Source organism: Melanostigma gelatinosum, assembly GCF_949748355.1.
Source record: "Melanostigma gelatinosum genome assembly, chromosome: 15".
NCBI lineage: Eukaryota > Metazoa > Chordata > Actinopteri > Perciformes > Zoarcidae > Melanostigma > Melanostigma gelatinosum.
This window is the reverse complement of record NC_136648.1, coordinates 15,730,086-15,874,264: the sequence shown is the minus strand read 5'-3', so window position 1 is coordinate 15,874,264 and position 144,179 is coordinate 15,730,086. Positions and strand designations below refer to the sequence as shown.

The 144,179-nt window shown below is 43.3% G+C and overlaps 8 protein-coding genes across 13 annotated transcripts in view; 4 read left to right on the top strand and 4 right to left on the bottom strand.

Moving 5' to 3' along the window:
• The window catches only part of rc3h1b (ring finger and CCCH-type domains 1b), a 14,994-nt gene extending 3,869 nt beyond the window's left edge, over nt 1-11,125 (top strand). Inside the window, exons 4-20 of one of the 2 annotated variants that reach the window (XM_079285399.1) lie at nt 55-294; nt 439-614; nt 1,658-1,858; nt 2,072-2,204; nt 2,702-2,820; nt 3,183-3,295; nt 3,412-3,657; nt 3,836-4,050; nt 4,152-4,561; nt 4,675-4,833; nt 4,972-5,127; nt 5,442-5,664; nt 5,899-5,989; nt 6,160-6,256; nt 6,582-6,788; nt 7,084-7,187; nt 7,302-11,125. In XM_079285399.1, the coding sequence (XP_079141525.1) occupies nt 55-294; nt 439-614; nt 1,658-1,858; nt 2,072-2,204; nt 2,702-2,820; nt 3,183-3,295; nt 3,412-3,657; nt 3,836-4,050; nt 4,152-4,561; nt 4,675-4,833; nt 4,972-5,127; nt 5,442-5,664; nt 5,899-5,989; nt 6,160-6,256; nt 6,582-6,788; nt 7,084-7,187; nt 7,302-7,458 (3,047 nt within the window). In that variant the 3' untranslated portion in view covers nt 7,459-11,125. Of the gene's footprint in view, nt 1-54; nt 295-438; nt 615-1,657; nt 1,859-2,071; nt 2,205-2,701; nt 2,821-3,182; nt 3,296-3,411; nt 3,658-3,835; nt 4,051-4,151; nt 4,562-4,674; nt 4,834-4,971; nt 5,128-5,441; nt 5,665-5,895; nt 5,990-6,159; nt 6,257-6,581; nt 6,789-7,083; nt 7,188-7,301 lie in introns of both variants that reach the window. The other variant, XM_079285398.1, reaches the window with a different exon arrangement.
• A 1,170-nt stretch (nt 11,126-12,295) lies between these two features.
• LOC306789545 (glyoxal reductase) lies at nt 12,296-16,220 on the bottom strand. 3 transcript variants are annotated; one of them, XM_079285547.1, is made up of 10 exons: nt 16,080-16,220; nt 15,804-15,932; nt 15,616-15,716; nt 14,912-15,160; nt 14,583-14,684; nt 14,372-14,463; nt 13,894-14,076; nt 13,746-13,805; nt 13,229-13,357; nt 12,296-12,503 (listed from the first exon to the last, which is right to left on the bottom strand). In XM_079285547.1, the coding sequence occupies exons 3-9, from the start codon at nt 15,689-15,691 to the stop codon at nt 13,262-13,264; spliced, it is 858 nt and encodes a 285-aa protein (XP_079141673.1). In that variant the 5' UTR covers nt 15,692-15,716; nt 15,804-15,932; nt 16,080-16,220; the 3' UTR covers nt 12,296-12,503; nt 13,229-13,261. The 3 variants fall into 3 exon arrangements, with proteins under 3 accessions (XP_079141673.1, XP_079141671.1, XP_079141672.1); XM_079285545.1 differs by having other exon boundaries at nt 12,296-13,357; XM_079285546.1 differs by having other exon boundaries at nt 12,296-13,357; nt 16,044-16,182.
• extl2 (exostosin-like glycosyltransferase 2) lies at nt 16,104-18,616 on the top strand. Its single transcript, XM_079285544.1, has 5 exons — nt 16,104-16,242; nt 16,377-16,825; nt 16,940-17,010; nt 17,153-17,268; nt 17,397-18,616. Exons 1-5 carry the CDS (start codon nt 16,238-16,240, stop codon nt 17,794-17,796), a joined length of 1,041 nt encoding a protein of 346 aa, XP_079141670.1. The 5' UTR covers nt 16,104-16,237; the 3' UTR covers nt 17,797-18,616.
• A 465-nt stretch (nt 18,617-19,081) lies between these two features.
• parla (presenilin associated, rhomboid-like a) lies at nt 19,082-39,544 on the bottom strand. The gene is given in 11 exon segments (XM_079284789.1): nt 19,082-19,494; nt 19,496-19,603; nt 20,437-20,534; nt 20,733-20,834; nt 20,925-20,995; nt 24,324-24,473; nt 24,640-24,735; nt 24,855-24,987; nt 38,359-38,463; nt 38,569-38,740; nt 39,442-39,544. Coding segments are annotated over 11 exon segments (1,143 nt in total). The 5' UTR covers nt 39,522-39,544; the 3' UTR covers nt 19,082-19,466.
• A 12,403-nt stretch (nt 39,545-51,947) lies between these two features.
• Nucleotides 51,948-75,793, top strand: fgf12a (fibroblast growth factor 12a; the record flags this gene model as incomplete). Of its 3 annotated transcripts, XM_079284772.1 has the most annotated exons (6): nt 58,943-59,138; nt 60,372-60,419; nt 63,100-63,210; nt 67,323-67,426; nt 74,684-74,882; nt 75,678-75,793. In XM_079284772.1, 6 exons carry the CDS (start codon nt 58,943-58,945, stop codon nt 75,791-75,793), a joined length of 774 nt encoding a protein of 257 aa, XP_079140898.1. The 3 variants fall into 3 exon arrangements, with proteins under 3 accessions (XP_079140900.1, XP_079140898.1, XP_079140899.1); XM_079284774.1 differs by lacking the exons at nt 58,943-59,138; nt 60,372-60,419 and adding an exon at nt 51,948-52,038; XM_079284773.1 differs by lacking the exon at nt 60,372-60,419.
• Nucleotides 75,794-87,134: 11,341 nt separating this feature from the next.
• LOC306789841 (uncharacterized protein) lies at nt 87,135-107,347 on the bottom strand (the record flags this gene model as incomplete). Its single annotated transcript, XM_079285908.1, has 45 exons — nt 87,135-87,249; nt 87,584-87,756; nt 87,839-87,953; nt 88,051-88,228; nt 88,340-88,549; nt 88,784-88,879; nt 89,140-89,265; nt 89,634-89,708; nt 89,991-90,063; nt 90,334-90,464; nt 90,750-90,932; nt 91,571-91,669; nt 91,885-91,965; nt 92,070-92,196; nt 92,304-92,443; nt 92,699-92,797; nt 93,212-93,352; nt 93,571-93,657; nt 93,872-94,036; nt 94,268-94,381; nt 94,528-94,678; nt 95,647-95,741; nt 95,930-96,037; nt 96,161-96,250; nt 96,346-96,517; nt 96,684-96,872; nt 97,188-97,258; nt 97,391-97,474; nt 97,725-97,814; nt 98,142-98,318; nt 98,462-98,497; nt 98,595-98,679; nt 98,782-98,823; nt 99,050-99,091; nt 100,837-100,902; nt 101,546-101,623; nt 102,441-102,503; nt 102,647-102,715; nt 103,714-103,767; nt 103,930-103,992; nt 104,125-104,169; nt 104,458-104,502; nt 104,716-104,805; nt 105,765-105,818; nt 107,276-107,347. 45 exons carry the CDS (start codon nt 107,345-107,347, stop codon nt 87,135-87,137), a joined length of 4,659 nt encoding a protein of 1,552 aa, XP_079142034.1.
• A 755-nt stretch (nt 107,348-108,102) lies between these two features.
• LOC306789840 (uncharacterized protein) lies at nt 108,103-126,453 on the top strand (the record flags this gene model as incomplete). Its single annotated transcript, XM_079285907.1, has 44 exons — nt 108,103-108,143; nt 109,589-109,631; nt 111,885-111,956; nt 112,344-112,478; nt 112,681-112,725; nt 113,192-113,308; nt 113,819-113,884; nt 114,478-114,513; nt 114,654-114,695; nt 114,831-114,914; nt 115,022-115,066; nt 115,150-115,221; nt 115,297-115,341; nt 115,430-115,483; nt 115,851-115,914; nt 116,879-116,983; nt 117,149-117,307; nt 117,703-117,792; nt 117,982-118,133; nt 118,255-118,327; nt 118,696-118,802; nt 118,892-119,075; nt 119,155-119,226; nt 119,492-119,599; nt 119,793-120,011; nt 120,183-120,347; nt 120,471-120,638; nt 120,814-120,957; nt 121,355-121,465; nt 121,603-121,781; nt 122,099-122,162; nt 122,402-122,476; nt 122,666-122,773; nt 123,151-123,258; nt 123,408-123,479; nt 123,727-123,855; nt 124,151-124,258; nt 124,376-124,531; nt 124,620-124,727; nt 124,874-125,011; nt 125,180-125,296; nt 125,529-125,717; nt 125,825-126,108; nt 126,193-126,453. 44 exons carry the CDS (start codon nt 108,103-108,105, stop codon nt 126,451-126,453), a joined length of 4,914 nt encoding a protein of 1,637 aa, XP_079142033.1.
• A 2,532-nt stretch (nt 126,454-128,985) lies between these two features.
• On the bottom strand, nt 128,986-143,442 carry nyap2b (neuronal tyrosine-phosphorylated phosphoinositide-3-kinase adaptor 2b; the record flags this gene model as incomplete). The annotated part of the gene is made up of 7 exons (XM_079285906.1): nt 128,986-129,273; nt 129,766-129,869; nt 129,983-130,514; nt 131,175-131,332; nt 133,879-134,955; nt 138,419-138,735; nt 143,264-143,442. The coding sequence occupies 7 exons, from the start codon at nt 143,440-143,442 to the stop codon at nt 128,986-128,988; spliced, it is 2,655 nt and encodes an 884-aa protein (XP_079142032.1).
• Nucleotides 143,443-144,179: the final 737 nt, after the last annotated feature.

The window sequence follows — 144,179 nt, the reverse complement described above, 5'->3', positions numbered from 1 at the left end:
TCGTGAGTTGATATTCCTGTGGTTTACCAGTGTTCCTGTCTAATCTCTCACCAGGTGTGGGCCTGAGCAGCACGGCCCAGAGCATGCTGAGTCGACCCATGCAGAGGAAACTGGTAACCCTGGTCCACTGCCAGCTGGTGGAAGAGGAGGGCCGTGTCAGAGCCATGAGAGCCGCCCGCTCTCTGGGTGAGCGAACCGTCACCGAACTCATCCTGCAGCACCAGAATCCACAGCAGCTCTCCTCCAACCTGTGGGCCGCTGTGCGTGCACGAGGATGTCAGTTTCTAGGCCCGGGTAGGTGGTTTTACATGACCTGCAAAATGAAACCAGCACATGTCCGCTTTTGAGAAGAAGCAGTGCAACGTTCCTCTGTAAATGTTGGCTTTTGGCAATCCCCCTTTTTACTCATGTGTTTTTTTTATGTTGTTCCTTTCCCAGCCATGCAGGAGGAAGCTCTAAAGTTGGTCCTTCTTGCTCTGGAGGACGGCTCTGCACTGTCCAGGAAGGTGTTGGTTCTCTTTGTAGTTCAGAGGCTTGAGCCACGCTTCCCGCAGGCCTCTAAGACGAGCATTGGCCATGTGGTGCAGCTCCTCTACAGGGCCTCCTGCTTCAAGGTACGTCACTGACTGAGAACCAGAATAAAACTTCATACGTTTCTTTTTAAAGTCTCGTGGCAAATAGTGTACGCCATGTGGTGCCGCTCCACAACAGGACTCCCTGACCTCATAGTGCTACTTCTAAAAATGTATTTTGGGCAGTATAACACAATGTATAATACAATGCAATAAATCATAAAAATGAAAAAACGTAAGTTGAATTATTTGGATAATTTATTCAACAAAAATTGGCAAACAATGGAAACTATAAGTCCAACACAAGTTGCCACAAGTGTTGGAGAAAAATAGAGGCTTCATGTGCACATAGATATGTTGAGCTATTCACATTTTCTTTTCTTTCAGTCGCTCCTCTCCTCTCCTCAGTGCACTGTGTTCAGCAGTTCAGTTGTTTCACCGAATTTGTGTCACGTGACTGTTGGTCTCAGCCGAATCAATCATGGCTGCCTAGTTGCGCTGAGGAGCGCAGGATTTAATGTTTATTTTACAGGATCTGGTGAGAGTAAATGGTTGATTTTGGGCTAAAACTTTAAATGCTAGCAGCATCGCTGAAGGCCAACGCACGAATGTTCCCTTCACTTACATTATGATGCGTTCAGGCTCTGTTCAGTGAAAATGAGAACGTTATCATGATGTGTTCACATGTATTCTCGGAAAATGTAGTGTTGCTGAAAAACTTGAATACATCTACCGGTAGTTGTTTGAAGGAGACGTTTTCACAACAACATAAATAGATATTAGAAATTATGTATGACTGTTTACACTACCCTCTAAGCAGCTTATACTTCATTAATACTACTAATGACGAGATTTGTTTTAATCAATAAAAATACAATCTTTATTTCTTAATCATTTGAATTGCATGAATTGTGTTCATGAAGGGAAAACACTATAAATGACTCGCATAGTAAAAGAATAACAAACATTTTTGATGGATTACACAGACTTCAGAGCGGATGAAATAATCTTTGGGACAGTTAAAAAGAACATCAACTAAAAACCCAAATATTCTATTCACTCTTTTCTTCTTTGTGGCTCCTTAGGTGACCAAACGTGATGAGGATTCATCCCTGATGCAGCTGAAAGAGGAATTCCGTACTTACGAGGCTCTGCGGCGCGAGCACGACTCTCAGATAGTTCAGATAGCCATGGAGGGCGGGCTGCGCATCGCACCCGACCAGTGGTCTTCTCTGTTATATGGAGATCAATCTCACAAGTCACACATGCAGTCTATCATCGATAAGGTATGTGAGAGAAGTAAATGTGTGTGGATCTGATTTATTTTTGTTTCCATAAAGGCATATTTCATAGATTATTTATGTTCTGCAATGCTATAAATTATGCAGATGCTCTACGCTCTTTATATTAAAACATGTTCCTACAATAGAAATCCTGTCTTGCCATAGACCTACCAAAGCATTAACTCCCATGTTTTTGTTCTTCTGCTCTCGGCATAGCTGCAGACCCCGGCGTCTTTTGCTCAGAGTGTCCAGGAGCTGACGATTGCATTGCAGAGGACCGGAGACCCAGCCAACCTGAACAGGCTGCGGCCACACCTGGAACTACTGGCCAACATCGATCCCAGTCCCGGTAAGAACCGAGCACGCTTCAACAATCCTGGTTTTACAGTGACGTGAGGATTAAATGATTGAAGTCTATTCACAGATGTACCAGACTTCAGTGTAACTGTCTGAATACAGTTTGAGTTTGATTAACCCAGCTTTCATCCTACGACGCTGATGCAGCTGACAGCAACTGGGTTAAACTTGCGCTCCAGAATTTCTTTCCGCATGTGCAAGTAGTCTGCATACACAGCTGTTGGGGTCATGAGGCCTACCGAAAGAATGCCGCCTACCGAACGTTTCAATACCGGTTCAATACCAATACACATATTGTAACACCCCAAGTCGTGATATGTTTTGGCCAGAGTCCAGCTGTCCCATTAAAGTTGAACTAACGCTCAGAAGATTGTTCAGTATTTATTAGATTTATTTGGGGGGGTGGGGGGGTGTTTACCAGTCTCCCAATTGCCATCAATTAAAAGTATTGAGATTAAAGTCTGCGTTTCTCGTGTTCTGTTTCCACAGATGCTCCTCCTCCCACATGGGAGCAGCTAGAGAAAGGGCTGGTAGCAGTGAAAACAGTGGTGCATGGTCTGGTGGACTTCATCCAGAACCACAGCAAGAAAGGGGCTGACCCTCAACAGGTGAGTCTACCCATTGGACCACAAAAAGGGCTGGGCCCCAGACCCTGTATATTGATTAATTAACCCAAGTTATATCCATAGGAGCATTGTTCATCAATTATAGAAATGACAAGTTGGCCTAACACTTACTGAGACACCTATTGTTTGTTTTCTTTAATTTGTAACATCCATATCGAGGTATTAAATAAAAATATTGTTTTGTCTGTGTCACTCAGCCCCGACTGCAATGCTAAATATCACCACTATTGAGTGTTCAGCTCTGTTTGTTGTTGTGCTAGACAGCATCCTTTAAGGGTTTTACCATAATGACACAGGTTGTATATGTTTTCCCTGTTTTAACAATACTTGTCGTCTCTTTTTAGCCTCCTCAGCACAGCAAGTACAAGACATACATGTGTCGTGACATGAAGCAGAAGGGAGGCTGTCCTCGTGGAGCCAGCTGCACCTTCGCTCATTCTCAGGAAGAACTGGAGAAGTGAGTGATAAATATCCACATTCAGCATTCAAATGAGATATTGCAGTCGAAATTGAACAGTTTTCACGCCATCCACCATTTCTTATACAATTTGTACTGCGCTTTACGTCCGTCAGGTATCGTAAAATGAATAAGCGTTTGGCAGCTCGCCTCCCTGGCTCAGGAGGGCTCATGCCAGATGAGGGTCTTCCTCTCGACGTAGCAGTGACCCGGAAGCCTTCACCGCTCACCAACGGTAGCGGCGGCCCTTCCATGCCCCATCTAATTGCCCGCGGCACTGACACAGTCCCGTACGAACTGTTGCGTAAACCCATGAAGATGGATGGAGGGAGTCCCAGCGCCCCAGGATCACCACCTGACGGGTGAGTATTGCATTCTCAGCATATTTAATTCATTGACAGCCAAAGAACAGGCAGCTGCGTGCCATGGAGAAAGCAGACTCCGGGCACCTTATGGCACATAGGCTGATAGACAATGAGTCAAAAACACGTCCGTTAACAACTGTTATTTTGTATTTAAATTTGACATTTATTCTTGTAGCATGGACCCTGGGCTGGGCAAACCTGGTATGGCTCTGCCACCTCATGCCATGGCCCACCAAAGGATGTCAGTGGACCACCTCTCTGGGGTGAAGCACATGCCTGTGGTAGCCAGAGGTTCACCAGTCTACTCCCAGGCACAGCTCCCTGAGATGTGCTATGACACTCGCCCGCCACCGTCTGCGTCTCAGTATGAGCCCCCTCAGTACCCCACAGGTAGGGCTCGAGTAAACTGAATGATGCACAATCAGCTTCTGTGTGTGTGACTGATTCAATCTCTGTGTTGTGTTAATGATAATCCGCTTTTTATTTCTCAGGGTACCCTTACCAACAGCCGCCGCAGTATGTCCCTCGGGATTACATGCGTAACCCTCCCCCCCCCAATGAGTCAGGACCCCCTTACCAGGACCCTTACCCTGGATATGGCCCTCCAGAGCGTCCCTACCAGGCCCCTCACTCTGGTCCACCTTTCTCTTACCCTCACCCTCCGCACCACGACCGAGGTCGCCACGGGACCTACGCTGGCCCGCCACCTCCCCCACAGCCTTACCCATCACAGAGGGATGGCCTGGTCAGAATGAGTCCGGCTCCTCTGGACATGCCCCCGCCCTCAGCAGGACAGGCTAGCTCCCTTTACCACCAGGAGCCTAGTTCCCGTGATAGATACCCTCCAGATGGCTACTATACACCGGGGGCCCAGCCTCCGCCCATGAGGGCTTATGTCAGGGTGAGTTTGTTTGGATTGTTCTTCATTTTGAGCCATTTGCCTTTAACTCTTTGTGGTACCAGCCTAGTTTCAAAACACTAAAATACTGCAATATTCCTTCGTTTGTGTCTCAGGGGCCATCATATAGTGGGTCACAGCCCAGCCTCGACTACCTGCACCGACGCCGGCAGGAGCTGTTATCACAGCTGGAGGAAAGGAAGGTCATATCCCCTCCACCATTCGCTGCCTCGCCCACTCTTCCTCACTCCTTTCCCAGCGACTACCCTCCAGAGGTGAGCACTGTGTGAATGTCATACCGCTCTGAGACTGGCTCAGATCATGCACAAGCATTTTAATGATACGATTCAAGAACTGTGAGTACATGCCAAGTGTTAGTGACAGTGCTCGCTCTGTATGTTCTGTGTCTGCAGTATGGCGAGGAGAACTCCAAAACCATGGGGAAATGCAGAGAGCCGGACTACGCAGGGCAGTACTCTCCCTGGTCTTGTGAAACGATTGGCTCCTACATTGGGACGAAGGATGCCAAACCCAAAGATGTTATGGGTCCTGGTGCCATGGACATGATGGTGAGTTCATACGGACAACTCTGTTGGTAGCAACCATGTCAGTATTTGGGGAAATGATGCGTTGTGGTTCTGTCTTGAAAGATTCAGTGTTGATACACAAAACCGTAAAGGCAGTTTAACAATGTAAGACTCTAATAGCAATTAGTGCAAGCTGCTGAGTTGTTTGACCAAGTGTAATTAACCTGCACCAATCAAAAGTAAGCATTTGATAAGAAAGGAACAAGTCCTAACCTTTCCTCTCTACACCTATCTCATCCTTTGAATGGTTTGAGCATCCATTTACCATTTACCACCTCTTTCCCCGTGTCTACCAGAATGCAGAGGCTAAGGGTCTGAGGGATCCTTCACTGGAGGCTCCTCGAAGGGGTGCAGAAGTGAAAGACGACGACCCCATCATCCCATTTGGCCCCCAGCCCACCGTATCACGCTTCGGTGCCATCTCCCGCACCTCAAAGACGGGCTACCAGACCACAGGCCCTGTGCAGGCGATGGCCTCCACTCCTCAGAACCCAAGCTCTAAACACATGGCCATGCCAGGTAAGAAACCATGTATAAAACAACTTATTCATGGCTTTCATGCATTTGTACCATGTGATTTTTCTTTCCATAACGAATGATAAACTGCTTTACTTGTTTCGTACAACACTGTCCACTCCTGCTTCTTAAACCGAACTTCTGCAGCTCGATCATTTCACATAATTGCGGCGTTTTAAATATTACAGTTTGGCATGAAAACATTTCTGACTTCTTTCTCCACCTCGCCTACAGCAGAATACACATATGGAAGCCATGGAGGATGGGGTGGAGCTTCATACCCCTCACACCAGACGGCCTCCTCATCTCAGGGACACTTCAGTGAGCGGTGAGGCCTGTGTTTGATTTCCTGTCACCTTTTTAATATTCACATGATGATGCTCATCAGGCTTTTCAAGAAAATATCACAACTACATGCATGAAAGTGAATGTCTGTCGCTTATGAAGACGATTGTAAAGCAGTTGTGTACATTTCTTATTGTGTTTTCACTCTCACAGTCTGCCTATGGCAACTCCAGACAGAGAACAGTTAAAGATTGAGCTGCAGCAGGTCAACCAGCAGATCAACCAGCAGACCCAGATGCGAAGCATGGAGGTGTGTATGCTCTCTCACTAACAGGAAGACCCAGGAAGGTCTGGAAAGAGCAGACAGTTGCTACACGATTGTGAAATATTTAAATAAGTCTTGTTTTTAAATTCCAGAGGACATGACTTCATATTTTATGTATTAATATTCCTGCTATCATTTAATCATGATAAGTGATGTTGTTGAGAATCAAAGCAGCTGCCAAGTCACTGCCAAAATACAGTCAACACTGGAACAAAAACAAAACAGGTTTTCTATTTCACGCAGCATTCCTGCTGCCAGAAATTTCCAAATTGCGCACTCATCCTCTTCACTTCCTGTTTGGCTATCACAGGCTGCCAGTAACTCTTTACTGCTGCAGAGGGAGGCCAGTGCATTGGCAGGCCAGCCCGGGCAGCCCGGCCAGGCAGCAGCAGCTCAACAGCAGCCCAAGTGGCCGGCAGTGGGAGCAAGTACAGCAGCTGTCTCCAGTGAACAGCTGAGCCTGGAGCTCCACCAGGTGGAGAGAGAGATTGGCAAGAGGACCCGTGAGATGGCTTTGGTAAGGGAGGGGGGAGGGAGCTGTTAGGGTAAAAACAAGGGATGAAACAGTCCATGTATGCTGAGAGAAGTTATTGGGGTGGAAGTTATTGATTTCAAAACAAAACTTTGTGGAAGTGGTGTTAACACCATGCAGCAGGATGAGTGCTGATATACATACAACAAATTCTTATACCATACGGTTGTAATGATATAGGCCATGGCTTAAGTCTTAAAAGATGTTGACTGATTAGGGTTCAGTATGTAACTGGGTGTCTTTCTAGCAACTGAGCATGTTTTATCCATCTACAAATCAGGAAAACCAAGTGACCCATGACGTTCAGCAGTATAAGATTAAACCTGCAGAGAATGGACAACCAGAGCATAAGACTCAGCTCGAAGAAATCTCCCTGGCTCTTGGGTGGGTAAACACGTACTTAAATGTGTATATTCCCTGAATATATACGTGTGTTTCTTGCTCCTCCCAGTGTTCCCTGTTCTCACCTGGGTTCCTTTCTCTCTGTCCTTAATTCAGCGAGGTGTCCAACGGCTCCAACAGTCTGCAAGAAAGTGCAGTGGGCGGGTCCATGCTGTCACTGACCAATAAGACGTCTGCTTTGGGCTTGTGCTCTGATCCCGGTGCCACTGGTTCAGAAATGCAGAAGAATGGCGTCGTCCATTCCTGCTCATAGGCAGTACACACACACACACACACACACACACACACACACGCACACACTCACTCACTCAAGATGCTCAATTGAAAAGCATGCACAGGCACCCATTCTATTTAGAAGATGAGCAGTATCTGCCGTGATATGAATTTTCTTTCTTTTTGTTCTGTGAATGAGCTTTTTTTAATGACTTTCCTTGCCTGGAAACCAGAGCATATGATAACATTTCTTGTGTGTGTTAATTTGTTTTCTTCTTCTTTTTTTTTTGTACTGGGATTAAAGATAAAGAAGGCTCACCATAGATGTATCAGGAAGAGAAAATTGTGGTGATGTTGACAGTGGTATTGTAATTTCATCCAAAAAAGGTTAGGCCTATTCCGTTGGAAATCTGAATAAAACGCAGTCACGCATTTGATTGATCCTCCCCCATAATAATACTTTTTGGTTCAGCTGTACCAGCAAACATACAGCTGGACACAGAGGAGCAGACTCGCACTCACTCTGAGCACCTTCTCCTGCAATCTGACCATCTACGAAGGTATTGTAGGAAACGGCAGACGTGCGTCACTTGGTACTCGACCCCTGAATCGTAAAAAAAAAAGAAAAGAAACGTGTTTGCTCAGATGCAGACGTTCTGAGGAGGGAAACGCCAGTACAATATTCCACCGGTTATTCAGCTGAAAACGGAGATGCGAGGTGTTTCACAAATCACCTTTGCAGCACATGCACGTCTTCATCTGCCACAAGAAGTATCATTTTATTAATGCGTTTTATGAACACATCATGTATGTTTCATACTTGAAAGCAGTATATTCTATATTTAATTGAAGCATTCTGTTTTAAAGATTGCAACAAGTCTTTTTGATAACGAGCTTTCCACATGTTTTCTATAAGGGAATCTACTCTGTGCTTCTCTGGGTTGTGGTGTGACCTGATGTGGTTCGGTTGTAAAGTCTGCGATCGATCATAGAGCTGCATTCAATCCCAGCTAATTATGCTGTGAAATCTTTTTACAGCATGCCCAAAAATCATTTATTTTTGGGGGGCGGGATGAATGCACATGTTTAGGCTGATGGAGAGTACATCTCTCTGTGTCTTTATAAATTAGCATAATTAAGGGAATTCCCTCCTCAGAGCTCCTCGTCTAGCCACACAAAAGGCCTCCCCATTGGGATTATCTTGTCATTTGTTCTCCTAACTTCTATGAAGTTGCCTTCCCTTGTGTTCTTTTGTTCAATTTTCGATTTATTTTTTCATGCTTTACGTTGTTACGATTTGGGGGGGCGTGGCTTACCAAGTGAAGGCTTTACAGAGGTTTTTGCGTCGTGCGTGTCCTCTCTGTCGGGAAAACGGTTCAATTCCGAGCAAAAACCTGAACTTACCGTTTGCATCCCTATAAAAGTAGCGTTTTAAGCTGCACAGTACATTTTAAATCATGTTTACAGACGGAGATATTGGCGTCGGTTACTGAGGAGTAAACACCTACTCTCAAAGATGGCTGTCTGCAAAAAAAAAAAAGCAAAGTTCATTTATATCACATTGAGTATATTTAAGCATTTATCGGTGAGTATTACAATATCATATTTTCCCTTTTCCACACCTTGAAGTCATCATCACCACCATGACCACCACTATTATTGCTCTTTGTCCATCGTGTAGATTGTTTACTGCTGATGCTCGACACGGAGCTCTTTGCCTTTTGTAAACAGTTACATTATTGGCTCCAGTTTTACAGCTGTGAGCCCTTGTTGTTGAACGGTTGATGGGTAGAGGAGACGCTCCGGGGCAACTTTAACGTTGACCCCTTTCGTTTTGGTCACATGAGAAGCTTACAGTTTGACAAATCCCTTGAGAACTGATGAGTGGAAAAAAAAAAAAAAAGACACAAATGTTTTGTGTCTCTCATCTGGGTTGTTTGATAGGCATCTCTTCCAATATGTCAGCGCCATGACAGTAGATGTTCGGGTTTTAAAAAAAAGATATTTTTCCCCTACCACACTTCAAGCCTCTGGCTACTCCTTGCTACATTTATTGTTTAGGTACACAGCTCACTTATACATATGAGTATGTATACATACATTAATATACTAAAGCACTATTAATGTGCCACCTCTTATTTTACTTGCTCAGCATTTATATTAAATGATCTCTATTTAGAATCAGCTAAATGTTTTTGTTTCTTTTTCGTCGTTTTTGATTTGTTTTCTGTCCACTGGTTGCCAACACAGACTTTATCCTTTCCCAGACGAAGGACCTCTGTGCGCATTGATGCGTGTTCACTTCATCTTTTGTGTTCAAACAAAGATGTTCTTTATAGACTATGCTTCCGAAGAAGACAAAATTCTGTAACTTTGGAAAATTTATGGGGAAGTTTTGTGTGTGCTAGATTGTATTGTAGAAAATGTACCCTAAGTTTTTGTTTTTTTTCTTCCTCAAAGTGTGCTGTACTGGGTGATAGTTTTGAGGTATTAGAAAAGTGTTGGGGTTTTTTTCCCACGTCTGTCCCCGAGAGGATATTCAGGAAGTCTCTGACGATAGGTTGGCCTTAAATCCTCTTGCAATGCCCCTTTACCTTGTCTGCTTTAGGAGCATGAGGTGATTTCAAAATGACTAATTAACACTGAATTGGACTGATTTAGAGTCATACAGATGGACTCTAGTAGACCCCCCCCCCCCCCCTCTCACTTTTTGAAAATTTAATGTAGAACAGCAACATGCAAATAATGCAATTCTCTCAAGACTTGAGGCAAAATGTAATTTTTGAAGGAAATGTTGTTGACTTAGCTCGGTTCGTAGTCCTTTTCTCTTTCTCTTTTTGTTCCTGCAATAGTTGAGTGAATTTACTGCCCTGCAAGTCTTAAGTCTTAAATGCATCATCCGACCCGATGTATCGTCAGCAGCCGAGAGTATCCGAGTGACATTCACGCAACAGCTTTGTTCTCCTTAAGACGTATCTATTTACAAGAAATTGGCCACACCAGCTTAATTCTGCTGTTATAATGCCATTATAATGGTGTTAATTCAATATGATGTTTCTCACCCTCTCTAAGTACAAGTCAACCAAAACTAACCCAAATACGTCCCTGCAGGTGTGAATGAGCCTGAATCACCTTTAGCTTAGTGGAACCAACATACGACTAATTGGGGTGGTTTACTATTCAGTAAATGGCAAAGATGTTCATTTCAATCTCCTGTGTGTTTTTGTATCTGAGTGGAACTGCTGCCTCTACCCCTCATTTACATAACCAGTTAACCCCTCCACTCCCACCCTTGACCACTGAACTCTGTTACTGCTGTTTGAGGCTCACATTTTATTCCCTGACTTTCTGGGGAAATTCGCAAATGGCTATTTTATATGATTACTCCCTTGTAAAATATCTCTTAAATTAAGGTACAGGTTTTGATTTCAGCAAGAAAAAAAGTTTTTATATGTATATTATACTCCATTAAGGAATGTCTAGAAATATCTTCCTCCAATGTGGATGTAGCCATTATTACGCCATTTTATGACTTTGTAAGAGAATTCACTGTGTGAAAATTGGTTTGCATTTTTGTATAATACAATCTGCTTTTTTTTCGTTTGATACGAGAGGGAGGTCAAACTGGAAGTTTGAAAAGAGAAAAAAATGAACCTGTGAAATTGAGAAAACAAAGTAACTTATGTACAACAGTGATTCTAAACTGAGGGGAAATGATTAAATGATATTGCTAACTCTGATTGTTTGTGTCATTGTTTTTTTAACAAGAGTCCAGCTAATTAAAGAGCAACTTAAGTGTTTACACCTGAAAGGTATTTCATCAGGTAAAAGGACTGTCTATATTCTAGACGGTAAAACCACTATTTGCCAAAACTTGCTAAAACTCTCAGAGTATCGTAAATTGTGGGGTAACGTCTAAAACCTGCTAAACACAGATTCATTTTGCTAGTTGCCATTCATCACTGAATACAACTCAAACAGTCCAATGTGTGTTGAGAACGAGTGGAGCTAAACGCTGGACTTTTACCAGTCCAAGCTGAATGCTAACGTGCTAACAGCAGCATTTTACTAACTAATGGGTGATATAATAGCATGTAACATTCAGTGTTTTATACTCTGAATTTTTTTTTACAGACTAAACTATGACGTCTTTCCACATACTATATCGTGACTTCCTCGTCATATATGGTCTTTTGAACATACTATATTCTGTGAAATTCTTTTAAAACGTTTTGTCAACATACTATACATACATTTTTGTTGACATTTACTATTTTTTTTTAACCTACTTTTTAAAAACTGTCGTCATATACTGTATAGTTTTTTGCCAGCAATACTTTCCAATGACTTCATTACTTTTTTGACACGCTATGTAAAGGACGTACATATGCATAGACAGAGACCTGATGTTTCGTCCTTTTATTCCCCGTTAAAGGTTTTATTTTGGGAGTTGTTCCTCATCCAATGCAAGTCCAAGGACAGAGGATGTCTTATGAGGCAAATTTGTGATATTGGGCAATACAAATAAAATTTAATTAAAATGCTAAAGCGCCATCTATTGGCCAATAGCACCCAATTTGTCATGGTGACCTAAGAATCATATTTACATATGTCCACCAAATGTAGTTTTAACAGCAAAATGCGTTCAGGAGGTAGAACTCTTTTTGTAGTATTTGTAATTACAAACTTTGAGGGCCAGCTTTAGCTAAACTGTATAGAACAAAAATAAAAAACTGCACCTGCTCGGTACAGATGTTCTGTACCATAGTGACAATGCAGAAAAAGCATCTAGTGCAACATTTTTATGGCATACTATACTATGACATACCACACTAACTTTTTATAACAAACTATAACATGACATTTTTATGGCACTGACTTTAATGACATTGTTATGGCATATTATACATCTTATACTGTAACATGTTTAATGACACACCATACTAAGACTTTTTCTATGACATTCATATCACACCTCTTATCCTGTGAGTTAACAGTTCCATATCATATTTTTCACACATTTCTGTCCATCTTGCGTTGGTGTCTCTGCCTCGTACCATCTCTTCGTAATGGCCTTCTTACGAGCTGCAAACAAGACTTTCAACATCAGCCTTCTCTTAACACAGTATCTCCTTTATTATATATTACTGAAGTACAGTAGGCTACCAGATGTGGCCCTTGGTATACAACAGCGCAGCATTTTGATTTTAATCACATGAACAGTACCCCAAAATACATGTGAATGATTTATTGCCCTATAGCTTCTCCAACATGGTTTTGCTACAGACAAGAAATGACTCATAATTTGGGGTGTTGAAAACAATCTAATACAGTATGTGAAGATGTTGAAGACTGTTCTCCAAACATGCAATCATTCATCTTCTGTAATATTAACATGAGTTTCCTCTTCTCTCCAGGTGCTGATATAAAATGTATGTCACAGGCTATACATCGAAGTAGTCTGAGCTCTTTCTGTAATAGTTTCCTTTGTAGTAGATTAAACCACAACTCTAGTTTAACTCAAGTAACAGTATATAGTGTCAACGATGTTGAATTTCTTCCTTGTACAGATCATATTTTCTGTGTTACCGATGCTTGTCATTCTTGCACTATTAAAATAAAAAGATATATTTGTACTGACTAAACATGCACATCTGTATAATCCTTCCAGAAGAGGTAACTGAGATGAATTAATCTGGCATCATAGTGGAGTCTACTTCAGGCGAGGGTGGACACACTTCTAATGAACAAAAGTACGAATTAAAATCTTCTTACAATCTCAAGATTTCTTAAGGCCTACTGTCACTGACCTACAGTTCCAAGGCTAACACAATCAGAGTTTGTTACTCCACATTTGTTGGATCCCAAGCCACACGTCTTCCATCATCCAAGCTTCCTAAAGCGGCCATGTCGGACTCCTCCAACCGGAACCCAAACACCTGTGTTTGAGAGAGCAGAGGAGGAGGAGGAGAAAGGGATAAGGGGTGGAATGAGAAAAGGGAAGGGCTGTGACATTAGAGATTATGCTCTAAGTACATTACAGTCATTTAGCAGACAGCTACGGGAGCAATTTTGGGGTTAAGTGTCTTGCTCAAGGACACATCGACATGCGACTAGCGGAACCAGGGATCGAACCGCCGATCCTCTGCTCCTTTTTCCAATTTGGTATGTTCGCTCTTTGCCGTGTTTCTCATTTGAATAAATGCATTTGTGTGGACATGCATGCTTGATTGGTTCATTAAAACATATTGAATCTTTCATCACCATTCTTTATTTATAACAGATTCTTACAATCAAGCAAAAGACTGCAATGCATTTTCAACTCACTTGACAGTTTTCTTGAATCCTCTTCTTTTTGATGGATTTTGGTATCGTGACAACTCCATTCTACGGGTAAGTAGAGAAACCATAGCATTGTAGGTCAAAATAATAGATAAGTTAGGCCAATAAAACTTAGGGCAGGCAATATCTGAACCTGAATACTCCAGCGGATGCAGATCTGAGCGGGCGTGCGTCTGTACTTTTGTGCGATCTGAAGAACGGTTGGGTTGTTGAGGACTTGACCTTTGGCCAGAGGACTGTACCCTTCGAATACAATTCCCTCCTGACGACAGTACTCCATCAGCTGATTGGGCTGCTGGAAAGGATGGTACTCCACCTGGTGGGTCATAACAACGGCAGGATACATCACAGGCAAGTTACTGCGTATCGGTAGTAGTACAGTACAACATGTACTTGTATACTCCAACACTGATTAAAAGCACCTCAGAGAGGAATACATTGAACACATAACTCTTGGAGAACACATTTCTGTTATTGAATCATGTAATTTTCCATGTGTAAGTCACACTCAAAACAATGCAGGTACAGTACCAAAGTTATTTCGTATAAAAAAACATTTATTTTTTAGCAAAAATGCACATTTTATCTAATTGAAGGTTTTCTGAACATACCTGGTTAACATGTGGCACGACACTACAGTCTTCCTTTAACTCTTCAAGGTGGTGGACCAAAAAGTTGCTCACTCCAATAGCAGAGCACAGCCCTACAGTGACAAACAGGGATGCTTATGCTCTATCAGTACACTCCGTCAGTACTATGTCACAATGATGCTGGCTGGAGTCACTTATGATATACTTTTCCAATATTATCTTCCATATGTACCTTCTTTATGCAGTTCCTCCAGAGCTCTCCAGGTGTCAGCTCTCGTCTCCCTGTTGGAGCAACCAGGTTGCGTTGCTTCTGGCCAGTGCATCAGGTACAGATCTGAAAGGGTTCAGGTGATGATTTAATGAAAGACTACACAAGATAGGAGAACAAACAAACTGCGTACAAAGACTGACATGATAATAAAGAAGCAAAGAACCATCGTTGTTACAGGAAGTTTACACATCTCCCATCAGAAGTTAAAAAAAAGAAGATGGTACCGCAATAACACAGATAACTGTAGTTTCTGTTTAACATGTCTCTATCAACGTTATCACAACGCATACCAAAGTATTCAAAGCCCATCTGTGAGCAGGAGTCCAGGCAGGCTTTCTTTGCAGCGTTGTATCCATAGTCCCCGAGCCACAGTTTATTGGTGACCCACAGATCACTTCGTGGTATCCCACTTTCTCTGACAGCGTTACCCAGCTTCTCCTCACAGCCGTAGCGCTTTGCTGTGTCGATGTGGCGCACACCACACTCTGTGAGTGCATACACAACGGCATCGTGGGAGTATCCGCCATCATGTGAGGTGCCTAGTATAGAGCGGAAAAAAACAACTAAATATCAGCAGTTTAAAGCAATGTCAGTTCAATGGTTTTTTTTGCATTTTAAGAAACAGTATTGCGTACATACATTACATTGTTAAGAAAGACTAAAAAAAAGCATATAAATATATGTGTGTATTCAAAAGTTCAGAAAGAAAAGTGAGGAATTAGTTTGAATAACTAACTGCCACAGCTAAAGAAAAAAAAATACAATGTGAATGTCTGAGTTAGTGATTGACATATTGCATCACCCTTTCCATTTTCTCCCCAGAAGAGCCTATTTAAATTTAAAAAAAGAATAATGTGATTTTAAATACCATGCATACTTATTTTCTTCTTCTGTGGCATATTAAGAGGTTAGAAACAACAGTAAAACATCATACAATGTGAGTATTTGTTATGTTAGTTAGAGTCACGAGACACGTGCAGTATTTTAAACGTACCTAATCCCAATATTGGAATCTGCAGACCATTGGAAAGTGGGACTGTAGGACAACTCAGCGTTGGTGCCAAAAGCATGTTCCTCTGGGCAATGCTGACCGACCTGAATTACAACGAAGTGTTGCACTTTGCTCAAAGATACTAGCTTTACAAGTACTCACACCACTTTCAAATAGTACACGATACATACCCGGTACAAACAAACCAAGCGCTGCACCACTGACGACACGTAACTGAGCTTTGCTGCAATCACTGGAGTGTGTTTTCTCTTACGTCCTATCCAAAGGCGTTAGTATTTCTGAAGTGGGTGGAGTTGTGCCTGTTAGGAAAACCCATTAGTTTAGCTCAACAAAGATGGCGTCGATGTACGAAATATGCTCAAATGAGTGAACACTGATACCACACTGTACCATAGAGAATGCAGACATACAGAAGCAATTAAATATCGTGTTTCAGGTAACGTTACTTGGCAATTTGCAGCTTTTCCAACAACGCGGCAGAGCTCCACTTAGGTTGCGGCTAACGTCAGTTAGCAGGAGACCTTTCTCTTTCAGGCTCTTTGGTTAAAGTCAGCCATGATGGCGACCATGTAAAGCAAACGGGGCAGTGCGCCGCGTCAACACGATGAGGTGAGTCTGGAGTTGCTGTTGCAATACAAAGTGTAAAGCCACGCTTTCACCCTAGCATGTGACTGTATCCTGAGTGGAGCCCATTGTAATGCTGGTGGGGCTTAACGGGATGTCCTGTGCCTCACGAGATGCAGGTTCCCCCGATGCTTCATGGGGCTCAGGCGAGCCTATTTGGTCTGGCCAATCCTGCTGCTGCTCCTGGTTGGTGCAGCCTTGACCGCTCTGCTGCCCCCCGCCGAGGACCGAGGAGGCGTCGGTGTCCTGGGAGTGCTGCGCAGGGCAGCGTCACCAAAGGAGACTCCCGCACAGGGCCACCGCGGTGACGGCACAGAGGAGCAGCAGAGGTTCACCATCGTCATTCAAACTTACAACCGCACCGACATTTTGCTCAAACTGCTGAACCATTACCAGGCAGTGCCTCACCTTCAACAGATCGTCATAGTGTGGAACAACATCGGGACGCAGACACCCCTGAAGTTATGGAACTCTTTGGGGCCTCATCCGGTCCCCGTGGTCTTCAAGGAGCAGACGAGCAATCAAATGCGCAACAGACTACAACCGTTCCCTGAGATCGATACTGATGGTGAGAATGTCTTTCAGCTTGCATATTGTGTGTGCTTTTGAGCTGTGGATATTAAATATGGGTCGACCCATATGTTGTGCCTGTTTCAACGACGTCTGCTTTTTTGATCCTCAGCCGTGCTGATGCTGGATGACGACACCATGGTCAGTGTTCCTGACATCAGTTTTGCTTTCTCCGTCTGGAAGGTAAAAAGCTTCAGGGGACAATGTCGATGACAGTGATTCAAATTCTGTTTGAATTACATTGATAATGTAATCAAAGAAAATGCATCAGCATCATCATTACACACAATATAACTGACGTGAGCTTTTGTCTTTGGTCCCGCAGCAATTTTCAGACCAGATCGTTGGGTTCGTCCCACGGAAACACGTCTCGACACCGGGAGGAGTGTACAGTTACGGCAGCTTTGAACTGCAGGACCCAGAAACAGCTGGAGGTGACAAGTAAGTTGTGCTCTATTTGTTATTATTTTGTCCGGCTCATTGGCCTCTTGTTTGGTTTTGGTCTTACTATCATGTGAAAGGCCTTTTTGTTTAAAATAAATCCTTCTATCTTCATCCACTCACTGCAGATACTCCATGGTGTTAATTGGTGCTGCCTTCTTCCACCGTCGCTACCTGCAGGTCTTCCAGGACCAACCCAGAGCGGTCCACGCGCTGGTGGATGAAACACAGAATTGCGACGACATTGCCATTAACTTTGCTGTGGCGCTGTATTTGAGGGAGCGCTCCGTAGGCAGCATCGTCAAACCCTCCGGGGTCTTCGTCAAACCCGTGGACTTCCGCAACCTGGAAAAGGATGCGAGCAGCGGGTACCAGGGCATGTGGCATCGCCCCGAGCACCTTCTTCAGAGATCCTACTGCCTGAACAGGCTGACGCAGATCTATGGCTTCATGCCACTCCGCTTCTCCAACCTGATGGTCTCCCAGTTTGGCTTCCCCAGCTATGCCAACCACAAGAGCAGAGCTTGAGGAGCTGCCACACCGCCGACCATTTTGGACTGAAAGAATACAGACTCGAGTAACAGTCTGGTAAGTCTGTGTTTTGATTAATAGCACCCGTCTAGGTGAAGGATTAGGTCGACACTGTTGGTCCCAGCATGTGTAGGAAGCTCAATTTCAAATTTCACAGGGAAATTCTTCTCACATTTTGATGACATTGCAATAAAACAGTAGTGATAATGCAGTGTTTAGAGCTCAAAGTGCTTCTCACAAGAATAATGTTTGCTTGAAGTTGACCTGCTCAGTGTGTTGATGCTGAGCAGTTTAACCATTGCATCTGCAGGACTGTCACTGACAATCAGCATTTTCTGCACATGGCCTAGGCTGATGAATCGTCCATATTTTGATCAGGTAATAATCTGTATATTGTTACCAAAGTTGCCTTACCTTAACTCTGAATAGCCATCCCAGTGGATTGTAGTTATGTAGCCAGCAGGTGTCAGTCTCAGATCTGCTTTTTACAATTTGCCTCGTTTGTAACCACGAGTTTACAGCGTTGATGCTGACTCGTTCAACTTCTTGTTTTATTACCTTTTTATAGTTGTTTATGGAAAGGGTAACTTCTCTGATGAGCTTGTGTACACAACCCTAAACGTTTAAAATACTTGTTAGAAGATGTAGGTATTCATTTTCTCTACCTAAAGTGTAAATTTGTGAATCAAATAGAATTATTGCAGGTCTTAAAGGCATTCCAACAATCTTAATGTACAGTACTATGCATGCATGGACAATCGTTTGTTTTTTAATGTGTGCACATTTGTAAGACTATCATGTGACTCTGTTAAATAAAGCCAACACTTTTTCTCTGAACACAATTTGTGGATAAATTCCTAATTATGATACCAGTTAATATGTTAGGTCTGGAAACAGGTGACCAGAGGTCAGGATCCTGAGAAGCACTGAATGATTGAAGAATCAAGTCACGGTGCCAAATCTGTGAGTGGGTGGCGTCCTTGTTCAACGTTTTTATTTTTTCAAAAGACAACCTTTAGTTTTCAGAGCTTCAAAGTAAAATGACGTATGCACCTTGTTTGTGACAAACATCATCGCCCCTTCTTCTTCTTCTTCACCAGTGTGTAGAATTATGAGTTCCCACTTGACAAAAATGATGATGAGGTAAGTTCTTGTTTCAATGAGGACTAATCATCCCTTTCATTAAAACATAAATGCTCAGATTGTTGAAACAGTTTTAATAGTAACATAAGACCAGCCCACAGGACTGCATATTACATTGAATTCAGAAAATGATTCGGTCACTGAATCGTACCAGCACTCTGCTTTGTGCGAATGTTCTCAATAATATAAACAGGTAAAATCCTACATGAAGGCTGAAGGTTAGACATCAGATTATCCAGAGGTAGAGTGCTGATTTGTTTCGTAGCTTGAAGGGTGTACTTGTAGAGCAGCAGATGTTATCAGTCTACACAGTAAACATCTGGATTGCAACACCAGGTACAAGGTCTGACCTGTTTTTCACATTTCAGGTCAGCTAGGTCTCAATCGCCTTGAATGAAAAACTATATTTATCCATAAACAATAACACCTGACTCACTCTTGGTGGATAAAAGTGTCCTTGCATATTCTGGGGTAACTGTGGACTCCAGTTCTTTCAAAAGGGATTCAAGAGACCTTGCACCGTCTCATTGTGGTCCAGGTCCACTACCACCAACCTCCTGGTCTGGATCCACCGGCACCTGGAGAACGCATGTCATGCCACAGCTTCACTAAGGGCTCCCTCTTCCTCCAAATCAGCTTGTGACCGTATGCCACATACCATCTGTAGGGCAAGATGCATGGAGACGGTTAAAATGTACTAGAAAAACGCATAATATTAATACACAATAACATTGTTTGAGAAGATTTATGCCACTGTAAGTAGCATAAACCTGAAGTTTTCGCTACGTGTAAAAATATTGAATAATATAACATGAATAACTGAGAAACAAAGTATTAATACAGCTGTTTCATGTGGTAACATCTTATGAGTGACTTAATCAGCTATTATCTTGTGACAGAAATTCCATCCTTTGTTCACATGCTGATGAAGACAGTCGGATGTGTTTGAAAGAACCTGAAAAGGCTAGTAAGTGGACCTTGAGTTGAGATTATTTTGTCAAACTACAGTGGGCCATTTAGTAGCAGTCCTGGAGCTTTCGATCGAATCACATGATGTTCATCGGCAGATGGTGTTTGTCCAAGTTTTCAAGTTGTTCTAAATCTTCAAATTACTTTTTTTTTCCTGAGCAATTAAAGGACTTTGAACCTCAGCTTTTAAGCTGATGAAGATCACGTGATGTGATCGAAAGCTCCAGAGCCCCTACGGAATTAAGAATGAACTCCGAACCTCAGCTACAAGAATACTTTTAACTCTTTCACTGCATTTCTTACAATTTAGGCCCAACCCCAAACTTTAGTCTCTTTCACTGCATCTTGTGTACTTAAGAGGATGAAAGTAAGACTCAGGGTCATTCCATTCTCCAATATGAGAAAACAAAATGTATTATTGTTTGTGGCCCATCATTTATCTGGAGAGTTTTTAAATCTTTCTTGCTTTCAAAAAAACACAAATACATTGTTCTTCTCAATGTTCGAGGACCATTGGCCACTCAAACTCCAAAGAGGGCTCCTCCAAGGTGAGCTGCGTGGTCAAACAGCCGCCATCCCAGTATGAGCCCTGCTGTATCTATGGCAACAAGGGCTTTCAGAGCCTAAAAGGCAGACCAAGGACAGGAACCTGAAGTTACACTCAAATGTGCTGACGTAAATCAACAACAACCATCTCTCTGTCATGCACTCAGACATGCGTGCTCACACACACACACACACACACACACACACACACACACACACACACACACACACACACACACACACACACAGTCCGTTTTGCTGATTGAATCACTTACGTTTCCTGCAGTGAAGGTGATCATGGGGAGGAAGAGTATGCCCAGTTTGGCCTCTGGCATTTTTGCACAAACTGCGGCCAGTACTGCCATCACAGCACCTGACTATGGATCGAACAAAACACAGGTCAACACATTAAGACTGCTGTACTTCTGCTGTGTTGAGCTGTGGGAAGATTTGAGCAAAACTCTTACTGCTCCTAGGGATGGATGGAGACGTCCAGTCGCAGTTTTACACATGTAGCTGACCATGGTTGAAATCACACCTGAAAATACACGTTATGATTGAGATGCCACTCAGTATGCAATTAATTGTATGTCTTCAAGATGAAGTTATTTATAATGTGCATTACTTTAAACATTGAAAGCTGAACCTAAACAGATGATGTACGAGATTATTCAATGCAATGTTATTAGACCCTGTTCTTCATTTTCTAGTTGTTCTTCACAACTAGACTTGCTAACTCTAGAAATTGAGAAATATACGGGAGCTCTAACTAACATGAGCCGAGTGTTGTTTTCTCAGGTGACAAACGCAGAAGCAGCAGCTGACGAAAGGAAGCAGGCTGACGTGTCACCAGGCAGTCTGGTGTGGATAAGAGTCCACAAGCGCAAGTGGAGTGAACCAAGGTGGACCGGTCCATGGGAGGTAGTATTGGCAACCTCACATGCAGTAAAGGTAAAAGGTAAAATGGGAGCAACTTGGCACCACCTCACTCACTGTGCAGCAGCGAAGGTAACGAGTGAGACACTCACAGAGACAGGATTGAACATCAGACAGGAAAATTTGAAGCCAAAGACACCTCAAAAGAGGGGTTTAGACAGTACTGAAGATGACGTTTCCCCCACAGTTTAAGCGAGGGCGTCCTGTAGGAGACTCTAGGTTCAGTGGGTTATGGAAGTCTGTAATTATTTTATTCCTGAGTTCAGTAGCTTCCCTCTTAGTATGTGGAATTAACCACAGACAGGAACCAGATCACATGCATGACTACATCAGGATTCGACATTTAGCCTCAGTAGCTAATCAAACCGATCTCAGACCACGTAGAGAGGCTTCTCTGACGACACTCACCTATGAAAATGTAACTCTCACTCTTATGTTCAAAGAAGGTACAACATCAACGGTCCAGTTCGACTTCTGTGAAGTAGTCTCCTGTCCCAAGTATGAACACACCTACGGGTGGATGTCCAAAACCTTGTGCATCATAACTGACGAGTGTGGGCCTGCCACACATAAGTATGGGAAGCTGTTATCATATTATGCCTGTGATGTGTACAAAGGGGGTGGGTAGATGTAATCCTTTAAGAGTCAGTAGTACAGATTGTATTGTGTGTTCAGGACCTAGCAACCCCTAGCAACACCAGTTCCTTCAAGATTCAGACTCATAAGTCCTGAATTTAGTTGTATTTTAACTCTGTTTACTGATGACACTTTGCCCCTCCATCACACTTGTCAGAGGCTACACTGAGATTACCCACCTGTATAATATAATACCCCACCTCTGTTCAAGGTTACAGAGGGTCCATTTGATTGTATAGTCTCAGATACAGCTAAGGGGCCCAATGTAGGTAGTATTATTGCAAATTATTGCAAATTGTAGCAACAGTCACAACGCTAGCGACTATCTATATAACAGTGTGTTAAGACAGACAGCACCTAGAGCTGATTTATGGTGATGGTGTGGAGGAAGAACCATACATCCAATCCTGCCTAAAGATTGGACAGGTAGATGTGCGTTGGTGCAACTTATATTGTCATTCTATATCTTGCCTGTCACTGATGCAACTTATAGAGAACTCATCTCTCCACGCCCACATGCTAACAGAAGATCCAAAAGAGATGCCGGTGGCCCGAAGGGAGCCTTTGATGACCAAGTGTACATAAGATGTCATAAGACTGCCAAGGGGGGTGTCTAATGACTTTCAAGCCAGAAATCAAATAGCAGCAGATTTAGAATCTGTTTTCTCTCAGAGGGTGATGATTAATAAAAATGTCGATTGGATCAACTACATTTACTATAACCAACAGCGTTTAGTAAACTTCACCAGTGACGCCATATCAGGACTGCATGCACAGCTGGCGAAGACTAGTTTAATGACCTTGCAGAACAGAATGGCATTAGATATGATTTAGCAGAGAAAAGTGGCGTGTGCCAGATGTTTGGGTCTGCGTGCTGTACTTTCATTCCAAATAACACAGCTCCTGATGGATCGGTGACCAGGGCTCTGGAGGGACTGACAGCACTCAGCCAAGAGCTAGCAGACAACTCTGGTGTCACGAATCCGTTCACCGACTGGTTGGGAAGTATGCTTGGCCAGTGAAAACATACATTTTTGGCAATCGTAATTATTCTGTGTGCTGTCGTCATAGACCGCCGAGTTGTCTGTGGATGGGGGTTCCCTTGCATCCGTGGACCTCTACAGGGGTTTATTGCTTCACCGATGAGCCAGACACCAGTCCAGGCAACCAGTTATGTGACGAGGATGAGGACGAATTGGAGCTTCTGATGGCCACAGTCTAGATGAGGCCACCAGCGGTGCCATAGCGGAACTTCACAAGCGGTTCCTGACCATCCTCTCGGAGATCCTGAAGGACCTGATAAAGGCCCAGATGGACTTCTAAAACATCCAGTGAGATGTTGGAAGTTTGGGAAATAGATGGATTGTTTTGGATGAGTATCTCTAGATTTTATTTTTTGTTTAATTGGGTTATAAGGGGATTTTAGGGTGTAAAGATTAAGAAATGTAATTTTGTCAAGTGTAAAAGAACAGTCAAGGCTTCTCAGTATGTGTTCTCTAGCCTACAGGCTGTATCCTGATCCTGCCAGCCCCAAGACATGGAAGGCAGTGATTTTCAACGCACTCTATCTTGAAACGAACTGAACAGAAATACTTGAAATGATATCTGTGTGCATGAATTGTTTGCCTCTGTTTAGATAGATAGGGAGCCTCTCCCTGGATTGAGTAGGGGGGAGGTCTCCAGGGACATTGAGTAAATAACTACATTTGAGTAAATAACTACATTTGAGTAACTAACTACATTTGAGTAGCTAACTCACAGTGAACTGTGAGTTAGGGGGGAATTGTAAGAAATTTGAGCAAAAAACTGTAGTTAGTAGATATAATAAAAGTGTTTAATAATTAATAATTCATAATTAGTCATAATCATAAGGGTTTTGGAATGCATAATTAAGATAAACATAAAGTGATATAGGATTAAGTAGCTAAAAGTGCATAGGGGAATTTGGCCAATAGAAATTGAGATAGACGGAAGGGGAGGAGTCGTGAATTAATATGTGGGGGGGTTAGAAGTGTTTTTTCTGCCTCTTTAGCTTGTGGATCTGCAGGACGGCTGTGTCCTGGGACCAGAGGTAGTTTTTTCCAAAGAGGGTTGATATTGTAATATTTCATAGGAGTATGTACTCCATGTATAACTGTGATCGTGCTTGCATCAGTGGAATTAAATTCCTTATAATTGTAAATCAGTTTCGGTAATGTTTTTAGCGCCGTGTGTCTGGAAAGCTATCATTCCACGTGTGCTAGCCGGCTCCATTTTCATTGTGAGGAGATTTTAGCCTTAACAATTTGACTTACCGGCAGAGAGGTAGACTGCAAGAAACTGCTCCTTGCCTAAGATAGAGACGATTCCTGATGAGAACGTCCACAGGACATACATGTTGGCCACCATGTGGACAATGGAGTAGTGGCTGAAGGAGGACAGGACCATGGGAAGGTACCGTGTTTCTGGAGGGGGAGAGAATCATGAAGAGAGAAATTGATCATGGTCAGTGGATGGGGCTGCAAATTATACCCATGCACGGAAAAGCATTGCCCTTGCTGTCCTTGTGTAAGCACTTTGATATATTTATTTAATTTTTTTTTTTTTAACTGGTAGAACATGTGTACTCACTGGAAGCTGGGTTGGACATGAAGTACTTTATCATGGTTCTTTGCATCGAAGGGATCCGCCAGCAACACAGGACTACAGCATTTACTGCAATGATGCCTGGAAAACAGTACTAAGGATAACTGACAGTGAAGAAATGTGGGATTAAATTAAAGGCACGTAAAGATGCTGTTGCTAATCCATGCAATATGAAGGAACACAGGGACACAATAAGTTACCGGTGACGGTCTTCTGGCCCTCTGTGAGGCTGCTCCAGAAGTCATCCACCATCGACACCAGGAGGATGAGCTGCTGCTGGAAGCCTGACAACTGGTCCCACCAGTCATGCCAGTACGTCATGTCCTGAGACCCCTGTGTATCAACGCTTCATTGAATCATTGTTAGCAGACTACTCGTTACATATATATGTATATATATATATATATATGGAAAGCTATTTGTGGTCCGACAAACGCATCCCGGTGTTGGGCTCTGGCCTATGGCTTAAACATGTGCTGTGGACAAAGAGAATCGGGCCTTCACTGTTTCAAGCACAGGTCTCATCCTGACTTGTAGTTTGATGAGAACAAGCCTCCTCTGGGTGAAATTTCACACTCAGGTGTGAATTCCCCCTCCCCCCCAAAAAACCATGGTAACCGCTGCAGTCTCATTGGCCGAAGGCCAGGAGACCCCAGGACCCCTGTGGTTCAGCCGATGTTCTATAAAACTGTTTTTAGTTCACACTTCTAAGCTTTCCCCCTTCGACCTCGGTTGAGTTAGGAAGCACGCAACCGCTCTCTTCGCCCGGACCCCCCCCCCCCCCGTCCAGGCCACAGAGAATCCAGCTTTTCCAATCGACCTCGGTTGAGTTAGGGAGCACGCAACCGCTCTTCACCCGGACCTTCGTCCTGGACGCATGAAGACACCTCGGCCTCTCCTCCCCCCTCCAGCACGCACGAGGCCACGAGGAAGCAACGGCCCTTCAACCCTACTCAAACCCTGACAAGCCGTTTCGCTGGATGAAACAGCCCGCGATAACGAATCTGCTTCAGCGATCAGTTCAGCGCTTTTTGCTCCTTTTTCTTTTGGTGCACACATTCCGGCGAAGGAAAGACGACAACGCCTCCCTCCTTCACCGACGATTCCCGGTAAGACGCACGGACCACGCCGTCAGCCGAAGTTAGATCACCCTCCCTGCCGCGAGGACAGATCACGTCTGCGTTTGCTCCAGAGCGAGCTGCGCCACGACAGACCGAAACAGCGCCAGCTCAACGCCGCGCTGAGAAGCACCCCCCCCCCCCTTCCTCTCGAAGAAAAAGGACAACTTTGCTCACGGACCCTTCAACGTTGCAACGAAGCATCTACAAGTAAGATTCTTGGCATTTGGGCATAGCTTAGCTTAAATTAACTTAAGTTTAATTCAGGCCATTCATGTATATGTTGATATTCCCGTGTTTTTGTGTGTTTAAGACTGTCGCGTGATATTGAGGTATTACGCAATCATTACGGAGCAGAGAAGCTCCGTTGTATTTGTGTATCAACTATGACTGTTTGCTTGGGATTTATTTGATTTATTTTCATTCATTGTCTTCCACTCCGGGTGGAAGTTCTCTTTTCATTAACTCGACTCGGTGAGTGAGCTGAGGTGCGTGGCTTATCACGGCATAAGTTACCGGCAGTTCAAAGACGACAGCGGTATATTTATGCATGATAGAACCAGCAAGCAGGCTCCCTACCACATCGCACGCCGAAGCGTGATTCACTTCGAGTTCTTGCTCCTTTTTTCTCGTTCCTCCTTTCACGTAACACACACAGCTGCTAGCTCTACACCTGAGAAACCTCGTTCAAACGATCGCCTCACATCACGTGCTGCCCAGGCACACGTGAGTACATACAGCAGCCTAACTGCCATTTTGGTCCGCGTCACTCGACTCCGCCATCTTTGTAGTTTTTAGCTGTAGTTCTTAAGGCCCCTCCCCTTTGGCCCGCGTCACTCGACGCCGCCATCTTTGTAGTCTTTAGCGTAGCTGTAAGACTCCTTCCTGTTCACCCACAGACACACACACACACACACATACACACACAGACATACACCCTCATCCATTTTATTCATTCTTTAGTTTAGGCATATAAAATTGTATGATAACGTTTGTTGGTTGCAATATTAATTGATTTGATCATTTATTATTTTGATTCAATAAACTCTGTTATACTTTCAGGAGCAGTCGTCTGTGATTACTTGTGCATATGTATTTGATAAGACTGTATGTAGTAGCCTGTGCTCGAACTTAAAACCTTCACTGTCACTGAATGTATAGTCATACGCAGACTATTGACATTATGAGTGACTACTAATTATGAGACTTAGTTTTATCGTTTGGTTATTGGTCCCTGTTCGCAGGGTGGTGCCCCGTTTATATTAATAATCATTAATAATTGTTACATACATCAATAATTCTATTGATGTCAAGAATTCAGTTTCTTAAATGCTGATAACCCAAACACGCTCCTTTAGATCCCAACATAATGGTGCCCCGTGTGAGGGTACGTTATTCCAGTTTTGTTACAGTATATATGCACATTAATCCATAATTATTTTTGAATAATTAATTTTACAAAAAAATATTTTTTCCGAAAAATTATTATTTTTTCTTCTTTTGAATGATCCAAATTCCTGAAACTTATTTCCCAAAATAGGTAGGCTTTGATCTTCAAAATCTTGTCTTATTGTAATTCAATTTTTGATTTTAAATCCAGATTTTTAATCTTAATCTTTAATTCCCTTCTCGAAATTTTATTTCGTTTCCAGGTTTAATTATTCGTTTCATTTCTTAAACTAACAGCCAGCTGTGTAGTAGATTTGATCGTTTATTTGTAATACCTTGCTTGCTTTCTTAAATCCCTCCAAAGAAGTTACACACAGCTGTCACAGGCCAAAAGTGCTAAACCACATTAGCATTTTCGCACCTCTGGCCGCAAAGCAGTAGTGATACCTCAGAGCAGCAACAGTAGAAACGTAAGTCACAGAGCTAGACATTTCACTGTGCGCCTGCATGAACCGTAACACTAACAGTAATTAACATCTAACAGTAGAAATCCTAAGTTACAGAACTAGACATTTCACTGAGAACTGTAAACACTAACAGTTTCCGTTCTAACACTAGGGAATTAACAACCACTGGGAGTCGCGCTCATTAGAGAGAATGAGCAACGAGAAATCCCCCATACCTGGAGCTGTAGCTCCAGAAGACACCGCATTACGAGATGCGGTGGCTGATGTCCTCGGACTCACAGCAAAGGAAAGAGAGTACTTTGCAAAATACACTGCTGTCCTATGCGACGAGCAATTAGAGCAGCTGGTGGCTTATGTAAATAACCCAGCAGGTAACAGAGAGCGCCTGATTCAGAACGTAATCGGCGAAATACTGCTCATCTACCATCAGAAAATGCAGCTGCAAGCTGCCCGAACCCGGGCACAGAGCGACGAGCAGCAACGCGAGATCTGGACACTCCGAACAGAGGTTCAGGAGTTGTCACGTGACTGTAGAGCCCTACAGTCAGAAAATAGTAGCCTGCGCAGTGACCTCAGAGAGGTCAAGCTAGATCTCTCTAAAGCATCAGAGAGTGATGACAAACTGAAAGCGCTTCAAGGTGTTCCAGCAACCCCGGTAGGTACTGCTACCCCCTATCGAGCCTTTCAGCCCAGTCATTTCTTGGTCTCGGCTCCCTCATTCCCCGAGACCCGAACCACCTTGCATTTCTTGAAGGCGACATCCCCAACCAGGAGGAGAGAGGACCAACACCAGGTCCTAGTCGGCCCAGGTGGCTTCAAAACCACCTCAGGCGAACGCAATCCTCCACGCGGTTCACGCGCACAACAAGAACTGACCCCATCCCCCTCAGGGAGGGAGGATGATAGTCGTTACCACCATCGCGAGTATGGAGACTCAGACGACTCGGACGGCTCAGGCCCCATCAACCTTGGAGGCCTGCGTACTCGACAGATTGAGTCTCTGGCGAAAGACGTAGAGCGCTTTAATCCCGATAATCATGACTCGAGCATCGATGACTACCTAAGGGAGATCGATCGCTGCCTCCTCGACCTATCGCGCCCCTCATCGCGCGAAAAGCTAAAGCTAGTGTGGAAAACCACTGCGCGAAGCGTCCACGCTTTCGTGGAAATGCTCCAGCCGAGCATCCGCGACTGCTATTCATCCCTTTGTCACGCCCTTAGGGAGGAGTACTCCTTGTACAACGACCCAGCTTCTGCCACCCTCTGCGCCTTTGCCATTTCCCAGGAAAGGCTAGAGTCTCCGAGAGACTACTTCAAGCGCTTGAGATCTGCGTACTTCCAAGGACGTAACGCCCAAGGTCTAGAAGACCATGCCTTCAAGTCGCTATTCTTGCACAATCTCCACGACAACGTGAGATACGCTGTTACTATGCACTGCAGAACGAGTAACCTCACCATGCCAGAGATTAGGAAATACGCGCAACTTGCATGGGAGATACGCGGACGGCCGACAAATCGGTACGAAGACACCACCATAGTCTTAGGCATCCAACAGTCGAGCGACTCCGACCTAGCGTCGGAAGACGACGAGAGGACTTGGCCTAGCGAGCCCTGGTCACCCCCGAGGAACAAACGACCCTGGCGGTCGAAAGACCAACGGAACCAGGGGGGTGAAAGACGCCCTCAAGGGCAACCCATCAGGTAACGCTGACTCGCAGCCCACCTGACTAAGCCAAGTGACCTTTCCCCCTGCTGCCAAGTCGACATGGTAGGGGGGGGGAAGAGAACTCAGCACACTTCCGGAAACGACCACTCCCATTTTCGCACCTCGTTCTTCAACCTTCTTGGGCGACCTTGTTCGCAAAGGCAATGCCCGTTATGTATATATCTATACATATTCTTCAGTCTTACTGGGGGGTCATAACACTCTTGCTCTACCCGACTCCGGGTCAGAAACGAGCCTCATGTGTTCCCCCACCTTTTCGCATACACCTCTAGGGTGCCACAACCTTAGAGGCCTTTCGAGCACCCTAGCTCGTAAAACCTTTGGTCAACTAAGCCTTGTTCTCCTGCTCTCTCAGCATGAGCCACCTCCAGCTTGTTCAACGGAGCCACCGCCTTCTTTCAGCCGAGTCATCGCCCGGTTCTGTCAAGTCGCCAGTGCCGTAGGTAACTGAACTTGACCTGTGCGCCGGACCTGTCTCCATCTCTAATTAGGAGGGTGGGGGGAGGGAGATATCACCAGCCCGCCATGACACACGCCAGAGTGAAACTGTTCGCGACGTTTCCCTGAGTGCTGACGGTAACGTGGGGATATCCGCCCTCGCCACTTGAACAGCGCGAGGGGGGTGGGATCTCTGACAACAGAAACTTAGAGAGATGCACTTCACAGGAAGTACACTCTGATCTCGCCAGTGCCGAAACCAACCGGCAGAATGGCAGCTTACTATTGACTACTGACGTTTAACTGCATGCTTCAACTCACCCTGTAGACATGCACTAACCGCTAACACATCCAACTTCAACCAGAACAGTTGCATGACCTGACAAACCATTGTGACTGTAAACTGAGTCTCCACTCTCATAGAGAACCCTTTGCATGCTTTATAGACTCTACCAGAAGTAACCAAAGAAGACATAACCTCTGCCGTAGCAGTCAGATTTAACCCAGGACCTCATCCGAGAAGGCTCAGCTGTCAACAGCGGGAGCAGCGAAAGACCAGCCTAGCTAGTCACACTAGCCGTGCTAACGAAATCTGTAAATCTGCTACCACTACTGTTATGCAACCCTCACAGGTACCTCTGGCCTATAGTCTTGGCAACGCAACTCCAATATCGATAGATTCCAAAACTTAGACACAGGACTCGCTCTAAATCTACCGATTAGAGAGAGGTAGACGCACATATCATGTACTAATAGATCCAGAAGCTACAGACTAACTGGATTCCCTCCTATTCATAACACCACGTAGCCAACCTACGACTGCTCCGCCGACGGACTCCAGTCCTGTCTAGGAGCTGAACCAGTAACCACTGTTTGCCCCTCACCTGCTTCTTGTCTTTCTATTCTTTCCTTCTCTCTCTTTTGTTTTGTTTATTTGGGTTGTTACTTTCTTTGACACTGTGCCACAATGCTAGATTATCACAACATCATAATAGCGATTGAATTATTTGGGAATAATGTTTTGCTCACCTATGATTTGAATTGTGTATGATAGTAGATGTAGGTAGAAGTAGTTAAAGTCATCTGCCCAGATGCCACCTTAGTCATCTGCCCAGATGCCAATGAACTCTGAACTTGAACACCATGAACTTGACCACTATGAACCTTGAACTCTATGAACAATGAACACTGCCTGTTTTAACCACTGCTTTTGGTCTCAGGAACACTTGGACTGTCTCACCTCTTCAGGTTTCCCCACCACATGGGTGCACATGCCAGCCCTTGGTTTGCTCTAAAGACCGAAGCCAACACCTCGCTCTTCAGAACAAAGGGGGGATGTTGGGCTCTGGCCTATGGCTTAAACATGTGCTGTGGACAAAGAGAATCGGGCCTTCACTGTTTCAAGCACAGGTCTCATCCTGACTTGTAGTTTGATGAGAACAAGCCTCCTCTGGGTGAAATTTCACACTCAGGTGTGAATTCCCCCTCCCCCCCAAAAAACCATGGTAACCGCTGCAGTCTCATTGGCCGAAGGCCAGGAGACCCCAGGACCCCTGTGGTTCAGCCGATGTTCTATAAAACTGTTTTTAGTTCACACTTCTAAGCTTTCCCCCTTCGACCTCGGTTGAGTTAGGAAGCACGCAACCGCTCTCTTCGCCCGGACCCCCCCCCCCCCGTCCAGGCCACAGAGAATCCAGCTTTTCCAATCGACCTCGGTTGAGTTAGGGAGCACGCAACCGCTCTTCACCCGGACCTTCGTCCTGGACGCATGAAGACACCTCGGCCTCTCCTCCCCCCTCCAGCACGCACGAGGCCACGAGGAAGCAACGGCCCTTCAACCCTACTCAAACCCTGACAAGCCGTTTCGCTGGATGAAACAGCCCGCGATAACGAATCTGCTTCAGCGATCAGTTCAGCGCTTTTTGCTCCTTTTTCTTTTGGTGCACACATTCCGGCGAAGGAAAGACGACAACGCCTCCCTCCTTCACCGACGATTCCCGGTAAGACGCACGGACCACGCCGTCAGCCGAAGTTAGATCACCCTCCCTGCCGCGAGGACAGATCACGTCTGCGTTTGCTCCAGAGCGAGCTGCGCCACGACAGACCGAAACAGCGCCAGCTCAACGCCGCGCTGAGAAGCACCCCCCCCCCCCCCTTCCTCTCGAAGAAAAAGGACAACTTTGCTCACGGACCCTTCAACGTTGCAACGAAGCATCTACAAGTAAGATTCTTGGCATTTGGGCATAGCTTAGCTTAAATTAACTTAAGTTTAATTCAGGCCATTCATGTATATGTTGATATTCCCGTGTTTTTGTGTGTTTAAGACTGTCGCGTGATATTGAGGTATTACGCAATCATTACGGAGCAGAGAAGCTCCGTTGTATTTGTGTATCAACTATGACTGTTTGCTTGGGATTTATTTGATTTATTTTCATTCATTGTCTTCCACTCCGGGTGGAAGTTCTCTTTTCATTAACTCGACTCGGTGAGTGAGCTGAGGTGCGTGGCTTATCACGGCATAAGTTACCGGCAGTTCAAAGACGACAGCGGTATATTTATGCATGATAGAACCAGCAAGCAGGCTCCCTACCACATCGCACGCCGAAGCGTGATTCACTTCGAGTTCTTGCTCCTTTTTTCTCGTTCCTCCTTTCACGTAACACACACAGCTGCTAGCTCTACACCTGAGAAACCTCGTTCAAACGATCGCCTCACATCACGTGCTGCCCAGGCACACGTGAGTACATACAGCAGCCTAACTGCCATTTTGGTCCGCGTCACTCGACTCCGCCATCTTTGTAGTTTTTAGCTGTAGTTCTTAAGGCCCCTCCCCTTTGGCCCGCGTCACTCGACGCCGCCATCTTTGTAGTCTTTAGCGTAGCTGTAAGACTCCTTCCTGTTCACCCACAGACACACACACACACACACATACACACACAGACATACACCCTCATCCATTTTATTCATTCTTTAGTTTAGGCATATAAAATTGTATGATAACGTTTGTTGGTTGCAATATTAATTGATTTGATCATTTATTATTTTGATTCAATAAACTCTGTTATACTTTCAGGAGCAGTCGTCTGTGATTACTTGTGCATATGTATTTGATAAGACTGTATGTAGTAGCCTGTGCTCGAACTTAAAACCTTCACTGTCACTGAATGTATAGTCATACGCAGACTATTGACATTATGAGTGACTACTAATTATGAGACTTAGTTTTATCGTTTGGTTATTGGTCCCTGTTCGCAGGGTGGTGCCCCGTTTATATTAATAATCATTAATAATTGTTACATACATCAATAATTCTATTGATGTCAAGAATTCAGTTTCTTAAATGCTGATAACCCAAACACGCTCCTTTAGATCCCAACACCGGAAACACGCGGAAAACGTCACGTGCCCCCCCCCCCCCCACTCCACTCTGAACTCATCACTTCATTTTTTTTTGCCTATATGTGTTGGCGAAATGTGCAGCTTCGTGAGACAGGTGGTTGGTGGAAAGAACACAATTGATTCAAATTTGTGGAGAGATGATAAAACATATTAGTCATCACTTATCTCTTTTGTTGTGCCCTTGAGCAAGGCACTTACAACTTAGCTGCTTGATCAGAATACATATTCGTCGAACATGAATGAGAAAGTGGTGAAACATAAAAATGAAACCTTTAAAAAACTGATGAGAATGTCATTTAAAAAGACCGTTGGAAATCAAGAGTTGTTCTGTCATTGAACTGGAGAGGGTGCTGCACAGTTGATGTGAGTAATGGAATGCAGAAGGCCTTTCAGATAATTAAGACTGGAAATGCATTCAAGATGAAAGACTTGGTTTAATACTAATAGTTTACATACAGATGTGTTTTTTTACACTGCCTTTTCTTCTTACACTGAGCATCAGCTCATGTGTGAACTGCCTCTCAAAAAAAAGTGATGGGTAATTTACAGGACAAAAATATGATACAGTATGCTGATTTGGCAATCCGACAGACACACCCAAACACTCAACAATAAATAAGGCATTCGGTAAACTGTTAAATAAAAAAGGCGTCTCAATTGATGCAGATGTCTTTAAACACAGTGGTAAGTTGAACATGAAACAGCAGCAAGTTAAGTTTTACTGTCACCTTTCTTGACAGGTGGAGCATATCATATTACTAGCTACTAGCATTCCGGTTGTACAGTTTACGATGTGTCACCTTTTAGTCCTCTTCTGGAGGGTGGGGTCTGGGGGTCAAAGGCAGGCACCAGTGTCCACGGTAACATTGTATGCACGTTGTTCATGGATAAGCGGAAGCACATGCCCCGATACAGGTGGTGTAAAACAACTTTGATGGAACGGTTTACTTTAGCTCCATACAACTGCAGTTACCAAGAGCTCAGCAACTAAATCAGGTTCTATACATTAAAACCCTCTTGTATTACTGAGGATATACAGCGTCTACATTGGCTGATATGTAATTCAACATTCTAAAAAAACAAAAAACGTTTGTGTGTCTGTGTGCATGTGTTGAAGTAATACTCCACCCAGAATCTCTCTTCTGAGTATCACTAACCGTCTGCACTTCAAAAGTGGAAGTACAATTTTGCAGTTTCTGCCTTCAATGAGAGAAGTGGCATGACCAACCCTCAGCCTCATTGGTTCAACTTCCTAATGCAGTGTACTGATTGGCTGCCGCAAACATTAAACAGTTGCGTCCATACTTACACACATGGATGAATTTTGTCTTTGTTAATTACAAACAATTGATAAATTGATCAACCTTTAAAAAAATGATTGCCAGTATAAATAGTTTCATCAAATATACATTCAAATCCCATAGAAACTAAAAATTTGTATCACTAATTCTGCTTACTTTCATCTTTAAATGATGAATTCGTTATTACTAAATGGAATCACATGACTTAAAAAAAGAAAAGGCTTTTAAATGTTATTTATTATTCCAATTGCTCAAGTTTCCTGCTTAAACATTTACAATTTCCATGTCTGTTTTAACTTAAAGACAGTTTTTGGTAATTTAAAGATGTGCAAGCACCTAAAGGTTGGCAAAGTTAGCTGTTCTCACAATGCTCACCAAACATATCCAACTCTCTGACTTAACCCGGACTCCCTTCTTTTATTTGATCCGCTCCACATACTTTTTAAAGACTTTTTAGAGTCCCTCTAGCTTCCTCTGGAGTACAGTGCCTTAGTGGCTTTAGTGGCAACATCATTGTTCCCACTAGGTCAGTCACTTATAAAACTATTGCTGGAATCAACAAGTGCGCTGCTTTTAAAACATATTGGCTGTTCATGAAAACAAAATACATAACACACATGTGACAACACCATTGGTTTGCATCACACTCACAACATGTTATCTTTGTGCTAGATCAAATGCACATGTAGTGCAGATGGACACCAATTCCATACAGCACTGAACAACGAAAATAAACATTATTTTCGGTGCAGTACACGCACATTGAATGTTCTCGAAAATGAAGGATAACAGAATCTATAACTGTAGGATGGTCTTAAAATGCTAAACGTTATTCGCCTTGCAGTTCTCTCCTGAACGCAGTCACACGAACAGTAGGATTTCACATCCTGCTTCGCTCTTCACGTCCCTCTAGCTTCCTCTGGAGTACAGTACAATGAAAAGAAAATACATAACACACATGTGATAACACATTGGTGGGCATCACACTCACAACATGTTATCTTTGTGCTAATCACAATTTCATCACTTGTGGGTTGCACTATCCAGTCAAATTTCTCACTAATGCCACTCCAGCAACAACGCCACCAACAAACAATCCTGCTATCAGTAGACCTTCACCACAGCGAGACCACCAACTCCTGGTCTCAGGAGCTGGAGCCGACAGCTTGTCCCACTTGACATCATAATCATTCTGGATTGCCTTTAGACGCCGCTCAAGGTTATAAATTTCATGCAACTTGAGATCACGGTCACGATAGACCGCCTGTAGATCCTGCTGAAGGTTATTCATTTCGTCCGACTTGAGATCACGGTCACGTTCGACCGCCTGTAGATGCTGCCCAAGGTTATTTATTTCGTCCGACTTGAGATCACTGTCAGGTTGGACCGCCTTTAGACGCTGCCCAAGGTCATCAATTTCGTCCGACATGTGATCACTGTCACGCTGCAACACCTTTAGACGCTGCCCAAGGTCATCAATTTCATCCGACTTGACATCATTGTCACGCTGGACCTTCTCGAAATGGAAGTCATAGTAATTCTTACGGGACGAATGGTAAATTTTCGCATCCTTAGCCTCCTTTAGAAGCTGCTCAAGAACAACAATTTTGCCTGACTGTACATGATTGTCATGCTGAGCCTTCTCTTGAAGCTGCTCCATACGCTGCTCAAGGTCATCAATTTGGGCCTGATACATATTCATCTCTATTCCTTCCATTGTAGGTCTACTGGTGTCTCTTGAAAGTCTGTAATGACTAGTTTGGAGAAGTAAAGTGGGGTATAGAGTATTTATCTGGACAACTGATTCTGTCTCTGCTCTTTGTATGACGTCATGGCATTCTATAGTCTGTTTCTGAACTGACGTCATTTGGAACGCTTTGCCTTTGATCTTGACGAATCATTGCGTCTCTGATCTTTGTGTACGTCATGCCATTCTATGCGCCAGCTGTGTCCCAATCCAGCGGGAGGCTCCGTTTGGAGACCGATAGCGTCACCGCGGCTGCGACGAGGCTGTCCCTATGGGTACATCCCAAGTCTCTTGATTGCATCCCCGTTTCCCTCACTTGCGTCTTAGTCCCACCCAACAGGGATGCATGGAGGAAACCAAGCGAGGAGAGAGGAAATGAGGAATTATGTTTGAAGAGACATGGGACTTCATTTTCTCAGTTGCGTCACGTGAAGCGACGTCTTTTTCTGATGACGGCAGCACAGCTGGAGCTACTGACAGCGCACACGGGAGAAGTTTCCCTTAAAGGCTATCTGCCAGAAAGGGTGTTATTTCAGCTCAAATCAAGCAGGTTTGTAGCTCTAACCCGTGGATACTTCTAGCAGAATCCCTGAATAACTGACCGCTACATTCACACACAAGCAATAGATAAATGAAGTTCTGTCAGTCATTGGAAGGGTGGCCAACTGTGCCAAAGTGCACTGTGCTTACAAGCCACTCTAGTTCATTTAAACATCAAAGTGGTTGATGTTAGCTGTTCTCGCAATGCTCACCAAACATATCCAACTCTACCGTCACTAAACTTGGCATCATCGAGTGCTTCCGAGCTGTCTGCGCCCCTCCGGAGGGCTGCAGCGGGGTTGGGTTACCTTGCAGACAGCAGCGCTCAAGTCGTGGTCTGCATGGAAAGTAGTGGTGTCACGGATCGATCCGTGATCCGTTCGGATCAGCCCTCACGGTTCGGATCACTTGTGAACCGCGGATCAATCGAGTATTTTATTTTTACAGCTTAATCATCATAGTGTGTAATACAGTTCTACTGCTGCTGTTCCTTTTCAAGTAACAAGTCCCCGAATATCAGTGCAGAGTGTCAGTGAACAGATATAAAGCAGTAGTGTGTTCACGTGACCGGAGCAGCTTAGAAGCATTTAACGGTGACGTCATGGCGAGCGGAGGAACGTCAGAAGCCGCGGAGTCATTTAAGTCGCAAGTTTGGGAACATTTTGTCTTCCCTGTAACGTATAATGACGGATGAGGGTGGTGGACAAACCGTTACAGTATTTAGGCGTTATTTAAAGAGAAAGACACGACAACGGCAAAACATCGGCATGTCCACACATATGAAGAGACACCATCCCGTCTGTCAGCGACGGGGACACTCCGGTGTAGAAAACAAAGGATTTCTAAATCTGGTTAAAATGCTTCAGCCACGCTACGAAATCCACTCACGCACCCACTTCAGTGTGAAGCTGTTCCAGACGTCTATGAGAAGGAAAATACTGCAGAGACTGCTTTCACCACGGCGGAGTGATTCATAGTCCGGCGCTGTAGACACGCCCCCTCTGTGAGCGTCACACACACACACACACACACCTGGTTCAGGTGCTGACAGAAGCATCAGAGTGAAGCTAGACAGGCCCAATAATATTCCAGTCACCACAGAAAGGTCGACCCTCTCCCCAGACAATGGAGATATTCTCATCTTTTTGAAAATAATGTCACAGTAATGGTAAACATTGTTGTGTATTTGAATGACCTGACAGGAAGTAAACACAGACCCAAGTTGTTGCTGAGCAGTTCAGTTCAGTGTAAACAGTGGAAGCTAGCTGACTGGCTGTTTCTTTCTTTCAATATTGATGAAAGGACGAGGATATCAGAATTGAGTATTCTTGAATGTTTTATTTTTATTTATTTATTTCATTTTGTTTCAAATTGGACATATTCAATATTTTTGTTTTCATGTAAGACTATAGCCCAAAGTTCTATGCTTTAAGTGTTCTTGAAGTTCTTTAATAAATGGAAAGCAAAGTTATATTTGTCTCCTACCCTTTTCTTTGTTGATCCGAAAAATGATCCGAACCGTGACTCCTGAACCGTGATCCGAACCGAGAGCCGGCAGTTTGTGTCACTAAAACCTCACCTGTAAGAGTTTTTCTGACTCAGCTTCCTCTTTTGCATTCCGAACTCTTAACTTCAGGGTCTCGTATTGCAGAATGGTCGCTGCACCAAAGGAGCAACCTGTAAACTGACATGGAGTCAGACGGCAACCAAGCAGTGCCATCACACACTGTCCCAAACCTCAGTGTTGCATGCATCATTCTCCTGCTAGTAGAAGAGTTGGAGGACCTACCCCTACTGTGAACATCAGCGGTTTGAAAAGCGATGGCCTGGGGCCTTTGGCAGGAGGTGGGGGAGCCTCAGAGGGAGTAGGTTTTGTTTCTTGGGTGACATTTCCTTTCTTTGTTTCCAGCCTTTTGGCTTCCCGACGGAAACCGCACCTCTGTTGGTTCTGTGGGTTCCGTCTGCCAAAAAACAAAACAAAAACACAGTATTAAAACTGAATTTACAGATTTAATAAATACATATAATGTAAGGCAAAGCCTGTAATGTTCATTTTATCTTGAGGTGTAGATTCACGTATTTGTAGGGCTGAAACATTCTATTTAAATTATTTATTCACAGTTTGGTTTTTGAAAGTAATTTGTGACAAATGCAGATCACAATATCCTGCAGCCCACAGCGAGGTCTTCAAACTGCCTGTTTTGTCTGACTACAGTCTAAAACTAAATATATTAATATGACCAACAGCCCCTTTGTTTACCCTGATAGTTTAATACAAAAAGCACTACAACTATCTGTGTATCAGTGATGCAGCTATTCTATGTGACTAGCAATCAGGCTCGCGCTGTTGGTCAAAACTATTGCTATTGGGTTCTCCAGAATAAGCTAAACATTAGGCTGTAGGGACATCTGGACATTAGTTGTGCTGCTCGATCTGTTAAAGGCAGATACAGATAACACGCTGTACATTTCTACTGTAAACAGATGTAATAAGTTAACGTTATATAGCTGTGTGCTTCAGTCCCGTGAATCTCTTTACAATGACAGTGGGAACAGTTAGGTAATCTCACACACACACACACACACACACACACACGCGTCCTGTCAGTGTTATTCCTGCTAACGCAAACCATGCGACCGAAACAGCTTTACGTCTTCTCACCTGGTGCTTCGTGAGGTAGTGTTGGTGGATCGGAGGAACTCTGTTTTAGCCCATTTCATTACGCATCCTCTCCACGCCATGTTTGAGATGACCTCCTGCCTGAAGCCCATTCCACTGCACAGACTGGGAGCTAATGCTGCGTTCAAGGACTCGTCTAAAAGCTCCGACGTCTTAGTTCCACTCAAGGGCTCTTGGTTTACAGTTTTTCTCAATTGCTAAGACACATTTCTTGAAACGGTCCCCCATTCTCTCAAAACTGTAAACACAAAACCTCATCTTCAAGCACTATTTACAAAACCTCTGAATCCTCTTGCAAAATGAAACTTTCGCCTCAAAACAGTTTTACCTGTGCTCAAAATCAAACACTGCTCTCAAATCATAAACAAAGTGATCAAAATAACATACACCATCAAGCAGTCAGTAAACAATACACCAATGAATAGAAAACACATTGTTCAAAACATATAGTTCTCAGGGAGAAGTCGATTTTTAATCTCAAAACAAATTTCATATGAACGAAAACATGTTCTATTACAGTCGCTCAAAATTGATCAGAAATTACGACTGTGCTTTGCTCTTTGCAATTTCTTTTGTTCTTCCTCCTCCTTGTACCCCTATTTGTACAGTACTGTACCCTGTATCTCACAAACGTGTCCTTTGTCTCTGTGATACTGTAATTCTTGTTCTTTGTTGATATGAACCTGCAACCAGTCAAAATCTATTGAGCAGTCAGTACTGTGACTGTAACAAATAGAAAGCACCATGTTCAAGGCCATACAATTTGTTTACGTATTGTACATTATACAGCCTACAATGCACTGTAGGCCTACTACAGTATACAATACTACAGTAAAAGGGACAAAAATCAAAGGAGTCAACATGTCATCAATGTGCTTCCTCTTGTCTTTGGGCTGGGTCAGGCCAGAGCACTTCGTCGACATCACCTTCAACCACCTGTTTGCTCTCTAAACTGGCTAATATTGGTTGTGTCACATCATTTGATACAAGTGAAATCAATTTTGAGTGATTGTGTTTAATCAATGACATGTGTTCTCTATTTGTATTTGATTGTTGCCACTTGTGTTTACCAGTATGGATGACATGTGCATTAGAGTGCAGAATGCGTTTTGAGACTGAGAATGTGTTTAGAGTTTTGCTGAAAAGTCTAAGTGAGATCTGCAAATTGTGTTTTACCATGTGACACAGTTTAAGGTATTGACAACAGACTGCACAATTAGCTAAATGAGTTCAGGCAACTGAGAACTTTGTTCAGCCAATGGGTTTTAGTGTTTTAGCAATTGAGAAATACTGTAACAAAGAGTAGGCTTGACTATATTGTTTATATTAGCTGCAAATACAAATGTATTGTTATCTATTTGTTTTGTTAATGCAACTGCACCATGTAGGCTACATTATATATTAATACAAGTCTAAGCAGGTTGTACACAGTGTACATACATGTCAACTTTACATGTATGTACACTGTGTAAATACATGTAAAAGTAGGTCTATATGTAGGCTACTGTACATAAACCTCCTATACCTATAGTAACTTATTAGCCAACTTAACCCAATAATATTATCATAGCATTCTTTGTGTGAACACATTTAACAGTGTAAATATGTCCTGTATATTGTTTTACGGTGAAATATTGTATTCGTTTTTATCTTGTTTGGTTTCGTCTGTATTTTCTTGTTGAATTCTACGTTTTTTTGGTTGAATGTTTAATGTATTGTTGAGTAATCTCTGTTGCATATTTATTGTTGAGTTTAATGTGTTTCAAAGGCTCATCTAAGGATGGGCAGTTCAACAGTGCAGATTGCAACACTGGTTTATCTGACATACCTGTCCCTATGGAAATAAACATAGATACATATAGATAATGTATATGTACACTGAGAGCTACTGAAAACCAAACAGTGAAATTATTTGTATATGTAAGTATACCGGGCCAATAAAGTTAAATGCAGCTGAGGGTACTGTGTAGTGCAGGCAATACAACATATTGTATTTGTGTTTTTCCGAAGGTAACACTTCATTTCCCTCTAGTGGTGTATGGAAGTACAGATTTGCCAGATGCCGTGAAGAAAGTACATTTATGAAAGTAATGAACTGAAAAGTACAAGTACTTTCGATTTTGTGCTATTTTAAACTTTGACTCGACTACAGTTCAGAAGGAAATGTTGTACTCTTTACTTTACTACATTTATTGAACAGACTGTGGCTACGCAGAACTGATGATCCGTTTCTACACAGCAGGAACACAATATAGGGAAAGCATTAATAAATAATAAAAGTAAAGATTTAACTACCAAACAGTATATAAAGCAACTCAAATTAAGCATTAATTCACCAGTAATACTAATTGAATAATGTAACATAATAATATCACTCTTCTACACAATAAGTACTTTTACTTTTTTTAATACTTTCGTACTTTTACTTGAGTAAAAGTTTGGATGCAGGACTTCTACAGAGTGTTTTTTCTTTGTTGTATTGATACTTTTACTGAAGTAAAATATCAAAAATACTTATTCCACCACTGAAGATAGATTGGAAAAGAAGAAAATACAGAAATGAATGTAAAACCTTTGAGCATATCGAAGAATAAGAAGACGGAGTGATTGAAAACACCGTAAAAATATATGACAATATATGATATATATAAATATGAATATATGACATATTCTTCAGAGTGTCAAAATATTAGTAAAAATATCATAAAATGACTCTTATTATTATTAAAACCTTTGGTGACCACACTGTAATTTGTTTTCCTGCAAACAAGAGAGAATGCAGTCGAAGCCCTGGACTAAACAGTATTGATGGCGTTGCTATCGGCATCTGGACAAGTTCCACAAACTCCTCACAAGCATGCCAGGGACTCCAGAAATAGGTGAAGAAGGTAGAATTCACAGTGAGAAGGCTGCACTGCAGTGTGTGCAGAGCAATAGGGCTCTCCTCCAATGCAATATCTGCACTCGGCTTGCTGGGCTATTATAGCTATATAGACAATAGTGCACAAAGAAATTACCGTAACAGATATAGACAAGAATAAAACAAGTTTAGGAGTACGTAGGTAATTAATCTTAGCTGAGGCAGACAATGCGTTCAGTGGGGACATTATAATACAAGCCAATTATGTAGTTATACAGAAAAGTGTAAAGGTTGCAGGCTGAAGATAACAGTGTACAATGACAGAAGAGCATGATGCCTTTGCCACTGAATGGACCCAAGGACACGCTGTTAGATGATATCCTATGGGTGCAGGTCTGGGGCAAGGGAGGACAGGGAGATGTGGGAGCGCAGGAAGAGGAGGAGGAGGGATGAAGAGAGCAGAGAAGCAAAGGGAGGGATGACATTGATCGGAGTGAGCACAGGACCGATTGAGGCGAGGAGGCCAAAAAAAGAGGACCAGAAAGGGTAGGAGAGTGTTCGAAAAGAGGGTGAGAATCATAAATATTTAAGTGGCTGCATAAGTTAAAATAGATAAAAAGCTGTTAGGATTTTTGGTAAAAGAGCAATGCGATGCATCGGCCCTGCAATGTAACAACACAACCCTCACACAAACACACACACACACACACACACACACACAATCATCTCTCTCTGAATCTGTAGAGGACTATAGGTTATTTTCTGGTCAATGCAGTGCATTTTTTTGTTGCCCCAGCAGAGGTGTCCTCTTTCGGGTGCCCTCATCGATTTGCTGTGAACCGACGCCAGCTAGGATTTTGCCTGTGTCAGCAACAGGGCCTCGGTCACGTGACAGGAAGTATCTGAAGTCATGAACTTGTCATTCATGTAGGACACTCATTTATCTTACTGCAATTACAGTATGTCCAGAAAGAGAGAATAATAAGGACACTGACGCTCGGCTCCCATATTCGTGATTTGGACCCACAGGCAGACGCATGAGGCTGAACGTCATTCGGCCTTGAGGCTTCTATTTCAGCCCAAAGGATAGAAACATCGTATACGAGCAGCACAGTCTTTTTATAACATCAGAGGAAATTCTAACTGTTATCATAGAGACAGCTAGACGGAATGCTGACGATGAGCTTTCCATGACGCTGATCAATGGGCGAGTTAGACGACACCACTGTGACTTGTCTGTTTTGTTCCTGCATAGATTTGGAGACCCGGCGGTCAGAGTGTGACTGTGGTATTCTTCGGGAAGCAGCTAAATTACATTAATAAGCTGTGTGAAGTGGACACTGAGTGGGATTTTAGATAATTCTACCACTGCAAAGTCCTGATGTTTATTTTACCAAAAACACTGACATGATGACAGCATGACATCAATCTCTCACTATTCTGTGTTTTTTTTTGTTTTAATTTAAGATTTCAAAAATGCATTGCAAACAAAACAAACATGAGAGCAGCACACTCTTATACACACGCTGTACCTTATATCTGCAGCGGCAATTCACACCGAGTTGATAACACAATACGAGCCACTTCCTCCAGAGTGCAAAGCACAAACCCATTACAATGGAAGTCAGCTCATTCCGAATGCACAGTGCAGTTTTGTACAATGTCCATCGGAATTCTACTGCAGTATAATCAAATAACAGGCACAATAAAGAGTCAGATGCTCAGGACAGAAATATTGATTTGTGATTCATTCATTAAATATTGATGTCTCTTGGCAAAATATCATCCTTTGCAGAATGGTAAAGCAACATGGTAAGGTATGTGGGCAGCAGGTGTGAGGACAGAGCTCACCATAGGCTGTGAATTCAGAAGTAAGCAAACACTCTCACTGGCATGTCCTTAAGTATTGCAGATATTTTTCATGAAACTATAGTCCTGACACACCAATGATGCAAAAAAATGCAATTGCTGTACAATTTTGATTGGTATAAGTTTGCCAATTGTGTCCCCAAAACCTAGAAAAGAGGATGAGATGGAAGATTAAAGTATTCTGGTTTCTCTATTATAAAGTGCATGTTTGGCAACTTTTCTTGTAGACGTGAAAGTCTGTAAATCTGAAACGCAGCATTCAACATCTGGATCTACATCTGGATTGTATGAATTGTGTGGTGTCTTGAAAGACCATGCAGGCTGGGCTTATCGCGCACGGCACTGTAATCAAGATTATTAAATACATATTCAAATTGAAGATGTTTTGAATAGAAAAAACAGCATTGATCAGGCTTTATTTATGGAACACTTTGTTCAGCAAAAATCATCAGCACAAATTATAAGCGAGAGCTGGTCCGCTCTCCCCTGCACACACACACACACACACACACACACACACACACACACACACACACACACACACACACACACACACACACACACACACACACACACACACACACACACACACACACACACACACACACAGCCCCAACCCTCCTCCCCCGTTTTTACCTGAGCCCTCAGTCCACCTTACTCAGAAACTCTTGCGAACACGAAGGGATAAGCACGAGCTCACCGAAGAGCTCTGCATCCGGTGTCGCTTTCGTGCGTTTTTAGGGGGGGGGGGGGGGGGTCCCCACAAGGAGCTCATTTTGTAATATATTACTTGAAACAAGCAACTTGCCTCCCTGCTCTGCTCTGCTGTCCCAACTGAAGAAGCGAGCGCGCGCCACCTCCAAGCGCAATCCTCCAGCCTACGTCGGCAATACGATCAACTTCTGCACCGCAAGGGGACATGGGTGATAAACGCGCCGGTAAGGAACTTCCACGCGCTTGTTTATGAATAAGTTATGAGCTCGCTATCGTTGCTTATTTGTGTGGCGTCTCTGGTGCACAGACTGCGGAACACAAAAAAAGCCTTAACTTTGTTAGTAAATCTGCAGCAGAGCGCCATAGAGTTGGGATGCACTTTCATAGCCCGGGTTAGAACTTGAGCGGACGGATGCACGCGCGTGATGCTGTGCATGTGTGCGTTAACCAGCCTCATCAGCACAGGCTCCGGTGCTGCTGCAGCGCGATGCTGCTGCTGCTTCACAGCTCAATCTGCCGCCTCCACTAGTTTCCTTTAACCGATTAGAAAACCTTTCCAGCACGAGGTGTAAAGAGTTATCAGCACTATTAAATCAGGCCATAATGTAGGCCTGTTGAAAAAAACATATTATGGCATGTAACTTGTGCAAATACTAGGCCTGCATTACAGTGTTTTCACCCCCAGCGTTGCGCATGGTAAACGGTTTTAGTCTCCCTGCTGGAGCTTTCCTGTACTCTGTCGGTGCTGTCAGCTGATTTAGACAAAAACTGCTGGCTCCCCACTTTTTTTTTTTTGTCGGCGAGATGAATGCTGCTGTTCCTCGTGTAGCAGCAGCGGTGGTGTGGCCTCAACGAGCATGCGTGTTGTTGACAAAGCTTTTTAACTCTGCCAGTAGGCTAATGATCTATATAGAGGCTGCTATTTAGAGGATAGAGTTTGCTGCATGAAAAGCTTGATGCGTCCGTATGCTTAGACATCTTAAATATGTAATTCACTCTTAAACGTATATATAGTTGTGTAGGCAGTGTAGTACAATGATGCATGGGGTTAAAGCACAAACATTCCCTTCTTAAAATATATTCAAGGGACAGAGCGCCCTTCTTTACGGTAACCTTCTCGCTCATGATCACCCTGATCTCTGTTACCCAGAGTTTAAAGTAAAAGCAAAAATGCTGCAGTAAAGCATGACACAAAAGTCATGCTGCATACAGTACATGTGAGGGGTGACTGTGTATGGGGGCTCACCTATATGTCCTCTCTAGGCTGTAAACCTGACCCCCCCCTTCGCTTTGGGATCCGCAGAGTTTACGGCCTTGTTCATTGATTCCACACGGGGAAAATGAAGTGTTCACTACCACAAATGCTTTATGCTTTACTGCCATGCATCATGTCCTCTGTTCCTGTGTTGTTGTTCACGCTTCCCACCAGATCACAGGGTCTGCATCCTTCTACTGTATACCAGGAGACTTTAAATTTATCTCATTGGACTCAGTCTGTTTTTTCGTCTGTCGTCTCCGTTCAACACAACTTTTTTCATGCCACATGTGCACCAACTTAATCTATGGAAACATAAAAAATATAAATAACACCATTGACAGTTATGACAATACAAATCAGGTGAATCAGGGCTGATATCCACAATAAAAAAAGCCAACACCAGCTCAATACAGTACATCAGTCTGACCTCATATACGTCTTTCTTTAGACCAACATTTTGCGCTCTCCGTTTGTGTCTCAATGGCCATGAGAGAAAGGATAATACATGAACTTATTCATGTCATATTTCCTGTTTGATTTATCCGGTTTTATTCATCAGTTACTGTGGCGTGCACTTCAGCGACATACATGTACATGTACCCTTGGAATGTCAGTGTGTTTGTGTGTTAGTGTGACTGTAGCAGTTTGTTTTAACATTTCTCTGTGGTGAACTGTTTGACAAGTCTCTTCTGTTATTTGTCACTGTAACCAAACTAGTTTAGTTGTCTAATCTAATCACAGGATTGCCGACTGGCAAAACGGGCAACTGTGTAGCAATTTGATAAATTCAAATTGTGCTTTTGGAATACCGAACAATGCACCATTACATCATCAACCAACGGTCGCTGACTAACAAGGTTCTTAGTGTGGGTCCTGTTTTACTACCTGATCTTGACTCGTCTTGAAGAGTTCCTTTGTGTCAAAAGCTTGTTTTTAATGACGGTCCCCCTCATGCTGTATACACAGAAGAACAGATGAAGCACATTTCTCACAGTGTTTCTGTGGTCTGTTGTGTGCAACATCCTTCAGGTGTGTTTCATGTGCAGTCCACTTCACTAACTGGTACACACAGCCGCTCAGCGCCGCTGATTCATACCCTTCGTCACTCTCCTCATCTTTTAAATCCCCTCTGTCTTCGTCTTGCACAGGACAGCAACTCTCTCCACACATTTGCAGTCTTGGCTATCGCATGATTTAAAGAGCCGCTCTTTGTCTTTTCCTTACGCAGGTCCACTGAATAAAAACAGAACAATGCTTCTTTTCAATGCTGTGACGCTGATACGTTATCTGTGACAAAGTGTCTTGTTGCTGTGTTGTTGTACTCCGATTGAGCCACTAACCTCAAGTTTGCACACTTGTCATTTTAGAACAGATGTTTGGCAGCTTTACTTAATGCAACCATGAACAGCTTTGCCAATTTTGAGCAACGCAGACGCTGCTTTAGCTTTGCATTCTGGCATTTCAGAAAATCGAAGTAGTTGTTTCTGTTGTTTCTTCTTCTTCTTCTTCTTCTTCTTCTTCTTCTTCTTCTTCTTCTTCTTCTTCTTCTTCTTCTTCTTCTTCTTCTTCTTCTTCTTCTTCTTCTTCTTCTTCTTCGGCTGTTGTAGCTGAGCATTAAAACCAACACTTGTACAATTAAGCGCAACAGATGCCAGTACATTTTCATATTACTTCACAGAAGTTTGGATGTTTTAAACACTTTAAAAGGACGTTTTTAAATGTATCCATGACTTAACCAGAAAGGTCCCATTGAGATATAATATCTCTTCTGCCGGGGGAGAAACTTTTTGTCTGAATCTAAGTCACTTTGCTGAAGCTTTAAAAATATGTTGTGACAGACAATCCTGTTTGCAATTCATGATAAATATATTAGAGCAAGGCAATGTAGCTGTATGTAGTGATTGCAGTCGCACAATAACATCAATTTGACCAAAACAGACATATCAATAACACTCACATGGTACTTCAAAGAATTTAAGGGTGAACAGTAAACAATGCAATACTTGTAATATTGTCGACCCAAATACTTGATGTCCAAATATTTTATAGAACATGACTCTTTCTACATCAGGTTTGAAATGAGTAAGTGGCTTTTTTCGTGTGTTTTGTGATGATTCCGTATATATTGCGTGTGTTTCTGCTTGTTTTAACACTTCACTGAAGCTATATTAAACTGAGTGAAACATCTCAAATGCAGTTTTAATGGCGGCACCTTATAGTCAAACGGAAAAGCGTAGAAGTGTTGTGTTTACACACATACTTCTGTGCAATGATGTTGGATCAATGCTTGGCTGCACAGCACATTTCGTTTTGAGTAACAGTAGAACTTTCGTTTTTCAAATTAAATGATATGGAAGAACAGGGACATCGAAATCTCAATTTGCAGCTACTTATCTACATTGGACAAGTGTTTTTCCTCCCGTAAATGTTTGGTCAGCATAATCACAATGCATTTCTACATGATACATTTCGATTGCAGTACCATTCAAAGCCGGTATCTCTTTACAAGGTGAACATTTTAACCTTGCTTCTGTATAGGAAGGTGAAATGAGAGCTGGCTTGTCTTGCATCTTTCCACAGTGTCATCACAGATCTGAGTTTGCTCAAATACATACAGGACGCGTCTTTTTTTGGGACAAGGTAACGTTACGAAACACGCTGAGTGAATGTCGACGGGTCATCCACGAGGTGTCACATGGTCTGAAGCTAAGAGAAATGTGTGATTGGGGGAAGGGGGATTTTACATCGGAAATTGGTACTTCCAAGGACGTGTTTTCATCTGGGGACGGGGGACAGGGGGGGATATCCACCTCACTTTTATGGTTTCAGGTTGATTTTCGTACAAAAATCTCTCTGAACATCGCCTACATCCTACTGCTCAGCCACCAAAGTCCAGATGGGAGAAGAGAGGAGCTGATAAATATGTAATGTATTTCTCTCCAATAGAATGGAACTAAATACTCGGCTTGTGGTGCTCAAAGCAGCAGAAAATACATTTAAAAAACTCAACAGCAATGTCTCTTTTCAGAAATCACGACCCAGAAACTTAAGATAATCCACAGATCTTGTTGTCAGCAGTTTCATGTAACTATTTTCTACCAAACTACACCTGCCCATATCACCGAGCGGAAGGAAGCGTGCCAGTTTACTCTGTATTGCTCACCCAGCACCAGTGAGGTAGCTTCCGATTACGCTATTAATATTTATGTGTGATTTTTATTTTGGGGTTAACTGTCCCTTTAAGCCCTTCTTCATGTCTAATTGTCTTTCTCTGTCTTTTTGCTGTTAGTGTGAAGGATTTTTAAGAAACTAGGCAACATACAACAGTGAATTATCCTATACATACACAAAGACATGCTGTACATAAATGCTGTAAAGTGAAATGAATGCATGCCAGAATAAAACCAGTTTTTTATTTATTAGTTTGGGAGGCTCAGTTCATGTCCAATTTTAAGTGAGCTATTGTAAGCATTTTAGTTCCTCCCTGTGCCCTCTGTGCCACCTTTTCCCCTTCATGCTCTCTCTCTCTCTTTATGAGGACTTGCTCTGCAGTGGGACAGTATAGTGGGAGATGAATATAGCCCCAGCACCATATCTGTGACTCTGGGTCTGATGCCAGCTCCCTCCTTCCCTCCCTCCCTCCTCCATTCTCTCTTTGCCAGTCTCTGACCTTTCCTCATTTGCATGGATGCTGTTGTTGAAGCATTTTGCTGACATAAAATGTCCTTTTATGTACATTGTATATATCACACATCGTGAGGGCATGTTCCCAAGGCAGTCGGTGCCACAGGCTATTTGGAGTCCTTGCGGTGTAAGGTTACATGAGCACAAGAAAACACAAGATATACTGTAAAATACTTTAAATGCTGTCGTGTGTTAAATGAATGCTGCAGAGGAGGATGTGCAGAGCGTCTTAGTTCACTGAAGTACAGCATTGTCTCACACGGCAAATCCAAACACTTCTGTTTTGTTTTTCGTGACTCTGAATGCTTAAAGACAAGAGATGCTGCTTTTTCTCATTCTCTCTCTTCCTCTCTTTGCTTCATGGTCAAATCTCAGTTTCTCTGCATGCTATTGTAATCGGAGTGCTTTATGTCATGGCACCCCCTAGAGTACAGTCGCACATAGTTTCGCTTTCATGCTCGTCATTTACTGGGCCAAATTTGAAAGATTTTGTCTTTAAGATCTTGATTAACAAACAAAAAAAACCATATTTAGAATACATTAAAAGGAATTGAGATGGAAGATGGCACATTGTGAACTTTATATATTTTGAATCACATGTTTCACTTATTACATCTCCACGCATTATTCTAAGGGCGTTATTTAGTTTAGTACTAGCATGTTTTTCTCTGATGGTCCAACATTATTGTTGTCGGTCCCATTCCTTAAAGTATTGTAAGAGCAGCTAATGCTGTGAGATCAAACTCACTCGTTTCTTCCACATAATAAGTAAGAATGATCTCTCATTGAAGAAAGTGTCGTCTGTGGTGAAATAAAGGCTGTTATTTATTTGTACATGTTACTATCCTTTTTAAATTGTAAAGGAATTTTATTTAAGATACTTATTCAGAGATGTCTAGTGTAGAGTTTGTATACAGCAGATCCAACAAACAGTGGTGGTGCTTCACAGTTGTATTTACATTAACCCCGCTACAATTCGGTGGAAAATACTACATCCTACATTTTATTAGACAGCTTTAATTACTTAAAAAAAAATAAGATAAAGATCTTACATGAAGAAGCATGTGTTGAGAATGATGTATCGTTGCAGATTATGAACCAGCAATATATAAAATAATTCAAACGATCTCCGCCATGACTGATACAACAATGAAATGCTAGGCTTATTTTGTATATTGATTCATCAGTAATAGTGATCCAATGAAGCAATACATTCAATTCAAGATACCATTTTTACCTTTTACCTTTTAGTATTTCTACCGTGTGTTACTGCTACTTTTACGAACTGTCAACAAGTTAAAACTATTTATTTGCCTTGTTCACGTGGATAAGGTCCTCATCAACTTTATTTACTCATATCACATGACTACTTTTAAGTTAGTACACGTGCACTGATGCACATTGATGCACTCAGGACAAGCTGAAATTCTAGATAAAGTTGATAATACCCTCGTGGTGAACGCATAGCTGGTCGCACTGGTCGGACACAAAGGTGACTACTGTTGGCATCGTGGGCTTTCATAACGCAGTGAGTGATGAGCCGTAAACTTTCTGGCACCGTGGTGTCATCGCACATAGAAAACACCTTTGTCTTTAAAGCGGCAGGCTGCCGCTGACGTAGGCTCTACGCATTGCCTGCGTGTTCCCAAAGGATCTGGTATCAAAAATGTATCAAAAACTATTGGCTCCTGAGTTTCAACATCTGTGCAGCCATCTCTCTCTCTCTCTCTCTCTCTCTCTCTCTCTCTCTCTCTCTCTCTCTCTCTCTCTCTCTCTGCTGGTAAAGACATGAAGACAAGAGGAGGAGGAGGAGGAGGGGGGATTGTACAATTAAGAGGCGGAAGAGGAGTGTGCCGTGAATGACCGCCGGTGGACGAGAAGAGGATAGAAAGAGAGAGATAGTGCTAGAGAGAGAGCGCAGGGGGTGGGGGGGATCACTCAAGATGCCTCCTTTTAGCGTAATTTGTCCTGCAGACTGTGCCCTTCCGGCGTGCTGTGAGCCTATAGCGAGAGGCTGGCTGGCTAAGCTGCTTGACCCTGCTGTGGTTGTCATAGCGTTGCCCGGTTGTTTGGATTGAGGAGGGCTCCCATCAACCTAAATCAATGAGGATTCTGAGGCCATTCCTTCAGAAAGGAGCGCATATGCTGCAGTGTTTCTGTGGACAACGATCGAAGTCGACCACTATCCCCGACGGTGAGAGACAAACGTTTAGCACCATAGCTTTGCAAGCTACCTTCGCTTTGCATGCTTTCTCTCTTGAGTGATGAAAAAAAGAAAGAGAGAGAGAGAGAGGGGGGGGGGGAGTGGTTTCATTGGCCAATCCAGCGTGTGAGTCATATTTCGAGTCTGCAGTGGAGAGAGTCTCTCCTTGTGGTCCTTTTTTTGCATCTGTCCCGCGTTGTGTGTGTGTGTGTGTGTGTATGCGGGTATAGCTGCTGCCTTTCAGCATCCATGGCCAGCCGCACTACTCCAGAGAGAGAAAGAGATACTTTACCAGACCGAGCTGTATTTGCAGACCAGCGTGTTCCAGTGCTGCATCTGAAGCAGTGGGGCCAAACAATTGAACAATGCAGGGATCAAGTCATTGAACTTTCGGGGGCCTGGAGAGGCAGCTTTGTTTTAGGGCCCCCAAAACAAGCTGCACAGTTCAGCACCACGGATAGCTCCGTGGCAGAAGTACTCCAGGTGCAGGGGCTCCCAAACTGTTTACGTCGGGAGTAAAAATATTTCTATCATCCAGGATACCCCACATTGATTACAGTTTGTCCCATTTGACAAGACAGAGTTAAATATGAAGTTAAAACTAGCCAACCGTCTCTACTCTTACTGCTTTAACTACCTTAATGCATGCTGAAAACCGGGCATGGTGTAATGTAGTTTCAGATGAGCTGCATTTAGCCTCACCCGGGAAATCAAACAGTACTTTTGAATGTGACTCACTTGTGCCACACATCCACTGTACAACAGAGAGTCTCAATAACACACACACACACACACACACACACACACACACACACACACACACACACACACACACACACACACACACACACACACATTTGCGCTCATACACCACTCAACAGTCTTTGGCAAAATGCCTGATATGCCATGTCCTCTATTCATGTCTCTGCAAATTCACTGCAATGCTGCTGCTGTTCACTCCTAACACACCTACACCTCCAAAGTCATTAAAAAAAACATCCTGTATTTCCAGAGCAAGACAAAATGCTGTTTTGCCGGGAGACAAATGCAACACCTTCTCCCGCCTCCTCCTGTCACATGCAGTTTGTAGACTCTCCAGTAGCTTCAGCTTGGAGCAGCTCTCATATTCAGGGCAGACAATTAGAAACTCCATTAAGCACAGTTGATTCCTCTGAGGAAGTTGGACCGAAAGCAGCGAGCACACTGGGATCTGTTATAAAGCACCATCGGTCCTTATCCGGCATATCTGCTCACTGTTAGATGAACCGCATGACCTCATTCAAAACTTTATGAGTCAGCTCACAGCTGGATGCAAATTTAAAGCTTGTTTGACATGAAGCTGTGTCGGATGATGCTTTGAAGTTTGTTGTTTTTCAACTTGCCAATTCATGAACAAGTTGAAACTTTTTTTCTATTTGATTCTCTGTTTTTGACTTGTTGGGGTTCTTTTGCAAGAACTCCTAAAGACGAGTTCCACTGTGTCTCTGCTGCACATCCAAAGCTCTAACGCGTTATTTCAAAATAGAGCGATATGATGAGCATGTATATTTTAAACAGTGCTCGTGGATGAAAGGACTTGTCTGTCTATTATACATCATAAGTGTCATCAGACACACTGAGCTTAACCTCGGCTGGTAACCCGATTGCATCACTCACTAAAAAAAAAATCAAGTAAAGCAGGAAGAGCAGAAAATGTTCCGCTCACCAGGCACTGTGCCAAAATCCCCTCCTATAGGGATTTTAGGCGGAAGATGTTTCTGAGCAGGCTTAAGCGTTTGCACCTGCGCTTTCCTTTGTAGTGTCAAGTCTGCACCTGCTTCTCTTGTGTTACAAGTTAAATACAGTCGTCGGGATTGCAGGAGACTTGTGGGTGGGATGGAAACAAAGCCTTCTCCTCACCAGTGATACTTATTTACTGTCTGTTTGTCAGTTTCAATGTGACTGTTCAGATGAATATCAGGTTATATTGAGATAACTTTGGGAGCAAGCATGATTTGTGTTAATGACGAATTGAATTTGTCCTAATAGTCTTAATTAGCGGTTGGTTGTCGTCTCTCTGCTTGTGCTCATCTGGTTTTGTGGATTTATGCTCACGAGTAGGAACAACAGTGAGATTAGACTTAAATAGTTTTAATGTAGTATGTATATATTTTTTTATTAATCTATTCATTGATCGATTTATCTAGGATTTAACTGCACTAATTTTGGTTGTAAATTAGACTCACTTCGTTTTTGCATTTCCAGTATATACCTCTCACACTCACTGATCAAGCAGCAAGCTGTGGTTTGTGTCGGTGGTGTAAGTGTACTGAGCCACAGCATCACACTTGTTCTATCACAGCTCTCCTCTTTGCCTCCTGGAGACTTGGCAAGACAGTTTAGCAGACATTACGGGACGAAAACTCACAGCTAGTGTGAGTCAACAGATCTGTGAGGTGTCTCAAGGACACGCTGCAGTGATGATCTTGAAGAGAATGGAACCTACCCGCGGGGGTCTCTCTCTCTCTCTCTCTCTCTCTCTCTCTCTCTCTCTCGACACATGTGGTTCATCATCTTTCCACAAGGAGGCAGCAGGTACACAGAAATGACTGAACAACATGTTACTCCAGTAGTGGCACCTGAAGGAGGGCCACTGGGGATGCTAGGGCTTTTTTTTTTGCGTTTCAGTTTGTAGACATATTTAGCTCATATGCTGCACAGTACAGTGTATGCAACATGGTTCATAATGATGAAAATCCAAGAACTAGCACCGGCTGCACACGCAACATGTTTAACACAACATGTCTGCAGCATTTCCACTCATGTTCAGAATGTGGTTTCAATAAATGCTGATGACTTACTCTGTCGGCAGCACACTGAGATGTTGACATCACGCTGTTTGAATAACTTAACTAGCAAACTTTTATGGAGTCAAATCATTTAAATTGACAATTCAAATGATTGCAATGGCCCTGCGGGGCATTTCATAGCGACAGTGTTTTATTGCCCGATGGTATTTCCCAGCTGGAATGAAATGGACATGAATTGTCTCTGGTAGAGGGAGGAAGCAGATCCGAATACTTTATCTTTTCCTGACTAAGATATATGTCTCATGTGAGCTGCACATCCACAAAGTCCCTCCTATTTGTGAGAAAGCACTCTCACTCAATATACAACAAACCACCCGCTGTTTTTTTTCTTCTTCTAAGAACTGTATATCACGCTGCTGCATATCCGTTAGAATGATGAATGATATGTTGATGTTGTTATTGATGTTTCGTTGTGCTGCAGTGGCATATTCATTTGTACTACGCACTGGCAATAAGAATACAGAATGCAGGTTTTGATTTCGACTCAAACCTTTCTTTTGCCATCCGTATTATGTCTGTCTGTCTCTGAGAAAATATTGTAGTTTCTCTCTCGCTCTCTCTCTCTCTCTCTCTGACACACATACGCGGGACCACACAAAGGTACCAGTGCTTCACATTTAACACTTTCATCCATTATATCCAAATGTTATGCAAGACAGTGGTAGTCCAAAGGAAAGTGTCTCTCTGACGGCTCGGTTTGGGGCGAAAATGTCAAACCCAGTCCTAGAAAAAAGCCTCAAAATGTTTCATGCAGTTCCATCAAGGGGAGGAGAGAGGTTTGCTCTGCTGCTGAACACTCACGTGTTCGTCCTCCCATAGTGTGTGTGTGTGTGTGTGTGTGTGTGTATGTGTGTGTGTGCTCCCCATCTCATACAATAACAGACATGAAACCAGCATGCTCACATGCACATATTTGCAGGACATTTTCGGGGACTTTGCATTGATTTACATCTCATCCGTAACCATAATTTATAGTCATTCGCTGAATTCCAATGCAGAACAATTTAACAAATGCAGTGAAAACAATCGATTGGTTTGCATTCGTTGCCAGCAACTGATCTATGACAGAAACACAAGCAGAATACAGTATGCTCTCACACGTGCACATGTTCATATGCAGTCCCTCTCTCCTGACTCAGAGAGTGTTGAAGAGCTTTGATTGTTACAGTATTTTTCATGGTTTATGATGAGGACTATTGTGCCGTTGTTTAAAATGTTATTTGTAATGTTTTGGGGTCGCCCATGTCGTTTCCATAAACCATGAATCATAAATCATGTGTTGTGTCGCGGTCTTCAACGTACCATTTCTGTTGAGGGTTCATTGTGCTGAGACCTGGTGAAGATAATCCTTTTATCCACATTTAATATGTTCTTTTAAGGCATGTGAGGCCACAGAGTTTTAGAAAATAAAACGCGCGAATATGTCCCCTAAGTATATAAACGTCACGTGACCTCCTCGTTGCCCCATTCAAAAAAACAACTTCGGATTTAAATTGTAATTCAAAGTAACAATTTTGAGGTGATAATGTCCACATTACCCCTGCATAAACACCAATCCAGCATTTCGCCTTCCCTTTTTTCCCCTATATATATTACAGTTTTTCTCGATTGGTGAGACACATTTCTTGAAATGGTCCCCCATTCTCTCAAAACTGGAAACACAAAACCTCATCTTCAAGCACTATTTACAAAACCTCTGAATCCTCTTGCAAAATGAAACTTTCGCCTCAAAACAGTTTTACCTGTGCTCAAAATCAAACACTGCTCTCAAATCATAAACAAAGTGATCAAAATAATATACTATCAAGCAGTCAGTAAACAATACACCAATAAATAGAAAACACATTGTTCAAAACATATAGTTCTCAGGGAGAAGTATATTTTTAATCTCAAAACAAATTTCATATGAACGAAAACATGTTCTATTACAGTCGCTCAAAATTGATCAGAAATGACTACTGTGCTTTGCTCTTTGCAATTTCTTTTGTTCTTCCTCCTCCTTGTACCCCTATTTGTACAGTACTGTACCCTGCAGCTCACAAACGTGTCCTTGGTCTCTGTGATACTGTAATTCTTGTTCTTTGTTGATATGAACCTGCAACCAGTCAAAATCTATTGAGCAGTCAGTGCTGTTACTGTAACAAATAGAAAGCACCATGTTCAAGGCCATACAATTTGTTTATTGTACATTATACAGCCTACAATGCACTGTAGGCCTACTACAGCATACAATACTACAGTGAAAGGGACAAAAATCAAAGGAGTCAACATATCATCAATGTGCTTCTTCTTGTCTTTGGGCTGGGTCAGGCCAGAGCACTTCATCGACATCACCTTCAACCACCTGTTTGCTCTCTGAACTGGCTAATATTGGTTGTGTCACATCATTTGATACAAGTGAAATCCATTTTGAGTGGTTGTGTTTCATCAATGACATGTGTTCTCTATTTGTATTTGATTGTTGCCACTTGTGTTTACCAGTATGGATGACATGTGCATGAGAGTGCAGAATGTGTTTTGAGACTGAGAATGTGTTTAGAGTTTTGCTGAAAAGTCTAAGTGAGATCTGCAAATTGTGTTTTACCATGTGAAATAGTTTAAGGTATTGACAACAGACTGCACAATTAGCTAAATGAGTTCAGGCAACTGAGAACTTTGTTCAGCCAATGGGTTTTAGTGTTTTAGCAATTGAGAAATACTGTATTGTTCTTTGTTGATATGAACCTGCAACCAGTCAAAATCTATTGAGCAGTCAGTACTGTTACTGTAACAAATAGAAAGCACGATGTCCTCTCACATTGTTTCTTCTATCCATTCTCAGACTTTCTCCTTCCCACCTTCTAAACTGGCTTATATGGGTTGTGTCACATCATTTGATACAAGTGAAATCTATTTTGAGTGATTGTGTTTAATCAATGACATGTGTTCTCTATTTGTATTTGATTGTTGCCACTTGTGTTTACCAGTATGGATGACATGTGCATTAGAGTGCAGAATGTGTTTTGAGACTGAGAATGTCTTTAGAGTTTTGCTGAAAAGTCATGTGACACAGTTTAAGGTATTGACAACAGACTGCACAATCAGCTAAATGACTTCAGGCAACTGAGAACTTTGTTCAGCCAATGGGTTTTAGTGTTTCAGCAATTGAGAGAGAGAGAGAGAGAGAGAGAGAGAGAGAGAGAGAGAGAGAGTGAGAGAGAGAGAGAGAGAGAGAGAGAGAGAGAGAGAGAGAGAGAGAGAAGCGGACGGTGACCGATGTAACACACCGACAGCAATCGGGACGGGCTGGAAATCCTCTTTGCTCTGGCTTCTTTATTATTTGTGCGCTACAACAAAAATGTGTGTTCGCGTCAACTAATTGTTGCTCTGCAGACGACAATCCCGCCATGCAAGCTTAAATTACACCTCTGCAGCATCCGTGCATTTCCGAGGTGCCGTCGACGGAACCGGGGGACTGGGCTCACATATCTGGGTTCACCGCCCCCCCCCCCCCCCCCCCCTCCTGGGCCGGCAGCGAACGGTCTCATTCATCGATGTGCGTGGAGTAATGAATTAAGGAGAGGAAAGGAAAAAAAAGTTCGGATCATTTCTCCTCCAGTCGCGACTTATTTAAAAGGAAGCCTGTGGAGAGGCGCTTGTGCGGATGAGGATTACGGAGTCAGACGCCGCGCTCTTCACCTGGAATACTTGAAGCTCTCCAATGACGCGCAGCTGCATCAATTTAACAACTCTGTTGCATGTCGTTCACGGCTGACATGTCGGCCCCTGTGGTCCAGCCCGTCGATCGATGTTTTATATTCGACCGGTCGTGATTCGAAACCGTGAGTGAATAAGACGCCGTAGGCTACTGTCCCCCCTCATGAGGTCGCGTTGATTCCCGGGGACTCGGAGGATTTTCTGATCAGGATGACATTTGGTTGAAACGCTCGTGGAAGCCAAAACACAGCATCAACTCTCTCGGTTTTTTGTTTGTTTTTTGCGCCAAGAAGGGTGATCCGACCGCTGCCGAACTATAGACTCTCGGTTTTCAGACTCGGTTCGGGGAGATGGCCGCGCTCGCCAGCTCCCTGATCCGGCAGAAACGCCAGGCCAGGGAGTCGAACAGTGACCGGGTCTCTACTTCGAAACGTCGCCCCAGTCCCAGCAAAGACCCCCGCACTCTCTGCGAGAAGCATTTCTTGGGGGTCTTCAGCAAAGTCCGTTTCTGCAGTGGCAAGAAAAGACCCGTTCGGCGGCGACCAGGTCAGTGCTTTCGATTTTTTTTTTTTTTACTGATGTGTTATGTGGGCTCGTGAAAGCAGTTTTCCCCAGCCCCCCCCCACCCCATCCCGCCCCCTCCCTTTTGGACAATTATGCTGCAGTCAAGGGCTCCAATCTGAACCGGAGGAGAAAGTAGATTTTCTCCGCGGTGCAAAAACAATCCACCTGTTCCATTAAGGTCTTCTTGTTGTCTGTCGACCCACCGCGCACGACCCTCCCCTGTAAACCGAGCAGCGCGAATGTTTAGCACATGATCTGCATGCTGTGACGTCAGCCCCTTTATTTATTGGGATACTGCTCAGAATAATCGATTCACCTGGACACAGAACGAACTAATGCTACTGTATCTTTGTCACAGTCTAAGCAGGTTCTCTTTCAACAGTTATCTAATATGTTAAAGCCTTCGATTTTGCACACTTAATTGTTTGCACCCCCTCCCCTTCAAAACACACATGCAACTTATAAATGCTGCTTTCAATTGCCTAATTCAATATTACTGCAGATGTGGCACGGAGGGGAGGTAAATTGCACCGCAGTGCACCAAGGCGCTTTTGAGATTAAATGTTTTAGGTTTAATGCCGAGAGGGAGCTTTACTGCAGTGAAGGGAGGTGTAGCCTGAGTGATTAAGCACTACTCTGGCTGTATTGATAGACATAGGCTCAGTGCCTACTACACTCCATAGTATAGCCTCCCCCCCCCTTTTTTTATTCCCCTGGCTCTGTCCTGCTGCACAGACCACGAGCCAGCCCTCCCCAAACCCAGATAGTTCTGTCTTCGATGAACGACGGAATGAGGCAGGAGGACAGACAGAGAGACAGAGTTTCCTTATAAGGCAGAAAGGGAGACAGACACCCAGCCAGTCAGACTCAATTAAAACCCTGTCGCCACGCAGCCTTGTCGGACAGACAAAACAATCCCAGTGCCAAAACTGCCACAAAATGCTAGAACAGAAAACATAAGCAGACAGACAGACAACAAGCTTGTCAGGCCTCCAGACACTGTTGGGCAGGTAGGTGACTCCTTTACATGGCCGAACAGAAAGCAGATGCTGTGTTTCCTCTAATTGATCATCCTTATCTTTCCAATGATGCCTTGCCATATATTTGCATATAAACAGCCGATACACTGGAGAATTTATGAATTCTGCCTGTTTAAAAGACTGTTGTTTTTCCTTCTATCCCCCCCCCCCCACCACCACCCCCCCACTTCGTAAGATGCACCCTCGAAACCTCCACAGGTGTCCCATAAGGGCTTCAGGCTAGGTCAGTAGCTCAGCCTCCATCCGTGTGTGCTGTGTTTCCTCTCGTCTCCACCCCATCTCGCGCCCATGTCGACTCCCCCTCGGCCAGGGAGGGGGGGGGGGGTAGGTGGGGAAGGGGTGGGCTGGGGAGGGACAGAGAGTGAGGGTGGGGCGGGGGGGATCTCTTCTTTTTTTTCTTTCATCCCTCCTTCTGTGTAGCTTTGTTGGATTTTTTTTGGACAGTGGATTTTTCAATCTTAATTTCGTACTTTTCTTTCCTTTCTCGTAGCTAAAGCTCTCCTATAGCCAGTCGTTTGTCGCTCCTCTGTCTCTTCGCTATCTTTGTCTTTGGCTCTGCCTCTCCTCATTTTGTCTCTGCCTCATTCTCTCCGTCAGTCAATGTCGGATCAGTCTACCTATCCTCGCAACTTGTTCTGTGTCTGTAAATATGTGTCAAGTGCTGCTGTGTGTAAGTGTAGTCGAGGTGCCGATAGTGTATTTTGGTGTCCATGGATATGTTGTGTTTCTCCCTGTCAAACACTATATCAGAACAGGTGACGATCATTCTGCATTTCATGGTCATGACGCCATTTGTCGACGTACATAAATGTTTTTGTCCTTCTGTATTGGTATGAAGTAAATCTATTGACGTTTTGATGGCCCATACACGCAGAATGATTTGCTGTATGTTGCACACACACACACACACACTCTCCTCACCCTGCCTGTGATGGATGATGAAGGGCCCGTCCCAGGAATTGATGGCAGGGGTAGGTGAGTCGGGGACTGATGGTCGGGATGCTGTACAGTTGAGGTGAAGCCAGTCGAGTTGGGGGTCATCACTACTCCGCGTAGTCTTTCTATGGGCTCTCACGTGTCTTCTGTAAAATATAAATGAGGGCATATGCACCAGTAATTACTGCAGTGATCAGCTTTCAAGTAAAGACTTAACATCTGCTGTTCCTGTTGAAGACAGAAAAACTTTGATTGTGTTTTTCTCTCCTGATACCAAGTTAGAAAATGTTTTGCTCTTATTTTTATTTTTGTGCCCAACTTGACTGCATTACCACCAAGTCTTGACCTTAGAGGACAGTCGGGCTCACTCATATCCCCTTATTGCAATCACGTACATCATTTATCAGAACATGCTGTGAACCCTGCAAAGCCAGCATTTTCAGTTGCTGAATGTGTATTTATTTAGCCACAATAAAACGAAACCACAAAATCATTTGTTTCTTCGGTCAGGCTGTGAATAAACGGAGGATTAGTAGTATCCAGCAACGGAGTTGATGTCTCATTTCAATGGAGTCTCAAAAATCAAACACATTATAGTTCAGTGATTCATTATTCCCAGTAAAACCCGAAGAACAAATACGAACATGGTTACATATACTGACTCTCCATCTTTTCTTTTATCTGGCAAACAAACTACCTCTCCAGTGTTTCCCTGTCCAAAGCCACAACCCGAGTCCTTTGTACGCGAATGGTGTCATTTGACTCTTGACTTCTGCGTTTTTACGTAAAAATCAAAAGACCTGCCTGACATTAGATGGGCCGTGGAGACCGCACGTACATTTCCCCTCACATAAACTCTCTTTACACATCTACTTTTTCCCGGCATTGAGGCCGGGGGCCTTTCTTTGCCCCCACCTGAAGTGGTGAGCGCTTCGAGCTGCACCCTGGCCAGCTGCCAGATGTCACAGCCTCAAAGTTGGAGGCCAGTTCAGGGTTACTGCAATGAGAAAAGAAAAAAAACAACTCTTGGAAACTTTAGGTCAGGAAAAAGCGCTGGAATCCTTTTTGGGTGAACATGTTCCCTGTAAAAACTCTTAGAATCTCTTTCATTGAATGCCAGTGATGTCAACCCAAAAAATGCACAGTTGCTTCATACCAAATAAAGAAAATCATTGGCATGTTAGTGTACATTATAAAGTTAAACCTTAGTTTCCAAATGATGCAAAATGCCTTTTTGTTCTGTGCGAGATACGGTAAGACATTATGAGAAAGTTTCTGTCACGGTGTTATTGTTAAGGCCTTCCCATCAAACAGCCATTTTTGGGATTACGTAGTAACAGATGACTCATTGCGAACTGTCCATCACAGTCTTATTGGTATTCAACAGATGGTAAGAGTTAAATGAAGGGCTGAAATGGAATGTTTTTTTAGCTAGCAGGCAACTCATGAGGATGGATTCTGCCACGAGAACAATATGATTTTATAAATGTTTAATTATAATTATGTAATTATAGAGATTCACTGAATAAAGTAATTCACTTACATTTCTATTTGAATTATGCAATTCAAAACCAGTCATATAAAGGCTTTAAATAATCTGACATGAAAACCCAAGAGTCAGTGTTTTTAAATGCTTTAAGAAATCTAAAGAGTGAAGAGTCCGTTATTGTTCTGCTGGTACTCTCCATCTTCCACAGCCAGCTTTGCCTTCTTTAATTAATCAAACACTGTACATTTTTGTTTTTGTGTGTCGGTAAAACATTTCAGCATTTTTAAACTGCTTGATGTGAAGAGCTGTGAGAGGGCAAACACTTAGCCAAAAGCAAAGGTGTATCAACTCTTTTGAGTATTTCTGTACACAATGTTGAGAATGCTGTCTGACATATTCTTGGTGGGGATGGGGCTGTGGCTTGGCCGACGGTTTGTGTGTATGCATGTGCGTGTGTGTGTGTGTGTGTGTGTTTCAGAGCCGCAGCTGAAAGGCATCGTGACGAGACTGTTCAGCCAGCAGGGCTTCTACCTGCAGATGCAGCCGGATGGAACCATCGACGGCAGCAAGGACGACAACACCGACCACAGTGAGTGGAGCTCGATGGAAGTTGCAGCTTCCTGCATAAAACACTTAATGGCAATGAGGCACTTGGTTATGTAATATATTACCATATTTAATAAGCTGTGCTTTATCCTTTTTAATTCTCACTCAACTGATGCCAGCCTAAAGCATTCCGAAATTAGTTTAAATGATTCTTATGATAAAATGATCAATACAAAAAACCTACAATTTTAAACGGGAACCATTCACCAAATTCCACAAGGTAGAATGCCCTCTTTTCCGCTTCTTGCTATGCAATAGCATGGATAAGATACAAGTGTAGACATAAATGTGTCAAAACCTACTCCAATGGTTTATGAATCCAGTTCTCTCAAAAGCATACCTTTCACGGTCAGTAAAAACATTATTTATGGGAGCATCTTGTATTGTAATTTCTATCCCTTCAAGTAAATTTCTGTCCCTTCAAGTAAACCGCTTCTGCTGTGTACACTGCATGATTGTAAGTGGCACGTTGTTTTGATTGATTTGGCTCTGAAGCGCGTGTGATGAACACTGCAGAAATTCCTTCCTGGAAAAACCCATCGCCTGAAACAACTGCAGCCCCACAGCTTCACTTGTAGTGACATAGATCCCTGCCTGAGCCAGTTCTTTGCGGTATTTCACCACCCAATCGACTTTCCATAGTGGACCACCCGAGGGTAAATGGTCTCCAGGGAACAGACTCCTACAGATGTCACACCCCCTTCCTTGCTCTCACAGAAACAGAAAAACAGGGAAAACATTTATTAAAACATCCAGTATAGGCTTTTGTAACAGTTTCCCATGGGAGGCGGTGGATCAAGGAAGATATGTGTGTCAGCGGAGAAGGGTCGTCAAAGTCGAATAATGACTTCCCAGTCTGGAGTGAGGCCAGACAGGAAACCAATCATGACCTTTCTTCTCTAAAACATCCTGCCAATCCTGAAGGCAGCTGGAGCCAAAGCTGCTGGATCGTGGCCGTCATGCGGTGGAAAGAAAGGTCACCCTGTCACTCGTCGCTTTATATTTCTTGAGGAGATAGATCGTCGGTACTTATGGTATAAAGAAAGATTACGGCACAAAGAAAAGGAGAGAAAAACTTCCACACAATGCATTTCCCCTGTGCACCTTTAGCACATTGCTGTTTTTTAGAGGTTCCATTGTGTTCTAAAGTTTTTTGGCTGATGAGGTGTTTGTTGTATGCGAGGGTTTCCTCACCTCTAGGTAATCCTCTTGTTAAGAAGTCCCGCTTGCCCGGGGATGGAGGAATGCAGTGAATAATTCAGCCAGAGGAAACTAAAAATACCACCTTCCCTGTTTGTACCCAATGAATAATTCTCTATATGAGATGCCTCCAGCTCAGAGACGGTCCGAAGGCAAGACACGGAAAGGGAGCTGGCGAGAGCCGGAGGTGCAACGAGAGGAATGTGTTTTGAGCAGAAAGATGGAGACAGAAAGAGTAACGAAAAAAGTGCTCAAGAGAGATGGGAATGGTGGAAGAAGATTTAGAATTCAGGTCTTGCACTGAGCTATTGATCGCCCGGCTGGATCGTCAGAATAACAGATCGCCCTCACCCTTGAACCACTCCACGCTCTGACCTGCAGCATCTTCAGCAGCTGCAGATGGAACACAGTAATGTATTGTCAGGTTGAGGTTCAGTGGAAGCAAATGGGATTGAGGAGCGTGACGGTCGCGCCTGCATACTAGGTGCGACCTGGGCCCGATTCAATTCCAGTTTTTATTATTTGCTATATTTCTGCGCTGGATGACAACAAGTACCGAGACAAGGACACAACTGCACGGCAAATAGATTTAGCTTGAGAAATGCACAACAAATGGAATTCTGCTTCCACAAAATCCCAAGACTTGTTTGACCCAAAATATTCAGTACACTGCGAGGAGTACCGGTAATAGAATAGATTTGTCGCTGCGGCATGTAAAACTGCTTTAGTGGTAAGCATGACTGGCAGTGCTACGCTTAACTAACTGCGAGGGCTGTGGAACACCATTCAGTTAATTAACATCCATGTTTAAATTTGAACAGTTATTAATTTGACTGTCGTCAGTTGATCGCCCGCCTTGATTACCTGCACACGCTGCAGCTCCAGAAAGATATTGCTGGTTATGAGACACCTGTGGTATCGGGCGTTCACACTCCATCTGACTCTGATGCTCCTGGTTGATGGATGAGATGAAACCAAGACTCCTTCTCTTAGTTGAAGACCCTGTCACTAATTTCACTGTATATAACAATATATAAGAACAAATACCTCACACTACTGTACTGTATAGACCGGCTCTCCCATCTTTTATTTGCATTTCTCTCTGGATTTGGAGATGTGCCCTTGGCATATGAAGTTTGGCTCAGTGTTTCTCTAAACCTTTCCTGCAGGCTTTATTTTCCCGCTGCGCCTGTATTCCTCACATCAAATGCACTTCCTTTAGCCTACCTGCAGGATTTGCTTGTCGCCGATTACCCCTCCACTGGAAGAATTGCCGTTTCAAGGATTTCGGCTTTATCGGGTTGTTTGAAACCTTTTTTGTCTGGCTCTTTGACGATAGAAGATTCCTTAAAATCTCTCGACTCTGCACCATGCCAGTCGCTCTCTTTTCTCGCTGAGCGATAAGATTGAGGTTATTAAGGAAGAAGAATAGCAATCAGGCGCTCTAACAGTAGTAATTATGAGATCCATCAACTGCAGGAACTGCAAATAGAAGTCTGTCTGTTGTGTTTTTCTTTGGTTGGCAAATGAGAGCAGCGACGGCAGATCATAACTATAGCATACTTGTGGACTAGCGTGCCATATTGTATGCCTCTTTTCCTCCCACTTTTCAAGCTATTATGTGAGTCTTTCGAGGGCCCTATTGCAAGTATGTTTTGATCGATGAAGGTGGTCCAGGGTGGAACACTTCTGGGTTTTAGTGATACGTGACTTGTGGGCTCTGCGTCTGAGAGACACTGCCAGTCAACTGAGCGACAAAGGCAGCAGCCACGCAAGGCAAATGGAAAGAGGAGCAGGGGAACAGATGGAGGGGAAGGAGAGAGTTATGACGGAAAAGAGAGATTGAAAAGCCTGAGAAAACAAAATTGAAGGTGCTAATGGACTCATATTCTGCAAGGGTAGGCCTATCTCAAAGACCTGGCCCCTCAATGATATACAAAACTGCAAGAGTGGCCAGTGTGTATCACTTGTACCAGTGGCCTTAGGGCAGAGTTAAACCATTGGCAGGTGAAAGCAGCGCGTCGATACTTATTGAGTGAAATTGAATCTGTTCGTGTTGTCACGTCTCCTCTCGTCCCAGCCAGCTTTATCTGATAGTCCCCATCGCCACCTGCAGAACAATCCTCTCAACAGTACAGGGACGTATCCAGGGAATAAAGAGTGTTCTCGCACCTTCATCAAACGTACGCCCATGAAAGTCACCGTCCATTCAATAGAACTGTTCAACAGAGAAGAACTTCTTTCAATAGACCTTTTCCAGAGATAACAGGAAGTCGAATCAAATCAGACTTGTTTACAGATTTAATAAAGCCTCTTAGATGATTGACCAAAGATCTTTGAGACCACACTTGAAATGTAATGCGGGTCGTGTGCACGGTGTTCTTCAACATTAAAGGCCTGAAAACAAATGTTCTCAATCAGCTTATTACCGCGTTCGATGCGAACTACGTCAAATCAAACCAGAGCTGTTGGCTACAAAGTCACATAAATAGAAATCAATGAGACAATACCTGTAATTCTGTGCTACATTCATGTGTAATTTCATCCCTTTAGTAAATATTGAATATATTTGTATTCAGCTCGGTGGGCAGCTGTTTGTACTATTCATCGTTGGATGTTCTGCCATCTTTATTTTGTACGAGAAAGTTCTGGGTTTCTGCTTTAACGTTAACGCTTCACTGTCACGATGAGGTGCGTCAATGTTCCCATTGTTTATCCCCCGCACTTTACTGCTGACAGCCAAAAAACAGAGATCAGAGAATGTCACGTCTACAAGAGTTGAGTGGAAACTCAACTGTCCTATTCTGTCCTTTCTGTCTGATGTCTCTCTGTCTCTTCGTATCTGTCCGGCTGCCCCTCCCTCCCTCCCTCGACCTCACTCTGTCTCTTCTGCAGCCCTGTTTAATCTTATCCCTGTGGGTCTGAGAGTGGTGGCCATCCAGGGATTGAAGAGTGGCTTCTACATCGCCATGAACGGAGAGGGTATGCTCTACAGCTCGGTAAGATACCGCCCCTTTGCTCCGGTCGCGTAGGTTGTGCACGTGTGTCACCAGAATGTGTGTTCATTTACACGTGTTGTGTTTTGTTCTGTTTGTTTTCTCTTCTAATATCCCACTGCAGCAAAGCCCCTTCTAAGCCCCTTTCATCTCCGCTCCATTCGAGAGCTCTTTGGATGTGCCTTTGTGTTGCCGTGCAGCGCTTATCACCCCCCACCCTCTTTGTTGTTGAAGCAACACCACGCATGTTTTACATTGAATTTGACATCAAGTTCAGTGCTCAGCCCTTTTTAAAATTGCCTCTTCTTATTTTACCGGCTACTAACGGAGGTTCGGCATGTAGCAGCTGTAAACCGAATTTACACTGAATTTCATTGTGATTTTGATGCTGATGGTGTTGCTTCCTTTAACTTTATCATCCTGATTCTGAATCATAAAATGATATACACATAGGCTGGTGTGGGCAGCAGATGCACAGGCGTTGGTGGACCCAGTCACAGATGCCAGTCGGAGAAAACATTAAGTCATGGCTAATGACATTGAGGATGAGGAGATGTTTCTGGAGAAATGAGCTGCAGTGGAAGAGAGTGTGTGTGTGTGTGTGTGTGTGACATTGTGCCAAAGAAGTGGGGTGGGGGGGCATAGGCAGAGATGTAGAGACAGGAAGATATCCCTCGTTGGCATGGTTATATAACCGTCAGTCTCATGGTGAAGAGGATGGGAGGGCTGCGTTACCCACAAACCTCGGCTGAGGGACATTGTGGCGGACATCTGAAACAGCTATGATGAATGTCTGGCAAAAGCTGGAATTCACAAACTGACAATCTAATTTTTTCTTTGTCAAAAGTACTCGTAAAAATCCGTGAAGGACACAGTGAAATCCAGTGTCTGTTATGTGTCTGCCACTTTTACTGCGAGAGAGATAGGAGAACATTTTGAAGTGGACCACATAAACTGCGTGCATGCTGCAATTGTTTTTTTAAGGCCAAATAAATTCAGCACCACCATTTTCAGTGGAGCGAGCGTTCTCGCTCAGTACGACTTGAGCACAACTCAGTGCCTCCACAGATGTGCGATCGCTCAAAAGTTCAAAGAAGGACGTACGATAAATGCGCAGGCTGTTATGACTCACCCGGTAAGACGGATTCATTCATAACTAAACAAGTGCACAATTTACAGCCCTACTATGAGGCTTATAATAACCCTCCACCCACCTATCTACGTCAAAAGTCTTTCAATTCATGAAATAGACCAGACGTTGGAGATGCTGTACGACCTCCCACACACACACCCTTGATGAAATCCTCATTTGGATCATGATAATTATTCATTACAAGTGATTCAGGATTTCAGAGGCAAACTGTTTTTTTTTTCATCATCATTTTTAACGGCGCAGGAACATATTTCTGTCCCGGGGAGAAAGAGGGTGTTGGTCAGAAGGCAAAAACATGTTTGCAGCAAGAGCTGAAAGTCAATTTTAATCAAAACTATGAAGTGAACGAACTCTCTGGCCATATGGAGGAGGTCCGGCTCCTCAGATGTGAAGCATGGGGAATTAACATGCATTTGTAGACAGAGCGCGGGTGGCGGGCTGGATCACAGGAAGGCTCATAAGCCTTGAAGAGCCACAGAGTGCTCATAAAGAGGCCAGATTAACATGCAAAACTCAAATAGCCTCCATTTCTCTCTCTCTCGAACTCCCATTATTTACCTGCTTAATTTACCAACACAGATTATGCTTGTGATAGACACTGGACTGCAAGAGGACTGTAAAGGACAACATTTCTGTTCTGTATTCACACTTTTATGAGAGCCCTCATGAGAGCCCTCATGATGCAATCGGCGCTCCTTCACTTTCATAATCTTATTACTTCCACATTTACTTTTACTGCTAGTTGTCCAGATCTTTATCTTTCCCCCCCTGCACCTCCCTCGCTTATTCGCTATCCTCCCTCTTCTTGAAAGATCTCCATTCCACTCTTTTTTGCCTTATAAACCATAAGGTTTGTCACTGCTTGTTTTGTCATCTTCTGTGGTCTGCCTAACATCTGAGAGCCAAGATGCACGGCTCCCCCCCCCCACCCCACTGTCTTGTTAGGGAGAAAATGTGACAAGCTTCGTCTCCTATGGGAGATGATCCTGAGCGGTTGTTGTGTTGCAACTTTGGGAAGCCTTTCTCTCAGTCTGTCATCTAGGTGTCAGGTATCTGGCCCGTTACCATTAATTAGGTGGTAGCTCACATGCTGGTCGCTGGTGGGCTTTTCTTGCTGGGAGTACAGAGCTCACGGTCGAGGCTGTTGCAGATGGGAAGCTGATATAGCAACGGGTGAGCAGGGTGATAGCACTTGTGTGGAGTGTTTAGCGATGAAGTGCGTGGGGGCTGAGCATCTACAATGAAGAGCTCCCTCCCATTATTTATAGCACTTCTCAATATGACCTAGTTTACTGCACAGCAGTAACCACTGTTTTCTGCGCTATCCATCCACCTATCTATCTCGAACAGTCCATAGCTGCACACACAGCAGCCTTTGAACTGTTCAATCGGCTACTCATTTTACAGCTTCTTATTTATGTCACAGAAAAACAGTAATGCGTCTCAGTAAAACCTTCACTTTAGGCCCTGAGGGACGACTGAGAGGGAGTTAGTGTGGCAGGTCAAGGAGAGATTTCAGATTTTGTTCGGGTGACAGATGATGATGGCATGTCGTCGTCTTTTCTGTCTGGAACAAAAATGGTTCGGAGAAGTTAGGAGAGTCTAATTAAAACTTGAGTGAAGTCTGTGTGGGTTTTTGGGTGCATTGGGGCTGCAACTAATGATAGTTTTATTAATTGTTTCGTCTAATAAATGTCATAAATGATTCAGCTGCCCCCTCTTAGTCGACTAATTGGCCTAAAGATTTCTTTAGTCGATTAGTGTTTTTTTATGCTTTTTTTTCAAGCTGAATGACTTATTTCCCAAAAAACGTATGAGCACATCTCTGGTAAACACAAGATTTAAAGTGGTGCTTTTGTGTGATTCTTCGTGGAGGAACTCAGTTTTGCAGATCTGTCAATCAAATCAACTCGTCGATTAGTCGACAAAAGTGGAAGTCGAATAAGAATTTCTTTGGCAAAGGACAACTAATTGTTTATCAACCTTTCAGGGGTTAATTTTCTGTCAATTTACTGCTTTAGCTTCAGTGTACATGTACATGATTAAATGCTTGTCTGTGATGATGGCACTAAAGACGGTGCTCCCGAGGTGAAGAGAGAAAAAAAGTAAAGTCAGTAAAGAGCATCAGGAAATTAGACATCGTCAATGTCCTCCCCGGAGGAAGTTAAGGGAAGGACAGAACCTTCAGTGAAAGTGATTGACTTTCAGAGTACGACTAACAAAATGATAAACAGGGGGAGGGGGGTGAGAAAGAGAGTTTTTCAGTTTAAGTAATGTCTAGACAATCCCCGACCTGAATCGCTCTACCAGAATAATAATGAGCTCCCCGGGAGTTCCAGACTGGGATTCTCACTGAGGCTACATCTCTCTGATACACCAGTGACTCACAGGCTCATATTTAAATGGAGCCCCCCCCCATACCCTCCACTTATTCCAAAGTCAAATGACGTTTGTCGGCAGCAGCAGTGCTCCTTAATGGAGAGCCGGAGAGCTGCCTCCCGCCTCGGATGGAGCCACTATCTGATTGGGATTCAGGATGCGTTCAACTCAGTTCTGTTGGCAACCCAGTAGCCTCGAAGCAATTCATCTCGATTTAGAGCAGAAAACAGAGTGCGAGTGGCCACTCATCCTCACTATAAGTACATAGCCTATGAAACCTGATAAGTTAGGAGATAACCATAGGATGGTAGCTAGTTTTACATACATGAATATAACCATAATTAGGACCATATTACATCAAACGCAAGTTGAACACTACAATTTTTTAACATTTTTGGGGGACAACCTTTGGGTCCCTGGGACTCACTACACTGAAAACCGATCGATCAACATCATTAATTAACATCTACATATACTTATAGTACCAAAAGAAAAGGGGACTCATAATGCAGAATGGCCAATCAGGGATCACTAAATCTGGTTAAATCTTATCTTTATCCATAATAATGTGTGATCTTTTATTTGTTGATTATATTTTGTTATTAATATGAATCTGCAAAGTAAACAAGTAACTAAAGCCAAAGTAAAAATCACTTCAAAATCCATCCTTCATCCACTTCATCCATCAACTGAAGTGGAGTCGAAGTATAACGTACCATAAAATATAAATAAGTGTTTTGGTTCAAATTCATTCAAATTGTTGTGAGCTGAAACTGGTAAAGCATTTGTATTCTGTTCTCAGCTTCATGGTGTTTGTTCACTACACTTCTGTTTGTTTATCCTCAGCTCCCTCGTGTTAGAGAGTGAGCAGTCTCACGTCAAGTCCTTCGCCTCTGTCCTTCAGAGCACCACGGAATAGAAATAAGCGCCCTCATCAATAGTTCATCATTAGTTTAGATTAGCGTTAGTGCTGAAAACGTGGCACGTCTTTTTCTCAATATTTCCTTGTCTTGCAAACAAACTTTGGTTGATTACGTTTTCCTGGCAGAGGAAGCGACAGCGCAAACCCCGTCGGGTGTTTTGCGTTGAGTACGTGTGCGCCAGTGTGTCTTTCTGTGCTCTTCCTCCCCTCTGTGGTTCACGCATGTCCTTTAAGAAGGTCCCATTAATGAGGAGAGAGACTCAGACCTCTTCACCTCATATTTCCACTCTCTCATCCACAAACAAGGTACTCTGTCAAAGACTTCAAAGTCACTTACATTCCACCCCTATCGTTCCCGAGCCACAGCCAGGGTGCTTTCTAAACTGCTCCTCGCCCTTTTCATGGACAGTAACAGAGTGTTGTCCTTGCGGATGAATTTGGAGGGGATTCTGCTGCGTGTCAACAAAGCGAAATGGCTGATTGTGAAGGGTAGGATTCTAGAGCGCACTTCTGTGTGGGTGTGTGTGTGTGTGTACTCCGTCTGATTTTGGCTCCAAACAGATGACGAAGGGACGACGCCTGCTGGTGCGTAATGTATCACTGTCTGCCCCCCCCACCCACTCAAACACATATGTTCACACGCAAACACACACAAGAAGCCAGACGGGGACGACGTGACCCCCAGAGCCCCCCCGACAGAGCCAGAGACGTCTGCTGTTTGACGGCGTCTCAGCAGGCCCAGAGAGAGTCAGCCGCCAGCTCTCCACAGAGCTCGTCCTCCCTCCTGCCGACCAGCCAGACGTTTCCACACACAGCCGACCATGTGACCTCACCTTCCCAGAGTCCTTTACACAGCCTGCTATGCACTGCTGTGTCTTATAAATGAGCGGTCACACACACACTGGGACTCATTTAGCTCCACTGCAGTTTGCCATGCGATTGGGCGAAAGCTGCACAAATCACACAAAGTATAATTACTACATGTACTGTGAAAGGTTGATAGTGACAAACCCACACATCACCGAACTCCCGAGTGGTCTGTCTCGCAATTTGTAACCTTGTTTTGATTCAAGGTTTTTATCGATGCGTTTCCAGTGATGCCCTTTCAGCAACACATCTCGGTGTGATCGGGGCTTAAGGTGGTAATCTGTCAACAAGTGGCCAAAAAATCAATACGTTCAACATGTCACACTTTAGAGTTGGTTTTCCCGCAAACAGCTTTTAAGGGTAATTTCACCTGAATAACAACAACACATATTTCCTCACTTACTGCTCGTGGTGTCTAACGACTAACAACTATAGATCAGGTTTAATTTGCCCAGGTTTTGAGATCAATTTAGTTTGAGGTGCTTAGAGTAGAACAAAGATATAGGAGGCCACAATTTGCTAATTCACACGCACAATATATAATCTATTAACTCAATTTAATTAATTAGTTCTCACGTTTTGATTCATTTGTGCACACAAGTTATAATTCATGGCTTCAATTTAATTGTATCGTTCCCACATTTTGAATAATTCGTGGGCATGAATTAAATCTGCCTTTTCTTTCATTCTAGTCGCCACCTTGCACTTGTCCTTGGTCCCTAGACTTTTAAATGAAGCTTTACTTTAGCGTGGGGATGAGTTATCAAACTCTTGCCTTGCAAGGGGATTGTTGTCAATAAAAGGCAATTAGTGTTTCCTATTGATGACTGAAGGTCCACCACAGTTTCATGGACCAAACATATTTGTACGCTTCTCAACTGGTGTGGCTCGCACCATCTGCACAAGGGATTCAAGACTGTCAACGGCGGCGGACGGTGCTCAGAGCATCAGGAGTACGCGGCGATGTCGTCAACCCACCTGACACGTCTTGAAACGCAGACCCCATCTCGTCCGCCATGCTTTGTGGGCGTGCCCTTTTTTGCTGTGTTTAACCCAACGTTTCTAAGCTTCTTCCCCCTCTCTCTATCTCTCTATCGCTCTAATTCAAATAGCTCTATTGGCATGATCATAATAAAATACAGTATTGCCAAAGCACTGTACTCTCTCTCTCTCTCTCAAACACACGTAAACAGTCACCTCCAGCAGGAGGCAAAATTGGGCTGTCAGTCAACTGGACAACCTTAAAAGGGCACAGAACCCCGCATGAGATATTAATGAATGAAATCACCGAAACCCAAACACACACACACACACACACACAGACAGTACGGTACAAAGTCTGCTTGAATTGAGACCACACAACATCCACCATTATCTCCATCACGTTCACAAATGAATGCGTCTTAGGTTTGTTCGGGGTAAGACAGTGGAGAGCACGCTTTTCTCTGCTGAACAGTCTCGACAATAATCTGGCAGCGCTCCAAATCCCAGCAGTGTATCAAATATCTGGCTCGTCCCCTTTTTCGTGTCATTCCGCTCCACCTCCTGTGTGTCCCCTTGACTTTCTCCTTGTCCTGCTGCTTTGATAATGAAGCAAAAAAGATAGCAATCTTCCATTGTTGTTCACCATTATTCTAATAAGACTACTACTTAGATCCCAAGGATATCTGTGTGTGTGTGTGTGTGTGTGTGTGTGAATACAGTATGTTTACTGACCTTGGCAGTGTACACATGCTAGTGATGAGTGAAACAGACACAGCTTTCCTTTTTTTCCCCCTGAAATGGGACTTCATTGAAATCATCCTTCTGTTGTGTTGCTGGTTATGTCTGTACTCATGTGGACACAAAATAAAATTAATTTTGTGTTTGTGTATACATAGATTGACATGTACCGTGTGCTATCTGTATCCTTCAGTCTCTTCTTTATCTGTTTTTGCAGGAGATGTTCACACCTGAGTGCAAGTTCAAGGAGTCCGTTTTCGAGAACTACTACGTGATCTACTCGTCCACTGTGTACCGGCAGCAGGAGTCGGGCCGGGCCTGGTTCCTCGGCCTCACCAAGGAGGGACAAGTCATGAAGGGCAACCGGGTCAAGAAGACTAAGCCCTCGTCACACTTTGTGCCCAGGCCCATCGAAGGTACGAGAAGAGGTCTTTTTTTATGTTTGGTTTGTTTCTTTTTGTGGTTATGCGTGTACTTCCAGATTACTGTAAATTGGGTGTACTAGTTCAGATATTCTACCCAATTACATGACATGTGGTATGAAAACTAGTACGGGCTTTATTCTAGCACAATTAACATTTTACAGTGGTTAAGGGTTAGGGTTAACCGAAGGCAAAACATATATGTGTATGTCTTAAATTAAAAATGTTTCGCTTTAGCAGACGACTATCTTGTTTCAGATAATATATTAGCCACAAGGAGTTTTTTTTTGTATTCAACAAATGATCTTGCTATGACAGTACTGTGATCGATTACCTTCCTAGTTTTAATTCTCTAAAAGTTCCATTGTTGAAATGAGTGCTCTGAAGATAGGACAGATTTATAGTTCAGGGTTGGTGGCCATTTTAAGTGTACACATTTGAAGTTAATAGGCTTTGACATTTTTAAATAAGTTTAGAAAATTTCATTCATTTTCTGCATTTCTTTAGCAGGTGTTGGTTTGTTTTTAAATATCACCTCTAATGTTTTTCGAGTGAGAGCAGAGTTTGATCTCATTAAAACGTGTTAAGCAATGGGACAAAAAAAAAAGGTGCTTACTAATTCCCTGCTTGGCAAAAGTGTCCCTCCAGCCTCACACCTGACCTTGTCTCTATCTCCACATCCATCTCTTCAATCTGCTCTCCATTGTCTCCTTTTTGAGCTCCTCCTCTCTTTGTCCTGTCATCTCCTCCTCCTCCTCCTCCTCTCCTCTCTTTACATCTCCACTACAGTTTGTATGTACAGGGAGCCGTCAATGCATGAGATAGAGGAGAAGCACCGCTCCAGGAAGAGCTCAGGGACTCCCACCATGAATGGAGGAAAAGCTGTCAATCAGGACTCCACATAGCAGCGGGGGGAGGGGCCTCATCCTGACTCAGGGGGAAGGGGCCATAGGAAAACTCAACACCCCCCCTCCCCCAAAAGAAAATACGCACCACCATCCCCTCTGCAAAAAAAAACAGGGTGTTGCGACGACGAGGAGCTATTACCGTACACCCAAGACAACAAAAACAGAACTGAACTCTTGCCTGTGAAAACCTTTTAGATGAATTAATATCAAACCAGAAGAAATATATATATTAAAAGAAAAAAACATTTTCAATCAGGACTTGACCAACATTTTATGCAAAAAAAAAAGAGAAAAAGCTGTGATAAACAAACAAAGGAATGGCGGTCTCTCTTCACACAAATTCCAATATATATCATTTCCAATTTATGCTGTGAAAAACAAGCTTTAATACGTGTTCAATTTTCATACATTGGTTTCTTTTCTAAATGCTATTGCACTCTCATATGCTTCATTGTGTTATTGTTGTCAGTATTAACTATAACATCCTTTCATTTTGAAACGAGAGAAAGTGTTGTATTTTTTCAATTGCTGTTATTTTCTCTCTCTCATAGTTTGATCTTGAATGCACTGTCGCACTAACTGCTCTTGTGTGAGGGTAAGACTGAATGTATTTGATAGTTCTCTGTGTTGGACTCCAATGGAAACAGAGTGCTTTGGGTGGGATGTAATTTACTCAGGTGTGTACTGTAAGTGGGACTAATAGGACAGATCGGGTTGTTTCAAGTACTCTAACAGGAACGCCCCTATACTGTTCGCCAATGACGGGACAAGACTGATTCAAGCAATATAATAGAGAGCAGTCGAGTGTGTCTCTAAATAACAGTAAAAAACAGGCTGCGAGCACGTCCCTGTGGTTAGGTGTGTTCGTCAGTAGAGAAGACTGACAAAGAAAGTTGGACGAGTAGGTAAAAGTCTAAGTCAAGGAAAACTGTTTTGATATCGCTTCAATATACTCTTTAACATTTGCAAGGATTATTAGGTTCCACGTAAAGCGACGTCCAAGCTTGTCAAAAAATGGTAAGGAAAGGTATTCTCACCAAAAGCCAAGGGGACGATAACGACCAGCATCAGCAATATGAGCCATGGCCAAAAGAAACCGGTCACTTCACATTTACACCTCAAGAAACACAGACCCCTCTCTCTGCTGTTTAGCTCGGCTACAAATATAACCATATAACAGTATGCCTTTGAACGATATGGACAAAAGACTCCTGCTGTTTCTTTCCAAGCAAGAGAAAGTTGTTTCGGCAGGCGCGGCGACAATGAGGAATATGTGTTGACTATAGTTTTTAAGACTATTTATGTTAAGTTTTATTGTGAAAGTGTTCAAGATTTCTCAAAAGTGGTGGACAGGGTGCCTGACTCTTTAATAACCCTCTGACCTGACTCGTTGATGTTTTCAATATGAGGTCGCAATCATTAAGACCATCACAATGGAAGCAGAATGTCTCATTGAGGAACCAGCTCGTCTGGACTTAGCCAGGTTTAGAGGCGGACATTCTACCCATGCCGGTGAGACTATCTCCCCGTTTGTTTTCCCTCACATGGCAACACATAAAGTCTCCCCCCCCCCCCCCCCCTCGGTTTTGTGACCCATGAAATGAGGCATTTGCTGCATTGTGGAGGGAAGCTTCTCTTTCATAAATCAACATGATGACAGGTCTGTATAATCAAGGTGATTTGAATGGTACATACGCTGCGTATGCTACATAGCTCATTCCTAATCCCCAATTAGTTTGTCTAACTCAGGAAGTCCTACAATTGTTCCACGAAGGGGGCCAGACATAAAGACTGGCCGCTCGTTGTCCAGCACCCGTTGCACAAAGCCTGGCCACCGGTGTGGTGTTCAAGGAGGTCAGGACGGGGTCGATGGTGTTTTTATCATTAAAAAAGTAGTGTACGGCTAAGCTTAGCCAAGGGAGGTCGGGAAAAAATGGATTTCAGGAGCCGAGATGAGCATGAACATTGCATGACTGCAAGGGCTGAACTAAGCTTGGTTTCGATTTCGAAGGCGAGAGCTAGTAAAAAGATTGTTTCAAATTCGGGGAGTATTAAGTCCAAAACATTTTTATGCAACGTTTTGATGCAAGCGAGTTTCCAATCTCTGCTATTGTCTGGCTGGAAATTGTATGCTAATTTGGTGGTATGTACAGTAAATAGCACACATTCAGTTGCAGAGAGCAAAACTGCAGAGATATCATATAGATCTGGTGTTCTACCATGTGCCTGGGTCCATAGCTGGTGCAAGTACCGGTAGATTAGTTCAACTTCCACAGCACCTACCTAACAGTGATGCATACAGTATATTAGACGAGAGACTGGAAGTCAACAGGCAAGACCAGCATACGAAAGTATCTTTTTACAGAGGTTTATATTGGTGCAAATGAGATGTGGGACTTAAAGCAATGCATGCAATTGGATGTACCCGATGTCAACTGTTGACGGCAGAATGAGAGGATTTGAGAAAGGGACGAATAAAGCAAAGAGGTAAAAAAAAAAAAGGTTTCTGATGTAAGCGGTAAAGGAGAGCACTTTACAGGAGGTTTATTGATTTATGAAAGGGCGACCAAAGGCTTTGGTCGTTTGTAATATTGAGTAGAATTTATTATGTTTGCAGATGATTTCACTGCATTGGAACACGCCCATATATGCATTATGAATTGTGAGATGAAATTAAAAAAAATATGCATTGATAATAAAAATCTGAATGAAGTTAGTGATTGTTTAAGAATAAAGACTATGTCATCAAAAGCTTTCACCGATAAGCTGTGATTGATTCAGTGTGTTGTTGATTGTGACTGACAGCTGTTGTTTGTGTGTTTTTTATTTTTTATTAAAATAATGTCACTCTTTGCACCAACAAGAGCAGCAGCAGGATCAGCAGACTAAACCCATCAACGTGGGGTTGTTAAATCCAATCCGCTCCGTCCATCAATTCACCGGCCGATTTATCCGAAGTGTCATTTTGGGATGGCGCTCCTTCGCCCTTAATTCTGCGGTTGTCATGGAAACAGACCTTTCGGTGCTGTCTGCAAGGAGAATGGGGAGGAGGATGAAGGCTCCCCTGACTTTCAGGAGGATGTGGCTTGTCTTCTCTCCTGCATGATGGCTGCAGTGAAGGGGGGGGGGGGGGGGGGGGGGGCAGGACATGTTTTCTCACATGCACACTTCTTGCCATTCCAATCTTGATTGCAATTTATCTCCTGCAGTCTTGGTTCATCTTTACGTCACAATACTCTACTCCTCACTTCAAATAAAGCTCCAACGCATAATTGAATACAAGTCCAAACCCATGTAAGCGGGCGGGTCTGTGAGACTTGGGCACAGCAGGGTGCTTTGAGCTAAATGCTAACAGCATCATGGCATCCTGCTGACAATGACAACGTCAATGTAAGAATGTAATATTTAACAGGTTCACCACCAGTGTGTAAGCAGGCTAAGCAGTAGGCACTAAGTACAGCTGAGACAAGTGTTATTTGTGTACTACTAGATGACTCGAAGGAAAGAAATTCCACAACATTTTATTGCTATTCAAATGTGAGTAACCCCCCCAAACACTGAGTAAAAATGAGATCACGTCTTATCGCAATCAATATGCCATCTTGTTCACTGCGTCCACTGAGGGCAGAAAAAAGTCACGGTCAGCTGTTCAGACGCCCATGGGAGTTGGCAGTCTAAACAGGGTCATCTGTTCAGACACACATACGGAGGTCAAGTGATGCAAACAGCTTGAATGCCGCTCCGCACTCTCAATTACCATAATATCATTGTTTTGAAGTAGGCTATATCTTTATTCACATGTATTATTTAAATGATTGACAGTTCAATCAGCATAATAAAATAGTGAATCTGTTTTCCTGTTTCACCATGGCCCTATAGCAACCTTCAAATAATCTCTGTGAGGCTGAGCTTGACGATACACGTTTCACACGTTATACAGCAGAACTTTGATTTCAAAGACTGCCATCATTTTAGCCAACAAACCATCCGAGACCCAAAGCTTCACACAGCAAACGGGTTCTACGGGATAACCCAAGAAACAAAACGTTGAGGGAACAGTTTGCTGGTTTTGGTTGGAAAATGTCTTTACACAACACACACACAATTAGATATGAAATATGTTAACATCTTGTGCAGCTTAAGACAATAGTTGGTGGGACTTTGATGCATGGGTATTGGAATATAATCAATATTTGATAGCCCTATTTAGTGCAAATTATTCAAAGTGGCAATTTTGTATTTTGTGTGGTCGTGTTCGATGTCCTCTCTTGGTAATTCAGCTGATCCGACATTGATATGTTGGCCAATGTTTTCTTTAAACATTTGCACATTTTTTATGCTGTCACACAGTTGATGTACAGGTTATAAATAAAATGTCTGCAGGGTGGTCATGGCCGTCCATCTTTCTGTCCAACACACCTTTAGTTCCAAATGGTCCCCAACATTTTGATCCATGATGTGTTATCTCGATCACTACAAGAAGAGTCTGTAGCCGGCTGCACTTAATGTTAGGGACACATCTTAGCATAGCAGCATGCTAGGATTTGATAATTGGCAGCAAATTTATTACAGTACTAAGAAAAGTAAAAAGCAGGATTGCTTAAAATGTACTATATTATAACTTTTTTAAACACTACAAAATAAGGTCCATCATGATGTCAAGGTAGAAGTTGCACAAGGAAGAACACCACCCACACCCCAGTGTGTGCAAAACAACAATACATCATCTTTTCTATTGATGTAGACATTTGCAGCCAATACAACGTATTTTCAATGAGACAACCACCAAGAGGATAAACAATTACACAGAAATGTCCAAAAACAACAGCACCTACACCATGGCGGTTGAAAAAAATAACAACTGCAGAATAAACCATCGCCAAGTCATCCAACACAGAGACGTAGAGACATTATAAACTCTCAACAGCTGCTGCAGCCCTCAAAGAAAAAAGAGAGCGTGCACAGTTCTTCCCTTCTCTGTAAACCAGTGTGTTGTTGTGCTCACCTGTCTGAACCTCATTCTGTGACGTACGCCCTCTCGTTCTGCTCAAGGTTGAACTTCTCTGCTCGTGATTCAAACTGCACTCAACTATTTGTTCACTTGTTAAATAGCAACCGGTGTATTTTCCAAATTATCCTCCCATTACACCCCATCATTTCATTCTCTCCTCTTTTCTCTCAAACCATCTGTGTTCACGTGCGTTACTTTCTCTGCTGGGTCGAAAACACAGTCTTCTATTTATGGCCTGCACAGTTATTCATACAGACCTGAACATGACTTTGTTTGTCTTTTGCAGACTCATGGGCACACAGAGTAAAAATATTCTTGATCTTGTATCCCAGGCATCTTTCCTCGCTCCCTGCCTTACCTCTTTTCATCCTGTTGTTTTGACATGGGCCTGTGCCACTGGGACTCTGCTAGTTTCTCTTTTCTCATCCTCTCAGTGAGAGAATGAGGGAACTCCTCCTCAGAAGTGGGGCATTCGCTTCTTCTCATTAATAATAATTGGTCTCTGTTCAATTAAGGCTCAGTGATGCTCCTTTGATCTAGCTGGTTGGCAAAAGTACCGGATAATTGGTTCTAAAGTGTTAACTTCCGGAAGATGCCTCTCATTACTCTGTGATTGATTTCCTGCCGTCGGCGTCTCCTGTTTGCAGATGAATACGGCGAGGAATATACCGCAGGTGAACATGCTCACTGATACTTAAGAGACGCAAGACACATAGAAGTACGTGCACACAGAAGCCCACACACACACACTGTAAACCCACTGGCCCACACACACTTGGCATTTTGTACTCTCGCACACTGCAGTATGAGCATGTTAATGTGCTGGCAGTGGTTCCTGTTACGGGGGGGGGGGGGGGGGGCTGTTCCGTTGAATCCCAATAGCCCAGGGGCAGAAAGGATACTAAGCCAAGCTTTGACTGCAGTTATGCTCCAACACTGCTACTTTAATAATAATGTCTCTCATCCCCTCGCTCATCCTCTTTGCACCTCTCTTTCCCTCCCTTCCTCTGCTTTCTCACAGTCCTAATCTCTATTCCCTCTCCACCTCTCTATCCAATTTGATACATTTCTTTTTTTTCTTCTTCTGCACACCATGTAATTCTCACCAAATTCACCTCACAGTTCTACATGCGTAATACACACATGGTGGAGATCGATGCATTTTGAACAGATAGGCGTTTAGGATATACGGGGCTGCTTAGCTTTAAAAGGCTGCTCAGCAGTGCGTTGATGTGGGATGTTTTATTAGACATATTTTATGCACACACAGGAGTCTATCAGGAGATATGCAAATCCAATATATGAGTTGCACACTGACGCAGATGCATGCACAAATGCCACGCACACAGCATATGTTGTCTCTGTCAGATTGCATGCCAAAGGTACAGCACACTTACATAGGGGAACGGGTTTCTTCGAGCATTGGCATAACAGTTGAAGGAACATCAAAGACACAGAGGATGAATGGATGTCTGTAAAGCTAGGAGTTTATTGCTCTGCTGGCCTATACCGTGAAGATCACTGGGAACATCAAACACACATGCAGACATTTATGACATTTTAAGTCTCTGGATTTCACAGAGAGAAGAACAGCTTCCTCTGCTGGAGTGAACATAATGTGGCAGAGGAACCTGCCAGCAAAAAGGGGGCCCATGTGTAGGCAGAAATACTTTGATGTGTGATGAATGAATGCATGTGGGGGATCCTGATTGATTTGAAATGTAACAGATGTACTGTCAAACACGACACGCATGTCTACAGGTGAGTGGAGCACAGTTGGTCGTCAAGAAAGTATTGTTGTTCAACTCTCTGCAGGTTTTTATTTTAAACGTTGGTAGGCTTCTGCAGGAGCTTTCCCTCAGCAACTGTTAATTTACCAATCATTAAATATTCAGTGGCCACTTCAGGACTGTCAGCTGTACTGTAAATAATATTGGCATGCAGGAGCAAGAGGGTCAAGGATTGTTCAACTAACTGCAAAAAGGAGAAGTCGCTGAAGTGCTTTTAAACAGATTGAATGTTGCTGAGGCAGAAACAGCCAATATGTGGAGGACCAGCACATTCAATTGCGTAAAGTTGACTGAGAACGGTGAATTAAATCATGACTGACAGAATTTTATTTCAAGTGAGCTGGCAGAATGCTAAAAAGACAGGACAAGATTTGTGTGGCGAAGCTGCCTTTCTAATTGTTTTTGGTGAAGTGGCACCAAGAATGCAGGCGTTAGTGGCTGCTGTAGGTTTATTCAATGAAGTGAAAGCTGTGTATGCAGTGAACAGATACATTCACACAACAGTGTCCCCACATGCTTTATAGTCAGAGGCAGTTTGATTTGAGGCGGAAGCTAATTAAAGCTGCCATAATGTTGTGTATTTGATAAGCTATCAGCATAGAACATTCATGTGAGCATGAAGCATATGAAGCTCTTGTAATCTGAAGACGTAATGCAGTGGAATGGTTGTATGGGACAAGCTCATTTCTTCTCAAAACGTTATTAGTTATGTAATCAATGTAATCTGTGGGAATTTGTTGTTTTTTTTCCAGAAAAGTTACAGTTCATTTGCATATTGGGTCAAGTGAACACAGACAGAGCACTTAAGGAATATGTCTTCATCATGATGGAAGACATATTCAAGTAGCAATAAATCAAGTAGGCCTATGTCAAGAGAAAACAACATCTTAAAAAGTCATAAAAAGAGTGAGTGGAGAGAAAAATCCATTTGATTGTTTTGATGTAAGTCAGCAGGTAGTCCAGGATTTCCAGAAGAAGACTCTGCAACCAACTCTGCGAGACATCGTGCCCAGTCCACGTCGATTCTTCTCCCGTTTCTCCGCGTCCGTGGGTCCTTTGAGGATATTTCCATCTTCAAATTCGGAGAGTTTATAAAGCCATTCCATCAAGTTCAGTTTCTTTGTTGATTCCTAGGGAGGAAAATATTGACTTAAAGGATTCTGAACTCTCACAGGCTCTTACATGTTGTTCTTCACCATGTTTGTACATCAGGGAAATGGGAATTTCTACCAAAATGTACATCAGTTTATTGAATACGACAGAACTTTTGCATGTATTGCTCACGGCCAGAAAGGGAAATGATTACATTTCGTACTCTAATCTCTAATCTGCAATTTCATGGAGCTGCAGCTCTGAGGATAATCAAATGATAGTAATCGGACAGGTAGCTCTGGCAGCATCCACAATGACTCACTGGGGATAAAATGATCCTTTTAAAAGATCAGAATAAATCAAATGTGTGTGCACAAGTACAGACAAGTTTTATATATATATATATATATATATATATATATATATATATATATATATATATATATATATATATATATAACAAATAGTAGACAGGACATCCTGATGCCTGCAGTGTGATCATAGATGGGGCTTGCGGCCTCGTTTCAACCGTTGAGAGGAAGGATGGTGTTGTGTAGTACTAAGCGTTAGGGACATGATGGAGAAGGGCGTTAAGAAAAAATAAAAACGTCTTACTTGTTTGTCTTGTAATTTGTCGAGCCACGGCAATGAGTCTTGCTGAAGTTGGAAGTCTTTAAATCCCAGCTCAGTCTCTGTATCTTCCGCAACACACAATGCAAAACACAAGAGTGCAAAGATGCATAAGATGTGGGCCATCCTTCTTTGGGATATCTTGCTTGTTTGCTTCTTGTTGAGATAATTCTTCTTGGCAAGACACCACCACATCCAGCGCTGATCTCACTGGCACAGAGAGACGTCTCCTTTTAAAGTAGTACCTAGGCCCAATAAAGGAGGAGGAGTGAGCAGGTTGTTTACGGATCATCCTCAATTTTGTGTTTCCCCCCATCAATGCACTGAAGCGTGTACCATGTAATTTACAGCCGTCATTAGGAGTGAGACAAGAGGTCTAAATAAACGCTGCCACTGACGTAACTTGCAAATGTGAAAGATTCCCTCTGCCTCCTAATTTAAAAGCAAATCTGTAAGCAAAGTGAAATGTGCACTCGCGTAAAATAAAACGTTAATGACGCTAACATGGGGGGGAAAACAATGATTTCATTGGTGTCGTAAAAGTTGAATCAACGGCCAGCGCAGAGACACTGGGACATACAGAGGCCATGAAGGTCAATTCATCATTCCTTACGCCCTTGTGAGTTGGTTCTGTTCATCCCTTAATGAGATTTCTGCTCTGTTTCACTTAACAGTTCTACTGCATCTAAATTAGGGAACATTTCTCACAGGCTATAATTTTGCAATGGCACATACTGTAAATAAGCAGCTGCATTTCGTGGTCTGAAGATTTTACAACCCTTGCCTTTAAAGTCACCGTGTTTTAATGTGTACCAAGTCAGTTTGAAAAAGAAAAAGATAAATGTAAAAGCAAAGTAGGTGAAAAGACTTTCTAAAGTTGTAAATTCAGTTTGAAACTAAATGTGATAACAAACTTAGATACACACTACAGTGGATGGACAAAATCCAAGCTGCAAGTGACTGGAAATACGTTTTAACGGTTGTTCCTGTGTGAGGATTTTACCGAAATAAACACCTAGTAACCAGTGTGAGTGTAATGTCTCTGTGACAGATGTTTCCTCGTCCACGTGAGGCACATGTGGAGAAAAAAAGGACACGTGTCCTTCTCAGGAGACAACCTTGAAGCGCATCAACCTTTCAACATATCACCATTCTAACCCAATTACAGAAGTGTAGAAGCCTATAGCTGCCTAAACATTAAAGTGCACCGTCGTGTGCAGAATAATCCTGTTAAGAAGGATAGCGAGAGCACTTTACAGCAACAGTGTTTCTGGCCATGCTGACAGCTGTCTGCACCAGGCCATGTAAGACTGATTTCATTTAAGGTGGCTTTCACGGAGTTGCTGCTTGTTTTCCTTCTTTTTGTTTTTTTGTCAGATGTGCCGGGACTCTATCTTTAATGAGTCGTGATTCTGCCCCAAAAATGTCAAAAATAAATATGATAGTCAGTGTGATACTTCATCACAGGTTTTTTAATTCCCTGAAGAGCTTTCAGCTCCTCTTCAGCTGCGACTCGTGTTAGCTGCCTCCCTTACATAAGCACACAAGGCTGCTTGTTATTTCTGACTCTGAGCAATCGATTCGTTGGAATATGCGTGCACAAAAAAGCAACGGCGTTTTGAACACTGTTGTTTGAGGATACTGTTGTACCTTTTTTTTGCGTTTAGCTGCATGTGGAGTTTGCATCTATTGATCCCAGTGACAGATATGGATGAGTGAGCTTGAGTGAGTGCTCCTTCTGGAGGTATAGCTCTGATGATACTTGTCTGAGTGAATAATGCAGAGAAATAAGATGTTGAATAGGAATGAAGCTATTCTGGATTGCAAATGAGCTTCATTGTTTTCGATCACAGCTTCTTTCAAACCACTGGAATCAACAGGCAGATTAACGTACCATTAAAACAGTCATTATTTCTCTTCATTCATATTTGATTTTAATGTCTTTTCCTGCAATTGACAAACCAAAAAGAGGAAGATGGGATGTAAAAAGAAAAAAACATTCCACAATGTATCTCTCAAGATCTTAATGTGCATTTTCTTTTGTCTGGAAGCCACAGAGGGAGCCTTCCGACAGTTCATTTAGAAATGGACTGGAGAAAGTTGCAGGCTGTATGAGTTATAAGCTTTAATCCTTTCCATGCACCATTTAACAAGCCGGAACTGAAAATAAATGCTTTTAGAGTGAAGGCACAAATGACTCAATATTTGCGTGTGAAAACACAACAACCTAACAATTCCAAAGCGAGAGCGTCACATTTACAACATGCCGCCTCTCCAGGTATCATCGGAACATGTGTGTGTCATCTGTGACCTCATTCTTTTTTACGTCATTCATTGACATCAGCACCGTATGGCTAATTATTTCTCAGATGGCCCGTGTTCAACGTGTCACTGACAAATGAAGTTAAGTATTGGCAAGCATATAAAGTAAAACTGGATGAAAACAACACATTTCAAAGAAAAGACTAACTGAATTGGGCACAGTGGTGCTATTGCTACTAGTATCACGACAACAACTAGCAGTACCTTTATCACTGCTATGACTAGCTGGTGATAACATATAATGACTCACTAAATGTGTCATTACTTTTAATATGCAGTATTATCAGAGCTTACATAACACCTGCAATTAAAGTGATTGGCAATTTGCTTGAAATGTATTTTATTCACAGCTAAGACTCATGAACACAGATTTGTAACTCGCACCATGTGTAACAAACGGATAAACACACTACAAACTGCCGAGACTATTTTATCTCACATTTCTCATATTTTCAGATCGAAAAAATTACATCGATAAAGGAAATACTGAACGCTAAAAATTGTCCCCGCGTCTGTCATCTGTTGGTTGCCATGGTTTCCTGCAGACCCGACAACGGCTGATGACACTTTGTAGAGAAAGTCCCTTCACTGTGTGAGGAACAGGATTACTGTAGAAGAGAAGAAAGCACACACACACACAAGCCCAATGTTAGAAATGTCATTATAAATCAAACGTAGGGTTTTGGATTACAGCTGCATAACAGCATAACTAAATCAAAAGGTCAACATAGGATGGGAATTTGATTCTTTGGCGCATCTTTATTCTCATACAGACAAGCAAAGCCAAGAAAAAACTATGCTAAAAAAATGTCTCTGCAATAAGCAGCTGTTTGTGTCATCACGAAACACCCAACCGTGTGAATAATATGATTTAAACTGCAAAAGAGAGTCATGCCCCATGGCATGCATCCACGACTGTTAACAGAGAAGGGATGAGTTTACCTGAACATGCTGTTTGGGTCCAGGGAGGCCAGCCAGTAGCTATAGGAATCAGGGTAGTAGTTGCAAGTTCCCCTGCCATGACACTCGATGAACGGCACTTGGCGGAAATTTTCCAGACATGAGCCAGGAGAAACCAGGGGCTGGGAGGAGCCCTCTGCTCCAGCACCCGTTTGCTAGAATGGATGAAGGTCAAGTTACATGGAAAATAGCATATGAGAAGATCCAGGTTGAAAAAACAAACAGAGACTTCTTTACCATGACAAATGAGTATCCAGTCCATAATGACTCCCAGTCTCGGGGACACTCAGGTGTCAGAGTTGTCTGGCTGTGGACGGCTATGACGTTGGAGGTGGTTTCACACACTGAGCACCTAAACCACACATGCATACAGAAATCCACATTAAAACTGCCCCAAGTAATTGATATGTCTCTGTCACGGTGTGCATGTGTGCATGCTCCTGCCCCACCTGCTGATGTAGGAGGCCAGTGTATCCCCTGTGATGGAGGCCATGTTGGTAGGCATAGGAGTGTCAGTGGACAGCCAGTAGGAGTAGTCGTTACGAGAAGCATAGCGACAGTTACTCTCCGTGTCACAGAACAGGAAGGGCATGGTGGAGAAACGGGGGAGACAGCTTCCCATGGTGCCTGAGAGACGGGGTCACGAAATGACTCAAGCAAACAGCAAAGACACGGGTTTTTAAGATGCAGACTCTGCACAGTGTTTCTGTTGAGGAAGGAAGGTTGCCGTGCTCTTACCAAGGTCCTGACCATGGGCTCTCTCGTTTCCGTTGATGAAGAGGAAGGAGTACCCAGAGTAGATGAGGCTGGTGCCACGAGGGCAGTCAGGGACACTTGTGCTCTGACTGTGTCTGGCGATCAGGAAACTGTCAACATAACGTGGACCACCTCTGCCTGGCAACCCTGGATGACCCTTGTTGCCTGGGTCTCCAGGTCTGCCTTCTGAACCTGCAGAGGAAACAGTAAAAACGTTTAAACGCTCACTGTTGGACTGAGGAGTGTATTTTCAATATGGTCACCAGGAGGGTGTGACACAAGGTTCAGGTCTTCCGCTAAATGCCCAGTGCAGTGGTCACATGTGCTTTAGACAGGCATCGCAGCAAATTCCTATCGTTATTATCATGACATAACATCTGGTCTGCACACACAAACACACCTTTCAACTCACACACATGCACACACCTGGCAGTCCTGCTTGTCCTGTGTCTCCTTTGAGTCCAGTAAATCCAGGATGGCCATCTGGGCTGGAACCACGCTGGCCTTTGACGCCTGACTGACCTGGGACAGAAAGCAATGCCCATCGAGGGACTGGTGTTGGAAATGAGCTTCAGCCATATACACATATATAAAAACATCGCACACTGCTTCAGCAATTGTCAAGGCGTCTCTGTTCTTGTCCCTTACAAATAGACAGAGAAAAAAAAACAAGGAAAGAAAACCAGCTTCATAGACGTGACATGATATAGTTTTAACAAGCAAAAGAAAATAGCACATCTTAAAAATCAATGCATAGATGAAGCTGAAATATTATTTTGGACCTGGTTGGCCTGGTGGTCCTGATGGTCCAGTGTTCCCCGGGGCTCCTCGATTGCCAGCGGGACCAGGTGAGCCGGGAGATCCTGGTTCATATATCACCGTGCCATATGTTGGATCACCCTTTAATCCTGTAGTGACACAGCAGGAGCATTTACAAAGCTATTTCTCAGCCCTGTAAAGCGTCTTTGGGTATCTTGAAAAGCGCTATAGAAAATTGATTTATTATTATTATTATTATTTCCCAAAATACACAATGCCTGTGTGCCATGGCTGATCTAGAAGGAGTTAATGCCAGTAATGCAGATGGGACAACAGTTAACGTAATCAAGTGTTAGACAGGTAATCTGACGGCGATGGGTAGAGTATTGCATCTCCGCTGCGAGTCCTAACTGATGTCTGTTAAGATGTAGAAGTGTATTACGTCTGAGAGATAATCGCAAGGCTCAGTTTTATTCCTGGTGATTTTGAACAGCAGTAAAACAAACGTTTGCCGCACCAGGTCGTCCAGGAAAGCCTTTCACCCCAGATGGACCAGGAGGGCCAGGGATGTAGCCAGCGTCTCCCTCGACACCTAAAACACACAAGTTATGAATAGATTTTAAGGGAATTAACTTGCCCATCACACCCTATTGCATAAATCACATTTGATTGGACATCACAGAAGAAAAGCGAAATTTATTTTTCTCTGTCCGCTTTGTTTTCTGTCCAATTTGTGTTTCATCTCAGTTGGGTGAACATACATCAATTGCTTTGGATGATTGTTACTCTGCTGTGGTGACAGCTCTGCTGTTGTCTGGGGAAGAATTCAAAGAGAATACCTGATCTCTAGGCTATGATTGAAATGAGAGATTACCAGGGAGCCCATGGATTCCAGGTGGACCAGAGTCACCTATTGGTCCCGGACCTCCAAGTCTGCCTCTTGGACCCTCAAGAGGCAAATGAAACAATGAAAGGTGAAAGATTATACTTTTAGAAGAGCAGCAAGATTTGGAAGACTGAGCTTCAGTTGGTGAAGCTCTCATTTTTAGTTTCTCTCATTTTTAGTTTGTGTAATTTTAACTGCATTCAATGTTTGTTTGTAAGAAAATCACACCTCATTTGTTAAATACAAATATGAATGCATAAAATTGGGCTTGAATCTTAATTCTCCTTTGAAAGACTCTTTTCTTCAAAAGATAAATATTAGGCTCACTTACCGGTGGCCCTTCAGGGCCTGGATCTCCTCGTGGTCCACTATAGCCTGGGGCTCCTGTAAGACCTGGGTCCCCTCTGTCTCCGTTTAACCCCGGCACTGTGGGACCTGGAAGGCCAGGTAAGCCACGATAACCTGCATATACAGTAGGGAGGAGAGAGTCATTTCATTATCATGAAAGTACAGATGTGACAACTGAGAACCAAGCAAAGAAAATAAGGAACTAATATGTAAAAATATACTTTTTAAAAGTATTATAAAGAAAATGGCGACCCCAGAATATCAGGTTACACCCAATATACTAAGAAGAGTTCTATCATGCATAATAACCTCTTGAGTCCTGATATTGTGCTATGATTTTGTGTCATTTCCAGAAAAAGGCATGTGAGACCCTTAAGTCCACCAGCAGTGCATCCTCACCTGGGCCACCAGGATTGCCAGGATGACCGTGGTGTCCTTTTGACCCAGGAACACAAGCCCCTTCCCTTCCTGGTACTCCTCTCCGACCAGAGACCCCAGTTGAACCTGGAAATCCTCTGTCTCCTGTTGGTCCAGGACTCCCTGTGAGAGACAAGCCAGGGGGACCAGGGTTCCCGGTGGGACCTACAGTGTAGAAATACACAGATGTGCACGAATGTCAACAACAGTACTAATCAGCAGTGAAGAATGTAGGATTTTTGGTTGGTCTCTATCTATATTGACAACAATTTTGAAGGTAAAATTGAAGGTATTAGATCATCATTTCATCATTGATTATTTGGTGTAAACCACAATGATGCAAATAGTGATGAGCATGTGTTATATATGGGTATTTGGCATTTAACCTGAGAACATTTTAAGGTTTTTATGAAGGTGTTCATGAGAAACATGTACACAACAGTCATCATATGGGCACGATCATTACACGTGGAGTGTAAAACCCAGACCACAAATCTGAGGTTTTTCTAGACCAGTGTCACGCTAAGTATAAAAATATATGACTGACACAATTTTGTAAAAGTCTTGAAAAGAATGATGTCATTTACCTGAGACTCACCTTGTTGACCTGTGTCGCCACGTCTACCAGGTGTCCCTCCTATAACGTCTACAGAGGAGAGATGGAGAGGTGAGTTTTGGCAGTAGCCATGAAAGATATCTTTTTCTACACGCCATTAAATAAAATACAGACTGATCAGTGTAGGTGTGTATTATACAGGATGTGCATGAGCCTTGCAACACTTTTCAAACAGGATTCCTCTTACTGGTGTCTCCTTTCTGCCCTGGTGGTCCAGGGATCCCATCCCGGCCCTGATTGCCTTTAGCACCTGGATAACTACCGACACCCGGCAGGCCTGGGTCACCTGAGGCAAACAGAAAAGCAAAAAAGGAAGGCTGAGGTCAAGCTTCAAAGAAAGTACAAATTAAATAGATCAGTGAACAATGCCTTTTAAACATGATGAGAGTAAAGATTAGACTGTAGGCAGCACAGGGATGTGTTGTTCATTGATTTTGTAAAATGTAAAGGTTCCTTCTTTAATATCATTTTTAAAATCAAGTACTTCTAAAGACACTTTACCTGCCGGTCCATTGGCTCCTGTCTGTCCTTTGTTTCCTGGAGGTCCATCGGAACCTTTAGGCCCTTGATAGCCTGATGGACCTGGAAGAGCAGGGTGAGGGTCAGGAGAGGGGTGAGAGGTTAACCGATAATGAGCAAAACATTTAAAAATCATGAACTGCCTTATTTTCATGACCAGTAGTAACCATTTTGTCCATCGGGCCCTGGGTTTCCTCTGGCTCCACTGTATCCTGGTAAACCTAAAGATCCAAAAGAACCAGGTTGCCCTTTCTGACCCTTCATCACATAAGTATTGGTTGATCCTGGTTCACCCTGAGAACAAGAAGAGCGACAAAGAGGAGAAGAGAGAGAAATCATCATTATTATCTTATTTTACGACATTGTACTCTACAAAGACTTTCTACACCAGTGATTTGTACCTTTTGTCCTACTGCTCCAGGCCATCCATATCCACTGTAATTTGGCTCTCCATTAATGCCTTTGTTGCCAGTTGGACCTGGTGCACCATCTGGACCTGACCCTCCAGAGATTCCTTGATCTCCTTTTATTCCCCTTGGGCCTGTGAGGGTTAAAACAAAAAAAATATTTTTGGTAAGATACATTGAAAGAGACCTTGATATCTACAGCTGCAGTTGTGTATTGCTAGATTATTAAAAATATACATTTTACACCTATTTTGTGTCCCTTTAATGGTAATCTAAATCTGCAAATGTAGAGCTATTTAGTTGTATTACTATACTTGCATTTGTGAGGTTACAGAATTTGTATTAAAGCAATCAGTGTGTATGGCCCTAAATGAAAGTTTAGGTCTTACCTGGAGGCCCTTTGACTCCTGGGTCTCCTGGAGCTCCAGCGGGTCCTCGACTTCCCCCTGAGAGAACCAGTCCATCAACACCTGGATCACCTGGAGGACCTGGGCAGAGAAAGGCACACAGCACAAATTAAGTCTCAAAACTTGATGATTTGGTGAACCAAAATACTGACAATTGTATAGTTACAAATGTGAAACTAAATTCAAACCTCTTTGTCCAGGACCCCCTGGTGCTCCAGCTGTCCCTCTCCGCCCTTTTGGTCCAATACTTCCAGTATCTCCATTGGCACCAGAGAGACCAGGGTAACCTGACAAAGTACAGATAGAGTTATAGGCTATACGAAACAATTCAACAGTAAGACTCACAGAGACTGCATTTATGACTTCACATGCACTCGTGCAAGAGGTTATGTCCTGAGGTACCAAAATCTAAACATTTGAGTTATAATGGTTTGTGAAACAAATGTAAGCGGTTGTGGAATGATATTTTAATGGGAAATATTTACTAAAGCTTACCCGGATTGCCAGGGTCCCCTGGGGGCCCAACAGCGTCTATTGGCTGTGGTGATGCAAGGCCTGGAGGACCTCTGGGACCTGGTTCGCCATTCATACCTGGAGGACCCCAGGAACCCCTGGCTCCATCTGGGCCGGGGGCACCTGGAAACAATCATGTTTAATCATGTTGACTCCATCATACTGTAACTGTACACCTCACATACAATTACAACGAATCACCAACCATTGTTTCAGTTCTGACGCAAGACTTTTAAACTTTCTTAATCTATCCATCTATGTTAAACATGTGTAGTTGATACATGGTACAGTGATCTATTTGTATGTGAAGGTGTGTGTGTGTGTTTGCATTTGTGCTTTACCTATTTGGCCTGGTGGTCCTAAAGTTCCAGGCAACCCATCAGAACCATATCCTGGTAACCCATCTGGTCCAGGGTCTCCTCTCAGTCCTGAGGAAATGCAAGTGAAAACAAGCAATAAGTCGACAAATCCTTACAATATTCTACAATATAATGGATATAATGTTTGCTGATACATAATATGGTTAAGGCAGGGAATACCAAAAAATAATTCAAAAGTTGACAAACTTCACTTCACATCTGTCATGTATGAAACAATTAATTCAAAATCCTTTTAGCGTGTCAGAGACACAATGCCGTATACCTGGTTGACCCGGCAGGCCGTTTTGTCCCGTGATCCCTTTTTGTCCAGTGAGCCCACGTGAACCCGGCACTGATGGCCCAAGAACACCAGGTTCACCGGGGACGCCAGGACGACCAAACCCTGGCAAACCTGGGTTCCCCTTCTCACCGCGGGATCCATCGGGTCCTGGAAGAGGGGAGACAGACAGACAGAGCAAAATAGAGTTGGGGAGCAGAGGACAATATGGCGGTAAGGGGATGTTGAAAAAGTCTTTATTCTGTGTAACTTTGTTGGACAGTGTTGAATTATGGGGGAGACATTTCAACATTTTGTCCTTTTTTATCTTTCACCTTCTGCATTCTTTGTCCCTCTGGAGCTGTCAGATAAGTACAGCACATGACTTCAATATGCACTGACCTGGATGTCCTGGAAACCCATCTGGTCCTTGTGGTCCCCTTGGCCCAGGTAAATCACCTTTACATGAATCTTTGGTGCCAGGTAGTCCTGTGGGGCCTACAGCACCTTTACTTCCTGTACATAACATATAATCAAACACTTAATAGATGTCTTTGTATGAATATGTATGATTGAATGCACATGTGTTTGCGTCCGAACCGTACAAGTATTTCTGTCTCTCTGTAGGCTGCAGATTTATATATGATTCATGAGTACTGTACCCTTTTCTCCTGGAAAACCTGGACTTCCATGTACTCCTGGGTTCCCAGGTAGGCCAAGGATCCCAGGATCTCCTACGGGCCCCTGAGCGCCGTCTTCTCCTGGAGGCCCAGGGGGTCCTGGGGGGCCACGGTACCCAGGCCCACCGTCACCCTGAGTATTTATTTATTCATATTGACACATTTCGATGTGCTTGCAGTATGCCATTGTTCTAGTGCTATTTGTCTATCATGACTTTTCACTTTGCTGTCAAACACAGAGAAACTAATATCTGCGTCAGAGGGAGGGAGAGGGAGCTGTCTGTGGTACTGAAACAGCTGTTCCTGTTGAAGAGTCCTTAACAGGGGTGAACTTTTATTATACTCTATACATCATTCATGGCAGCAAAAAGTGCTACAAAGACACAAAATCAATTTTAAAAACCCAAATGAAATACCAAACATCTTGGATGTCCTGCAAATCTGTTACGTTCTTACAAAAAGGTGGGTCTTTAGTGATGATTTTAATCTGCCCTACTAAATATAACGTACAACCAAGAAAGTCATGACGCTTTTTTAAAACAATCTCACTTTTCTGCTTGTTCTCTTAAACCAAACTGATATTCTCTCCATAACAGACGTACCACTGAACACAAAACATCTCCATAACACTTACCACGCTCATGTCCGTCTAATATAAATTCAGCTACAGCCATGAGCCGGTTAGCTTAGCACAAACACGACCGGTAAAATAATACGCATAATACTGGTCGTCAGATTTTATTGCCTTTGGACAGAGCCAGGCTAGTTGTTTACCGATTTCAAGTCTCTAAGCTATACGACTACAGACTTTAGCTTCCTGTTCACTGTTTAGAGATCTTCTCATCAAGCTCTCTGTCTAATCTCCCACAACAGAAATGACATCATATTCAGACAGATATCATTACAGGGTACCTTTGATATAATGTATCTTCTGTTTTTCATTTGCATACGTATTGCAGTGTAAACCCTGGACTCAAGTGTTAAAACAGTATACCTTTAGTTTTACCTTTTACTTTGCTTTCACAGAAATGGCCAATACTGTACTATATATATTCAATGCAGTAGACAAAATATATGACATATTTTGTTTGTGTCTCTGACCTTCACTCCTGCAGGACCAGGAATGCCTTGTGACCCTGGCCGACCAGGCAAGCCCCTCCCTGGAAAGCCTGGGAGACCTGGTTGCCCCTTGTTGCCTGACCAACACACACACACACACACACACACACACACACACACACACACACACACACACACACACACACACACACACACACACACACACACACACACAAATACATTGTATAGAATAGAAGAACTGAGAATCTTGAATTTGTTATCTGCTTGTCTTTTTTTGGCTTGAGCTCTAAAGCACATGGATTACCTTTCTGTCCAGGGATCCCCGGCCTTCCAGGAAATGACACATCACCACTTTCTCCTCTCTGTCCTCGAAGACCTGGTATTCCTGGGATGCCTGGTACTCCGTGATGACCTGGATGTTTGTTGGTAAGTATGAGACACGCTCTATTGTATGGTCACTTAAAGACCATCCACCCATTCATCCTGACATTTATATATCCATCCGTTAATCAACCAGTCACACAGCTATGCTTACCTGGGCTTCCAGGTGAACCAGGCAGACCTTTAAATCCAGGTGGTCCAGGAAGTCCTATGGTGTGGATGTGGCTAGGTTCGCCTTTCTGGCCTACCATTGAAGGAGTGAGAGAAGAAAGGATTCTATCTTGTGTGTTTATGTATACGTGCCTGTCAAATTGTATATTGATCAATGTGTTTCTTTACCAGGAATCCCAGGTTGTCCTGGCAGGCCAGGTACCCCAACATCTCCTGTACTTCCCAGAAGTCCAGCAGGCCCATATCCCACTGGCCCACGGTAGCCGACTGTTCCTGGTCTGCCTAAAGACCCATGTGGTCCTGGGAAACCACGGTCTCCCTCTGCACCATGGAAAGGATACTAGAGAGAAAACGGAGAACTTATTCCGACAGAATACAAAATACATAATCTGTTGGATTGGCTCACGCACACGTCTGAGAATTTAAGAAATTTGAAGCATAAATATGTGACACCAAATGGCAAAATATATGGCACATCAAGCTCAAGTCTGTCAAAACCTTCTCACCGAATCCCCTGGAGGTCCTTGATCGCCCTTGCGACCAGGTAGTCCAGGAAACCCAGGGAGGGCATCTGCACCAGGTCTGCCAGGCTGTCCCGGGTCTCCTTCCTCTCCATTTATCCCAGGAGTCTTGTATGAATATAAGTCCCCCTTTTGTCCTGGTGGGCCTTGAAATCCCATTTGACCAATAGGACCCTTCAGAGAAGAACTATTGTTTACAAGTGTTTGTAAAAAAACAAAGCAAAACAACAACAAACTACAGTGGAAACCGCTTATGAGGAACATGGTTACAGTGACAAACGGTTTATACGGATTAAAAAGCTCAGGACAGAATCATTCCTACAAATGCTCTTTCAATAATTAGCTTACAGTAATCAAGTAGTCCACTTATACAGAGTTAATTTAGGGACTTTTCATACATTTCTTTTACACTTTACTCCCATGACACTTCGCAGTAACCCGTCTGCGTCCGATTTACACTGTACTTTTTTTTAGGACATGCTTTCTTACTGGTCTTCCAGGTAAGCCACTAGGTCCTGGGAAGCCTGGATCACCTTTAGCACCTGGTCCTTGATTATATCCTGAGCGACAGAAAGATAGAGAATGTCTGCTCCAGTTTTAAACATTTCATACTCTCCAGTATTTCCAGTAAAACTTAAAAACGCATTTGAATGTAGAAGAAGGACAGATTTGGTAGAAGCGAACGTATTTACCAGGGATGCCAGGTGGGCCTTGTGGACCCGGTGGTCCTGGGAATCCTGATCCGATACACTCATAACAGGGCTCCCCCTTCACTCCTGAACAAAGAATAACCATGGGAACAGTTTTAGTGAGTCCCATTCATATTACACAATATTATGTTTGCGTAACGTCTTCCTTTTCTACTCTCTCTAGTCCATCAAAGGGCTGCATGAACTGCTGTGCAGCAACAACTGCACATCATAGCCTCCAAGCATAGCTTATTAACAAGACGGAATCAGCAGGGCAGGAGACATGTAACAAATTAAATGATGACAATTCATTTCTGAATGATGCTTAGTTTCCCACCTTTCATTCCAAAAGACCCATCATATCCCGTGGGTCCAGGCATACCTATTGTTCCCTTCATTCCTGGGAGACCTTTGGTAATCCTGTTAGCTACAAGTAAACATCAACAACACGCATCAGTCAGTTATGATGTCCCAGCATTGCTTTTCTTTTCAACATGTAGTGCCAGATAAATGTTGACTCATTTGTTCAACATAAAACCCTGACACTTGTCACATAAAAATGACACATGAAATAACAGTGGATTACTGTAAAAAAAATAACTGCAGACATTTTATCGAGTTAATCAAGATATTTGAAATAACTACCGGTTTTACTGAAAGTGGGAGAAATACCAGAAGTAGCATTATCAGTGGTAGTAGAAGTAATAGTAGTTTAGATTCAATAACTTTTTAGAAGGAAGACATTGACACATACTTCTGTCTTCAGGGGGTCCAGGTGGGCCCTGATCCCCAGGAGGCCCTTGATACCCGTCATCCCCATCTGGACCTGGGAGTGCCGGATAAATATCCCCAGGCTCCCCAGGGTCCCCTTTAGGGCCTGGAAACCCATTGGGACCACTAGGGCCTGGCACATAAATCCCAGATGAATGGCCTGTGTATTGTAAAGTCAGAGACTGTAAGCAACATATTTAGGGAAACCAAAAGTCATGGCTGATTATACTGCACCTTTTAAATACAGTACAGAGTGATAGGGAGATAGAGAGATAGGATGAGAATAGCCTCTTCGCTACACACCTGGAGGTCCATCAGGTCCAGGGAATCCTTCAACACCTGAGAAAAGCATGGTAACTTGTGTTATTTCTGTATTAGAGTCACTGTACTGATCATTCTAATGGGCTAATTATTACACAGCATTATGTTCATCTACCTTGACGACCAGGGAGCCCAGGTGAGCCTGGGAAACCCGGATCTCCACGGTACCTGTTGAGTGGCTCAGTCACAGGGCCAAATATCTATAAACAAAAACCACAGGGGGCACATACAGCATTGGAAACGGGCTTAAAATACCATAAAGTTCAGGAGTACTCAGTAGAAAATCATCAAAATAAACTCACATATCCAGGTGGACCATGGGGACCCCTATCTCCCTTTTCACCCTAAATATTGGAGTAAACAATCAAAGTATGATGATACAAAGGACACCAACCCATTAAAAGCTTGTTTCTGGCACTAACAGATCACTGACCGTCCCTGCTGGTGTCCCCGGATATCCTGGATCACCTCTGGAGCCAGGCCATCCCTAAACAAAAATATATTGTTTTCAAAAGCCACAGACATAATAACAAAATGACTCTGCATACATATATGATTGTAGAACAGTACCCTAGATGATCGTCCAGGGTCGCCATCCTTCCCTGGCTTTCCCTGTAAGGACAATTGAGGACAGCAGTGAGGAATAGACAGGTTCTGCTTTCTGTAAAGAAATAGTTTACGAAGGGCCTCGGGCATCCTTTAATTCATTTCACGATCAAAAGTGTTGTTTTGGTTGGCATCACATGGCAGTAGTCATGAAAGCAGTAGTCTTGGATTGGGGGGGCGGCCCCTCTTTCATTACACATGGAGTGATATGATTAGCAGGGGCCCCTCTCTTGAAAGCAGTGCCTCAGTTCAGGTGCATGCCACGAGCTTTCAAAATAAAGAAATAAAATCATTTCTAAAAATGACAGTTTTGAATCTGCAGCTGAGACGTCCTTGCTGTCTTCATGTTAAATGTGGCGATACCACGTTGGCCCCTTTAGGGACGCTCTCAATATATGTGCAGGGCATGGCAAAGCTGTACCCTTCTCTCTTTTGTCCCAATAGTTCAACCCTTCCCCTTGTTTCAGAGCATCCCTTCATTGGGTGGGCCGAGGGTGTAGTGGTGAAACTGTGCACTGTAACTTGGACTGAAGCTATATTTTTAACAAAATAAGTGATGAAATGGTTAAGGCCATTACTTGATATAAAGTTTGCAGATGATACTACAGTCATCGGCCCGGATTACAAACAACGAAATCAATAACAACGTCATCACACATCTCCATCCTGATGAAGAAAGCTCATAAACATCTGTATTTCTTAAGGAAACTTTAGAGGGCCAAATTCCCGTGCCAAGTTCTTGTTAACTTTCACGAAGGAAGCATCCTGACTGGAAATATGACAGACTGTTATGGGATGTGCACGGCCCAGAACAGGAGGGCTCTGCAGCGGCTGATTAAACCGGCTCGGTACCGGCTTGGCACCCATCTACTGAGCATCGGTGATATTGGTGACCTGAAACACCGAGGAGGTGTCCACGCTTCTCGAGCGATCTCGTGACATTGTGAGAATCCAGCTGCCATGCGAGGTGCAAGGTAACCTGCGAAGAGCCCAAAGGATATTTAAAGTCAATACCCACCTCAGCAACAGCCTGTTCACCCTGGTGCCATCTGGCAAGCGTTACAAAAGCATCAGCTGTTGTACCACCAGATTTCAGAGCAGCTCATTTCCTCAGGCTGTGAGACTCTTAAATTTACCCTCCAACCTCCACTGATAATATACATTGAGTGTTTTTGCAAAATGGGTCGTTGCATGACCCTATTGCACAATAACAGTAAAATAACCTTTTATTCTTGATCACACCTGCACACACTAAAATTAACTTTAAATTATTCACGAAGCCATTCACTTGGCGACATAAATCACAAGTAAACACGCATATCACTTTGCTAACAAGCAAACACTCGGTTGGCTGAGTGCCTCCCAACACGACTGTCTATCCTCCAGGTGTTGCTCATTAATGCATTAAACTGACAGAGGAACAATGAATAAGGGTCTCTGGTTTCTTTTTTGTTGTTATCCCTTTTCTTGTGTCGCAATGGGGCAGATCACGTTGAGTTTAATGCTTCATTACTGCCCTCTGCTGGTCATCCTCTTTCTCAGGCTGTTCACAAAGTGTTACTGGTGGCCCTTCAATGCAAAGAGATGCGGTGAATCATCTCATCTTTGTGGGGAGAAAGATATGGTGCAACAGTCGAATAACAAAGAAAATATCTGTTTTTTGGACACCGCTACATTTCATACATATGCACAATCAGAAAGGGAGGCCTAAATGCGAGGTGGAATGGAATAAAAAGTATGTAGTATCTTACTTCTGGACCCTCCGGTCCTTGGTCTCCCTTTGCTCCTTTGGTGTAATGGCCATAACCTGGGTCTCCCTGAGAACAGATGGAGAACAGGGATCCGAGAGATAAATACACAGCACCAACAAGGCAGAACAAACATCTAAAAGGAGATCTAAAACATCAAAGATCCAAAAATTGCATTCATTTAGTACAAACTTACTGATTCACCCTTGCATCCTTTTATTCCTATGTCTCCGTTGTCTCCTTTTGCACTCTGAATAAGACATAAACCTCAGGTTATGGTTCATTGGTTGCAAAGACGTCAGTTGCCTACCAGTCCGTCCAACATTTTGATCCCGAATAGACCAAGATATTTTAATAACTATAATTAAAACATGACAATAAAACTTACTGAGCACATTGATGCTGCGGCGAGAATAAGTCTTTCCATTTTGGACACACTGGAGCTTTTTCTCTTACACCACTGTCAGGTCACCACATCAGCAGACTCCCTATCAGATCTTTTACTTTTTCTTCCTTTTATTTCTTCCATTGTCATGAAAGAGAAATTAGCCTGTCTGGCCAGTATTGTGAATACTGTGAGTTTAAAAGCCTGCTGTTCTCACAGCCCCTGCAAAATGTGGAAACTGTTCCAGCTTGTGAAGTGTGACACCATTGGGCTTAGTGCAGTGGTTATGTCTCAAATGGACTTCATAGGCACATTCTTATACTGTACCTTCAACACGAGACTCTCAGTGAAAAACTCCTTGATCCGACCCGGTGGCCCCGGTGGGCCTCGTGGTCCTGGTCTCCCCTATATCAAGCAAATTGAGATCATCCTTAAACATAAATAAGATATAATGCAAATGTTATGAATATAATGTTACATCCTCTCCTCTTTAAGTGAATGAACCCTTGATACTGTAACAGTGTTTATGAAAAATAAAGTACCTGTGGTCCACGAGGTCCTGGGGTAGCGCCTATGCCTTCTTGGCCCTGTAGGATGGGAAAGCAGTTGCAACTTGTTTATATAATTAACCTGTGCTCTCAGTCTTTCTCAGAAACTCACATTTTTCTCTGTTTGGTTTTGGTCAGGCTCCCACGTTTACCGTCTTTGTTGATACCAAATCGTACAGATGGGTTTAGACTGCCCTTCCTCTAATACGCTACGTCCTATCACCACCGTTTTCCCCGTGTGAAACGAGTCGTATCACATGTAGATGTTCACACTACATTCCAAGATACTGCAGTGCCAAGGAACAAGCACTGTGGCCAAACAGCAGTAATCACTAAAACAACAGCCAGGAAATGTTTTCCACTTTCCCGGGTAGCGTGAACACCGCTTACTATGATAATTGAAGACAAAACAAAGAAGCCCAGCTGCGGTTTCCCACGGCGACACCCAGTAAATACTTAGACTCATTATCACAAGTATAAGCTGTCAAACACGTACATACATATCTAAAGTACAGTATTCATCCATATATTTTTAAAGCATTACCTTTGATCCTGGATACCCAGAACGACCAGGAAACCCCTGTTCATAAAGAATGCAGTTATGCCAAACATCACACAATAAATATTCCAGAGTGCCATATGTACTCTGTGCAAGGTAACCCAAACAAACTCACGACAGAGCCCTGTGGTCCAGGGTCCCCTGGTCGTCCATCATCGCCAAGGAAACCTGGATTTCCCTAAAATACACATAAATATAGAAAGAAAATTAAATCTGGTACTACTTTTTATACCTCTACCTTTTGGAAAATGTCATTAACTGTGATGGAAAATATTATAGAAACAGAACGTCATTAATGTTAATGTAATTTCAAGTACTTACCAGCTGTCCGTCCCTCCCTGGTGGCCCAGGTGGGCCTGGTATTGCATTCGCTGACACCTGCGATTCACCCTGTGAAATAAAGGAAGTCAGCTTATTTCATATTTTGTTGTTAAAACTCCTGAATTTAGTGTTACAATACTTGATTATTACAGGCATGTAGTAGTACTGCATGGAATATGTAATAATTCTTCATAGTTGTAGTTGACAGTTGGGCTCTGCAGGATTGATCTTTATGTATCTGGACACTTGACATGAATGCATGGGTTCAGAATTAGAATGAGGGGCTGCCTCTATTGGAGATGACTCTGTCTCATCATGCATACTGTCATTGAGGTGTCTGTGAACACTTTATATACAACAGTAGTTACGGTATAGTACTGTTTGTGATGCCATAGGTGAAATTAAAGCACTTTTGATCCAGTTCATGGTGCAAAATCTAATTTAACATACACGGTACAATTACAGCTTATTTATGGATCATAATGCTCTCAAGAAAACGTACTTTCTGATGTAGTACGTCTATAATGTACACGCTAGCAACACTAAATTAAAAGTATTTGTCCTGGAAATTAGATTTAAGAATGAACACATTTCTTGTTGTAAATAGAAGTGGAAGGATGGAATTGATAGAAGGAACAAAAGAAAGAAACATCTTTATTGGTCTCACATGGACTCTGGACAAAATGAGCTCTGGGAGCTTGGGGAGGCAGAGAGGGCACCTGCTAGTGCAGCATCATGTTTTTCTTGGTGCATCAGGATCCTGCTAATAAACTCCTTGAAAGGCAGTAATTGCTGAGCGATTCTGCAGTCCCGCTCTTCCCAAATACAAAAAGTAATAAACAGCTGACCGTGGGTGGCGCAGCATACATTTTATTACCTTAGGTCCGGGCAGGCCAGGTGAACCCTGTAAAGTAAAGATAAAGCTGAGGGAACAAACAGTTCTCATATTCCTTGATGGTTCATTTTAAGTACAGCACTAAGCAAAACACTAAAGTTGTTAAGAGGAGTAACAAATCACAACACTGTATCTGATGACAAAATAATTAAACATAACATAAAGAACTTACTGCACTTCCATCGATGCCATGGACGCCGGGAATACCAGGAGGTCCCTCTTCTCCCTAAAAGTATGATGTGTTCAAAGTATGCAAAAACTGGTTCAAACTGGGGCTAAAACTGGTTCATGTTTGTGTAAGAAGAAAGTGTAATTGAAAGGCCCTCTACTCAAAGCGCCGCAAAACTATCACATGAAAGAAATACTAAAATATGAAATATTTGCTCACATCAGTTCCATTGCAGCCGTGGACCCCTGCGGCTCCTGCTGGCCCTTGTAGGCCTGGGATACCCTGTAAGAGCATCATCAGCGGAAGTTTAAAAAAAAGCAACAAGCATCTGCACATATGCGGGAACGTGCACTTACACAATACAGAAATCAGATGATGAACAGAGTGAAACCGATGGATGAGAGAGTATCTCACCGGTAAACCATGAGACCCAGCAAACCCTTCTTTGCCCTCAGGTCCCTGTAATGACAGTAACAAAACCAGTAAGCATTGTAAAGGCACTCATGAGCTACAGAGTGGATACCTATGCTTGCACTTTGTCTGTACACATACCACGGTTCCCACACATTTTTAGGGACATCATTTCAAAAAATTTCTCATAACTTTTCCAGGTTTTCAATGAAGGCGGAAACCCTGATATACATATTATACACAAGCCATGTTAAACATACATTTAGTTATATTTACACACTGAGACCAGATCATATATACACCCAAAAGAACACAAACATAACACAGTTATGTTACCGGATCGCCTTTTGGCCCCTCCAGTCCATCAGGCCCAGTGTTGCCCTGTCAAAGACAGAAGCCTATAATTAATCGTTGTGATCTGGTAAGATGTAGTACAAGTACAATTAAAAGTGATGTCTAGGTACACAAGGAGAAAGTGTAATTCAACACAGTCAATACGCAATTTGAGTCACGGTTGCCCTCTGACAACAGCGTTGGATTGGAAGATATACATATTATACAGAAGGAGCGACAAGAGCCCGGCTGGAATTCCACCTTTGGTCCAAAAGGCCCAGGATGACCATCTGATCCACGACGGCCCTCTGTCCCTGAGGGACCTGGAACTCCTGGAAAACCTTTGTCTCCCTGTGAGTATATGTGAAAGAAAGAGAGAGAGAGAGAGAGAGAGAGAGAGAGAGAGAGAGAGAGAGAGAGAGAGAGAGAGAGAGAGAGAGAGAGAGAGAGAGCGAGAGCGAGAGAGAGAAACAAAATCACAAGTTTCTGTATATTTTAGCTGATCATGGTTGAAAATATAAGCTTTTTTAATCCTAAGTTTCCAAATATTGCTACTGGAAACAAACATATAACAGCTAACACTAATGATATTTGAAGTTCAAAGACCTGTTAAAAACGTTGAGGGTGATGCTTTTGACAGTGATTTTCAACAAAGTGACAATGAAAACAATCACTATTGAAGGTCAATAAACACATTTTGTAAATATTACAAAATACGTAGTCTTGAGTTGTTTAGCTGGACACATGAAAATAGACACATTGTATGTGTATTTTCAAATATACAGATTTTACAGTCAAACGATTTTTTGCAGTCCATTACTGAGGCAGAGCTGCATTATCCTAAAGAGGGTTCATGTGTTCTGCTCTCTCTGCTTACAGCTAACTGCAGGTTGATTCAAAATGAAACAGCTGGTCTCTCTTGAAAAGGCTAAAATACTTATAAAGATTGTTGACACACTAAAAAAAAAGCTGTTAATGCTTTTTTTCAACGACGATCTATCAAGATCTGACTATAGTGTAGCACCGGGCAGCTGCACCTGAGGCGTTTTAATTGTGACAAATTGCTGTACAGTGTGGTGCTTTTAGGTTTGACAGTCGCACTGTGCGTACATCTGTGAGATCTGCTTTACAGATGAATGAATCATATCTAAGTGGTAGTAGTAACAAATACAATAGGCCCTTTTCACAAAAGACATTTTGCCGTGTCAGCAGGAAATGCAAAGTAAAAAGATTGGATAATATATTCAAATCAAATATCAATAGTAAACCCCAGTGTTGATGGATTTTACGACAATAGATGATCCACTCACCCTGCTGCCTTTCACTCCTGCACAGCGGCACCTTGATTTCCCGTTGCACACACACTAAAAAGAAGAAGAAAGTGTTACAGTGGTCAATATGTATTGTGTAGGTGTCCAATTAATTCGAATTTGCATCCATTTAGAAAGCAGTTGTTGCCAAATGTTTACGGTCATGCCCCCTTTTTTGGAAGAACACCATGCTTCCCCATACCACTGTAAACCAATTTCATTCATATCAACCGTAAACCAGATTGTGGAAACTGGTAACAAAAGGAGCCAAGTTGAATGGCTCTTTATCCCACAGGAGGGTCCACTCCACAGGATATATTTCACAATCAACTGCAACTTTTACAAGCACTGTGCCGATGGAGAATGTGTTATTTGTTGTTTTGCGCAGTGAAGAGAGTTGACTTTGGGAGGATTTGTGAAGGATTCATGGAAGCAATTTTTCCAAAGCACTCATAATTCACCACTGATAAAGGCTTACACCTCCTTACAGTGGAATTTAAAGGCTGTGAATATTTCTGCTTATCAGCAGAGGAAAAGGCTCCGAGAAGCTAATGGACTAAAAATGTGGAGCTACAGTAATAGTTAAATGAATGTCTCGGCTAACTTTTCTGGCGCTGTGAGGCCTGTTTTGCTTATTTCCCCCACTACCATATCCTGTCCCCCTTTTTCCATGACCTTCCATAAGAAGGCCCACCAACATAGCAAAGTGGAGTGCATACTGTACACAACGAAGTAAATGCACAAACAGACTGCAACAAAAAAAAAACTGAATCTCTTCAGGATAAGAGATGTTTGAAGTTAAAAGCACAGACATTACAGTTACAAACAGATCACAGCCTTGTATACGTGAGTCGAGGGGCTGTGTAGGACGAATGGCGCTCACATTGTACACAACAGGAAACACACAGGGAACATACTGTTACAGAATGATGCTGTTCTCCTATAAACAGTGATTCGGTGGATTTTTGTGTGGGACCTCGGAGAGCTTCAGAAAGAGAAAGGTAAAGTTATGCTAAACAGCATTCATCTAAAAAGAAAAAAACCCGTGTGTGATGCATTGCAAAGGATAAGTTGAAACAGTTATGATGAAAGCTGAGTGGTAAACACACTGCTAGGTTTTTCTTGAAGAAAGCTCAACGATAAAAGTTTGCAGATACCTGTAGCTCAGCAGCTAATCAAATCTCTGCAGTCTAGCATGGACATCGATTACAGGAACGTGTCTCCAGTGTGTACAGTGTGAAATAAAAGCACTACTGGAAAAAAGACAGGATACAATTCCGTGTTTGCGTTGCAATATCCAGATAGGAGTCTGTGATCTTCGTAAAATCAAATGAGATAGTTTATTGTCCAGGAGGAAATTTGTCTTGGAAACATACATACAGTGTACAGTGTCTGCTGTTAAAAAAAACAATACAGATAACATGTTGCATACACACATTACACAGACTGTCTCCAATCCAAATCAGATCTCCTGACAATTTTGTGTCAGTAAGAAAAGGAAAAACTCTTACATTTTTGGCCCCTGTGCCCATCAGCATCACAGCAAGCAGGATGAGAGGAACTCCCAACATGAACCTCCCCATGGCTCCGTTCTTGCTCCAGTTACCGCAGACACCGCGGCAGTGTTGAAATGTCTTTTTCCAGCGTCTTCCTCAGCAACCACCGTTCACATTACACTTATCCCCTGCTGTGCTGTCTGTGGGTGATGTTAGGTCACGGCTTCAGTTCAATTGAAGCTCTCTGTCTGGGTTGAAGTGCTTTGATGGACAGTACAGCCCAACTTGTTTAGCTTGGTCCTGAGGAGGGGAGGAGGGGGGGGGGGGTGGTCTAACCTCACTGATGCGGTCAACCCCATCATCCTTCTCCTCATCTCATCCCCAGAACTTACAAACAGTGGCAGTTGCTCTGTTTGGTTGTCACTGATACGGAGGCAGCAGATTAGCCTGAATCTTGTCGGAGCTTATCCTGCCTTGATGCACTGAAGCGTTCATGAAGATTAATTTGAGCTTCTGAATTTGGGTGAGTAGTGAATGTTGCTTTATGTGCACGATGGACTGCTACCTATAGACTACATGGGGTGTTAACTTTAATGCCTAAAGGATATAACCTGGGTGGGAGGACCTACTACTTTCTTTATCAGTAGAATATTTAGATTTTAGAATAATTGCATGGACTACATTTTACCTCAAAGGAAGTTAGACTTAACCATCACATACCGGTAATATCAACTCTCCCAATGCTCACAGGTGTCTTTGGTGTTTCGTGCTTCCTTTTATCCACCACAGGGGGCAGCACTGAGGCCAATACTCACCTGTTTAGCAGACCAATGAGATGAGAGATGGGATCCTCTGCTGCTGTTGTAACTCTGTGCCCGCTCAGGTGAGTCTCACCGTAACAATATTCATAAGAAATATTAGCAATAAGAGCAATGCCACATGCATATTATCTTTTTGTTATCCGTAACAGCACCCACATCTATACAAATGTGGAAGACCTGGTGTGGAAAGACACACTGCTAATATCACAACAAATACATTTTTGTCAAAATCTCAGTTGTCTTTAAACAATACTTTCATCTGCAGTGAATATATATCTATAGATGTCATGAACCCATGTAGTGTAAACAAAAGGAGATATGTCTCATGAAGTTTGATGGCATTCACATCCCCAACTTTGTAAACCTTTTCACCCGAAGACAAACACTCTTATTGCTTGTTTACTCAGATTTCAACACATCTGCGTATTTGCATTCCAGTTTGAAGAAGCTGTGTAGTAACTGACCTCCATTACACCGAGACACACACACACACACCCACACACTCACACTCACACACACTCTCACACACACACACACACTCACACGCACTCTGTCACACACACACACTCACACACACTCTCTCTCTCTCTCACACACACACACACACACACTCACTCTCTCACACACACACACACACACACTCACACACACTCTCTCTCACACACACACACACACTCACACACACTCTCTCACACACACTCTCACAAACACACCCACACACACACACACACACTCTCTCACACACACACACACACTCACACACACTCTCTCACACACACTCTCACAAACACACACACACACACACACTCACACACACTCTCTCTCACACACACACACACACTCACACACACTCTCTCACACACACTCTCACAAACACACACACACACACACTCACACACACAGTCACACACACTCTCTCACACACACACACACACAGTCACACACACTCTCTCACACACACACACACACACACACACACACACACTCAGACACACACACAGTCACACACACTCTCTCACACACACACACACACACACACACACTCACACACACTCTCACACACACACCCACACACACACACACACACACACACCCACACACTCTCTCTCTCACACACACACACACACTCACACTCACACACACAGGCACAGACTTGCACTTTGTCACCTGCAGTGTGACGAGTTTGCATAGAAAACATTATTTTCACTTTCTGTCTCTACGGGTGGCGTTTTAGTCCTCCTGCACACAAGAGCAGCACATTACAAGCTAATGTGCAACAATTCATCAAGTGGACTTTTGTCTTGTTCAGATTTCATTTTCATGAATACAATTGTGAATTCTGTGAGGTTTGTAATGTGTTGGCAGCAGGCCAGCCAGCATTTCCACTTTCACCGCGCGCAAATCCTGTCTCGTTTTGTGTCTCACAGTTTAAGAAGCAGTTATTCGGATTCATTAGCTGCGGCTAAATCAGACCACAGCTAATCTATTACCACTGTTACATTCACAGGTGGATCCTTGTCCTGGTCGTCTTTGCGCAGCAGCTCAATGCAGTAAGACTTTCCTTTATAAGTCTTCATTACAACACACACATTTAGATTCATACATAATATCACAAATATGACAACCTTCAAATCTATCATGCTGAGAACAACCATTATGCACTATGTGCATTCTTCTCAAACTCAGACATCCGACACATTGTAAGACACAGCAGACATTTACTGTAATTCAAAATGCAGCAACATATGCGCTTGAACAAGAACAAGACCAATGAAGAGGAGCACCTTTTCCCTCAGAGAGATTTCAAGACTATGTTTAAATGATCAAGTGAACGAGCACCTCAATAGATAAAACATGCTTTAAAGGTACACTGGCTGAAACACATGCACGTGCTAAGCTGTGAAATAGCCCTGACGTAAACATAATTTAAAAAAAGATTAGTTCTTGTTGAGATGACTTTGTGAGGAAGTTGTACTGGACTGAAGCGAATTGAAATACAACATGTAAAGTTGAATTCCAACTTCATTCTTGTAAACACTGCTGCTGCTACTGTGGTAGCCTGGAATGTAGTTTAGGCCTATCAAAAACAACAAACCACCAACGCAATGCAAATATTTTCCCGAACCTGATGATAGGAAAAAAAAGTGTATATCTTTTTCCTCCCAAACCCAATGCGAATGAAGTACCGGTTAATGATTTTCCAGAAAGAAAATCCCTGATGTACTTGATGTACCTGGAAACTGTACGTGTTGCTTCCTATTTGTTTATAGTATTTGTCCCCAAGTAACTTCCATTTCCCTGCATTGTGCAGGACTGCTTGGGGTTCTTTTTGTAGTCAAAGACAGTACACTACAGCGAGACTGATGAACTGGCACGGCAGATATATTGGCCAAGTTGACTTATTGCATATACCTGTATTGGTGTATATGTTAGCTCGTAAGTAACAAAAAAAACCACAGTATAGAAATGTCCAAAATGATGTATGTTTAAGATAATCGAGACAGTATCATTATTTCATAGTTTGTCCACTAGAGAGCAAGGACACATTTTTCGAATGAAAAATGTCCCATTCAGTGTATATCAGGGTACAATTCTTCAAAACAAACACACAAATTTAAGGGAATAATAATCTGGAATGTTTATTTTATGTTAGGCACAACAATTAATATACTATTAATATTGATATTGGCATTGGATTTTACAAATATTATCTCGATGCAGATACATGCATTAGCTGGAAACACATGTCCCCAGATAGCAAGGCAAAATTGTGTTGGAGCACAATAGGATTCCTACAGTCTATTGTTGCTTCCCAGGCCAGGCATTTAAATTGTTTATGGCGGCGTTAGTTTATGTTTTAACATTATGTCACTACACATACCAATTTAGAGAATCGTTTCACTTTTAAACATTAAACATTCAATTATGTGCTTGATTTTTTTAACTTCACATTCTCAGAAAAGAGCTCTGTCTCTTACTGTTGTGTCACGTGTTTTAATATGCTAATAATAACAAGGTGACATTTACATGCACTTCATATTTTTTTTATTTGACACATTTTTCGACATATAAGCTAGTTGGAAGCTGGTCTGGACGTAGCTAACTGTTGTTTAGCTGCTATGTCATGTGGCAGTGGAGACATCCCAGTGGTTTTTACTTCTCACTGTGTGTTCCAAATTTGGCTAATGCTCTGAATGCTCTGGCCTGTCCAAGACTCAGCCAACGGTTGTATGTTATTTGGGACTGATGCAGGAGATAGCCATGAATGTTTGGACTAAAAGAGAAAGTGGGACAGCAGATGTGCGACTGAATTAAATTGCACCAGCATAAACTTATCCAAATATTTAGTAAGCTTTGAGAAAACATTACTACGGTAAATGTTTGTGAGACAGACACTGTAAAACTCCCCACACACAGCGGTGGGAATACTTGGCATCTGGAGGTGTGGACTCGTTTTTCAGCAAGATGTTCATTATGAGAGCCGTGAAGCGCTGTGTGAGCTTTCTTTCTCATCAAGGTCAGAGTGCCCATTATTTACCCAAATCAACGTGAGACCATTGATTTGTTTAAAGCTTTCTTATCAGGACCGTCCAGTCTCCGCAGGGAAATGTGTTCATTCTCAAGGCTTATTCTCAAAGGTGTAAAATATTTTGGAATGTGCGAAATGCCCATAACACAACCTTATCTGATGTCTGCTCTGACCCCTTACTGTCTTCTGCTCTGCTTAGACACACATGCAGCCTCAGACAGTCTCAGTCTCTTTCTCTTAAATGTAGTAATAATCAGTCTGTTTGTTGTTTCAGGGGGACATTGAAGGCCCGTGTCAAGGCAGAAACTGCTCTGTATGCCAGTGTCTTCCTGCCAAAGGTGCACGGGTATGAATTCACTTTTTCTTCTCATGCTTTGGCACGTTATCCTTAATTACTCTCACAGTAAGGTTCATATTTTGAATTGTAGTTTATTTTCCTCATTAGAAATATATTAAACTACTGGAAATAGTCACATTAATTTCTCCACAATTACCTTGAATGTTCAATGTCTCAATTGTAAATTAATTGACGAGCAGAAAATATTGTTCCACAGACTTAAGTCAAAGTTGTAAATGACAACCCTAAATCCGTGGTTGCAGATAGAGCTGTAAATACAATCCACAGATAACTCATTGATCCTTAAGTGGGGAAAAAAATATCGTAATCCTAAAAATGACACAACAACAGAAGTTAAAAGTTAAAGTTTTATATACATGACTTTTCTCTTTGTAGGGAGCTCCAGGGAAGCCAGGCCAACAAGGCACCCGGGGACCAATGGGACCATGGGCACGTGAGGGGTCACCTGGAGAGAAGGGCAGAAGGGGAGCAGAGGGATCACATGGCCCAGAGGGGCCCAAAGGAGACCGCGTTAGTGTGCATGTTCATGTTGTGTGTGTGTGTGTGTGTGTGTGTATAATAAGTCTATATTATTAGACATGTACAACATGTGTGTACATGTAAATATGTCAGTGATAAAAAAGAAAGGTGGGGTTGGGAGTGAATAAGGCAATATAGCCCTGTAATACATGAATGGTGCCCATATTCTTTTTCTTTTTTTTTTACATTTTAGGGCAAGACTGGTGTTCCTGGTTTTCCTGGTAATGATGGCTCACCAGTAAGTCAACTGATGTTGTTGAAAATGTCATCTACGAATCATAAAAAGAAACATGCAGCTCAAAAATGATCCCGTAGATGTGTGCAAACCTCTGGAGGGTTGCACCACCTTCCCAAAACCCGCACAGCTCAATTGTACCACTATGGTGTGTACCACGATGAACGTGTGTCTTGTGTGCCCTCTAGTGGCCACATCATGGCTCACTGTAGATTAGCCTGGTTTTACTTCGTGCCGAATGCAGCTGCCTCTTCACTACTCAAGTGTTTGTGTTTCATAAAAACTCAAGTTGTTCACCGTAACCAGTATATAATTATGAAATATTGAAGATAAACTATAGGCCTGAAGCCATGAATGCTGTAAGGCGTGCTTTCTTTATCATCCTCAACTAGAGTCAGAGAGGTCGTAATTTTAGCCTCAAATGCATTGCAATTATACGTCGCCACAATAACTGTACTAAATTCTTCAGGGCCACCCTGGAGCAGGCGGTGAGCCTGGTTTCCCAGGGTTGGACGGCTGTAATGGGACAAGGGGTCGACCAGGAGTCTCTGGTATTCCTGGTTTGGATGGTCTCCATGGGCTGCCGGTGAGTAGAGCTCCTGCTCTGATGTTTCTGTTCGCCGTTATTCAGTCAGTAGTGACACCTGCAAATGTCCCTCTCTAGCCTTTCGACAAAACTTCTGTAGCAATGTAAAGCACATGAGATTTATTCTTTTTTGATAGTTCTGCAGGTCAAGATTCACGTCCAATGCCAGCATTCAGCTTTAGCGGCAAATCGGTAAAGTAGTGTGACATTCAAATAGTACAAAGATAATTAAGTTTGTGGCGGTCTGGGTTGGACATGTAGACCTGAGGCATGAGTTTTTGGCCGGTCTCCAAACAGCAGTTAGCTTTTTAAAATGTGTAAATAAAATCGTGGCGATCTTTCCCTCAATAGCTCTAGTTGCATAATTCATCAGACGCAACAAGCAGATATCGTAGGACTAACCAACTGACTAATGAACATCGGTACTAGATGTTCAACATTCTTACTGAACATTATTCAAAGTTATTGATAATGTGTCTAATGTCAACATGTATTGTGTCTTCTCATCAGGGATCACACGGACCTAAAGGAATTAAAGGAGAACCTTTGTACGGCGCTACCCTTCCGGGGCTTCCTGTAAGTTCCTCCGGTCTGGAGAGACTCAGATAAAGATGGACTGGGCTTCACCAATGTCAAACCCCGTTTCTGTTTGAGCAGCTTCATGCTTATTTGCAATTTACAGTGTTCTTATCTTTGATTCATGTCATCTTACAGGGGGATCGTGGTAGAAATGGAGAGCGTGGTCTGCCTGTACGTTTTATTTTCTTATTCTGACAGCAAAGCAGTATTCCTCAGTAATATTAAGCTAAAAGATGAAGCAAGGATTACATATTTTAAATCATACGCCGTGCTTTTAGTTAAGTCGACACAATTTCATGTTTATTTTCTTTAAGATTCTGGTTTTTTTTGTGCTTTTTTTAACTCAGGGAAGACAAGGATTCATTGGGACAGAAGGCCACTCTGGCCCTCCTGGCCCTGATGGAATTCAGGTGAAAAGTCTTAATTGTTGTGTGCACAGGTATTCCTTTTTGTATATGTTTTAATTAAGACTATTATATAACTTGCACAGTTTGCAGCAACATATTGGACCACTATTATTCATGATCTACATTACAAGAAGAAATGCTGTATTTGTATAATGTTGAACATGGATGTATGTTCCCATTTAGGGCTTGGAAGGATCTAAAGGTGTGAGAGGACTACCAGTGAGTCAGCTGTTTCACAATCTTTCCCAGTGCTGAAAGAAAATCCTTTTGTGCACGCACACACACACGCGCACACACACACACACACACACACATCCACTCAAACATAAAGCCGTACTAATCTTTTGGTTGTTGTGCAGGGCGACCCCGGAGGATCACTGGCAGGAGCTAAAGGTGACGATGTAAGAATCCACTTTGGCCTTTGACAGCCATGCACTGAGGTTTTTGCGCTGTGTGTATGTGTCTGTGTGAAAGTTTATGAGCATGCTTACAACCGATCTAGTAAACATCTTCACCCATTTAATTCCATATTGCAGGGTGAGCAAGGCTCACCTGGACTACAAGGACCAGAAGAAGTCATAGAATTCCCTCCAGGCTTCATTCCACCCAAAGGCTACAAGGTGAAGGCAAATCTCTCATGTAGACTGCTTATTTTTAATTACTGCATTGAACTGTATAAAGTAAAATACATGTCTTATTTTTCTTGATTGTCTTTCTTGCTTCTCAGGGAGACCGAGGTCTTGCTGGACCATGTGGACCAAAGGGCATAAGCGTGAGTTTAATCCTGTATGTAAGCATATGGGTGTGTCTGAGAGAAAGAGAAAGGTATTTTATTTGCATTTTCTTCCTTATCAGGGTGGTAGAGGAGACACATATATCCAACAAATAAAAGGAGAGCAAGGAATCCTTGGTTTCCCTGGAGTTAGGGTAGGTAGATTAACTCAAACTGGAACATGCTTTTAGACAGACATACGGTATTCACTCCATTGTTTCCATCTCTAGGGTCTTCCAGGATTTCCTGGTAGAGATGGACCTCTAGGCCCTGAGGTACACCTGTGACATTAAGCCTTAGCCTCCCAATATGTTACTATACATCAGCAATTGTTTAAGGCTCAATACATTGATATATTTTCAGGGTTTGCCTGGAGAAAAAGGATATCCAGGTCTCATTGGAAGAAATGGACCAAAGGTGAGCTTTACATAGACATCAAATAATGTGCATCAGAGTTTGAACAAAGCTTGTATCAGTTGCAAACAGAAGCCACTTGTCTGTAAAAGATGACTATTGTTAGTGCAAAGCGCTGCTGGGAGGGAAAATAAAAGGTCTTAGTTATTGATGACTTGGATCTAAACTCTCCTGTGGGACAGATGGTTGCTGGCATCTTTGTGATATGTTATCTGCTGCCCTCTGGTGGTTGCTCAATGGGATAATTACAGCTACTGGACCTGAGACCTGCCATTTCTGATCGCTCTTCTCATCTTTGGAAATATTATAAACATCACTGTCATTTTCTATTCATGACCAAAGTTTCTGTCACTGTGTTTGCATCCAACAGGGTTACCTGGGAGATGCAGGTCTCCCCGGACCCCTGAACTTTCACAATGGAAGTGATGCCAGAGGTGAGACCACAGCAGTAGCTGCACTAGCTTTATTAGAAATATGATTATATGATTTAATAATAAACATTTATTACGAGTTCTTGATCTAAAGGTCAACAGTTTACAATCTTAGTCTTACAGTTTTGGCCAATGTTACCAAAGAACATTAGCAAAACAATGTTGTCTTCACTGTAGAGATTTTAGACATGCGCTCCACTGGAAATAGCCTTACAGTCTAGTGGGGTGTTTAAAAAGGGGACATATCATTCAAAACATCAGTGCTTCTGCACACACATTTGGCCATCTTGAGTGCCAACCAACCCACAAACTGTGAAATAAGACTTTCTTTTTTTGGACTGCCTAAACTTTATTCAACAAGCCATTCAGATTTGACTCCCCTTCCTATGTCACATGCAGCTCATTAGAACATACCGCCTCTCATCAGAGGATCTCAACCCCACGGCTTGAGAACTGCCTTCGCAATGGCGCACAATATTTATCTTGCAAGCTAATCAGAGCAAACTGGGGTTTTCCGTGAGTGGGGCTGAAAGAAACTGGTGCTGAAAGGGATCGTTTGCAGACAGAGGGTGAAGAATACAGGCATATTCAGTCAGACAGTATGACAAAAGAATGTGTTTTTTTGAACATTATCACATGTAAACATGTTTGAGTAGAAACCTAACATACAAATATGGACCTGAAAATGAGCATATGTCCCCTTTAAAGTGTACTGCATTCAGAAACTACGTTTTGAGAATCAAACACTTACCCACTGGAGTGTTGAAATGTTTAAAGCTGTGGTCAACTTGAACTATGTTCGTCACAAAAAGTATCAACTATAGAACCTTCTCGAACCACTCCTGCAGCAGAATCCACTTCTCCACTGTTTAAACTCTCTTGTTATATCAGTAAATAACGATAATTACTGTTTGAAAATAATCAAGTATTACTGACTTTTTCATGCTCCTATGTCTGTGTGGGTTAGGTGTTAAAGGTGACCGAGGGTATCCTGGAACGCGTGGACCCCATGGTGACCCTGGGTTCATGGGCATGCATGGACCTCCTGGCCCCCGAGGGTTAACAATACCAGGTCAGAGTTTGCCATCTTCAACTTTCAGGTTACTCCTTGCTTCATGCATTACATATCTCTGAGTACATCACTCACTCTGTTCAGGATTTGACCTACAGCTAGAAACCCAGTCAGTCTTGACCCTACCTTGCTTGAATTTTCATTTCGTCACTCACACCTTCCTAGAAGAGCCGGGTCTGCCTGGTCCACGAGGTTTCCTTGGTCCGAAGGGCTACAAGGGAGAGCCAGGGCGGTATAACAACTTGGAAAATCTGTTTCCGGGCCTAAAGGGAACCAAAGGACTCCTTGGACATAAAGGTGTCACAGGCCCCCCGGGTCCTCCAGGTATATTATTACTTCCTTCATATTAGACGCAAAGGAGTTTCCTCTATGTGTTAGTTCATCTCACAAATGTAATTTCATTATTCGAATGATTGTAAACTTGTCATGTTTTTGTGCATGTTCATTTGAATGCTTACTTACCTTCTGGCTTGTGTGTGTGCGTGTGTGTGTATGTGTGTGTGTGTGTGTGTGTGTGTGTGTGTGTGTGGTGTGGGTGTGTGTGTGTGTGTGTGTGTGTGTGTGTCTGTCTGTCTGTCTGTCTGTCTGTCTGTCTGTCTGTCTTTATACGTGGCATTCTTGGTCAGGATGTGGAGGTGAGTTCTTTTGATGAAAGGAGACCACTAATTCATGCATCAAAACTACAAGCTGAGTTTTTTTTAACTTATGTTGATTCACAGATTACTACTGTGAGCCTGGTTACCCGGGAGACCCTGGTGACATGGGACCCAAAGGATATCCTGGAAACCAAGGGGTCACGGGACTTAAAGGTGATCTGTGATGGTTCATATGCATTAGTTACCACAAGCAGAAATTGTGTTCTTCTCTGTAGCATCCTCTAGAAACATCCTGCAGGAATTCACTGGAACAGATTTAGTTTATATGCAGTGTGTATAGTTGTACAGTATAGGAATATGCTACTTCATAGCCATTCATTGTTATCATCTTGTGTCCTATAGGTTGTCCAGGGGAATGTGACTGTAGGTCTGCTGGGGGAACGGAAGGCCCCCCTGGTCCAGTTGGTTATCCAGGACCTCCAGGGTTACCTGGAACTCAGGGATTTAAAGGAGACCCAGGACTGATAGGATACGAGGGTCCAAGAGGACCACATGTAATGACCGCAGCACTCTAACTAACTAATAGTTAACCGCAATTTTCTTAAACATGTATTAAAATTAGCAGCAGTGACTTTTTTAAATTAATTTTTTATCTGACTTTGTGTTTTCTTTCAGGGCTTTCTAGGAATTCTTGGTATAAAAGGACAAAAGGGTCAAAAAGGTCACACCTCTGTGGTAGATGGAAAAGGTGAGCACATGTTAACATCAAAATTGTACCATACACAGTATTATTATACAAGCAAAGAGAATAGATGTTTTAAATGCTTGGACAATAAGCTCTACAGAGGATGGCAGAATTCTAAGTCAACATTTATTTGTTTATGTTCACCAAACACGACAGTAAGGCGATTGCCTTACAGTGCACTGTATTCAGCACTGTATTCAGTCTGTTCTTCAGCACAACAGTAGCTTGAAACAAAAAATGAACATTTGTCTGTTGGTAACTTTGTGCTTTTTGTCAATTTTTAAAACAAAGATCTGTTTCATACATGCCTATACTAAGGGTTATTAAACATTGATTGCCTAATATCGTCAGTTTATTTTTGTTGTTGAAAGGTGCCAAGGGTAACCAAGGAGTCCCCGGACATTCTGGTCCTCCTGGAGCAGAAGGTAGGCCAGGACTGGATGGCCCTCCTGGGCCCACAGGGGACCATGGAACACTGGTCAGAGTTTACATTTTAAGGACTGTAATATGTAATTTATGGAACTTTTTTGGTTTTGCAGTTATTGTATCAGGTAATTTTTTTTGCAGGGTGCTGGATATGCAGGATTACCTGGTCCCAAAGGTTACCCTGGTGTTGCTGGACCAAAAGGGTTTCCAGGGCTCCTAGGCCTCCCAGGTCATGGTGTTCCAGGCCCTAAGGGGCAATCTGGACATAAAGGTTATCAGGGACTTCCTGGCCCCTCCGGAATTCCTGGACGACCAGGCCCTCCAGGTCAGAGACTGGCTTAAATTGAGATTCACACAACAAGCCAGTGTCATGGGCTAAAAGTATGTTGTTTTTGTCTCACCAGGTGAAACTGAGGACTGCTGTCATGAAAATGAGATTGGATCACCTGGTCTGAAGGGAGAGCCAGGCTCACCGGGTAGGTTTTACAGGTGTTACACATCTTTAAAAAACATCATCACTGCATCCAGGCACTGTAAAAAACAATTGTTTGTTCACCAGTCCAAGTGTCGTGTCCATTAATCCGACTTTTCTAAAGTTCTGAGAAAAGTTGCTTGGAAGTTGATGACAGAATTGGCTGGACATACCGTACTAAGCCACATGTCATGAAATAAACCTGATTCATGACCCCTGAAACAATTTCGATCCATGTTGCAAGTCAAGTTTTCTTTGGCCGCTTGTAGGGATTCCAGGTGAGCGAGGAAGAGGCGGTGCTCAGGGAACTCTGGGATTCCCAGGCCTGAAAGGCATGAAAGGAGATGACAGTGCAACTGGAGGGATTGGACTGCTCGGTAACAACTCTTTAAAATGTTGTCAAATTAAAATTATACACATATTTTCAGGTATCAATTTTTTCACTGGTGGGCCAAGATTCAAGGATCATCAAGCATTCACACCGCAAGGAATTTGTCCGTTAATCATCAATTATACAGTCAGGAGTGCTGTTTGAACACCTAAACTATAGACCTCTCTTATTTTTAAAAGGTCCTCAAGGTTTAAATGGGGATCCAGGTGACCCTGGTCCAAGTGGAAGTAGCCTGGATGGCCCTTCAGGCCTTCCTGGGTTACCAGGACTTCCAGGCAGGAAGGGTGACCCAGGAGATGTCCTCTCTGCGAGGCCAGGTGATACTGGCCCACCCGGCCGCCCTGGGGCTCGGGGCACAAGCGGACTCCGTGGACTTCCTGGAAACCTAGGGCCTCAAGGTAAGTTTCATTCATATTTAAGTGAACACAAACAAACTACTCAGCAACTTAGGCGTTAGCTAATGTGGCTTATATCACTGAAAAAATACCAGCTTTACTCAAGTTGCAGTGTACCACCTATTCTTTCCTGTACGTTATAATTGATTGACCATCACTGCCTTGTAATAACAGGCGTACAAGGCCAACCTGGACGACCTGGTTGGAAAGGAGAGCCAGGAGACAATGGTGACCCTGGATTCACTGGTCCCCCAGGCCCACCCTGCACTGTGTGTGACGTGAGTGGACCTCCAGGCCCTTCAGGACCTCCAGGAAACCCTGGACAGAGTGGAGTACCAGGTAAGCCCACAGCAGCAACAAGCAAAATTACGTCACTTAAACAGATCAAGATTAATCTCAGATTACATTCATTAATTTGTAGCCATTAACATATTTGTCATTGAAATATATAATGTTGCATAGGCTACTCTGGTCAGAAGGGTGTTAAGGGAGATACAGGTCTACCTGGTCATGGACACAGGGGTCCAGAAGGTTTCCCCGGCCCTCCCGGTTTTCCAGGCCCAGCAGGACCAAGAGGTCCCTCTGGCCCCTCAGGAAATCTTGGGACCGATGGCTGGCCAGGACAGAAAGGTGAACCACTGGTCTGTCATGTGAAATCATGTAAAATATTAGTTTAAAACTACACAGTAGCATCACACTCCAAGAAAAATCTTCCTAAAAAGGTCTGGTCTACATTTTATCAACAATATATCTGTAAAGTAGTCTGTCCTGATTGAAATTAGGCTTTTCCTTTCAATTCATGTAGGTGAACGTGGGTACCTAGGCAGGGCTGGGACCAGAGGTTTACCAGGTCGTCTTGGACCTGCGGGACCCAGAGGTAGACAAGGAGAGAGAGGCTTTCATGGTCGCCCAGGTGACACTGGACCCCCAGGACAGCCCGGTAATAAAGGTAAGTCCCTGTATGCATACCAAGACTACGCCAGCTATACTCAGTCTTGCCAGGCGCCATGGCATAATGTTTTTTTGATAATCGTAAATATTTACCAAGCAGGAAATTACCAAAATATAAAAAATGTGTCTATGCCTTTGGATGTGTTGTAATACACAGAAACATATATTTAGAATATTTGAATGGCGTAAATCATGGCGTGAGGCCATATAACCTAAAGATATAACATGTATAAGATACTAGCTCTTGACAAGGATGTCCACAGTAGTTGTACAACAGACGGCCTGTATACAGCTACAGTAGTGGATTTACAGCTACAGCACTAGATGCAGATGAATGAGGATGATGTTTAATTTAGGTTAATGAGCATTTCATCTCAACTCTGTGGTCCATCCAGGTGTACATGGTCCACCAGGATTAAGAGGACCATCAGGGATCGTGAATGTAACCAAAGGCCCATCAGGACTTCCAGGAAGGAAGGGGCCATCAGGACAACAAGGACCTGCAGGCAATGAAGCTGTCCCTTAACTTACATATCTTATTGAAACAAGATAATACATTTAATACCCAGGGACTTAACTACACATACTTAATATCGATGTGATTTATAGGACAGGAATATCTCATTTGTTTTGCCACCTACAGGCTTAAAGGGCCCAAGGGGAGTGGCAGGTGATTCGGGGCCTGAGGGATGGCCTGGTACGCCAGGGTTTAAAGGCAGCACTGGTGCTCCAGGCAGGGCAGGAATACCTGGATCTTCTGGGTACCCAGGGATCAAAGGTTTCCCTGGTCCAAGGGGATATCCTGGACATGGTGGAGATCTGGTACACAATGAATCAAATTTATTGTCTTCATAACTTTAGAGAAAGCTTGTCTGTGTCTGTCCAGTAGACACCCAAATAGAAAATAGCTGCCACTTGTGTCACATGTTGTACCAGCAGCAAATCATTTCTGACAATCCCAACAGTCTGTAATGCACAGCCATATGCACCATTATTATCATCTTCTGTGAACGGCATGGATTAGGTTTAAGGCTCGTCCTAGACTGCTTATGTAATATATCTGAGACAAGACACATGATTAATTGTATTGTATTCAAAAGTGATGTTAGATAGTTTGAATGTGTTGATGTCTGTTAAAGGGAGATCATGGAGCAAGGGGACAATCCGGTATCCCAGGGTCACCAGGATTTCCAGGAGCCAAGGGTGAGTCAAAAGAGAGAGATATATAATGATTGAATGATTGAAGACAAAGAGAAAAAGTTTATACAACAGGATGTGAATCCACAGCAGATTGGATCATTTATAATTGTGTTGGGTTCATCAAACACAATATGCTATTGTTCTAATGAATGCATATGTAACAATGAAGCTCAAGTAAAATCTCTCGGGATTTTATACCCATGTCATTCAGTTGGACTGAAAGCTGAACAAATCTGTTCCAGGTGAGCCAGGACAGTCTTATGGAACACCTGGTCCACCTGGAGCCAAAGGACTGCCAGGGGAGGATGGACCCAGTGGTGAGTTAAGAAAATGCCACCCTGGAGACCTTAGGAGTTATAAATGACTTCAACTGATGAGGAGAGACTCAAATACATTTTTAGTTCAACTTGTCTTGAGGCCGTCTGTCAGTTTCCAGGTCTACATACAATACTGTAAGTGGATGTAAAACTGGAAATTAACTTCCATCCACAAATATTTCCCTCGAGCACCCAGAGGGAGTCCAGGAGATCCGGGGGACCCAGGACCCCAGGGAAGGTCAGGACAGCCTGGACAACGAGGGATTGGTGGTGAACCAGGAAGACAAGGAGGACCAGGTGATTTCCAGTGAAGACTTAGAAAGACAACCTATATGTACTGCAGCAATAATTTGAAAATGAAGGAATGCTGCTGTTGTTTACCTTTGAACTTAGGAATCATAGCTTTCAGTCAGAATCAGGAGAAGAAGAAGAACTTGCACCCCGTTGTGAGATGTCACACAGTTGTAAATCATCAGAGAGAAAAAAATATATAAACGAACATTCAATGGCAGTAAATGACAGCTCCAGTTTCCAGCAATTCTCATTTTGTCCTTCAGCCATTAAAACAATATGAGCCAGATCTTAAATGTTGCATCAATGTCTATCAAGCACTTTGAATATTGTGCCTCTATGCACGTTGTTGGTTTGAGCTCTTTTTTTGTGCGTCTCTACAGGCTTCCTTGGACCTCGTGGCCCATCGGGTCGTCCAGGTGTTCCAGGTTCTCCGGGCGATTTTGGAGGTCTGGGACCCCCGGGCCCACCGGGCCCATATGGGCCTACAGGTACTAACATAATGTCAGGGTACAGGCATTGTAAGTCTCTATTAGTTTATTTGTATTGGCTTGAATTATGTGTCAAAAGGGGCCCTAAGAAGTGACTGCTCATAACCTAACAAGATTATCCATATGTTGTACTATGGATTTCTGTGTAGGCCTCCCTGGACCACTGGGCCTGGATGGACTGGATGGGCTTAGAGGTCCAAAAGGGATAAAAGGAACAAGTGGTAAGAAGAGTCTTTTATCATAATTTTCAACTTAGTTAATGAAGCAATCATGTCTTTGCATATCTTTTATGGTTTGTCTGATGGTGTACATTTGTAGTTCATGTATATATATAAATGGTCAGCTGCACTCTAATCTAACAAAAAAGTGTATGAATTAAAGTAAGTTAATCAGTCAGTACCCATAAAAGCATAATATGTTATGATATTTTACTATTGACACTTAAATGTACTCATTTATTACTTCAAGGCACAGGTATACCTGGCCCTCCAGGACCAGGTGGTTTTCCTGGAGTCAAAGGTCTCAAGGGTCAGCACGGGCCTCAAGGAGCCAATTTTCCGGGGCCCAAGGGTCAGAGGGGCTCACCTGGTGCCACAGGTATCATATTCATTATCACCAATAGTGCATCTACTGCATCTGTCTATAATGATGGGGGAGAAAGGAACTGTTGAAGACAACCCGTTGAAGTGAATCCAATAGGAATAACACAGTGATGATTACTTAACATGCATTATTCTGTAACGGTCACTCAGACTGTGTTATGTTTTGTTATCTTTTTATTCAATCTACTTGTTTTTCACTCCCTTTCATTGAATGAGGTTACAGTTTTATTCCTCTATGCAGTATATTTTCTGACATAAGTTATATAAGTCTTGTATATTTCTTCTCCCAGGTCTTCTAGGCTTTCCAGGTGAACATGGTAACCCGGGCAAAGAATGCTACAAGCCTTCGCCAGGACCCAACGGAGACCAAGGATATGAAGGACCTCCAGGACCCCCAGGTGCGTGTGTTTGTGTGTATGTGCCTCAGTATTTGTGTGGTCCCATTTAGGAATGAACATTGTGGGGAATTTTTAAATCTATTTGTCCACAACTGGAATTTTGCTTTGGGTTTTAAGGTTCTCCTGGGGAGCCAGGCACTCCAGGCAGCAGCATTTTAAACAAAGGAGACCCAGGCCCAAATGGCCTCCCAGGGTTACCAGGTCGTAAGGGAGATGGGGGCCTCCCAGGGCCTCCTGGATCTCAGAGCTACCCAGGCTTTACAGGACCAAAAGGTACATTACAGTGCCAGACGGCTACCGTCAGTATTTACAGTGTTGCCATCCACTTGCATGCACTCTAAATGTTGTTGCACTTTGACAGGTGAGAGAGGTCCTGCTGGTTCTAGAGGTTACCAGGGACCCAAAGGTCATATCGGGGTCCCTGGGCCTTGGGGCCTCAAGGGAGTAACGGGCCCAGCTGGAGACACAGGTGAGTGAGATAGAAAATGTCTTAAGATTCTTTACATTTTTTCTTTCACTTTAGTTAAGAATTGATTCTCATTTATTCAACGCTACTGAGTGTTGTGTTATGTTATGACAGTACATCTGGTAATCAAAACATTGTTTTTTTTCCAGGTGCAAAAGGTGCTAATGGTGAATATTTCCATGGAAGGCCAGAGATGGCTCCCCCTGGACTCCCAGGACCACGTGGTCAGCCAGGATCTGTGGGATTCCCTGGTGATACGGGTCGTCCTGGAACTCCAGGACGTAAAGGCAAGATAGTTTTATATATTCTCTGCATATGTATATGTATTCCCATGTCTGTGTCTGAATATATCTGTGTTGTGTGTTTTCATCCTCAGTAGTCTGTATGTGTATGTGTGTGTGTGTGTGTGTGTGTGTGTGTGTTTGTCCTCGTTTGTTTGTGTCTGTGTGTTCCAGGACAGAAGGGCCCCATAGGGTTTGTGGGCCTCCCTGGCAAACCTGGTCCTGCTGGTCATAATGGTCCTGTTGGAGACCCAGGATATGCTGGTCAGCTTGGATTTGCTGGACCTCAAGGTAAACAATCATTTAACAAGCCCAAACTTAATTTGGGATGAGGATTTTGACAGGATGGCAAATTAAATACATCAGTTATATACGAGAAACTCACAGGACTGATAACTGCCGGTCTCCTGAAAAAAGACACCGTTTTTTTGTAGAAAGCTCTTGATAAAATGTTTGCTCTTTAAATAAAGTCAACAGATCTTAGACCCATGTCACCCACTTGTTCAACCCCTCCATCCTCCAGGTATCCCAGGTCCACCCGGGGATCCAGGTAACCCAGGCCGAAGGGAGGCGTTAAGGACAGGCTTCCTTTTGGTAATCCACAGCCAGTCAGTTCAGGTTCCGCTGTGCCCTGAAGGCAGCAGTCGGCTCTGGGTGGGCTACAGTCTGGCCTACTTGGAGGGACAAGAGAAGGCTCACACTCAAGATCTAGGTCAGGGTTGTTGGAATTGGGTTCATGCATAGGTCCATAAGTTTAGAGGGTGTATAGGGTTCCTCTTTTACTCTCTCTCTCTCTTCTTTTACCTGCTCTACCTGTAGGCCAGGCTGGCTCCTGCCTCCCTGTTTTCTCCACCATGCCGTTCTCCTACTGCAACAAAGGCGCCTGTCACTACTCTAGTCGCAACGACAAGTCCTATTGGCTCTCCACCACTGCTCCCATACCCATGATGCCCCTCGTTGGCCTGGAGATTAGCTCCCACATCAGCCGCTGTGCGGTGTGCGAGACGGTTTCGCCTGCAGTGGCTTTTCACAGCCAGGATCCCACAGTCCCACCATGCCCGCCTGGCTGGAGGAGTCTGTGGACGGGGTACTCTTTCCTCCTGGTGGGTGTGATAGAAAGCTTGAGTGTGCGTATGAAATAAACATGAATTAATGAATGTGTCCCCTGCTGCACTTCTTCTCTTCAGCACACAGGGGCAGGCGATGAGGGTGGGGGCCAGTCTCTGGCTTCTTCCGGAAGCTGCCTTAAGGATTTCCGAACTCACCCGTTCATAGAGTGCCAGGGTGCGCGCGGCTCTTGTCACTACTTTGCCAACCTCTACAGTTTTTGGCTGACCACCGTCAGTCAGACAGAGCAGTTTGTCACCCAGACGCCCGGCACCATCAAGGCAGCCGACAAACAGCGACACAAGGCCAGTCAGTGCCATGTCTGCCTCAGAGAACAATGAAGGACCTCGTGTCACTTTTAGTTCATGATTTTTTTAAGTCTGATGACCACTTTGAGTTATAGATAGATTATATTTGATGTACGACGAAAAATATGTCGTTGCATTTACATGTTGTTACCTTTATCTGATACGATGTTGCCGCCACTCTATCTCTTCTCTGTCATTATTTACAATGAGGTGCTATTCCTAAAGAAAATGTTTCATAGTTGATCCTCTTGCTGCTGTACCTGAAGATTTTTGTAATAATCCATTTTCAGACTGGTCATTTAGGATAAATATTTTGAAGACCTTTCAGTCTTTCATCTAAGTTGTGCTCCTCAAAATAAAATGTTTGAAAAAGTTCCAACACTACGAGTCATTCAGAGTTCAATAGCTTCCCCAGTTTGGAAAAACAACAGCCGACATGCCAAAATCCCAAGATGGGAGTGAATGAATAATTTCAACAGGATACAGTTTTCCATAACGGGTTTCAAGTTCATATTTATTTATTTCCCTCAACAGAACCCAAGTGACAATCAGAATACAGTACTTTTTTCCTCAAACATTGTTTTTATCCTTTTCTTTTTTATTACGCAAAACAAGAGAACACTCAGTGCAATAAGACAGAGGACTCTGACGGTGCGGTGCTCTCTCTACCTTTTCACAGTGCACGTTTTATACACACAAGAAGATTGTACATCATCATTACATTTCCAACCACCACCCACCAACATCATGGATAGGGCAAAGTCAATGTCTCAAAAACAATCATTTTTAAAGATTCAACTTGCATACAGTGTATCTTGGCACACACACACACAGCTCTCTCCCTCACACACACGTACAGGTACAACACAGAGGGACCTCTGTAGCACTGATTCTCACCAGTGAGTGGGTACTGCACTTGCACTCTGAGGGCTAGCTCCTTTTGTCAAACCCACACTATTTTTGCAATGTCGACATTGCATTTTAATGTGCTGAAGAGAACACGTTTAGATGATGTAAGAAGGAGGTTGAGGTAGAGGGAGAGAGCGGGGGGGGAGGGACATGTATGTAATCAGTCTGATTAAATGTGATGGAATATGATGGGTAGTGCAGATTCTTTCTTTTTTTTTTTTACAAAGCCTCAAAGATTTGCAGGCCGTTGTGCAACCCCTGTCTGCTTGACTGGGTAGAGCTGTTGCCATATTATAGGTCCTTAAACGTTTTGATCTCGAAAATGGTTGCCAGCCAATTGAATTTGGAATATTTTCAGAGACAACGAATCGCGGATGACTGCATGTCGCACACAGCCAGCCTCCTGAGGCTTTACCTCCCCGCCAATCAATTAAGAAACACAGCTATCTTTTTTTTTGTTTTAAACATTTTCAAAAATATATATGTCAGCATAATCTTGAAAGTTCATTTCTTAATAAGCAAGTGCATATGGCTATTATAATCTGCAGTAAAATCAAGAAATGTTCTAAAAGCTCAGGTGCTGATTGTACGGGCCGGTCGTTGGCATCAAGTATTTACACTGTGTCGTGGTGCTCGCAGTGTGCCTGGCAAAGTAAGGGCGCTAGTACTCGCCAGCTATTGCCACCAACCCTGTTTCAAATAACCAAGCGTCCAAAGTGCAACCACACCCTTATCTCGCTTTAACAGGCTTCGGCTGGTTTTAGAAATTATACTGTTAATAATGTATGATCTAATTTACTACCTCACCCAACCCACCCTCATGGTGTATCCTAGAAAACAGCGTTTCACACTTTCTCTGTCTGCAACATGCCGGCCAGCTGGTTTTCCTATAAAACGATTAGACCGCTTCAAAAGGCTTCGACGTGGTGACTGCACCGCTTCTTACTGTAATATACAAACTGAAGCACACAAATGTTTCCTGTTTCTGTTCTAGGACCAACTGTTGTATATTCTAGAACATACTGTACTGGACCAGGCATGGAGGGCGCTGGGATCTAAAGCATGTAGACGTTAAACCCCTCAATTTACAATACAACAGTGAAAATGTAAAGTATAGACAGAATTGAATCGTCCGTTCAGTTTTGTGCTTTTGCGCACAAAAGAACAGAACAGTTGGGCATAAGAAAATGATGCTACTACAGTACAAGTATTGATAGATTATGCTTTCAAATGTAAAATAACCGAAACAAAGCCGAAATAAAAAACAACATTAGATTGCATCTACATCTACGATACATAATTTAAGCTGCTTTTTAATCCCCATCTCATTTAGAAAATATCTATTCATGAAATATCTATACTACTAATTATATTACAAGAATCCAGTCACAGGAAATAGAAAAATATCAAATATCACCAGTGATGATAAGAAAACATGACAACCTGAACGAGCAGAAATATTGCTATGGTAACCACCATTGTCCTTTGACATCAGCGAGTATCATCCCCCTGGCGTCTTATTGGCTGTCCTGATGCCCCTGGTGTCGCTGGGAAGAATCAGCATAGCTCAGATGAGAGAGGGAGTGGGTAACTGGGGGGGGGGGGGGGGTGGGGGCAGGTTGCGTGGCAGGGAGGTGCAAGTGTGTGTGGTTACTCTCAGATGGCCGTGTCCCAGAATACGGTTTTCTGTGTAGGGTAAGGGGGCGGACGGATCTTTTTGGCCCCGCTGCTTTTCCCCCAGCCCGGGAGGACAGGTGCACTTTCTTGCTTGCACTGACTCCGCTCCTGGTGCCTCTCCTCGTTCCTGTCCGGAGGAGGAGGCCTCTCCAGAGATCTCTGCAGGTGTGGATGTTGCCTGGAGCGGATCTCCATGCAGAGGGTGCGCTTCCTCTCGATCTGGTCCAGCATGGTGGTGTCTCCACAGATCCACGGCATCTGGGGCATCTGAGGGGCAGAGTCCATTGAGTGAGCCAGTACAGCTTGACTTCAAAGTTAGTTGTGCACGTTAAAGCCCCTAAAACATGTATTTCTCTATAACATGATATATTTATTCATGACTAAATAAGCAACAATCAAAGTAAAAAAAAAAAGATTGATATTATTTATTGAGAGTTTAAAAACTGCTTCATCGAGGCTCTGTGGGTGTAGTTTGAGCAGATCTGATTGACAGTAAACAAACAATCCATCACATGTCATCACCTTGGGATTTAAAGTTAACTAAATCCTAATTGGTTCACACAAGGACATCACTTTTTCGTAAATGTACCCAGCCAGTGAGAATTACAGAAATGTCTGGTGAAATTGAGAAGTGTTCTACCGTGTGGGTTTATAGGACTCCATTATTACTCGGAGTACGGAACTGACTGAGGAAATATGTTTTCAGGGGCCGTAACGGGTTAAACATAGAAGTGAAGAAAAACAAGCAAATCTGCATACCTGACTGTGATGCGTCTCTGCTGCTTTCCTTTGTGGAGTTCCCATTGGGGAGGGGTTAGCGGGCATAGAAGGTGAGCGGCCATACTTTGGTGGTACTTTCAGATCTGCAAAGGGAGGGGAAACCACACATCTGACACACAATACGTTTTGCCCCACATATAAAGAACATATGATCAATTCTAGATTTTTCCTATGAATGTGATGTTTTAACCCTCACCATTTCCCGTTCCCGTGGTCGTTGGCGGGCTACCTGATGATCTCCCGTGGTGAGTGGGCGTCGTGGTGGATGAATGCTGCCCTGACACTGTGCTGCCGTTCCTCTCTTGTGCTTTTGATTGGTCCGTGCTGTGATTGGCCCTGTTATCTCGTCTGGGCGTGCCATCTGATCTGTGTCCTCGTTCTTTACTGTCACACCTGTACTCCATCGCAGAGGGGCTCTTGGTGGTTTTGGCATCATAATGATGCTGCTCCGAGTCATTCGGACTTCGGTCTTTGCTGTCCCGTCTCACCTCGAGTCCAGTTCTCCTCAGATCTTTGCTGTCCTGTCTGGGCAGAGGAGGAGGAGGGAGATCTCCACCGTTGTGGCAGCTCCGATCTCTCCCTTCATGCTTGGACTCAGAGCCGTAGCCAACCCTGTCCTTGCTGTTGCTGTTTCTGGATGTTTCTTGTCGGGGAATGATCTCTGGTGGCTGGTCTATTCGACCTTCGTGTCTATGCTCAGCGTCATTTCTTGCTCTCTCTTTGACATCCTGTTGGGGTAACAGATCAGGACGGTGGTCTTTGCTGTCGTGCCTAAATTCTGCTCCGGTTCTAGCCCTGTCTTTGCCCTCTGATCGGGGGAGAAGCTCAGCTGGCCTGTCTCTGCTTTCGTGCTTTGAGTCCACGCCGTTCCTGGCTCTCTCTTTGCTATCCTGTCGCGGTAGGAGCTCAGGTGGCTGATCCAGCAGTCTCTCTCTGCTTTCGTGTCGACCGTCTACACCGTTTCTTGCCCTTTCCTTGCTGTCTTGTCTTTGTAACAGCTCAGGTGGCTGATCTAGCAGTCTGTCTTTGCTGTCCAGCCTCACCAAAGGTTCCATTCCTTGTCCCCCGCCCCGATCTTTGCTATCTCTCCTTAGCATCAGATCACCATTGCTAAGCCCTCTGTCCTTGGAGTCTCTTCTTATCAATGGGATGGGCTCTACACTGCTGCAGCCCTGGTCCCTGCTATCCCTGCAAACAGGTGGCGCATCTGCACCGCTATAAGTACGGTCTTTACTGTTGCGTCTGTTGGGAAGGGGCTCTACATTGCCGCTCCCTCTTTCTTTATCTCTGTCTCTGTCCTTTACTCTGTCTTTGTCTCTGTCTTTGTCTTTGTCTCTGTCTCTGTCTTTGTCTCTGTCTTTTACTCTGTCCTTTACTCTGTCCTTTACTCTGTCTTTGTCTCTGTCTTTGTCTTTGTCTCTCCGGTGAGAAGACTCTTTGCTGTGGCGCTCCTTGGAGTCTCGCTTGGACTCCTTGCTGTGACCGTGGCTGTGGCGCTCCTTGCCCTCACGCTTGGACTCGCTGTGAGACTTGCTTTTGGACTCAGCTGTAAAAAACAACAAAAGAAAACATGATATATATATATATATATATATACACATGATTGTACCATCCAAGCTTATTCTGCTGCAATTGATAACGCACTGGAAATAAATTGTTTCAATGCATGTGTCAATGACATATTTTGGGGGGAAATTATGTTTTTCTGTTTCACGTTTCTGCACTACCACCATATATCCTCTAGGTGTCACTCACTCCTCACTGCACTGAGGCAGCTGCAGAAATGATGGAGTTAGATGAGTCAATATGTGGGCTGACAGGCATTCGAGTTGCATTCGTCTTGGTATTTTTTAATTAACACTATTATTGTCTATTCTACATTTTTTTCAGTTCAATCGTTTAAAATGACATTTTAAACTAATTTTCTTATTTTATTCAATTAAATGTATTGCATTTTTTCACTGTATTTTTCTCTCACCTGCAAAATAATAACAGTACCATAAAATAACCATGGTTACCAATATGAAACATAGTTTAAAACATTACCATTGGATGTCTGTGTGTTTAACTTTCTGCACAAACCAGATTGTTTGCGCTGACTTCTTTAGCAGACACATAATATTTCAGTATGTTGCATTAACAATGCTAATATAGAGCCGCATGTGTGTCACCGATTCAAGCCTCAATAAAGACATTGTAGATCATCACTGCACAAATAAAAATATATGTGCATGATTGATTTCCATGTGGGCTGTGCCTCTATATGGTTTCTATATGGGCTTTAACATACAGTACCATGCAAAATTCTCCCTTATCACGCCCATCCCGTCATGTTATGCGTGCCATACATAGCTTTTGTGTGTGTGTATAAGAGGGAGTGTGGCGATTAACCAGTTGGTAAGTGGGTCAGACTAGCTGTTGCTGCGTCTTTTGCCTGTCAAAGTGCTCATTGGTTGGACATTACTGGGACTTGAATGCACCCATTTACAATCTAGCCATCACTTAATGTAAGCCAGTAATTTGATAGATACAGTATAATCAAGACATTGCACGGAAAACACAGGATTAAACAACAAATGTGCACTAATTGGCACATGCACACCAACAGGAAGAAGTCAAAATAGCAAGACATCATAAATTGCCTCAGCTTCCACAATCCCCATCTGCACAGCTGCCACAGCTCCCTGATTGGCTCAATCGTGACTAGAGTATGTGCTGATTAGACAGAAAAGAGAATCTGAAATCCTCTGATGAGGTGCAGATTTGAGTTCAGAGCCATAGCTATCCAATTGCTTATTGCTCGGTTGTAGACCGTCGTGGCCTGAGCTGTGATTGGCTGCATTACTCATGAGGAGGGAATCTGCAAATAAGAAACGGGGATTTCTCCTCCTTCCACTGTTGCTATGTTGTAGTTGCTAAGAGCGTTGAGTTAAGATGGATGTGTGGACTCTTTGCAGTTATTTTATGATTTATGTTCAAAATGTGCTTTAATACATACACAATACAGCATTTGATTTTTTTAATTCTTTCACATTGTATAGCTCAGCTCTGAAGAGTTTTATGTCGACTAAAGGGTTAAATTTCATATTAAACCTCACTCTAAAGCGTTACATGCTCTCTATAAATGTATTTGTTATCAAATACACTATATATGAACTGCACTATACTTCACTATACTTCATGCATTATGGAAACACCCTCTTGCTTATTTAGTTGTGTTTAATGCCTGCAGTCATGTACATTTTTTAATATACATTCATTTTCAAAATATTTAACATTTATTTTAACCAAAAAAAATAACAGTTGCATTATGAGAACGTTAATTTGCGACTGATCATTTGATAAAGTTATCTTGAGTGGGTTTCTTCATCTTTTTGCAAACTTTTAGCAGCTTGTGCATTTATTTGCATTCATTTTGGCGTAGTTTTGAGTGTGGTACGGCTATCTGTATTGAAACATGTTTAAAAGTAATTTAAAAGTAATGCTGCCTGATGGCCTAATGCCATGAGTAGGTTTGAGGGACCTGCTGTCCGCTTTAGTCTCTAATCCCCTGCGATTAAATCATACGATCCGGATCAGACTTGGCTAGCTGGGCCTAGATTAATGGAGGGCTGCACAGAGTGGCATGGACGTCATGCGTGGTACTAGTGGTGCATTCTCTGCACAGCCTCCTGATTTGGCAGGGTTAAACATGTGAACGCAAAACAGGGATGAATTACACTGATTAGGGAACTGAAGACTACTTATTTTTGTTCGCTCCAGAGTTTACTGCAGCCAAAGCATTTAGACACTGACACCTTCCATGTCGTCCATAAACACTCTGGGATATTACTCCTGCTTTCCCCATTGTTATTCTGAGACTTTGCAGCTCCTCTCTAATGCTGCTGGGGTTGTTTTCTCATCAACTCTCTTAACTAGGCCCTTTTACGAAACATACAGGCCAGGGTAAGATTTGTAAAAAGGAGATGCAGTTATAAGCTGTCAACACGCTTCCAGGATCAAAGAGACACAAATAAACACAGGCACATGTTTTTGTGCCCTTTGTTTGAGCTAGGTTCCAAAATGAGGAGACAAATGTGTGAAATGACTCACTCTCTCCAGGCTCTTTAGACTTCCTGCCGCTGGCATTTTTCTTCAGCATGTTCCTGCCTGTCGTGAACAGGTTGGTGAGTTCGTCCAGCGGACTGGTGGGTGTCCGTGAACGCCCCGTCGACACATTCTGCATGGAGCCATGGAGCCGGCCCCCACCGTCTTGAGGTGGCGAGCCTTTGCCGTGAGGGGTGGCGGAGGCACTCCGCGGCAGACCACCGGGGAATGGCATGGGAGCGTCGAAGGGAGGCGTACGCATGAGGCTGAGAGGGGTGAGACAGCGGCCCATGCTGACTGGCGACGGGCAAGCGGAATGGCTGCGCTGATAGGAGGATGAGGAGGAGGATTTGTAGTGGGTAGAGGGCAGAGGTGGCGCAGAGGAGCGGCCAGAGACGGTGAGGGTCGGGGTGGCAGTGAGCTCCCTGCGGATGTGTGCAGAGGAAGGTGGCTCGCTGGAGGATGTTGGAGATTTGCTATAGGACTGGTTCTCCATCATGGGCAGTTTGGTTACGTCGAGAGGGGTAAGGGGAGACTCGTCTGAGTTCGGCGAGCACTGGGCCGGCGACGGTGGGAACACCAGCAGTGGAGGCCGATGGGTGAGTAAATTGGGGAAGGGTGCCGGAATGTCACAGAGCGGAATGTTTCGTGGGGTGGAGCAGCGGCTGAGAGGTTCAGGTTCATAGGGTGCCGGGGTGGGGCACGCGGAGCGACACCCCACAGGGTCGGTGCGGTACTCCATATCGTCCAGAGCTGGGTACTTCATCTCCTCGTACACGGACTCTCCCGGCTCCTCGTCCTCACTCTTCAAGGGTTCCCGTGGGCCGATATCGATCCCGCCCATCTCGATGTAGACAGGTTCGTCGTCACAGTCGTCAGTCGGGCTCTCGTCACTCTGCGGAGGCGAGGCGTTTCGCTCGCAGGGGGAGGTGACGTGGTGGAGGGGTCTGGAGGGGCAAACCCCGTTGCCCACGTGGCTCTTGATGTAGGACTCATCGAAGGAGACGCTCAGCTGTGTGTTGGGGTTCCTCTTAGGTTTGGGTGGCGGCACCCTCCTGCAGTCCTCACTGCATCCTTGAGCTGCTGAAGGACAGAGAGAAGAAGGTCAAAACACAAATCCATTGGAAAGACTCACATTCACACGCACTGCTTGACAACCGGGCGACTGTGGTTAAGTGGAGAGCAGGGTCGTCCCTCAATCAGAGGATCGGTGGTTCGATCCCCGACTCCGCTAGCCGCTGGTCGATGTGTTCTTGAGCGAGAGACTTAACACTTATCCCGTAGCTGTGCCTACGGTGTATGAATGTGATCGGCACTTAGACCCTACCATCAGTGGGTGAACGATGACAAGTAGTGTGAAAGTGCTTTGAGTGGTCGGAAAGACTAGAAACGCGCTTTACAAGTACAGTGCATTTACTCTATATTCATGGTTTGCTGGTTTATTCATTTCAATTGCGTGCCATTTTTTTATTTTTTTTATTCTTTTGCGTTTAGTATAGAACAGCCGAAGGTAGGCGGGAGAGAGCTGCAGTAAGGCTTCGGTCCACCAGGTGAGCTAACGTGGCACCTTATCATCATTCTGACTAATATTTTGTTGAGGAATGAGTCATGACAACATAATGTTGCCGCATTACTCTTCCGTTGCTAACTTTCTGCACAGCTATCGTGAATCCTTATCATTGACATAAAGCCTGCTGTGGATTTGTGGGTCGGATGTGGGTCAACGTGTATAGCTGAGAGCAATATCTTGAGTCAGATATGTGGGAATAGTTGAGGCATATGCACGTTTCTGGATCACATATACGGCAGTGGAGCAGTATGCGAGCATCGTATTTGGGGCACACACACTGTGGAACTTCTCTCTGATAGTGGTGACGTAGCATTGCGGAGTGAATCTCTTTAGATGTGGTGCAGTGTAGATGGTACAGTGTTCACGTCGACTTGATAGTACAGCGCGGCCCTAATGCCAGTTTACTAACAGCAGGCAGCGCGCTTTACAACTGAGTTGCTAACAGTGTATTTCTCGGTCAGACGCCGCGATGTTTGGATAGGAGCGTCCCTTTCTCTGATAGGCAGGGAGAGATAAGTGTGGTTAACAGCCGGACCATGTCAGAACTCTTAAAACTGCAGATTTTACACCTTCAATAATTCAGATGCCAGATGGCCCAGGCACACGCATACTCCCTGTAAGTGTATGACTCACCACCATCCCTACATGAACGCAGGCACGCGCCGCACATGCTGACCAAATCAGAGCGGGAAATTAGGACAGGCATGTCCACATTTGAACACACAAACTAAAGTCAATCCTTCCAGAAAATGGGAGTCTAACTATGTAGGTGTCTGTTTTCTGTTGCATGTGCATGTATAGCTTTGCAGGACATGCTGCAGGGAATTAGATTTAGAGAAATATATAGATTAGAGTCTGTTATTTAAATTGAGAGGACAACTAAAGAGAAAACAATGGAAGATGTCAAGAAAATCCAGAAGGTGAAAACTTTGGAACGTATTCAAGTTGATGGTGATGATGCTAAATTAAACTGAGGATGACAAACAGGCCTTCTGGGTCCGTTGCGCCCTCATTACCATTAATACGGTGTTAATAGAACATTTGGGTTTGGTTCAATTTGACTGACATCCTCACATTCTTGTGTACTCTCTCCCTTTCTCTCTGTATGCATGTGCATCAATCGGTGTGTGCACACACAGCAATGTTCACACAGCAGTGAAGCATTGCCACTTTTGATTCACCAAATGCATTATTACACTCAGGTTTACACGGTGGATCTCGAGATCTGCTTCAGCACTGACGATGAATCCGTCGCTCCAAACATCTCCTACTCTCTGTCCCTTCTCCTCTCCATCTCTCTATTGCTCCCTCTTCTCTTCCACCCCCCCCCCCCCCCCTCGCAGCGGATGTGTTTACCCGCAAACCCCCTCCCCCCCTCCCTCTCCTCCTGGGGAAAAAACGAATCTAGGTCAATCACTCCTTCCTGAATGAATTCTACTCTGACAAGCTCCTCCCCTTCCCGCTACAGCGCCAGCCAACCCTCCCCTCGGCCAGGGACACCCCCACACTCTCACTCTGATTGGCTCCGCAGCCTCACACTTCAGCATCTCTGGAGCCCCATTGGCTCGAGCCGCTCAGCGATTGTGTGATTGGCTGGGCTGCAGGGGGTCTTGTTTCTGTGGGATGGTTGCCGTGGTGCCCAGGAAGATCTGTGTGCACATAGAGAGATCCCCACCAATCTGAGCCAGGCTGGGCGGACTCCCCAAGCATCACATTGGCAACGAAGCATCCAAAATGAAATGGAGTCAAAGGTTCCTGCAGACTCTAAATCAGAGTCACCTGCCTCCAAGACTTATTATATTCTAAATGTCAGTTTGATTTTGCATCTTGTGAGTTTTTCTCAGTGCTCAGCACATGTCCTGTCTTCAATGAAACTGTTGAGCTGTGTGCGTTTGCTTCAGCAGCGATTGTATCTGTGGCTCGTAGAGGGAAACATTACTTTTGCTCAATTAATTCCGGTCCTATTCATTAAAGCTTTTACACTGAGCTGATGTACGATGATGCCCTCTGTTTCATCCATGGCCAAATGGCATATTGTGTTTTGTTTATTTTGAATCAGAAAACTGACTTCAGAAATTGCTGCAGGCTGATTCTTCTGGATTTTGATCAAGGCATCTCTACATGTTGGCCTCTGCAGTTTTAACTGGAGGGAAAATTGTTTGGCCTTTATTGGTAATAATTTGCCTTGAAGATATACATAAGTAAGTAAGTCCGTTTTAAATGAGGTCAAACAACTGTTAAGACACTTCTGCCTTCTTAAGGTTCAATGAGAACAGCTTGGACAACTGACCGTGTGACCAGCACCAACTTCTTGCATGAAGTTACTCGAGCTTTGACTTAATATGCAGAACGTGTTACTACATTAATGATAATCAGGACAGTATTAAAAAAGCCTGGGAAACCTAAGACAGCAGATATATAACACCTGATGATTACATACCATCTGATTTAATATGTATATTTGTTGATCTGACAGCAACAGGAAGTAAAAGAGCACTATGAAAAGTCCAATAAAGTTACAAATTATCCATGATCTTCCAACATTTGTTTATGGCATCCACAAATGCTCTAGCTTGTGTATTTAAATGTTCTGGAATATGTGTAGATTGGCCCACTGTCATTCAAATACACTCAGGAAGGATTTGTCCTTGCACAATCGACAAACCGTGTCCAGACAAGTCAGCGTGGTGCAGCACACATCTTATCAGACCCTTTTAATATAGCTCATTGAACTGCTGGTTATTGCATTTTTTTTATTGTTGTGTAGTGCACCAGAAATGTGTTGACTTTGGTTTAACTCCATTGTACTCAAGAGCTCCTTTTTAACATCAATTTGCCACAGTGGTACTCAGAGTGAAGTATGCAGTGAATCGCTAGATGTCACATCACTGTAGGAGGAGCAGTGTTGAGGAGGGCACTGCAGAGAGCAGCTATATATAGCGCAGCAGTTTGGTGTAAAGTGCCACCACCGCTCACCGTCACATCTCTCCCCGCGGCAGGTGGACGTGGGACTGTGGTCCACCGCCTCAGACGACATGCTCAGCTTGGTGGCCGGGTCCCTCCTGGGCTTGGGTGGGGGCTGCTTCCTAGAGGTCGGGCTTCCTACCTCCTCCTCTCCTCCGCCCCCACTGCTCCCACCGCCGACAGAGTGGAGGGACTGGGAGCGCACGGAGAAGCCTTGCCCACAGGCGAGGGCATGCGGGTGGGGCATGGGCATGCATTCCTGGGGGTCCGGCATTGTAATGGAGCCCATGCGTAAGTGCTTGCCTTCGGTCGCAATGTCCTCACCTGTCCTAACAACATGAAGCAGGGAAGAGAGAGAGAGAGAGAGAGAGAGAGAGAGAGGACAGAGACGGGGTCAAATATGAATAATAAACATAAAAAAGTTGCAAACAATGAAACTATCTAAATTTGACAAAATATTAAGTTTTTGAGGCTAAAATATAAGAGACAAGAATCTTGAAACATCATCCCCTGGAAGCTGTTCTTGTCAGAAGACAGCAAAAAGAACACATGCCATGCCCTGACACACAGACTCATCATGGCATGTCTCCATTTGTGTGTGTATTTGCATTTCATTCCGTGCTCGTGGCTCAAACGTCAGTGCCACTGAAATCAGGGTCTCTTTCAGGGCAAAGCATTGATTTGAGTTTAACTCTGGATGTGACCGACGCTGCTCACACAACAATACACATCATGACACCATGGAAGCCCCCCCCCCCCCCCCACCCCCTGGCCAGGACACGATCAATCCCTATAAATGGATGATTGGCCCGAATGGAGCGTTAATGATGTCTGAGTGTTGTGTGGTAATGGGAGAAAGGAGGGCTGTGTGTCTGTGAGTGTATCAGTGTGTTTGTGTGTCACAGAGTAAGTGAGCTCAAGATCTGACTTTGTTTGTGTACAAAAAACGTGACAAGTATGCTATCTATACGCACTTGATATCTGCAGTTGATGTGTTTAATTGTTGTAATATCAGAGCCCCAACTGAGCTCAATGTCAATGGGATTTAAATGTTTAAACAAATGGCATGAATTTGCATGTGTGGCTTCACAAATCCCTGTCCTGTGGGAGTGTGTGCACGCACATAGGAGTGTATGTGCGTGTCTTTGTGACCCCCTCAGTGTGTGACTTTGCTGACTCTGACTCCCTCCCGGCCAGCTGCTGAACAGAAGGTGCTTGGTGGGGTGGGTTCATTGGTCAGGGGCTTAACTTTGCCTAGCAACAGGGTACCCATAGAAACCAGACACAAAACCAACGACCGGCGCACATAAATAATAATAAAGCAAACCTGCGCATCATGTGCACATCTTCCCACACCACAATTTGTTTAACTGCACAAGAGAAGCCCTGCTGCAACACGTAGAGCCGCGTTTGCCAGCGTTATTAGGAAGAAAGCAGGTGGGGAACAATTCAAGATAAAATCCCATGTGTAGTGGTTATTCATTGATATCATGTATAAAACTATTAGTTCTTCTGTATCTTTGGGCTCATTTAGAGGTGGTATGAGTACCTGCACTAACTGCTGCATAGCTGAGACCTGTTTATTGATGGTGCAAGCCACAATTTGGAGCAAAGTTGAAAGACGTAGAAAAGAAAGTAAACCGACATCCAATTCAAAATATGATTGGAGATAAAAGAGTAAACAAGCAACTAAAAATGAATAGAATTCAATGACAGCACAAATGTTAGGTTTGTGGTTTAAATGTTATGACAGCTACAAATATATCAAAATGGGTAGCTTACAATAGTATATCAAACCAGATCGATATGACCGTGATATGATTTAAGCAATGGCCAGCAAAAGGAACAGCAGTTTGGTGTGTTTTGGAAAAAGAAGAACTGGAGTTTCAAAATCTGAGAAAAATCTGATTTTACCCTAAAATGAAAAATAAGCAGTTAGACATTCCTAATGTTTTGGTAAATTGTATGAAAAGTGCTTCAACAAAGACATTTTTCCCACATTCAATTTGTGGGAAAATGGACAACATACAAGACAGAAAATGTCAAAAAAGACTTGATAAATGTACATCCCAAACTGTTTATGTTTGTTTGTTTGTCATGTTTTAATGTTATTAATGTCATTTTTTAATGTAGCAAATGTATTCTTCCAATTAAGAAAAAAGAAGTAGTAATTCTTCCAGGGCATTCAGCCACAGGTGTCAACAGTCGCTTCCTCTCATGCGTTTTTTTTGGTGTGTGCATCTGCTGTGACAGCGTGCATGCACATCCCCAATCCATGGATTGTGTGTGTTGGCAGGTGGGTGTGATTGGATTATTTATAGGATATTTGCCCAGTGATTGGCTAGAGGACAGACCACAGGTGCACTTGGACCGGTTGGAGTTGTCGTTGGGCAGCTCTTTCTCTCTCTCTCTCTTTCTCTCTCTCTCTCTCTCTCTCTCACTGTGACACTATGCGACAGGACGACCAACGTCTCAGAAACAAACAAACACTAAAGGAGATCTTGAGGGTGGAGAACAAAAGATTTCGATGTGTGCACAAAGAGAAAGCAGTCGTTTAGAATTTGCATGCATATGTAAATATAAGTAAATTTAGGTGTGTGGTTCGTGTCTGTGTCTGTGTGTTCAGGAATACGCTTGCACGTTTAAGCAAATTTGTGGACGTCTGTCTGTGTTTGTGTGTGTGTGTGTGCATGACTGTGTGAGTAACTTCTGCTGATGAAATACAATAACAGAAAACCTAGAGTGAGAAAGCAGCAGGCAGGAAGACCCGCCTCACTCAAACCTAACGTGCAGATCTGATTGGACCATGGCTGTTCCAGCTGTCACCAGGCAGAACACATCTCGTGTAACTGAGCTCACATTTAATCTCTCTCTAACAGGTTTTTTTTTTCTAAACCCCCCCCCACCTCACACTCTTAAACACATTTGCTCTCACAGGCTCTTTCACCCTCACACAATCGCAGAGGCCATTTGTTCTACCCCTCTCACAAACTAATACACAATATTTTCCCGTGTCCATGCACGCACATGCACACATGAATCCTCGCACGCTCTCTCACTCCCGGTCAGTTCCTGTAAAAATGGGTCGTCTCATTGACCTACTTATAGGCCTCATGAAAAATCCAGTTATTTTTTTTTGACTTTTTCCTCCAGTGACTGTGTATTAATATTTCAGCTTTTGGCAACAGCTGAGAGACAGTGGAAGCAGGACAGTAGATGCCACTTTCCTCAGGCGTCTCCCTGTCCAGTTTACCAATTGCAGGCCTGCGTTAGACTGCTAATGACAACGGAAGCGGGGAAATGTTGCTAGCAAGTGATAAAAGAAAGTCCAGGATAGATTTTGGAGGGTTTTTACTCTAACTTAGCTGTCTCTCATTCCGAATGGATACAGTTGAATTCTAACTCAGCTTTGAGTGATTTACAGTACGTATACTCCACAATGCACTGTCTACGGAACACTTACAGTGGCAGCAGAGAAACCGCTCTTTTTTGAATCACGGAACCCATTGACAGAAATGTGACAGGGTTCAAAGTGTTGCTGAATAAACCAGTGAAGAAGAACCACAATGCACAGCCCTCAAAACCACATCAATGTAATCAGCTGCTAAAACACTTTGTACCGTGTCTGACAGAACAGAGATGATGTTTTAGATTCCATGACAACACTGGACAGCATTTCAAATAAGCCTTTCCACTGCACGCTGATCATCATTAGATTAATTATTTGTTCACAAAGCGGTGAACAAGTGTTTCTCCACTACTTCATGGCTGTTCGCTCACAGATAAAATATACATCCACTGGATTAATATCTTCTGTAAATTCCTGAAAATTCTACCTGTTCAGATGACATCAGTCCTAAAATGTAATTAAAAGGGCTGTTATTCCATATTAGAGCACCGAACCAACCAGCAGATTAAGAACTCACGTTCATTGCTCTGGAAGCAAAGCTCAAATCACTGTTGACTACTGAACATTTTTAAAACAAAACAATATTGAAAACTAAATGAGTCAACCGAGTGATTTGTGGTGTGATTTCACACTGCCCACAAATACATTGCAAGCCCCTTCTGCAATGTCCCGCTATATCCTCCCAATGACTCTGTGACTCAGTACTCCTTACTCTACCCCACAACACAAGCACATCGAGTCCACATGCTAGTCACGTTGCGAGTGTGTGCCATATATTTGCACAAGTTTCGGCATGCCACACACACACACACACACACACACACACACACACACACACACAGTGGTGTTGCTGCGCACAGCTGTAACTTGCTTGCTCATCATGTGAAACAGGGTGCATCGGCACAAGCGACTCATTTCCTCAAACGATATGGGGTGTTACAGCAACTTCTTGTCGATGATAGAACTTACCACACGGTCGGAAAAAGGTTCTTCCTAAAACAGGATAGTTAGGTTTACTTAAATCGCAGCAGCATAACCAGAAGTAACGTCACATGTCGCGTTCCCATCCTAACACACTTCTATGTCACAGCCCATCCCAGCCCTTTCCTAATTCTAAACGCTCTCCGTCTCAAAAATGGAGCAGCGACAACCTCCATCCAAGGACAAGTCTAAAAGTGAAAAATGAATTATCCTCTAAAGATCATGGGGCGCGCCGTTCCACACTGGCAACCCCCAAAATATAGCAACCTGCCATTGCCACAGGGACCCTCTGGCCACTTGTCCCAATTCCTGACAACCTCTTCCTGAAGTGAACCCAGTGACGTTCCTGAGCGGAATCCCACTGGTGAGCTGCAGCTATGAAATTGACAGGATATCTCCAAAATATCCGACGGATATCTGACACAACCTTTGTCAAGGAGCACTTTATCAGTTTGTTTTCTTCCTACCTCCGTATGGCTTCCTCCTGTTTTCTCTTCTTGTCGTTTTTCTCCTGCAGGAATGCCTTATTTCTCTCATTCCTGGCGTGGTCCAAGTTCTGAGCTACCAGGCCGTTGTAGGCTCTCAGCCCATTCTCCTCAACATACTGGAAAAAACGGAGAGTTTCCTCCTCTTTGGAGCTCATCATTCTTCAAGTGTTTCCACAGCATTCTAATAAAGACATTCATTGAAAATGTTAGCGATAGTTGTTTGCCTTAAGTAGATATACACACACAAAATACTACCAGTATTATGGACTAGGGCATCATACATGAGTATGGTCTGAATGTGAAAACAGGCATGCTGTTATGTCAGCAATCACTCTCTTAACCTTCCTTTCTCAAAGTCAGCCTTAGTGAGATGAAAAGCAACAGAGCAGGATTGCATCAGCACGATACTAACGTCACACATTTGAGTTTGTGTGACGTTGCTGTTGTTTTTAATGCCCGCTGACTGTTGCCGTTGGAGTTCATCGCCGATGAAAGATTCATAGACTTGCATCATGTGTCCGCAAGAGTAAAAATGTTTTCCCCGGGAGGGTTTGCAACAGCTTTCTCAATTGTTTATTGTGCACATATACATACACATACTTTTACACGCACAAAAGCTCACATGCACATGTAAATATGCAAGCAGTCAAAGGACTCACTATCCGGCTGCAGCTACTCATAACCTTCAGATCCAGTCTTCTTGTTGGCCGTGGATCGGTAGCGGCTGTTCATGTTCTCAGTTGTGTTTGCACGTTTTTCTGGCTCAAATCACTGGCTTCAACCAAGTGAGCGTCTGAATGAAACTGAAAAAGGGGCTTTCATCCTCTGCTGTTGCAGTTGTGTGCTGGGCTCAGATGTGAAAATCTAGCACTCCTGGGACCAACAGATTAAACAA

Bases quoted from the DNA above. Each gene is read 5' to 3' on its own strand.
- extl2 (XM_079285544.1), top strand. The intron at 16,826-16,939 runs GTGAGAATGTCT...TTTGATCCTCAG, and splicing joins CCCTGAGATCGATACTGATG to CCGTGCTGATGCTGGATGAC. The intron at 17,269-17,396 runs GTAAGTTGTGCT...CACTCACTGCAG, and splicing joins GAAACAGCTGGAGGTGACAA to ATACTCCATGGTGTTAATTG.
- LOC306789545 (XM_079285545.1), bottom strand. From the start codon at position 15,691: ATGCTTTTGGCACCAACGCTGAGTTGTCCTACAGTCCCACTTTCCAAT. The intron at 14,464-14,582 runs GTACATATGGAA...TTGTCACTGTAG, and splicing joins GGAGGAACTGCATAAAGAAG to GGCTGTGCTCTGCTATTGGA. The intron at 14,077-14,371 runs GTATGTTCAGAA...ATGACCCACCAG, and splicing joins TCGTGCCACATGTTAACCAG to GTGGAGTACCATCCTTTCCA.